The sequence below is a fragment of the Leopardus geoffroyi genome, chromosome D2 (genome assembly GCF_018350155.1).
Source record: "Leopardus geoffroyi isolate Oge1 chromosome D2, O.geoffroyi_Oge1_pat1.0, whole genome shotgun sequence".
Classification (NCBI taxonomy): domain Eukaryota; kingdom Metazoa; phylum Chordata; class Mammalia; order Carnivora; family Felidae; genus Leopardus; species Leopardus geoffroyi.
In genome coordinates, this window is record NC_059334.1 from 70829282 (window position 1) to 70973460 (window position 144179).

Genomic DNA, 144179 nt, shown 5'->3' on the forward strand with positions numbered 1-144179 from the left:
CAAATGACTTTGAAAACAAATTGTTAACCTTCCCCCTTGCAAAAATCCAAACTTATAATAAAACTTTTATTTGACTTCAAAAAACACAACTGCTGTTTCAACTTACTCTCCCATCCCCTGCCCCCAACCCACCTCCCTGCCAGAAATCTCTACAAGTAGAGAAGTTCAGATAATTTCATAGGATTTAGATTTAACAGGAACAACACGAGTCCAGTTCCTCCTGGCCAAAGAATGTTTCCAGAAGGTTTGAAGGCAGAACTGTCTCGTCTTCCAAATCATGGATCATCCCCCAAAGTATTTAACTGCAATCAATTTTTGAGTTTTGAAATGTCGCCTGATTTCCCCTACTTCCTATAAAGAAACAAGAAACAAAAGCGAGCGTGCACACACACATATTCCAGGAGAGCTGGCCCTTCTTACTGTGAGCCACTTATCGTGATCCAAAAGATTTACTCAGAGGCATAATTAATTGGAACTTGTTTCAGTGGAACTTTGTTTCCCTTCATCTCATTACAGAAACAAAAGAAGATTATAGGCCAGGGGATCCATGAGGTTTCAAGAGAGCCTACTGATGAATGAAGTTGGAAGGAGTTGACACACGGTCAGAGATGGTTAACATCCAGAAATTCTTACAAAGCAAAGGCATTCTTTCCCATTAATCCCGCCTTGCCCCTTTGATCGCGAATGGTACCATGGCTGCAAGTTAAGGGCAAAGCTAGCCTGGCATTAAAGAACCCCAGTGACCTTGCTCTGGAGGAGAAGGGTTCTTCAGGAACATGGGAGATGAAAAACAACGACGGCAATAATCGTAAAAGCGAAAACAAACACACAGAGCAGCTGTTGAGAAAAACACGAACACGCAGAGAATCGTTTGGGGAGCTTTTCGAACTGGTGAATGGTAAATCGGCCGTCTGTGCTTGTTCTCACGAAGGCGTCCGTGTTAATTTATCACCAGGTCAGGGTGGAAACGGACCAAGTTGGGCCTGGAAACGTTGGGTCACAGTTGCCCGTTTTTGTAAGATGAGTAGTCGCGTGAAGGAGAGGGGAGATACGTGAATTTCCCCCGTGTCCTTTGTTTTTCTTGAGATTCTTAGTTTTCAGAGGCTCTCAGAACTTCCAGTAAGGAAGCATGTGGATGCGTAAGAGCCCCACCTTTGTGGCAACTATTTGTGATGCCAAAAATGAGGAGGGGCTCAGGGGACCTGTACTCTCATTTGTATCCTCTTTGGACCCCATAGACGGAGCCCCAAATCTTTTTTAACCTTCTTTTAAGTCTGGAAGGGGCCGCAGGCCATTAAACATTCCTTTAATTCTGGAAATGGGGATAGAGGGGTGAATATGGCTATAGAGTAAGGATGTTATCATCCGGCACGGCTGGTGGTCAGGCTTCATGCTCAAAATTGCCCAATTAAAGAAATAAAAAATGTAAGCTCTGTCGGGAAAAAATGCAAATAAGGTGGCTCGGGGTTAAGATTTTGAGTGGTTTGCTGGTTAAAATTATGCACTTGTTTATGGGGGAAATGGATTTAAAAAAAAATCTATATACAGTTGGATGAATTAGGCAACCGTCTATTATGTAATTGAACAACAACGTAATCCATCATCATGGTGGCGAGGGCAGCCAAAGCCATCGCAAATTCGGGGGACTCCTGCTCTTTCATTATTTCTACTTTAGCTATTGGAAGAGCAAGAGTTTTGGGGAGTTGTCTCTTTTTGTTTTGGAGGGTGATGTCTAACAGTGCTTTCTTGCAAATTTTAATTTGGGGGGGGGATGGGGTGGGGCTCCAGGAGCTCGGGCAGGACTAGGGGGTATGTGTGTTTGTGGGCCCGCCCCTGCATGAACTTGCACCGGGCACATCCCAAAAGGATCTTGATAGTGGATGTCATGGTGCACCCCGGAACCCTCTTCAGAACTGGGGTGCCTGTTCACTTAGCGGCTGGCGCTGTCGGCTGTTGGAGGCTCACAACCGAGAACTGCCCTCAGCCAGAGGGAGCTGCCTTGTTGGACTGTGTACCCCATCCCCGTGGCATCCTGCATGTGATGGCTGGTCCATGATATGGTGCGGGGGGCGGGGGTAGGGGTGGTGCGGGAAGGAACCTCGGCCTCCTGCCTGGATTCGGAATGACCCTGGGGGCCGTCCAGCTCCAGAGCTCGCTGTGGGATCAGCAGAAGCCTCTGTTGTGGCGGCACCACAGCTCGACCTCTCCCTCTGCCCCGCTGCCCCCTGCCCCCCTCACACCCCTCCCAGCATGGATCGGAGCGCTGCCCTGGAAACCTCCTGCAGGCAGACCTCCCAGGGTCCATCCAAGAAAACTGCCCGCGGGCCACATGTCCCCTCCTCATTTCAAGGGGGCGGGAAGTGAGAACTGGCCGACGCATCACAGATCCGCTGTTGTGGGACCACAAAGGCACTTGATTTGACGACGCAGTCCCCAAAGTTTCTGGAAACGGGGCTGGTTTCCTCAGGACCTGAGAGCGCTCAACTCTACCACCCATTTAGGCAAGTGACTTAGACTTTCTCTGTTTCTTTATCCATTTAATAGTCTAAGTCTCCCACGGGGCTGTTTATGAGAGGGAATGAAGAAATTGAGACAAAGCATCCAGGGCAAAGTTTATGAACTCAAGAAACGTTAGCTTTTGGTAGTGGCAGAGTGGAGTGGCCTCCCAGCGCCGTGACATCAGGTGAAAAATGTTACCCTCTCTGAGACTCCACTGGCTCACCTACAAGATGCAGGGATGCTGCCTATTTTCTATGCGGATCCTGGAGGCAGAAGAGAATGTATGCAAAGGGCGTGTGGTACTAACAGAAACTCAGTCGTTAACTATCGTTGTTATTTTGAGGAAGCTTCTCTTTGATTGAGGGTCCCAAATGCACAGCAGCGAACCCATGGGCCCGCGGAGAGGTTATGGGGATTGTTCCGTATAGACAGCCCCAGACGGAATGGGTCCCAGCTTTCTCACCGATGGTGGGAAGTTCCCCCGTGTCTCTGCCTGCCCAGTTATTTGTTGTTTGTTTCCTAGCAGGGAAATAATACGTGGAACTTGGCCACCGTGGGCTGGAGTCTCACCATTTTCTGGGAATCACCTCATGCCAGGATCTGCAACCTGAGTGCCGGGTCCAGAACAGGGAGCCCTGCCAGGCCACAGACAAAGGCCCCTTTGGTCTCTGAGCTGGCGTTAGCCACTGCCTTGGCTGGGTGTCCGCCGATGGCATTCAGGTGTCATGTGACCATCCCTCCTTAGAGATCTTCAGATAGAGCCTTGGGCCATTTCTGGGCATCAAGTCCCATCCATGACTTTCTGAGGATATAAGAAAAATCACATTTTCACGATAAAATACCTCCACGGACTGAGTCAATACCAAAGAAACCTGCCCTACTCCAAGGGAGGAAGCCGGTGTTGTGGTGCCACAGAAAAAGCCCCAGGCTTGGTCTTCCCTGGTGACGTGGGCCCAGGGATGGCTAGTTTTAGGGAAAACAATCACTTTAGTTCAAATAAAAAGCAGGGATCCTATTAGGAGTATCCAGGGGCTGCTCTTGGGACTCAGTTGCAGGAAGTTCAGCCTGGCCTCACGGTAAGTGGGAAGTCACCCCCTCTCCCGGGCCCCTAGGACAGCTGTCCCCACAGCTCCTCAGATCACCTGCTCAGCTCACCTCCCCACACAAGAATTGACCTGCCTGGCCTTCTTTCTACTCCGCCTTATTTCATTTTCCCATGGCTTTGGCTGACCTTGGTCATGATTCCAGACTTGACACTCCCCGCTCCTCATAGCCCCTTGGCACAGTCGAGACCAATGATCACTTTGTTTAAACCCCGAGGAAAGAGAATCTGATTGGTTTAACTTGGCTCAGGTGTTAGCTCCCGGTCCGATCCCCTGTGATCAGGGGAAATGATCCCATGAAGACGTCACAGCTGTGCCTTCTGGAGCTGTGGACTATGTCCTCTAGTCAGGGGACACAGCTGGTAAAGAAATCACGAATATTTGGAAAAATTGGCTCAGCTTTCTGGGTCTTACTTTCCCCAACTGTGAAATAATACTAATTGTTATTATATTGGTCATTAAATGTCAGATGTAACCAGTTTACATATGGAAACCAATTGACCTCCACACCCCCACTCCTGTACCTGTTCAGTTCTCTGGGGGCACAATATGATAATCCCCACCCGTAGCTCATAGGATAAAGGAAGGCCATTCTTTTTTTTTTTTTTTTTTTTTTTTAATTTTTTTTTTTCAACGTTTATTTATTTTTGGGACAGAGAGAGACAGAGCATGAACGGGGGAGGGGCAGTGAGAGAGGGAGACACAGAATCGGAAACAGGCTCCAGGCTCTGAGCCACCAGCCCAGAGCCTGACGCGGGGCTTGAACTCACGGACCGCGAGATCGTGACCTGGCTGAAGTCGGACGCTTAACCGACTGCGCCACCCAGGCGCCCCAAGGAAGGCCATTCTTCAAGGAAGTTCTCTCGGGTATTTCTGGGAACCCTGAGGAACGTGTGTGCATTCCAGAAGTCCATCCAAGGTGGTGGGTTGCCATCCCTCCCAGCCTCCTTGTTCTGCGCGATTGCTTCTTTTGAGCTCAGATGGCAATCTCTTGTCATCGTGTTGACACTCACCCTTGTATATCTTTATCCCCAACATGGATGTGAATTCCTTCCTTCTGTCCCCAAAGCATAGCTAAAAGAGAATGGAGATGATATTTACTGCACCCCCCTCCAGCTTTATTGAGTTAGGACTGACAAACACAAATTGTATATATTTAAGTGGTACAACATAATTTTTGTTTTGATGGAATATTTGTGGACAACAGAACTTAACAAAAAGACAAAGCTTGGCCTGGTGTACCTTCTACTGGGACTTCATGAGGCTAGAGGACCCAAAAGGCATCTTGAGAACATTTCTGCTGAGGGATTCAGGCCACTCTCAGGGAGGGGAAGGACTTCATCCCTTCTAGCTTGAAATGCACCTCAACCCTTCGCCAGGATTCAGCCCAACTCCCAGGAAGCCTGACGGTGGGAACTGCTATCACCTCTGGAAGAAATGCCCATTCCCACCTGTCAGGTTGCTGTCTGAGCCAATCATGATCATCACCGACCTTTCCAGATTCGCCGAGTCTGGCTTCTTCAGCATAAATAGCCCCACAGGAGCAACTCAATGGCCTGGGACCAGCTTTGGGGGCCAAGACTGCCTCTCCCTTCTTGCGGGGGTAGATCTTGGCACTCGATCACTTGTGAGCTCATTTTTGGTCAAAAAAACAAACTAATCTCCCAAGAATATACAGGGATTTTTTTTCAAGTCTTGGACACTGAAGTTCCAAGTTTTACAGAAAAAGAATTTCTAACTTTGGGATTCATCTGGAGAGTCTCCAGCTGACATTTGTAAATGGTATACATTAGGATGAGAACTGGCCTTACCAGTAGGACCAAAGAGGCTCAGCGATGTGGCCCTTCCTTAAACAAAGGGACTGTCTGTTCCAAAGACAAATTCATTTTTCCCCTTCATAAACTACAGAGACTGTCTGAAATTCCCAAAATGGACGCTTTCCAACCCCAAATATTTAGAGCCCCAGTCTCTTCCAAGCACCTTGTTCTAATAAATTACTTTCTTTGCTGCTCCCAGCCGCTTTATGAGGTAAGGTATTACTTCCCTTATTTTACAAATGGGGAAACTGAGGCTCAGAGGTGTGTGATAATTAACCTAAGGCTAATGAATTGCAGGGTGGGATTCAAACCCAGCTTGGACTTTTGTCCTACCTCACCCTGTCCCAGGACCCTTTCCAGTTCCAACATTCTGAATCCACGGTCCTCGTGGCCCTGGGAAGCTCTGAGCCTGGCACGTGGGAAGGCGGGCTGTGGTCCCCAAGAGGGGAAGCCAAAGGACAGCCCAGGCAACCTAGTTTGCAGTGTCCGAGGCAAAATGGAAAGGTGGGCTTTTGTTCAGAAGTCATTAAGAATTCAAGACCACCACAGCAGAGAGTTGAGCCCAGCAAAGGTCCCTGTGAGCCTTGGGTCACACGCAGGTCACAGGCCTGCGGACCTGGCAGCCTGGATGTGTCCCCTTACTCCTGGGAGGAGTACCGGCCGCAGGGTGACCTGGTGCTGGAGGAAAGCAGGCTGGTTTCTTTTCCTTTTTCTTTCTTTTAAAAAAAAAGTTTACTGTTTATTTTTGAGAGAGAGGGCAAATGGGGGAGGGGCAGAGAGAGAGAGAGAAGGAGACACAGAATCCAAAGCAGGCTCTGGGCTCTGAACTGTCTTCGCGGAGCCTGATGCCGAGCACGAACCCACGAACCGCGAGATCATGACCTGAGCGGAAGTTGGATGGCCGCTCGCTGGCGAGCCTCCCCGACCTGCTCCCGGGGTCACGTGGTCTGCTCCCGGGGTCACGTGGTCCACTCCCGGAAGAAAGCGAGGGCCTGAGAGGCTGTGTGCACCAGAGGTTTGCGGTTTAGCTCTTTTCATTCCTCCCGTGTTGTCGCTGTTTCGAACACTTCGTGTGGCTTTGGAGGCAATGGCTTGAGCCTTGATAAGATACAGAGAAATCGGAGGCAAGGAGGCCTGGTGGCAAATATGGAGCTTTTATTTGGCGCCGCAGGTGTCCCTCGGTCCTGCCTGCTCCCGGGGCAGGCACGCCTGTGGGGCCGAGATGACCTGGAGGGGGGATGGCCAGAGAGCTGTGCTTGGAGCCCAGCTGCGGAATAACACTTGGAAACATAAAAGCCAAGGTGGAAAGTGAGAAAGAAACAGAGAAAAACAAATCCCCGACTCACCCACCGCCGCCTGAATGAAGGAGGAGTCGACAGAGGACACGGCTGTAGGATTGTAAGTGGTCGGCAAGCCCTGCTGGAAGATGGGATTCACCCAGTTGGTTCCCCCAAGTGCATTTGGGCACTTGTCTGGGTCTCCTCAGGAGGCACGGGTTCCCAGGGGGGGTTGATTCCAGCTGAAGCCTCCCCAGTTCTCAGGTGACAGGTGTTTGACCTACACCTCTTGAAAGCCCGCTTCTGGCCTTGTGACTCTTTCAGGGTCTCTGGTATCCTGTGGGCAGCCTGGCGGCTAGCCTTGGGGATACGGTGGCTAACAGTCAGGTGTGGGCCCTGCCCTCCTACAATTCTCAGTTGGAGGGAGAGCCAGAAAAATGAGCAGGCAGGTGGACAGACAGGGGAGAGGAGGGGAGCCTCACCTCGAGGAAGCCTCTCCCTGCGAAAGCATTATACCCGTAGAAATCTGAAAGAGGAGTAGAATTTATCCAGGTGTTGGAGATGGTGGGGGTGAGGGGGGATTCTGGGCTGAAGGGAAAGCATGCGCAAAGGTCGGGAAGTAAGAAAGAGGATGTTGTATTTGCATGGTGGGCGTGACCGCTAGGAGAGACCTTTCTAGCAACAAACGTTAGTTGAGTGCCACTACGTGCTTCGGTAATAGTGAGCCAGTCCACAGAATGGGTTGTGCCACTCTCCAGTACTTGCTTTTCCAATGGTAGACCCTTATTTCTCTGTCCTCCTGCTTCCTCATACAGCTCATACATCGACTGGCTCCCTTCCTTGGGTTTATTCCATGTATTAGCGGAATACAAATAACATTGGAAGAAGCAAGAAAGATGCACATGAATTTCACTTTCAAGAGGTTGCCCAAGAACAAGCAGTTGGTTGATGAGATGGCTCCATAGAGGTAAGGCCTCAGAATCTTGACCTCTTGTTTCTCCACCGTCCCTGAGGAGTTGTTCTTGAATGCACGCTCCAAAATGGCCCTCTGTCATGTCAAATTTCGATGAGGTAAGATAGAGGAACACACACTATTTTCTCTTAAGGCTGTGGCGTGGAAGTCAGAGACATCATCTCTGCTTGCATGCCATTGGTCAGCACTCAGTCATGTGACCACCCCTAGAGGCAGGGCAGTCTGGGAAATGTAGTCAAGGTGGCTCCCGTTTTCAGAGAAAGCTCAGAGGTAAATGGATCTTCAGATGACTAGCCGTCTCTATTCTGTTCTGTTTCTAGTTTGTGATCTTGGAGATGTGTCTTCACAGACTAACGTCGCAGTGATGATTCCTGTTTGGTTTAGCCCCGAGCTCCCCATCTCTCATGTGGACACTAGAAAGGCAGAGAACATCAATGTCGGAAAGCTAAATATCATCCTGTGCCCAAGCTAAAACTTACAATAGACAAGTCAGGGGGTAAAACATTTGTTGGATGTTTTAAATCAATAAAAATTTCTCCTCTAAGGGTGGAGCAAGGGAGGTCTACTCACTTCACTTAGAGGAGTTTTGTGATGAGATTAAATGCAAAATCAGTCCTCATTTGGGCCTTAAAAGCTCTCCGTTGAGAAGAGACAATGAAGGCAATGGACTTGCCCACAGCCCTTAATCAAGGCCCGGCCTGAGTTCCTCAGGCTTTGTTGTTTCGAAAGGCGAGGGTGAAGAAAAGTGATGGATTGTCAAGGAAAGCTGGTGGGGGTGGATGTGTTCCCTCAAAAGAAGGGAGTGTGAGAGATGGGCTATCCCTGAGTAAATGGGTTCAACCAGACAGATGATCCAGATAATCCAATAAAACACTTCGTGTTTTTGTGACTAATCCAACTGTCATAGTCCACGTCCAGGAGCTCAAACCATCAAAAGGTGATTCTGAGTCTTGTGTTCACTTTCTGGTTTGCCTGGAATTAAGGTTTCATCTCAGCCCTATCTCCAAGCTGCCTACTCATGTTCCAGACAATAACGCCCTAAGTAAGAAGAAATTAAGAAGCGACCGTGGTCATTTCACGCACTCCAGAGCCCAATGCTTATAATTTGGGGTTTATTGGCTGTTGTGGATTGTGCATGTCTCACGATTCCCGGCCCTCCTAGTCATGCTAGGTAGCACGGAGATTGTTTGTGTACGTGTGTCTGGCTCAGATTGAGAGGATTTGGGGAACGAGGCTCCATCCCAGTCCTGGTTTGTTGAATTCATTCTGCTGACCAAGGTTGACTATGGCTCTTTCGGTTAATCCACGTCTCCATTGTCAGCGGCATAACTTAGCAGAATGCCATGTTTCTGTCATGTTTGCCTGCCTTCTGACTGTGACGCCAACCTCCCCCTCCTCCCCCTTCCCTCCAAGAGTCCATTGCAACCTTTAAAAACGGAGGGAGTGCTTCTCAGAGGCTGCAGGGAGTCACCACAAAAATGAACGATATGGGACCATTGGCAATTTCGTATCAAGTAAACCTACATTTGCTTCTTAACCCAGAAGTTGTACTCTTGGATGTTCATCCCAGAGAACCAAAAACTTCAGTTTAGACAAAAACCTGTCCATGAACTTATCAGCTTTTAGTCAATAATCGCCTGAGACTAGAAACAATCCAAATGCCCTCCAATGGGTCAATGGTTAAATGCTCTCTCTTACATCCACACAGCAGAACGTTCCTCAGCAATGAAAAGGAACAAACTTTTGAGATATACAACGTATTAGTCTTGTTGGGGTTACTGTAATAAAGTACCACAGGACTGAGTAGTTTAACAACAGAAATCTAGGGCCTTACAGCTCTGGAGACTGGACGTCTGAGATCAAGGCGTTGATAGGGACGTTCTCCTTCTGAAGGTGCTAAGGAAGGAACTGTTCTCACCTGTCTCCTACTTCCTGGCAGTTCCTGGGCTTGGCTCCAATCCTTTATGGTGTTCTCCCCATGTATGTATCCATGTCTAGCTTTCTCCTTTTCATAAGGACATCAGTCATATTGAATGAGGGGCCCACCCTACTCCAGTAGGACCTAATCTTAATATCCACAGCAACCCTACATCCAAATAAGGTCACATTCTGGAGTGTCGGGGGTTAGGACCTCGCCATGTGAATATGACGGGGACACAATTCAGCTTAACATGTAACGACATGGATAAGGGCATTTTGCTTAGTGAAAAAAGCCAATCTCAAAAGATTGCATGCTGGATGATTCCATTTACGTTACATACATAAAATGACAAAACTCTGGAGACGGAGAACAGGTTGATGGTTGCCAGGACACAGGGACAGGAGTGGGGGGGGGTGAGTCTATAAAGGGTTGCATGAGGGAGTTTCTTTGTGGTGATGGAATAGCCTGGGTCCTATTTGGTGGTGGCTGTATGAATCTAGATGAGGGATCACATTGTATTGAACTACATCCCTCTCCCCCCAACATGCAGGAGTGCATAAGAAAACTGATCAGTACTGAACAAGGTTTGTAGTCTAGTTGACAGGTTTATACCCATGTCAAGTTTCTGGTTTTGATATTGTACTAGTTATATAGAGATGTCGCCATTGGGGGAAGCCGGGTGAAGGGTTCACGGAACTATCCTACCTACCATTCTTGCAACTTCCTGTATGTCTGTAATCATTTAAAAATTAAAAATAAAAACAAGATGGCTATGTTGGGGAATGGGAGGGAGGAAATGAAAGACTGGGGGCTCTACATTAGGTTAAAAAGCTTCTGATAATCCTGCAAAGGGTCTTTGCTTCCTAAATTCTATGACATGTGCAGTCACCCCACCTTTGTTCTCTGCTCGCAAAATGAGGAGACACGTCCAGGTGACATAGGCAGCGAAGGGCAGAGGTCAGAACACAGATATTCATTCATTTCCCTCCAGACTTTCACCTAAGTTTTGGTTTTCTAGATTTTCAGATTCATGTTAGGTGAGATCTGGGCTGGTAGCCCCTCTCAGGACCTCAGCTTCTTAGATCAGCCATTGCCTGACTCATCCACCCACACCTTTCCTTGAAGTCCTTGTGCCTGGGGAGCACCTCACCTCCAGGGCGCCTGGGGACCTGGCTCCCTCTGCCGGCCTGGGGAGTCTTGTCCTTCCCACCCCCACCCCTGCGGAGAGCAACACCACCGTCCCAAGCCAGATTTGCTCCGGGCCCTCACCTGCATCACCCTCAAGCCCAGAAAGCTGGTTTTGTGTATCCCAAGCTTTGGTTCAGATGACCTGGCTTCAAGGCTAGCTCTGATGCACAAAATTAGGTCAAGTCACTTGTCTCTTTGCCTCAGTTTCTTCAACTGTTCAGAGAGGGTCAATCCTTAGTATCTAATTTGGAAGGCTGGAATATCCTAAAACTTAACCATTACAGTTGATGGGAAGGTTTCATGTAAATGCAAAGTTCTCTTTTAATGACCTTAGAATGATAATTTAATAGTGATTAATTATTAAGCATCTCTCACATATTGAGCGCAAGTAATACCTGTTAATTCTTTCTCTTATTTAAAAAAGTTTTTTTAACGTTTATTTATTTGTGAGAGCGGGGAGGGGCAGAGAGAGAGGGAGACACAGAATCCGAAGCAGGCTCCAGGCTCCGAGCTGTCAGCACAGAGCCCGACGCGGGGCTCGAACTCACAAACCGTGAGATCATGACCTGAGCCAAAGTCAGACGCTCAACTGACTGAGCCACCCAGGTGCCCCAGTACCTGTTAATTCTTATAAGTGTCATGGACTTCTTGGGACTATTCCAAGCATGTCCCATGCCTGCCTAGGAGATTGCCTCTCTGACCCTACTCACTTGGACTGCACCTCTAAAAGGTACGGGAATCTTTGTTTCTGAGTTTTGATCCAGGAGATCAGGAACTTTGTTTGCTTTCAAAAGTCCACATCGATCTTTTACCCATGATCCCTGGGGTGGTGGTATGAGTGAGCTAGGTCAACAGGCTCTCAAGAACTGATTGTGCCCAGCTCTGCCCCGCTCTTAACTTGGTGACGTCATACTGGGGCTTGAAATTGGCCATGGTGAGAGTTTTTATACCACGGAAGTCAGTACATGCTACAAATCAGGATGATGTGTTTGTTTCCCCAGAAGCCTTGGCAGATCCATTGCAAATGGGATTTCTGGAGGCACATTAAGATATCTCTAAATTCCCAACGTGGATGGGAGGATTTGGCCACCAACATAAAATAGTAATCATGCATGCCCTTGAGAAATCTGCTCTAGACCTTGCTATCTGTGTTACCATGTGCAATCACTGTCTTCAGGTCTCCATTCCCTCCTCTGTAAAGGCGAGGATATTGATGGGGTCTACCGCCTACCCTCAAAGCACTTCTCAGGTTAGCTTTTCTTATTATGCTTTTGGTTGCTACTATTTTTATTATGAGGTTCCTTGTCTCTGTGGGAAGGTAGGTTTTAAGCAGTTGACCATCCCACCTTTCTGAGAGACAATCCAGTATAATGTTGAGAGGACCGACTCTAGAAGTTTCCATCTGCGTTCAAATCCTTACTCTATTACTTATTAGCTGTATAACCTTGAGCAAGTTGCTTAACCTCTCTGTAGCCCAATTTCCTCATCTGTTGGGTGGAGATGATAGTAATACCTACTTCTTAGAGTCACTCCAAGGATTACATGACTCAGTGTGTATACAGCACATTAAGCAGTGCCTGACTCAGAGTGAGTACTGTTAGGAGTCTGCTATAATTATTCTGAAAGTGATTGTACTGGATTGAAGATTATCCCCCAAGAATTCGTAACCTCCCCCAGAATGTGACTTTATGTGGAAACACAGTTGCAATACATTCAAGTAGGTAAGATGACAATGTTGGAGTAGGGTGGGTCCCTAATCCAATGTGAGTAGTAAGAAGAGGCAGGACACAGAGACAGACAAAAAGACACACACACACGGAAATGATGCAAAGGTACACAGGGAGAACAGCATGTGATGACAGAGGCAGAGATTAGCTTGGTGCCACCACAAGGAAGGCCAGCATTGTTGGCAAGAGCCAGGAGCTAGGAAGGGGCAAGGAAGGATGCCCCCCTAGAGCCATCAGAGAGCAAATGACCTGGTCTACACTGTGATTTGGACTTCTAGCCTCAATTTACTGTAAGACAAAAAATTTTTGCCGTTCTAAGCTAACCAGGGTGTGATCATTTGTTACAGCAGCTGCAGGAAACTAATACAGTAAGGTTTGAATGAGGTTGGAATACCCTGTTCCACAGCGCCCCTTGGGAATCCCCCCCCCCCCCGCCAGCTGTGTTTTTAAATATCTTTTCTGCCTTTGCTCTATTGACTCTTTTTAAAAAATCTTTTCTTAAAGGTAATCTCTATGCCCCATGTGGGGCTTGAACCCATGACTCTGAGAATGAAAGTCACATGCTCCACTGACAGAGCCAGCCAGACGGCCCTGCTCTATTGGCTCTTTACCCAGGGGCAGGGCTCCAGTAGCACGTGACCTCCTTGCAGCTACAAAATGGTAGCTGGGGGTGACTTGGCAGGGATGTGTGTGCGGGGCCGGCTGAAGGAAGGCTCAGGGTTCACGGTGTGGGCTACCCCAGGGATCCCCTAGGATCAACCTCCAAATATCTGCCCTGGAACGATGACAGAAAAATACACCAGCTGGAAAGATGAATCTGAGTTTATGGATAGCCTTTAGAGGGGCTCACTCGTTTTGTACACACGTCTTCCCCTCTGGGATGGTAGCTCTCTTTGCCAGAAATTCTATTTTGCTTACTCTTTTTATTTTCGTGATCGAAGGCAAAGATTTTTCTAAGCCCTATTGAAAGGTTACTGGCTTTTCAGGGCTACATACGCAACTCGCCTGTCGCGTGGGGACGTCATACCTCATAGCGTGGCAGCGCCGTGTGCACACCCATAAAACACAAACGCCCAGTGGAGTTTGATTATCAGATAAACAGCAAAGACTCTTTTTAGATAAGTATGTTCCAGTTAAGAAAACGTAATGTATTCGGGTGAAATCCGTATACCACACTGTTAACCATTGTAAAGGGAATGAGGGTGTGGCGTTTAGTATGTTCACTGGGTTGTGCCACCACCGCTTCTAACCGGTTCCAAAACATTCGCGACACTGGTAAGTGGAAGCCCTCATTTGTTAAGCACCTTCTTCACATCTCTCCCTCCCCCGGCTCCTGACGACCACCAGTCAGCTTTCCACCGCTATGGGTTTCTCGGTTCTGAGTAGTTCGTGTAAATGGAATCCCCCAACATGCGTACGCGTCTGGCCTCTTTCACTTAGCATGATGGTTTCACGGTCTATCCGCCGTTGCAGCACTGCATCCCTGTTTACGGTTGAATAATGTTCCTTTGTGTGTGCACGCCACAATTTGTTTCTCCATCACCCGTTGATGGACGCTTGGATTGTGTCCGCTTTTTGGATATTGTGAGTAGACGGTGGGCTTTCTTGTGAAGCACTTTGCTGGCTTTATTTTTCCGCAAGAATTTCGCACTGGTGATGCTACCTAAATGGGGAACACAGAGTCTCAGAGATGCGAAATACCTGCCCTTTGGATCAGGCTATGGGGAGGAAATAGATGGTCCATTCAAAGGGGGTAGCAAGGAAAGGCTAATGAAGGTATTACTGATAGAAGTTTCCAGCAGGGGAGAGGACACCAATAAGGGATGGAGAAGTGCCCAGTGCTTGCAATAGTGGGAGTCGTGACTACTGCTTGGCCTATAGGAGTAGAGGGAGAACGATGTTAGGATTTGGAGGAGAAGGTAGGACAGGGCTGCCTGGCAGGAACCAAGGCCCTCCAGAAAGAAAGCCATCAGCTGACAATCCACAGGTGATGAGTAAAGAGTAGAGGAATAAACACCAGGATCTCCCTTTTCTCATGCCCTCCAATCTCCTACTTCCATTGTCCAGACCCAACGGGGAGTCGAGGGTAAGGGAAGCAGCCCTCCCGTAGACCAGAGTGGAGAAGGACGGAGAGCGTCTGGGGGCTCTGAACCATCTCTGAATGAGGATAGAGTGTTGCACACCATCATCCATCGGCTGAGGTTCTGGGGGCTTTTCCTCTGCTGTTTTTTCTATAGTTGTTAGGAGACGGGAATATACATCGCTCGTGTGCTGTGTTCATCGTGGGCCTCTGTGGGTTTGAACTCTGGTGGCCAAACAGCCCTGGCACCTTTCAATATGTCTTCTTTTCCTCCCTTCTGCTTTCCTTCTCCTCTTTCTATCTCTCTCCCCATGGCACGTGGCAGGTGCTCACAAATATTTGATGATTCTGATTACATGATGTGATGCCGACCTTCATTTACTCTGCTGTAAAGAGCACCTTGCTGGCACCAGCTGATAGCTGGTAGTTATCGGACGTAAGTGGGTGACGTGGTTCTGATTCTAATCTCAATTCAGTTCATCTTACCATTAGGATCTGAAGTCTCCTCCATGTTGACCTTTCACGCGTGAACAGTGACCCGAGGTGGTTGTCGTAGGAGAAGATGGCTGTGGGCGCATCGTAGGACGACCTCGGGGATAAAACGGGTGGCAGCCTGAGAAAAGGCAGCTGAGTGTTCTGTACCAGATGTACTACTCCCAAGCCGAGAGGCTCAGACAATTTCTTTGCCTCTTGGTCTTCAGTTGCCTTAGTTTTCTCAGCTCTAAATAAAGACGGCTTAAGCTGCAGATGTCTTCCAAGGCCAATGGTCCAGCAACCTATCACCACCTTACCTTGGTGGAGGCGCTCTGCCTTCCTTCAGCTCATCGAGAAACGTCCAAACAGAGCCATTGCCGAGATACCCAAAGCAAACAAGCTGGACAGACTAAAGCCCATGAAGCAACCCATCTCCACCCATGAATACAGTGCTTCCTTCCATTTCTTCTTTTCTTTCTTACTTGCATCCCAACCCCCACTCTTTGCTTTCTTCTTCTTTCTAAATTCAAAACAGTGAGAACTACCTTCTAGCTCAAGACCCAACATGTCCATTAATGCACGTATGGTCCGTTTCTTAGCGCTGGACATTTCAGAATCAATTTGTGCGCTTTGGCCAAAAGCTGCAAAGCCTACGTCACGGTCCCTCCTGCAGGATCGCTATGCATAAAGGAGAAATACTCCTGTCTGCAGCTACGTGTAGCTATTGTGATCTTCTATAAAGGAAACAATTTTCATTGTTCACGTGGGCCCAGTTGTTTATGTGCACTTCATTTACTGTTGTGTTTAGCAACCAAGACTCCTTTAAATCTAGGGCTCAAGATCCATTTAGTTTTACAAGTTAAGCCAAACTCCTTTTTTCTGTAAGTGCCTTTTAAAATTCTTGGATAAAATCAATAAACCATGAAATGTCTCTATTGAAAAATGATATGACCAAGCTCTCCCTGAGAATTCATGGGTTAAAATGTGGTTTGAGGCTTAAAGGCCCATTAAGGTACTACTGGATTATGGTGAAATCGTTCTGAATGTGAACTTTACTGCATTTGACTTAGAAATGTAATCCAGCCCCGGGTCCTCAACGCACAGATGCCAAACGCTGCTTGTAGGATGTGTGAGTGATGGAGGCAGCAGCTTGGCATGGCAGCTTGAAGATACGATGCCTTCAGTCTTTACTGTCAATGATCTGGAAAGAGGACCATCTCCCCACTGGGCACAGGGAGAAAATGATTACCTAATTATCAATGAGGGAGTGTTAATAAATTAATATGTGACATAGATATATTACACATGAATTTTCTTAGGACTCCACCATCTTGATTTTGAAATATACATCACACGATTTTGTTTTGAGCCGAGGAACCCCTCCGTCCTCAAGTTGAATGCCCACGTTTCCAGATATGGAGACCAGGGCCCATGAGGGTGTTGATTGGCCCAGGGTCACCCGGTGGTAATACCTCACTCAAACTGGGGATACTGGGATTCAGTGAGTGTGATGTTGAGAACTTTTCGGAAGGAGAAATTTAGCCCGGAAGCTTTTGTTGTTGTTGCCCAGTGAAGGACTGGGTGGGAGAGATGGTTATGGATTCTGAAGTTACACAGACCTAGGTTCAAGGCTCAGCTCTGTCACTTGCAGTCCTGGGACATTAGGCAGACCCCTAACTGTTCTAAGTTTTAATTTCCTCACCTTTGTAATGGGAATGATGGGGATGGCAATGGAGGTTGCCTCATGGGTAGTGGTAAAGACTCAGCAAAACAGGGTGGTAAAACTTAGCTTCATATATGGCAAGCGTTGGCTGAAGTCATGGGATCATTGTGAGGGTGCTTCTCGGCTACACCTTTACTAATTCTGATTCGTACGTAGGGTCAACAGTCACAGGGAGAAATTAATGTTCCATATTGTCATGTGCTGCCATTGGTCTCTGTGTCGAAGTTTTAGACGTTGAAATCATGACATGTGCCTTTGCCCTGTATAGGGAGTTCATAGTGGAATTTGCCAAAAAGCATCTCTCAAATGAGCCAAGATTGATGTTCATAATGGGCAGATGGGCATGTCATAGACATTAAGGAATTTTTTAATGTAAATGCCTGGCACAGAGAAAGTAACAAACACATGTCTGTTGAATTAAATTACACTGAACAAAAGGTAGGGAGGTCTTGCCACCAGATGTAATAGAACCCTGGAAACAGATGCTCCATTTAAACCTTCTTATCCCATGGAGCAGGGATGACATCTACACTTTCATATTCCATGCCCAGGGCAGACATCACTAATCCATCCCAGCACTCTCATCCTCCCACGGTATATTGTTTTCTATGTGTGACTCTCCCACTAGGTGATGGGTCCTTAAAGAATGCTCTATTTCCCACAAATCGCATAGAATAGATGCTTAGTATTTGCAGAATGGAGGAGCTCAGAGAGATTTAAGAAGTTGCCCGAGGCCACACAGGAAATTTGGCACTAATTGAGTTTGGCACCAATTGAGAAATAGAGACAGGAGTGGGCAGAAGGAGATGAAAACACCATCTTTATTACCTTCGTAGGGAGGTTGGAGGATGTGACTTGGGTCCATGGTAAGCTGGCAACAGTGAGCTGGTAAGTGGTGAAACCCAGATGCAGACAGACTCACCTCTTAGACACAGGCAAGCAAGCCTGAGGTCCAAAGCGCACCTTGACTTAGTGTTCCCCCAAAAGCAGAGCCTAGCGGTTAAACTTAGGGAATGGAAGGGCAGAGCTGAAGCGAGGCTCTCTGCAAGCAGGTGGATCCCAAAGAGAGGCAGGGGAAGGGGCGAAGCCACACATGCTTTCGCCCCCAGCCCCCATCCGCTAAGTAGTTCTTTCTCCCTTGGAGAGGACATGAACCGTCAGGAGGCTGGAAGTGATATGTTATGCTCAGGGTTTCCCCCCAAAACACGAGGAAGTTAGTGATCCTCTGATAGGCCCTGGGCAGCAAATCAAATACTCACCTGATAAGGGTTCAGCACAGTACTGAGTGCACAGTAGGTACACTACAAATCTTAGCTTCTAGCCCACACATTACTGCTCTGAAGTTCTTTTTTTTTTTTTTAATTTTTTTTTTTTTCTTCAACGTTTTTTTTTTTTTTTTTTTTTTTTTTTATTTTTGGGACAGAGAGAGACAGAGCATGAACGGGGGAGGGGCAGAGAGAGAGGGAGACACAGAATCGGAAACAGGCTCCAGGCTCTGAGCCATCAGCCCAGATCTTTTTTTTTTTTTAATGTTTGTTTATTTTTGAGAGAGAGACAGAGCACGAGTGGGGGAGGGGCAGAGAGAGAGGAAGACACAGAATCCGAAGAGCTGTCAGCACAGAGCTCTTGACGCGGGGCTCAAACCCACGAATGGTGAAATCATGACCTGAGCCAAAGTCGGACACGTAACCGACTGAGCCACCCAGGCGCCCTGGCTCTGAAATTCTTATACAAGCGTTCAAAATGCTACTACTTGGAAGTAAAGTAAGAGCTTCCAATATTGTTGGGTCCACTCAGCGTCTCCTCTCCCCTTTCCCGACTTGATCATCTATAAGAAAAAGGAAAAGCACATTCTCGAGGAGCTGAACTCCCAGCGTGCATGAGGACACTGCCGCATGCCAAGTAGATATTGACTTTTGAGCTCGCAACTGGCTCGGTGTGATCAACGTATCCCATCCCGGCCCTACTCTTCACCTTGCAGAACGGGCTTCGCTCATGGCCACGACTTCAGGGGGCACAGGGTCGGGTTGTTCTCCACCCTGCAGCAGTGTCACGGCCCTCATCTGCAGCGTGGGGAGCTGTACGAACGCACAGAGAGAAGCCCCGCAGGGTCAAGGGGGGCCACAGCGTTTGGCCCAGCTGGGCCTTTGCAAAGAGCCTCCCTGGGCTTCTTTTCTTCCACAGATCATGCTCTTCACTGGTATCCTACGCACCGCCCTGCCTGTTTTCAAGTCTGGAGACATAGCAGGCGAGGTCATGCCCTGAGTTATCTGCATCGGAGGAGCGTGTAGTGTGTATATATATATATATATATATATATATATATATATATATATATAGTGTGTGTGTGTGTGTGTGTGTGTGTTCTGCTGCCTGACTCCCCATCTACTCTATCAAGGCCAATGGCCCGGTGGGTAGGAACAACACCAGCTCAGGTGCAAGGCCGTCAAAAGCCAAACTTGACCAAGACGTTGCACGAGTGGCTCCTTATCCTTCAATTTCCTCATCCGTAAAATGGTGATGATGACACCTGTTTCTACTAGTGTTCATGATGCATATAAAGCATTTGGTATGCAGCACACAAAAATACCAAAGTCTAGTTTCTCCTGGTGCACTGTTCATACTGTCATTTCAGAATGCATTTGAGATGTTCTACAAGACGTACAGGCACCAAAACACGTAATTAAACAAAAATTGCCCGCGAGAGAAGGATGGGAATGGAAAAAAAGCCATGAGGACTAAGGCAAATGTACATGAGAACCAGACAGGTCGGGTGTGGTGGGAGCAGGTAGTGGATGAGGAAGCAAAGGAATGAAACTTAAACAGTCAGACTGTGAGATCATATATGGTTGCTGTAATAAGTTGTCAATTTCGTTCTGAGTTTCCTGGCAGCCAAATCAAAAAAGGAAACGACTCGGGCCATGTGGTACAACCATAATTGAAAATTTAGAATGTAGAAGTATCTAGCTCACCTACTTTCTTTCCTGAAAGTTAACAACATACAATTCTGGATTAATTATTATATTATTTTTGGGGTGTGTGTATGTGTGTGTACATGTGCTTACCATAAATAGCTGTCTACATACACAATTAAAGCTGTTCACAAATTGTCAGGATATTATCTATCACTCTTTAAAAAAATTTTTTTAAAGTTTATTTATTTTGAGAGAGACAGAGACAGAAGGAGCAGAGGACAGGCAGAGAGAGAGGGGGACAGAGGGTCCAAAGCGGGCTCTGTGCGGACAGTAGAGAGCCCGATGCGGGGCTCAAACTCATGCACTGCGAGATCATGACTTAAGCCGAAGTCAGATGCTTAACTGACTGAGCCATCCAGATGCCACAGCATATTACCTACTATTCTCTCTCTCTCTTTTTTAATGATTTATTTAGTTTTGAGAGAGAGAGCGCACACTTGAGTGCATGGGGGAGTTGCAGAGAGAGAAGGGGACAGAGGATCTGAAGCAGGCTGTGCTGATAGTGAACTACATGTGGGGCTCGAACTCATGAACTGTGAGATCATGAGCTGAACCACAGTTGGACGCTCAACCAAATGAGCCACCCAGGCGCCCCTTACCTACTATTCTTAAAGTCTAGGATCATTTCATTTTGGTCGAGTTATACAGTTCACATTTAAAGGCTACCACTTCCTGTGTCCTGTGGCCTATTTTGCTTCCAGTCTTGAAGCCATTTGCAAAGGAAAGTTGTTCTTCTTGACTCTGTAACTGAAGCTTTCCAGATAAGCCCACTCACCCTATTCCCACTGAAGCGTGGGAGAGATGTCCCAAGCTGTTCATGGTATTGTACCGGCCCCTCCTGCTTAGCCCCGAGTCGTTCCTGTAAGGATTATGCCTCTCCTTGCCTTCTGAGTCTGAGCGTACGACACGGTCTGTTTCCCACGTGCAGCTCCGCTCGTCAGCGGTCGTGATTGGCCTTCTTGTCTCCGCTCGTGGATGCTCCTTCAGGTCTTGGATTAGAGTGATCTTGATGCCTTCTGTGGCCAGTCTGAGAAGGGGAACTCTGCTAGAGAGCCATTTGGAACCCAGTCCTGCGATAGGATGCCACCCGTCTGGATCACCAAGGGCATAAGGATTCAGACAAATGGAACATAGGAAGATGTCAGAAACCCATCTCAATCCTGGGAAGAGAAGTGTCATAGATGACTTCTCAAAATGGCTTCTGGGTGCTCCCTCTTTCACCTCATACAGTCACACCCAAGCACCAGTTATGGGCAGCCCATAGGTTGTGAGAGTACCATGGTTCTGAACACAGGCTTGTCCTTGCTTCAGTCGAGTTGAATGAACTTGAGATCAGAAGCTGCTGTGCTCTTAAATCCATTGCCGTGTTTGTGCCGAAGGCATGATTCTGACCGACCGCTCCCAGCCCATGATACAACAGGGGCATTAAGGCAGGAATGTTCCTGGGGCAGTCAGAACTCCTGTGATGGGTAACTTTGGCTGGAAGATTCTCACTGGCCTTGCCAAGTTTTCCTTAGCCTACACAGTCGTCTAAGATGCTACCATACTAACCGACTGACTAACCAACTAACTAATTAACCGACTAACTAACTAACCAACTGGCCAACTAACTAACTTCTTCCCACTGTGGTCTGATAGCTTCCCCAGTCTCTTCTGGCTTCCTTTCCATTCTCTCCCACAGACAGCTCCCCTAACGAATGTCTTGCCATTTGACCCCATCTTGGTGTCTGTTTCTCAGAGCACCCCGTCCGCAGGCTCGACCGGGCTGGATTTAGAAGATGGCTCCTCCACGGTTCTGATTTTGGAATCTAGCTGTTGTTTGAACCTTCAGCTAGAGTCCCTGATGGAAATACCTGTACTGACAGGTGCTTCCTCACAGCATGGTGGCCTCAAGGTAGCCAGACTTTGATGGCTCCAAAAGGGGATGCCTCAAGGAATAAAGAGGAAACTGTGTTGCCTATTTCGACGTAGGCTCAGAACGTCATTCTATAGGTTACAAGCAAGCCACAACCTGCCCAGGCTCGAGGGCGTAGGGGACATAACCCCCAGCTCTTGCTGGGAAGAACGCCAAGGTCACATCGTAGAAGACAACTTGGGATGGGAGATACTGTTGGAGAAGGCAGTCTGGCATTCTAGATTATAACTTTCTATTGCCATGTAGCAAACCATCCCAGGACTCAGCGGCTGAAAACAACAATTCTTTTAGTCTGATTATCCCTAAACATTCTGAGGGCTGACATGGCTCAGTTCACACATTCTCACTTGAGGTCTTCATGCCTTTCCAGTGGCTGGGCTGGAGTCATCCAGAAAGGAAGGCTTCCCCGCCCCCACCCCCATAGACATCTAGTGGGGCGTTCTGACAGCCAGCTGGAACCTCATCTGGGGAGGTCAGCTGGAACAGCCACACGTGGCCTCCCCAGATGGCCCAGGCTTCCTCACCGCATGGTAGCTGGGCTCCAAAAACAAACATCTTGAAAGGCAGCCTGCAGAAACTGCATACCTTCTTATGATCTAGCCTTGGAAGTCACGGCATCACCGAAGCCAGGCCTTATTTAGGAGGAGGGGCACCAGGCTGCACCTCTCAAAGACTGTGTGGACCCATTTTAACCCACGGCAGGGGGCGTGGCACATGCCATTTGCAGGACGTCTTCTGGTGCATTCAGGAGAGCTGTGGAGGTGCCACGGGCTCGGGGTAGCTTCACGGCAGCCAAAGATTACTTTGTGCCAGTCTGTCCCTCTCGAGGTCGTCGATGGGTTTGTTTTACTCGTACCCCCAGCCACAGCCGCGTGGTTCGTTGGTGGGAGACGCAGAAGTGGAACACTTGTATCAAGACGGATGGTATCCAGCGATGCCAAATTTTCCTCCCCCCCGTGAAAGCCAGAGGTTCCTTACCACCAACTGCGAGTGTGTGTATTTTAAAAACTCGCAGCGGCTTCTCTGTGACTATCTGTTTTCATTTCGCCTTTCCCTCCCCCAGGTCACACACGAAGATGTTTTTCAAAACAGCAAGTTAAGAAAGTGAAATTAAATCAGTGACATTTGCCACTCGATCTCACTCAGCATCCTTGCTCCCTGGACGCTTCTAGGTGGAACCTGAGACGCTGAGTTATTACTAGTTTTCACTGTCCGTCCTCCCAGGGTGGCAGGGAGGGAGTGGTAATGAGAGGAAATGTAGACAGTTCCCTGATTCCATCAAAAGTTTCCCTTCCCACGAGGGTGTAAACGGTTTTTATTTTTTCACCTGATGATGTAAAAGGAAGGCAACGATTAAGGGAAAATATATTAATGACACAAACATTCTGCAATTACTTTGCTAAAGTCAAGAAAAACTCCGAAGACCGAATTATTTATCTGTCAATAAAATTGAATTGAATTAGCAGTTTGTGTTTTGACACCTTCTCTTAAAAGACAGCATCCTGAAAACCAGGTCTGAAATCGCCTTCACTTTCACAAGTGGGGACCCTAGAATCGCATTTCTGCCATAGTGCTGTTTTCAGACAGAGGCTCCCTCTTGTAACATTTGCAGGTGTCATTCCCGGGGAAGAGGATAGAGACTTAAAGTTTTACTTTAGTTGTGACAATAATTCACATTATGTTAAATGTTGAACCGACCCTAGCTGCTACAAACAAGCTGATAGCATGTCTCCAGAAATCTGGCAGAGGCTTCGTTATTTTGAACTCATGTTTTCAGGGTTTTTTTGTTGTTGTCGTCGTCGTTGTTTTTGGTAGAGATATTTATGCTCTGTGATACGTATTTTTGTCTCCGTGAGAGTTTCCAGATGCATATATGGTTGTATCTATCTGGCAAAGAAAGTTACTAAACGCTTTTATTTTATGAGGTTCTCTGGATGGCGTATTAGGGTTGCCCTATTAGGGTTCTTGCCAATCCAAGCGCATGCCCACCATGCCAGCGTTCTGGTACCTCCGTGCCGTTGCTCTGTGCTGACATCCCCACGACTCAAGAGCTGCTCTTTCTAAATACAAGACAGAACCTGGGACGAGGGGTGGACTCGAGTATATTTATCTTCTCCAACGCTACAGGCGGTTCTGGGCCATTCTTAAAAATGCCGAGTGGGCATCAGCAGAAATATGGTGAAAGAAACAGACTTACACATCTAGGCGTTTCTGGGGGGTGTGAAGGCTACACCCGTCAATTTTCTCATGAGAGGTTTAAGTGGGTTTCCTTGGGAAGCACCTCGAGGATGCAGCAGAGCTGAGACCAGTACCCCGGTAGGACCCAGGAGCTGACCTTGCCCTCGTACTCAGTTCTGTGTTTGGGTTTGTCTCACTGAGACCGGGACCGGGAAGCAGGGCTGGACATTGTCCCCCGAGGCTGGCAGGCATGAAGTGGAAGAAGAAACACAAAGAAATGAAGAAAGGAACAAGACACAACCGCCTGACACAGCTCCTGACCCCCAGGATGCATTAGAAACAGCCCGTCCCTGACACTCAAGTCAGAACTGAGAAGCTGGGCCGATTGCTTACAGATGCCATCTCGCGGTTTATTATTCCGTGAGCTGATGGGCAGCCTGCCTGCGCCTGCTGGTCTGAATTCTGGGCTCTTGGAAGTGCCTAAGGAAGAGGGAAGTTTTTAGAGCAAAGTGCAGTTTTGGGGAAACGTAAGAATGAGCAGTAAGCCACCTTGGGGGCCTTGGTTTGCTTGTCCTTACAGGAAAGATGGTCCTTTCTTACTGCCTGCCACAGCAGACTGTCCTGTCCAGCCAGCTTCACGTGCTTTGTTTTCAGGGTTTGCAAAGAGAATGGTAAGGCCTTGTGCAGCTGTGATGAGGCGTGGCTCTAGCCTGTGTGTGCGCCCTGTGCAAGGGAAAGGCAGCCCGCGCTGAGTCAGGTCTGACTGTGCAACACAGATGAGGAAAGTGAGCCTTAGGTGCTCTCTGCATAGAGTTCACACTCTGATGCATGAGATCCCTCCTGATCTTGCCGAACACCCTCTGGGTGGATGCTCAGCCTCTTCTGTCCTTCCACTCGGTTCCCGTGTGCCCTGCCTGAGCCGCACTGCCCTCCTGGCCACCTGCTCCTGCCTTCTCCAGGGAGTCTCTCTGCGGAGATGCCCGCCCTCCTCCTGCCTCCAGCTGCTGAACTCCTTACCCTGCAGGACTCGACTTCCGGCGGCCACCTGCCATAGAGGCCATCTCTAACAACGCCCTCCCTCCCTGCAGGGGTAAAAGGAACAAGGGAGAATCCAGACATTCACAGACCTGCAGAACTAAAGGTTGTAGCTGCAGACAGCAAAATCGTTTTCAATTAAGACACAGCCCTAGGACAAACACCAAAACGGGAGCTTGGCCATCATGCATTTGCTATGACCTCCGAATGGTGTATGTCTCCCCCTTTAAGACCTTGTGTACGTGGAAATTTTTTGGGTTAAAGTGTCCTAAGGTACTCCCACAAAGGCCTGATGAGTTTAGAGCACCTGTAATTAAGTCTATAGAATGAGGCAGGTCTGGAAAAAGATTGTGCATGCTGCTATCGGCCCATGGAGCTTCCAGAAATCAGATTGATTAAACACACACACACACACACACACACACACACACACACACACACTAACAGAGTTTCTGAGAGAGCTCTATTTCCAAAAGTGCCACCACACTGAACAAAGAGACAGTGATTGTTCAAGATGTAAAATAAACCTTGGGTCTTCACTGGTTATGGGCTAGAAAAGCATGCAGAGAAAGTTGTTCAACCACCAGGATGGGCATATTTTCCAATGCAACAGAAAAGGAAGGGTAATGGAAAAGGAAGGGCTTCCTGGAGAGTGTGGTCAGAAGCCATGGAGAACAGTAGGCTATGGAACTTCTTCCAGGAGTCATGACCAAGGTCTAATGGAAGAGTGTTCCTGACCCTCCCTGTAGGGCTTCTCAGATTTGCCGAGACAGATTTCAGAATTGCAGCGAACCACTATTTGTCAAGGTTCTCCAAAGAAACAGAATCAACAGGAGATAGATAGAAAGATAGACAGATAGATGATAGATAGATGATAGTTGGATAGACAGATAGATAATCTCTTTTTCTCTTCTATGATATATATATATATATATATATACATACATATATGTATATATATATATATTACACACACCAGGAGATATTAAGTATTATAAATATTTAAAAAATATATAACATATGTAATTATTATATAACATAGAATTTTAAAATATAATATGTATTTATATACAACATAGAGACAGAGACAGAGACTTGTCCTTTTGAGAATTTGTTCTTCACCATAAGGACTTGAATGAGAAGGCACAAATTGCTGAGTGAAGCTCTTCACAGCAAAGCCCAGCAGACGTCAGCAAAGCCACAGCTGATCCAAAGCTCTCACTGTCCCTGAGCAGGAAATAAAAGTTATTGAAATCACCGAGACATTAGGGATATTTGTTACTGCAGCAAAAGCTGACACATACAATCAGTGTAGCTCACTGATTTGGGTAATCCAGATCAGGTGGTCCAACCCTCCATTCCAAATGGGAAGACTTTAAGAATTATACAGATACTACCCCAATTCCTCACCCTATTTTGTCCTGATTAAAAGAACAAAGCTATTTTAAAGACATATTAAAGCCTTAAAATATATTCTTGTTACAGAATTTTGGGCACCTTGGTAAACTCTGAGAGTTCAACATGGATGGCTTAAGGATTTCAGTGTAGAAGGAATGATGACTGTCAGTGGCTATCAAGCTGCTAAATATTCCCCAGTCAGCATCTCAGATTGAATCACCCTAATGTCAAAGCACCAGGCAACCCAGGATGACCTTCACAAGGCAGATTCTACTACCTCTTGTGCTTTGTCACTCCTCCTTCTGTTGGCGTTTGAGTTTAATAAAAAGGAAAGGAATTTGGGGCTTCTCTTCTTAACTGTGTCAACAAATTCCAAAAGCCATCTTCAATAAGAAATAAAATTTGAGAAAGCACAACCCTAGCCTAAATCACTTGGGTGACTTGTTTTCTGGAAACGATAGAAAGTCTTAAATCCCATTCATTTTTTCCTATTTCTTCCTCCAGCTCTTTACTTAATTTGGGCTGGGAAACTAAACTAGTCATTTTCAGTTCTGATCCTGAGGCCCCATTCCTCCATAACTGAGTTTAAGTTTCCAGCTCTGTGGGAGGATATAAAATTATTTTTGCTATTATAACTTGGGTTGAATTTTTTTATATATATAAATGAGAACATTCTTTCTGAGCAATAAAAGACTCAAATTCACAAATACAAGGAGTGACCTTGCACAAACAGTCATGATACTGGATCTTATACAACCCATCTGGATATTTTAGGAGCAGGGCAGACCAAGAGTGCTCATGTAAAAGGTTCGAGAACTAGGTTAAAGAAAAAAGTATCCTTCTCATCAATGTGACTCATCCACCCTCCCTGGGACCGGCAAAATGACTCAGACTTTCAAGTAGGTGACAATGCTTATAGAAAAATATGACCTAGCGGTTTTCATCAGGACTTCTCAGTGGGCTGGTTGTCACTCTTTTGATTCTCCTGTCCCTGAGGAACTTTGGGTATTTTGGTAAGGTATTTTGGGCCTTTTCACAGAACGGTCTAAAGGACCCTGCTGACAGTTCACAAGTAACCCTCTGAAATGTCTAGATTCTTATCTTCACACTCAAAGGCTGCAGTAGAAAGAATTGAAGGAAATCTCTGATTAAACTCGTGGGAGAAATCAAGCCCCGAGGCCATATGCACAAGCCCACAGGGCCTGCTTGGAGCAGACCTTACTCAGATCCAGAATCTGTGTCAGTCTTAAACTGAGGTCGGCTCCGAGTGCACAGCCAAATTCCCAGGCTCTGTGGCTGTGCCCTTTGCCTCTGTTTCGTCTATCTGGAAGTAAGAGGCATTGGTTTGCAGAAAGGGGCCACCAGGAGGCTAGGATTTCGTATCAGCTTTGCTCAGGCCAGCTGGGTCACTGCAGACTGATTTCTTCTTGGTTCATGTTCTTCATCAGCTGAATGGGGATGATCCTATCAGCCTCCTTTGTTGGGTTATGGTCACAAACAGTAAGATAATGTTCTTGGAGCCTTTGGAATGTTATGGAACACAAAGGCACTCAGAATTTCAGCTACTACGCTATTGAAAGGCCCTGCTATTAGGCATGTGGATGGCTTTCAGGCAATTTCTGTGTCTACATGAGGGTACTCAGATGGTTTATGGGGGGCAAGAAAACAACACTTGGGGATTAGATTTGGTGGACATACACATGCCAATGGCAAGCTGGCCAAGGTCAAGGTGTAATGCTCTGGTTCCACCGGAAAGCTTTGACCTTTCTCATTTCCCACTATGGGCACACACGGACCCAATCCTTGGGGTTTCTCTCTCTCTCTCTCTCTCTCTGTCTCTGTCTCTGTCTTCCTGTCTCTCTCCCTTTCTCTCTCTCTCTTTCTCTCCCCCCTTTCAGCCACAGCCTTGTCATCTATTCGAGGACAAATCCCAGCTCTGTCTCTCACTGGCCAGGTATAAGCGAAGTGTCTCTCAAGTCAAGTTGAGCCCCATTTTGCTGTACTTAATGCTGGTTAGGCATATTCAAAAGGAGCATGATTTTGAATCCAAAGACCTCACAGAGTAAAATCTTTGCAGAAGGGCCTTTGTGAAGGGACAGCGAGGGGTTAAATGAAGGCATCCTACCCACATTAAATCTTCATGAAAATGGTCTCTGCTCCTGTATTGCACCCCATCCTTGCATCGGTGGCTTCTCCCTGACCTGTATCACTTCTCTCCCACCCACCTGTCTCTATTGTGTGAAAAACTCTCATTCGCCTTGGGGCTTCTCCTACCTGCATAATGCCTGTGATCGAGACAAGGAAACGGGCATCTGTAGAGATTTGCCTCATGGTGGTGGCAGTGGAGGGGACTGAGGTCTGAGGATGTCGGCAGGAGGTCTTTGATTTGCCGGTCAGCTCCGCTCCTCACCCCACTTCCCAGTGGACGGGACTGGTGGCATCTGCTCTGTGGATCAGAAAAGAAAGTTTGACATGGGCGGGGTTTGACGTGCGGTCCCAGGACCACAACCTGCAACCTCCCACCTTCCCACCTTCTGCCCAACTCTGCCAGGAAGAGAAGCCGAGGACCAGGGCACAGGTGCACCCGGCACTCAAAGTCAGATGCAGAAGCTGCTGCTTCTTGTCAATCAGCACAAAACCCCACACTAATCACACTTGACACGGGGTGATACTTTCCAATTGGACGCAGTTTAGAATTCTTACGGCGTTTTTATAGACATAATTTCTTTGATCCTCCAACAGCTCTGTGAGGTAGTCACATCTTTCAATCATTCAACAAATACTTGCTGAAAGCTCTGTTTAGGGCGACCGAGGGGGTTCCTGGGACATGGGGCTTTTACTTTTAAAACCAGGACAGTCTCAGGCAAACTGGGACACGCTGAGCATTCCAGGCCTCAGACCTCCCCTCCCCCCCCCCCCACCCCCCACCCCAGGACGAACAGGATGGAAACGGTGCCAGCACACGGCCCCTCCGTGCTGGTTGTTTTCATGCTTCTGATATTCTGCTGGCTGTGGGACTGAGTCAGTGCGATCCGAAGTTCAGAGAGGGTTACATTCTTGTCTCCATTCTTCAGATTTCGAATTCATTCGTCAGGGCTAGAGCTGGACCCTGCATAAGGAAAAGACAGGTGAATTATGTATCGTCTGGCTTTTAAAGAGCTTATGGCTTAGTGCTGGTGGGGGAAAGGGGGACACTAGGACAACCATGACCTGCTGGGGTTTGGCGTCAAGTCTTTAAAGTCTTTTGCCCCACTCTTTTTTTTTTTTTTTTAAGTTTATTTATTTTGAGAGACACAAAGAGAGTGCGAGCAGGGGAGGGGCAGAGAGAAAGAGAGAGAAAGCATCCCAAACAGACTCTGTAGAGTCAGTACACAGCCTGGCCTGGGGCTCAAACTCCCGAAACTGTGAGATCATGACTTGAGCTGAAACCAAGAGTCGGATGCTTAACCGACTGAGCCACCCAGGAGACCCCCCCCCACTTTTATTTTTGCCTCTTTTGTCTTCTTTGCTGCCTCCTGCCCACCAGCCCCGCCCCCACCCCATGTACCCTCCACCTCCTGTGACGTTTCTCCCTCCTACCACCACCTGATCCTGTCCCATGTCTTCAATGGTTACCTCTATGCGGATGCCATTTATTAAGATTGAGATTAAAATAACAAAATTGATTAAATGCCTATTGTGTACTTCTGGTGAGAAACACTCTGGTCTCAAATAGACCTCCCAGGAAATCCCTCCTGGGGGAGATGATACGCCGACCAAGAGATAAGAGTTTCTGTCCACTTGTCAAGAATGTCATTTGATTGCTTTTCTGGGACAGAAGAGCTTAGGGTGAATGTGGGCAGCAGGAGCCCGATTCCTTTGTGTCACAAAGCTCCCTCTAAAAGGCAACCACTTGTGCTATACTTTTCGGAACAACCAGGAACCTTGCTAATTGAATAGTGTCCCATTATGTGACCAGATCATGCATTTCCAGGAAGGGCAAAGTAATCCAATTTGTGCTGAAATGTCAGCCCAAGCTGCAGATACTCTTTTGGTATGAGCTGCAGCATTTTCTTTGGCTGTTGTCAACAGTGTGGTTTCTTAACTCTGAAAGCTATCTGAGGCATTTGGCATGGATCCTCATCTGCTTGAAGAAGTATGACTCTCCACTCATTGTTTATCTGAGGAGTCATGTTTTCTGGTTTTCGCTGGCATTGTGGGCTGGGTGTTGTGTTTTTCTTGGGGGGGGGGGATGGATTGATCCCTCCTTAAACTGCATGAAGAGCCTCATAGAAAGAAGGATTGTTGTCACCCTTTACTGAGGGTGTGGTTGTCAGCCCGTATAAAACTGTGTCCAGTTGTTTTGGCTTTTTACTCATTCACTCTTCCATAAACATCCATGGAGGGCTTACTGCGTGCCAGACATCCTTTTGGGTGCTGGGAAGACAGCAGAGAACAAGCCATTCTGAGGAGGTGACATCTGAGTTGAGATCCCAGTGATCCAAAGAAGCCAGGCATGTAAAGATCTGGGTGCAGAATGTTCCAGGCATTCGGAATTGCAAGCATTGGCCCAAAAGGAGAGAAAGAGCTTAGTTTGTTCAAGGATCAAAAAGGAAAGAGTGGCTGGAACAGAGTAAGCATGGCAGGGGCATGGTATATGATGATGGGGTCCAGACAGGTGGACACGATCTAGAGGACACTGGGACTAGAGATTCTATTCTAAGGGCAGTGACAAGGCACTGGAAGATTTTTTTTTTTAATGTTTATTTATTTTTGAGAGAGAGAGAGAGAGAGCAGGGAAGGGGCAGAGAGAGAGGCAGACACAGAATCCGAAGCAGGCTCCAGGCTCTGAGCCATCAGCACAGAGCCCCAAGTGGGGCTTGAACTCATGAACTGTGAGATCATGACCTGAGCCAAAGTAGAACGCTTAACCAACTGAGCCACCCCACCGCCCCATGGAGGATTTTTAAGTAGGAGAATGAAGGGCCTGATCTGATTTTAAAAAGGAGTATTCTGGGTGCTTTATGGGAGAATGGGTTAGAGAGCAAGAGTGGATCAATAAAAAAAAAAAAAAAATACTGCAAAATTCTAGGTGAGAAATGGTGGCAGTTTGGAACAGGGTAGTGGCCATGGAATGGGAGAACGGTTGAGCGATTCAAGATCTGTTTGGGAGATAGCACCTGGTGATGGGTTGGATTTGGGGTGTGGAGGGGGAGAAAGGGCAAAAGAAAAATCAAGAATGAGATCCATGCTTCTGGCTGGAGCAAGAGGGAGGATGGTGTCCCCATTAACAGAGATTCGAGGGACCACATGGAATCTCGAGTGTGGATCAGGTCTCCAGGCTCTGCCACCACCTTTGGGACACTGCTTTCCTTGAGCCCATGATACACGATCCTTTTGGTGTCATGTTCTATCAGCAGGAGAATAAATTTCCAGTACACTATAAGAAGCAGTGAATTGAGACACAGATATGATTTCCTTCCCAGGAAGACAGGAAGACCGAGAAACACACACACACACACACACACACACACACACACACACACACACACATTTTGAGCATCTCATGTGTGTAAAATAAACAGAAAATTGCCTAAGATGTCATTTTTTGAAGAACTATTTCATTTTCATCATCACGGACAATGGAAGCAGCAAGGATCGCCAGTTTTCAGTGAGTGAATGTCAAGTGTTCAGGAGTGGCTCTAGGTGCTTTACATATATTGTTTCATTTAGTCTTTTCATGACCTACAAGGTCCAATGAAGATTTTACTCCACTTTTAGAGGACAAAACTGAGGCTTGGAGAGGTAAAGTAACCGTTCAAGGTCACACAGCAAGGGAGTGGCAGAACCCGGATTGAAACCCAGGTCTTTGACCCCTGGCCTGTGCTCCTACGCATCTCACATCCGGTTCCCCTTGGGCTATTGGCTGAGATCCCTTGTCTATCCTCAAGGCTGGGATAGAGGTATCATCGCAGCTGGACAGACATCCAACTCCAGGCAGCTGGGTGCATCCACACCATGCCGACAGCCTACGGTGGTGATAATGCCCGGTCTCTCATGAGCAGAACATACTACAGCTATTCTAGAGGCAAGGAGAATTCACCTTGGACTGTGGCTACTAGGAGGGCCTTTTGTTGGAAATGGGTTAGCATCTCCCACCCCAGGAGAGAATTTGGAGATGTTTGGAGGCATTTTTGCTTGACCCAGCGACAACGTGTCATGTGTGTATGTGGGGAGAGGGTTGGCGCGCATAGATGAACCGTCCCGCCCCAAATGCCAAGAGCACCACTGAGTCTCTGAACTCTAGGTACTGTGTAGGAGGCATTTCTCTTCTTCAAAGAGGCCAGAAAATACTGATGGTTGTTGGCTGTGCTAACAGAGCCCTGATTTTGGATTTGGACTGATGACCTACCTCTGCCTTCAGAGATCTTATAAAGCCTTGGACAAACCAAGGTAACTTTGGGGTGTCTGGTGGGGCTGAGGTATATGCTCTCTTTTCCTCCATTGGTTTTTTTTTGAGGGGGGGGCATAAACAAGTACTTAACCGGGGAGCTACAGCTGGCATTGCGGGTATTACAATCCACGCGAGAGTCCTTAACGAGGAATATCTGATTATACGAGGAAACTAGAATCTGTTTGTTTTCTGTTCATTTAATTTGATATTTTAATGATGCTGCTAGTTATTTGAAATATTCTATTTCAACATACCCTTTATTTATTGTACTTGTATCCTGAGGCGCGCTGGCAAAGAGTGACATGTTTCAAAGTCTGCCCTCAAATAATAAATTTCCCTTGGAAACCAGAAGCAGAGAAGTTTTATATTGGGAATGCTTTAGAATATTTTTAAAAAAATCCAAATTGGATTCCAGAGATAAGTACAGGGAGACTTAAAAAAACAAAAACAAAAACAAAAAACAACTAACTCAATTCTTAGGTGTTTTTTTTTGAAATGTAGAAACCAATTCAAAATAGAGTAAAGTTGTGGGTCAGATAAATGGAGATGCTGAGCTTTAATTCTAGCTGTTGGGAAGTAGAAAAATTAACCAGTAGTATCTTTGAAGGCAGCAGCATTACCAGTTTTCTCCCTCTCCTTCCCATTTTCATTTCAAGCCAATTAGGACTATTTGTATATTTGTTTGCCTGTTTATACGCCCTCTCCCCCTGTGGGTTGCAGGCTCTCTAAGCTCAAGAACATCATCTGTTCATCCTGTCCTATATCCTTAGCACCCAGACAGGGTCTGGCACATAGTAGTTGCTCAGTAAATGTTTGCTCATTGTGGTAGGCTGAATAACGGGCCCCGAAATTAGGTCCAAGTCCTAATCCCCAGGATCTGTGGTTATGTTATGCTACATGACCGCAAGGACTTGAAGTTCCGGATGGAATTCCATTTGCTAATCTGGCCGATGTTAAAGGAGATTATCCTGAGTTATCTGGGTGGACCCAATGTAATCAGAAATGCTGTTAAAAGTAGAAGAGGAAGGCAGAGAAGGTCCTCTCCTCCAATGTGGTCTGAGAAAAACTCAATCCTTCTTTGTTGGTTTTGAAGACGGAGGAAGAGGGTGAAGGCCAAGGACTGTGAGCAGCCTCTAGAAGCTGAAAAGGCAAGGAAATGGATTCTTCCCTAGAGCTTCCAGAGAATTCAGTGCTGCCAACATCTTGACTTTTAGCTCCATGAAACCCATGCTGAACTTCTTTTTAAAAATTGTTTTAATTAAAGTTTATTTATTTTTGAGAGAGAGAGAGAGAGAGACAGGGTGTGAGTGGGGAAGGGGCAGACAGAGAGAGAGAGAGACACAGAATCCAAAGCAGGCTCCAGGCTCCGAGCTGTCGGCACAGAGCCTGATGCAGGGCTCAAACCCATGAGATCATGACCTGAGCCGAAGTTGGACGCATAACTAACTGAGCTACTCAGGCGCCCCAGCCTGTGTTGAACTTCTAATCTCCAGAACTGTAAGATAATACATTTGTGTTGTTTTAAGCAATTAAGTTTGTGGTAAACTGTTGCGACAGCAATGGCAGTGAGCGCACCCAGTGAGTGAACCCCAGTCCCATTTATCCACGTATATGTGATAAGGATTTATTGGAAGACCTACCATTCATCTCCAGGTTCTATGGCAGATGCTGTGATTATCAGCGCCTCTTCCCACCGCAGGGCCTTTGCTCATGCCATTCCCTCTGCCTGGAGCTCTTAGTTCATCTCCTTAGTTAGCTGTCTCCCCCAGACTCAGGAAAGCCTTTCTTAAGCCCTTTCAGTGCCTGAAACTTCTCCTTAGAAGCATTTATATCAATCGTGGTATTTTAAAATGTATGCAGTGAAGTATGTTAAAACTTTTTTTCCTGTGAAATCTAACAGACAACAGAAAACTACATTAAAAAGTGTGGCTTCATGGCTTATTATAAAGCAAATAACATTGACACCACTCTTCAGCTCGAGAAATAGAATTTTGCCAATAAGCCCTGAAGCTGTCCAGAGGGCGCCCCCCTCCAAAAGTTGCCACTCTCCTGGCATTTATGTTCATCTCTTCTTTGTTTTATGAGCTTCCTCCTTTGTTTTAATACCGGAGCGTGCATCCCCAGAACCTCCTTTTTGTCTCGTTTTGATATGTCTTTTAAGTTTTTGTTTATCAACAGCTTCGTCCTCTGTGTCTTTTTCCTCCTTGTCGTTTATTTGTGAACAGTCTCAGTTCTGTGAGTTTCCCACAGTCTAGATTTTGCTGACTGCATCCCCTTGGTGCCGTTGAACATGTTCCTCTGTCCCCTGAATCTCCTGTAACTGAGAGTTGGCTTTTAAGGCTTGATTGGATTAAGGGTCAATTTTTTCCCCCCAGGATGAGGGGACCGGCAAGACTGTATTAGAGATGATATCTTCTTCCATCAGGAGGCATATAATGTCTGGTTGTCTCTCTCTTTTGTGTTGGTTCTTTGACGCTCAACATCTAGCTCTATTCATTTATTGCAAGGTTGGTGAAATGGTGACACTCTATTTTTCTTTCTTCATTTACTAGCGAGAATATTTCTAAAATGGGAAACTTGCCTTCAACTTCTGTTTAGTTACTCCAAGGCACAGTTTGTATTGGAAAGGGAGGATAAATGCTTGATGCATTTGTCAGGTTTCAAACGAATAGCTAGGCTAACATTTTTGTAATTAATTGCTTAATGTTTTTCTCTCCTCTAACATGTATCCCCAACCCTTATGAGGGCAAAGTCTGGACCATTTTTTGTTACCACGAACCCCCTGGGTCAAATATGGCCCCGTGACGTCATCGACACTTGTTAGGTATTCATTGAAAGGACAGATGAACGAATAGAATTACCTCTTTTCTTTCCTGCCTCTTCCGTTTCACTGCCCCTCCAATTTGTCTTCAATCCTCCTTTAGCTGCATGTAGTTACACTGTGGGTCAAAATGACTTGGATCAAAAACATAAAATTAGCAAGGAAGTACCTGCAGAGGCATCAAAAGGGGCTGCAATACCGTGGCTCGAAACAAAAATATTAATTTAGGGCATTTAATGTGAATACCTTGTAAGAGAGCCAAATGGGTTTTTAAACAACGTCGACTTGATTTTTTTGCTTATCTTCTAAGTGATGTCCCCTTAGGGGGCTTTCTAATGAGGTCCCGAAGAAGACATAGCATTATTATGGCTGAGAATTAACTAAGTGTCTGCCTTTTGAATGGTTCAAAGTGATTCCATATTGAATATTAAATCTGTCCTTGAAAATACCCTGTGAGGGGCCCACCCTATGAGATACGGAAGGATGAGGATTATCATTCTCTATTTAAAATAGGCCCAGGGCAGTAAAAAGAGTCACCAGTGTCTCATGGCAGGGGTGGGGGTACAATTAGGGCTGGATTAGGTTCTAAGTAGCTGGTAGAGTTTGGACTGGACCGGACCTTAGGAAACCTCTAGCAGCGCCATCTTTTAGGCACGTATTGTCACAATAATGCTGAATGACAAATAGTTAGGACCTTTAGCAGCACACAGTAACGAGCATTTACCGCTCTCACGTCTGGGCTCTGCAGCACTGCCAATCTTGGCTGGACTTAGCACACGTCTAAGGGTTGGCTGGTAGTTGACTAGGGAGCCCAGGGGGACTTGGCCTTGCTCCATGTGTCTCTCGTACCCCCAAGATGCTGGGTTAGAGAGCACAAGGAAACCCCAGAGCCTCCCAAGGCTCCACTTGGAGCTGGCACGTTGTCACTTCTGGGGCATTCTACCGGTTAGGCGAGTCATAAGACTGGCCCAGATTCAGGGAGCAGGGACACGGACTCTGGTCTATTTGGTGAAAGAAATTGCAAAGTCACTTGGCAGAGAAGACAGATTCGGGGTGATGGTGGTGAGGAATTGGGGCCCTTAGTGCAAACAGTCAACCTCCGTGCCATCTCCCCTAACAGAGGAGCATACCACATGTCACAGGAGGAACAGAGACGTGCCCAAGGTCATCACTCAGCAGAAAGCGCACTACAGCCTAAGACTCGTGCCTCCCACTCTTGTGGCCTTTCCTTTGATCCCGTGGGCTCCAACTGAAAGCCACGAGATGTGATAGGAACCGGCAGTCATTCGGCGGGCGATTCAGCAAGGAAGGAGTGTGCCGCACGTTAAGCATTTAGGGCTCGCTAAGGGCTGGAGCGAGTGCTGGGGCCACCTCCCGATCTCCAAGGCTGGGCCTCACTCAAGTTCGCCTTCATGCAGCATCTGGAGCCAACGGGATGACCCGATGCCCGGGGGCAGATCTTCTGTGCCGAGCCATTGCTTCGCCCCATTCCAAGTGAGAGCCCTTGCTTCCTGGCAAGACCAGGACCAGTGAAAACGGGACAAGGAGGGACAAGAAGGCTCCTCTTCGGTTCTTCCTCTTCCTACTCTTTCTTCTTCTGCTGTTCTGCTTCCTCTCCCACCCCCTTTTCAAAACAACTCTTAAGACAGGCTGGGAGACTGGTCAGTCACTTGTACCTGAGTGTGAATTTTAGTCAAAGGATCACTTCACCCGTTTACTCAAAGGTTGGCTTCTGGGTAGTGGAATCCCAGGTTCCCCACCTGTCCTTCCTTGGCATCCTAGAAGTCATGCCTACAGGAGGCCGCTCACTCCCCTGAGACAGGAGACCGCCTCTGGCCTGTAGAATAGAATCCCAACGTTTTCCTGCTTTGAATGGAAAGGTCACCTCAGCATCCCCAGGATGATACCCCTTCCCTTATCACCCAACAGGTGGTTTTAGCAAAAATGGGTTTTTGTACCAGAGTTTCCCTCGGACTCAAGGGGAACATAACGCAGTCATTTTGGGGGTCTGTTTAGTCTCAAAGGGAAACAACTTACTAATTAGGCTAAGAGTCTTTACAAAAATATGTTTTCGATTCCACTGATGGTCAGTTACAAGCGATAACACTGTTAAATGTAGTGCCTAATAAATCTGGAAAAACTACCCAATAAATGTAAGTAATAACAATGATTAACAATAAATTAAATGCAGAGAACCAGGAATGTACCACATTATTTTTTAACTAGTTTGGGCCATCGGGTTCTGATTATGCAGTTTGTCCTGTGCACCTGGAGTTTATTAGCGTGTAATACAAACTAAAGGGTCCCTCAGAGAGGCCACTGAAAGGACTTTAGTATAAAACAATATACAAGTTTAATAGTGCTAACTGACCTTGCTTTCTTTTACAAAAACATATCTTTGTAACTCGAGCCCCAAGGAAATGTAATGCTTTTTACCTAATCCTGATTGTTAATTTTCCTTTTATTTAATTTAGAAGGTTTCATTTGTTTCATGAGATAGGAAGATACAATTTATAGTCAGTAATTCTTCCTGCTCTGGAAAGAAATTCAAAATGGCTAAATATTTCGTTCCCTCGTCCGTGTCTATAACAAGGAGAAGGAGAAACAGACAAGCAGCGTATTTGCTATTAATGGCAGCTGGTTAAAAACCCACATTTTAAAATAGCCAAATGAAACGGGTACATGTGTTTATAATCAAGGTGCATTTCACTAATTTTCCCTAAATCTTTAAATATTACTTCTTCTCAAATGCCAGAAAATTGGGCTCCTTCTCAGTTGAGGACAGGAAGGCAATGCCAGGCTCTCTGATGGAGGAACTTTTCTATAATTTCCCTGAATGTTTATCTTGCAGGTGCTGTCTAGAGGGACTGCTACATTTCAGTGACAGGATCTGCCAATACTAGAAAGTCTCTGTTTGCAGATGTCTTTTCCCTTTTTGAAGGTTTTCTAAGATGTTCTCAGTGTCTTCTAGAAGAAGGATGTGTTCAGTGCCCCTCTCTTGGGGGCTTCTCAGTTCTCCCATCCCACACCTTTCGTCCCCCAACTGAAGGCGTTTGCAAGAAACAGAATCTTAACTAGGGTCAACTCCTATAAATGTCTGAAACTTGAGGTGCCCCCAGCAAACATGACGTCTGGCAAATAGTCCATAAAACTCTGCTTTAAAATAATTAAATGGAACGGTCGCCAGGGAGGGCAGGAATGGCATTGCCCAGGGGCATCAACAGAGCGTGACACTCTATTTTCTTTAGCCCTGCTAATCAGTATGGTGGCCTCAGACCTCCTGTACCCTTTCGGTGGAGCCTCAAATCCCACATCTCACTGGCTAACAGCCTTCATTTTCTAATCAAAACCATTTTTTGTTCAGAAGCTAGTCTTATTTTAGAAAGACTGAGTGAGTTCCACTTAGGTTTAGAAGAGGAATCTTTGCTCCAGAAGGAGGATGGCTTGACTTTCTAATCAGAAGGCTTGGGTCAAGCAAAAGGTGGATTGATTTCTCTACCTGGGCTCTGAAGGAGCATCGTGTAACCCAGCCGGGCTACCCCCACTTGGCTGTGTGGGAATGGGGAGGAGGAGGGAGAGAGGGAAGAGAGATGGCATTTCTAGAGGCTGCAGGCAGGAATCTCCTTGGAAGAATGTGACTATTCTTCCAGGATGAAGAATTATTCATATATAACTTCCAAGATGAAGTTATTCCGGGATGGAACTGAGAAGTGAGTACCGTCCCTCATGAACACTTCTATCCTCTATGACTTAACTGCTGTGTCACCTTGGCAAGTTTCTTAACCTCTCTGAGCTTTAGTTTCTTGTAGAGACTAAAGTTCTTGTAAAGACTAAGTGAGGTATTTAATGCAAAGCACTTAGCTCATAGCCTAGCAGATGTAAATGGTAATAAATGGTAACTGTTTCTTGTGGTTAGGGGACTATTACATTATTGTCTAACCAGCACCTCTGGGGGGAGGGGGGGCATCAAGGATAGGAGTCCAGATCAGGATTTCCACTAGTGTTATAGGTTAATTTCTCACTAAAAAATAAACAAAATCAGAGCACTTGCTTCCTAAATGGGATGGTGCTAAGGATTTCCGTATTTAGAGTCAAAATTTCTTCCTTGGGATTTGGGGGCTTGGGGTGGGGGCTGAGCCTCTCCATTTAGGTCCTGAGGAAATCTTAGCAGTGGCTTGAATGCAATCTTCAGTTTTGTTGCTGTGCGATCCTCTCAAAGAGACACTGTAGAGGAGGGAAGGCTCTCCAGCCTTTCTAGCTTGCTTCTGGGAACAGCTGGAAAGATCTCTGTGGTCCTCCAAAGAAGACAAAAACAACACTCCCAGTCTCTCCCCCCGCTTGGTGTTTGGAGATGAAAGTCAGGTTCCTTACAAAAAGGAATGTTTATTAAAGAGAGACACTTTCCTTCACCAGATTTTGAGTGTGTGCGTGGGGGGGTGGGGGGGGTGGGGGGGGTGGGGATTGCATGAATTCCTTTCGAAATTTGCTCAGCGTCCCAGGCAAAGAGGGCGTTACGCTCGCTCATAAGACAGAGGACATTCTCGAGACTTGGCCGTTCCCCCCGTTTTCTTAGTCACAGTACAGTTTCATGTTGTAACCATTTTTCATGCACCTTGCAGCCAAGAAAATAATTGTGGCGAGATGATTGGGTCCTGGTCCTTAAGTCAGGTAAACCTCCGTGCCATCAGTGATGTAGGGAAACGCACTCCGGGTTGAATTGTGAGCGACACTGGATGGGAACCTGGTCCCGGGCTTGTGCTGGAATTGTCCAGCTGTTCTTTTATCCTGCATCCAGAAAGCCGGTCACAAGTTTCCTCGGTTCATCTGCACATTCCTGATGCTGCCTCTAACATTTTATTTCTAATTCCCCTGATGGCCGCAGTGAAAGTTCCCGGCAGAGATTGATTGCAGGGCATGACCCAAATTTGTAACTGGCCACAAAACGCTGTAAAACAAAGTTCACCGAATACCTTCCAGCTGATTGTAAGTGATTTTCAAAAAAAAAAAAAAAAAAAGATCTGGATATGTTTTTCTCCTTCTTTTTTTTTTTTTCTTTTTCCACATAAAATATCGGAAAAGAAGGACTTTTCGCCAAGCGCTGATTTCTGTAGCCTCATCTGTAAAGCATGCTACGTGACAAAACGGGCCGCGTGGACTTGCTCGCTGGGAACAGACTGTGAGGGCAGAGAGGAGGTGTGGTGGCAAGGGAGGTGAGGGACCTGGGTTCTAGGACACCTTGGAAGATCTCTTATTCTCCCTCGTGTGCCGAATGCGGGAGAGCATTTGCTAAGCCACATCTTTGCATAACCCTGCAGCTCTTTCCTGAAAATGGCACAGGGGATGGCTTTTCCAGATTTGCAAAGTATCATGACATTATTTGAAAGAAGCTTCTCAACTTCAAGCTTTTGCCCACACATCTGTCTCATACCTTTAACACCTGCTTACCCGCTACAAATGGGCAAGCATCAAAAATGCTTGCAACACTCAAGTGTGGCCTGGAAGAAAGGATTTACTTTCCCAGGGTGTCCTGAAGGCATGTCGTTTAGTCATATTATTGTCAGCGAAATCGCTCCTGGAACTATCTCCTCCTACTTTCCTCACACCGTGGAATGGAATACATCAGAATGTATTTGCTCTAAGATTCAGGCCCATCTGGGCTTGTGGGAGAGGCTGTGCACTGTTCCCCCCCCCCCCCCCCAATCTGTTTTCTGAGGAATCCGGGAGCAGCCTGGTTACAATGTGTCCCAAGAAAGAGAGAGTGCGAGCTGGGAGCAAGGGCCGATGGGCCAGTGCTGGGGAAGGCGTGGGAGTCTCATTTAGTCTTGTCACTCCACTTCCAAAATCTTGTCCTGAAGTTCCCAGGCACACGGGCTCTGGAGAAGCTGGAGAAGGCACCAAACAGCCAAGGCCTTGGTGTCTTTGTGCTAAGGGTGTTAGGAACCTCAGGAGAATGAGTCATTGAACTCACCTCCATCAGGACAGTAGGTGCAGACTCGGGCTATTTTCAGTGGCACTGAGACCTTCCAGGTCAGATGCCATCAGGATCTACAATACCATCTCAGGACCCTGACCATCAGCAGCCACACTGATGTTGTCCCTGCAGAGAAAATGAGCTGACCCACCATGATGTGGCCTGGGCTGGGGGCACAGAAATGCAGTTAGTCCATCCTGCGGGCAAGAGGGAGCCATTGAGAGCTTTGGAAGGAGGGACTCTTGGTCGAGATTGGTCTTCTGGATGATGTTCTGGCCCATTATGGACAGGTCAGATGGAGGGTGAGAGGAGGCTGGAGGCAGGGAGACAAATCGGGTTTTGTTGTTGTTTTGCTATAGTGTATTTTAGAGATTCATACTGAAGGCCCAAGCTAGGCTGAGGAGTAGAGGGGCCCGTGTGAAAACTTGAGCAGACACCATGTCCCGCTGAAGGGAAGTCTCATCTGATCTCCAAAGGGCATCTTTATACCAAGTGAGTCACAGGGCTCATGCTGTCAGAGTTTGGGGCAGTAATCTAGTGAGATAAACCAGAAGCGACTAGACAGTCATCAGGGAACTAAGCAAACTGCTCCAAACACAGGCCTTTCCCCTGGCCTATGTGCCAAACTGCCTGCCCTCTGGGGCTTCTCCAGATTAGAAGGAGTGAAAGATGGGGCAGAAATGGCCTGTGATGAAGGACCTTGGTGCGGTGTGGTCCCCTGGGAAATCACTGGGGCCTTCTTTGGGGTAGAAGGTGTCAGAACCGGTATGGCATCCAGGGATCCGGCTCCCGTGTAAATGTTGTCTTCTTTTCAACTGGGTTCACCCACTAAACGGAGGTGAGCACAGGATCGACTTCATCTGAGCTGACTTTCCTGGAGCGAGGAGCTTAACACCCCAGCTGCGAGCACTGCTACAATCCCAGCTATCTCATTTCTCTTTATCTCTTACTTTTGGGACAAAAGATTATTTTTTATAGGCAGATGAATATAAAAATGAAGTTATATGGGCAAAAACGGAGGCCTAGAGTTTAGTAGAAAGAGCCCCAGGCCAGGTAAGAAGCCAGGATCCTTGAGTTCTTTTCCTGGCCCTCGCACTCTTTAGCCGCACTGACTTGGGCCCCAGTTTGCTCCTCTGTACAATGGGAAGCTTCGACTTGGCGACAGAGAAGGCCTCTCCCAGTATACACTCTCTTCAGTTTTAACTCCGAGACAGGCACTTTCCCTGCTCATGGTTACAGAGAAACGAATTGACCATTTCGGGTCTTTTCAGCGAGAAAATATGCATGGGGGTTAAGAGCCTAGGCGCTGGGTTTAGAACTTCACTGCGTAACAAACTGTGGCCTTGGGCAAGTTCCTTAGCCTTTCTGAGCTCCGTTGTCCTCTTCTGTGAAATAGGGGCCAGATGTGTACTTCGGGGTTTGAGGTCCTTCTCTGAGCACAGGGTGTGGCACGCGTGGGGACCTTGAGCGATGATGGTGCCTGGCATTGGGGATGCTGGCGTTGAATGGGACCCTTTCAGTGTGGAGCGAGCTGTGCTGATGTCCGATCCTGGATCTGGAAGGAATCAGCAGTACCTCTGCCATCCCGCCCCAGCCCCGTGGAGTTGGCTCGTCATCCGTGGAGTTGGCTCGTCATCATGTCTTTGTCCTCTGCAAGGGGAGGCTCACCAAGAACTGGACCGTAGGGCTCCCAAGCAAGAAAAATTAGATACCGTTTTGATGTTAGTATTAAAGAACCAGGCCATGTGTTCTGTATAAAATTGGAAATTACACATAAAAACAAAGAGATGAAGAAGTCACCCCCTGTGATAAGCAGAACAGTTCTTTCCTCTTCCCCAAAGATATCTACGTCCTGTTCCCCGGAAGCTGTGGATGTGTTCCCTTCCACAGTAAGAGGGACTTGGCAAATACAGTTAAGTTAAAGATCTTGAGACGGGACGTTATCCTGGATCATCTGGTGGATTAGATATCGTCACGAGGGTCACTTTAAGAGGGACGCAGAATGGCCAGAATCAGAGAGGGCACTGTGACAAGGAAGCAGAGGCCGGAGCGATGTGGGGCCAAGAACCAAGGAATGCGGGCCGCCCTTCGAAGCTGGAAAAAGCAAGACGGTGGATTCTTCCCCAGAACTTCCGGAAGAAGACTTTGATTTTAGCCCAGTGAGACTGTTTTCACACCATTTTTTTTCCTTAGAGTTTATTTATTTTGAGAGAGAGAGAGAGAGCATGAATGGGGAGGGGCAGAGAGAGAGAAGGAGAGAAAGGATCCCAAGCAAGCTCTGCACTGTCAGAGTAGAGCCCGATGTGGGGCTCGAACTCACGAACTGTGAGATCATGACCTAAGGCAAAATCAGGAGTCGGACGTTTAACCCACCGAACTACCTGTTTTCACCCTCTGGCTTCTTGTTTTCACACACCTGTTTTCACACTTCTGACTTCCAGAACTGTAATACATTTGTCTTGTTTTAAGCCACTAAGTTTGTGGTAATTTGTTATAGCAGTGACAGAAAACTAATACACACACACCCCCAAAGTCACCAGTGCAATTTAGTATATGTGTGCATATCCTTCCAGATCTTTACGCACCCACACACGCGCGCGTGCCCACACACACATTTTTATTTTTATTTTTAAAATTTTAACCAACATGAGATCATACTGCACATCCTCTTTTGTAACTTACTTTTTTGGTCAACTCTACCCTTCCACTTTAGTAAAATTTTCTCTCTCCTAAAAGCCAGACCATATTTAATTTCCCCCAACTGGAGCCAAAATATCCATTACAGGTGCCTGTCCAAACTGCAGGATAAACCAATACTACCAATAATACCAATACGTTGCGTGCACTTGCGATGGCCTTCGGATCTCTTCTCTATGCCACCGACTTGGTGAAGAGGTCAGGCCAGAGGCTCTGGGACATGCCCTGCTGTCTCAGTTTGTCTGGTTGTTTCCTTGGAGTGGTGTTTCCGTTGCTGCTGTACCGCCCCTATTTCTGATAAGCTGGATCCACTATCTAAAACCTGATGGGCTCTTGGGGTGCCTGGGTGGCTCAGTCGGTTGAGCAACTGACTTCGGCTCAGGTCATGATCTCACAGCTCGTGAGTTCGAGCCCCACGTTGGGCTCGGTGCTGACAGCTCAGAGCCTGGAGCCTGTTTTGGATTCCGTGTCTCATTCTCTCTGCCCCTCCCCCATTCACACTCTCTCTCCAAAATAAATAAACGTTAAAAAAAAAAAAAAAACCTGATGGGCTCAATTACACACTTTGGGCTAAGATACAACATAAATGATGCTACGTATTTTGATGTTACCTCACGTGATTTCCAGCCCATCTACCAACCCACGCACTGCTCTAGACTCTTTCTAGAACCAGAACCCCCAGGGCCATGTGAGGTTGCAGAGGAATGAGTGATTCACTCTGATTTTTGGGGACTAATTGTGTATAAGCAACTCCACTCCCAGGAACTACTTAAATTCAAGGGAACTCATTTGCCAGCCTAATAGAGCAGAGCCCCAACTCAACTCCAAAGGAGGGCAAACCAGAAGAAACACAAACTTGCAGAGCACATTCAAACTCATAAATTACTGGGAACAAACTTGAAGAAAACAAGCAGGTTCAATTTCAACAGACCTTTCCCAGCTAGGTGTACTAACATCTGACTGTTTAGACATCATTAAAATACATTGCACCCAATATGTTTACCCACCATCATCTATATTACCCGGACAGGCCATTCATCAGCTTGTCAATTTAAATGGATTTCTATATATAAGTGATTGTAATGTGCAGAGGACTTTAAGGAGAAATTTGTTGTGCCCACATATTAAAAAAATGCAAACTGCCCAACAAAGCCTTGTTCGAAGGGACCGTCTCGGCAAATGAGGAACAACACTATTTTTTGCCCGAACTATAATTGTATTTCAAACCATTATTATTATTACCAACAACAATAATGAAAGCATTATAAAGGATTTTTTAAATGTTTATTTATTTTTGAGAGAGAGAAAGGGAGCATGAGCAGGGGAGGGGCAGAGAGAGTCAGGGACAGAGGATCCAAAGCGGGCTCTGTGCCGACAGCAGTGAGCCCAATGCGGGGCTAGAACTCACAAACCGTAGGGTCATGACCTGAGCCGAAGTCAGACACTCAACTGACTGAGCTTCCCAGGCACCCCAACGTTATAAAAGATTTGTAGACAAGACTTTTTTTTAGGTGACGATTCTGAAATTGGCATTAATCCGTTGGCCCATGGTTGAACTATTGCATCTTGCGTACGTGTGTGTGCACTTGTGTGTGTATGTTTTCCATGATGCTATCCAAACGTTTCTCTCACATAATTAAATGTATTGGTGACATCACAGGAACCAAGCAAACCTTTGGATTTATATCACTTTTAGGAGATTATAAACTCAAATTGGAGCTTTCTAAAGTCTTACCAAATCTTAGGCGCTCTCAGCAGGAGTATAGTATTTCGAGGGTCATTGTAATGCGTAATGAGAAACTCTGTGTGCATTCTGCTTGCTAGCTCTCCCTCTTTCCTCAGCCCTAAAGCCTAAAATTTCAATGTGTTCTAGTGAGAAACTTACAGCATAAAAAAGCATGCTTTTGGCAGAAATCAGAAAATAATAATGCTCCGTATTTTGTCATTTGGGAAAAGAGGTTTAAAGGGGAAGCCTTGAAAATTAAAGATATGAGCAGAATGAAACTAACCAAAGAATGCTAGATAGATTTTTTTTTTTAAAAGAAACTTCCCCAAAGACATAGGAAGGCGGTGTATTCTTTAAATTTCTGCTCTGCTCTTTAGCATGAATTAAAGATGGAGTCAGTCTATGAATGGACATCACTTGCTTAATGGGAACACCAGATGCTGACATTTAGGAAATATAAAGAAAGCTAAACCCTTGTAAAATTTTATATATTATCCCTTTCACCAAAATATGAAAAACAGATTAGACGGGGGGAAGGAAAAGTTCTTCTATAAATAAATTTGAAGAAACACTGGACCAAAAGGAGACACTTGTTTAAATACAATGTCCAAGGAAGAAAAATTGTCAAATAAACAAGCATCCCCACTTTCGACTGAGCAGCAAAACATTCTGGGTCTCCAGGCTCTGAAGCGTAATTGTCTCCGCCCTGCCCTTGGAGGATGCCTTTCTGAACCTAGGCTTCTTCGGCAGTCACATTTGTTAGGAATAATAAATAAGAGGAGCTTCGGATCTGGAACTTTCTTTCAAAGACATGTAGACATTGTAAAGACATTTTTTATCAAGTGTCTGTTGAGATTTATAGGTTTATGTTTAGCCTAGATCCTTGAATTACTTGTTGCTTTTCTTAGCCTTCTTTTCCCCAACTCCTTCTTCTTCTTTTTTTTTTTTTTTTAATGTTTTTAATGTTTATTTTTGAGAGAGAGAGTACGAGTAGGGGAGGGGCAGAGAGAGAGGGAGACACAGAATCCGAATCAGGCTCCAGGATCTGAGCTGTCAGTGCAGAGCCTGAAGCGGGGCTTGAACCTATGAACTGTGAGATCATGACCTGAGCCAAAGTTGGGTGCGTAACCGACTGAGCCCCCTAGGTGCTCCACCCCTAACTTCTTTCAATGCGTCTTGGATCCTTACTGCTCTAATGTCATGAACAATTTGCCATCTGCAGGGTTGTCATTGTCATTGAACTATGTGAAGGAGACGTAGGCGAGAGCTCCCATCAGAGGCCTGGCTGCATAGCTGAGTCGGCAGAACAGGTGTCCACTGCATCCAGCAACAAGGACTCTAACTGCAGGGAGGGAGAAAACACCCTTAATTCTTGCTTGATGGTTAAAAAAAAAAAAATCACTCTTCTCTGTTCTTGGAAAAGACAAAACAACACAACAGAGACCAGCTCGTTTCCTTTAGTACTGATGGTGTTCAAAAGGGCCACCGAAGGATTGAAACTGAGACACTGAGTAGGAAAGTTGGCAGAGTGAAGCAGAGGGAAAAGCCCTGGGCTGGGCATAGGGCATTTTGGATATAGTCATTTCCAAATTGTATTGTCTTGGGCAAGCCCTTGGCCCACCTGGAGCTTCTGTCTCCTCATCAGTAGATGGGAACGGCACACCTATCCCTTTAAGCCAGCCCTTGAGTGGAGTGCTGTCTGAGACCTGAGGAATCTTCCAGAACCCTTTACTTCCACCTCTTGCTTGCTCTTCACCAGCTTCTGAGTTGGTCCCATCTAAACCCAATGTGGAACTCTTGACGTTGTGATCTGGCCTTGGTTGTGTGCAGGCCGTTTGGAAGGGTGCTCACGGGGGATCCCCTGGGCGCCTGTACCTAGGCCCTTGGCTTCTTCCTTCTACTCAGCTTGGCTTACATCTCACCTCAGCCTCTCTGAATCGGTCAAGTTGGAGCTCCACACACAGCTGGCACTAGCACGCCCTTCTCCCCCCGCTCTGCTACTTGGCAAATTCTAGTCCTCGGGGAAGGTAGCTTAGTAATATTAGCTAACATTTACTGGGCCCTTACCAAGCACTTTATTAATCTCCTAAGGCCCTGGGAAGCAGACACAATTACTATCTCCACTTTTTGAAAATGATCTCCAATTTGCAATAGAGAAAACTGGTCGCAGAGCTGGTAATGGGCAGAGCTGGGATTTGAACCCAGGTCAGGGATTAGCCCACTTCTGTAGAGGGTCAGAAAGCCAGTATTTTGGGGGTTGGCGGGTTGACCAGTCTCTGTGAACAGCTGCTCCACACTGCCAGTGTCGTACAAAAGCAGTGACAGACAACATAGAAACGTACGAACAGGGCTGTGTTCCAATAAAACTTTATTGGTCAACATTTACATTGGCATTTTATTTAATGTTCATGTGTCGCAGCGTATCATTACTCTTTTGGTTTTTTGGCGCGTTTAAAATGATAAACATCACTCTCTGCCACACAAAATGATACGGGGGGCTGGATTTGGCTCATGTGCTGTAGTTCGCTGATCCGTGACCTAGGCTGTTATTCCTGGAGCCCCTGCTCGTCACCACCGCGGGATGCTGCCTCCCATTTGTACCCTTATCATCCCCTTCTACAGATGAAGAAGCTGAGGTCATACAGAGCTGGCAGGGAGGGGGCCGTGGAGCCCAGAAGTCCAAGTCCAGTGCCTAGACTTTACCTTTAAGTCATGTCAAGGGGCTGGGGGAAGTCGGAGCGACTGTGTGTGCTTCGTGGCATGAATACAAACATTAAATTAGATCGTGCACCTGGCATACATAAGAGATGCTCCCTGGAGTTTTTTTTTTTTTTTTTTTTTTTTTTTGAATGTGTGGAAGCTCTTAGAAGCTATACGATACAAGCGATTAGGCTAGCTTCAGAAAACAAATTTTCTAGGGAAAATGTGTTACTACCTTTTACCGGTATTTACCTACTGCCTCATCTGTGCCAGGTCTACAGGGCACTGGTATGTGACGGTGAAGATAACGGGCAGCTAGTTTGGTGGCAAAGACAGACATGCCCATTAAGTGATTAGCACCCAAAGGATTAATTGCTACCATGAACGGGGTGCAGGGGATAGAACCACAGCCACGTCCCAGGGATGCAAACCATGCATGCTGGAGGTGAAGGGAGAAGAGACTTGCAGGCTGAAGGAACAGTATGTGCAAAGTCACTGATGTATGGAGGTTTGGGGTGCCTTTAGTGGGAGGGAGTTGGGGGGTGAGTGGTAGAAATGAGGCAGAGAAGGGAGGACCAGCTCTCCAAGAACCTGTCAGTCTACGCCAAGCTCTGGACTTGATCCCCTGGGACCTAGCTCCTCAAACTAGGGGGCACACTAGGGAGTGCACAAAGTTGCAGGCTAAAGATGAGGTAGCTTTCCTGGGCATTGATTGTACTCAAAGAAGTTTAGAGAAATACTCCGTTTCTAAATGAAAACAAAACAAAACAAAATAAACACCTAAGAATAGATTGAGTAGAGTAAAAAATCCACATTAAAGTTTAAGATGAAGCTCGATATTTCACAGAAGTTTGGACTCCACCCCACACCGCCGTAACTTTCCTGGTAGAGGGGATAAAATGGAAAGTTTTGAGAGCCAAGCAGGGGCACAGGGAAGACATGTAACATTGTTAAGTAGTGCAGCCACACACCAGATTTGGTCTGTAGAACTCTAAGGCTGGTGGTAGCCAGGAGGAGAGATGGGAAGGAGACATCTGAGGTGTGGGGATGAGTCAGGGCCGCAGCGGTAACTGTGCCGGAGAAGGTGGAATAGAAGCGACTAGTACAGAGGAAGTTCGATTCTGTCATTAAATGTACATCCCCCTCCACCTGGAAGCAACAGAAGGAGAAAGGGGCACTTGCTCTGGAGTCCAAAGACCAAGATTTGAACCCCACAGTTGACTGACTGTGTGACCTTGGGCAAAGCACTCCGTCTCTCCGGAATTTCACTTTTTTTCCTTCTCCTGAATGAGGGGAACTCTGCCTGTGTTGCCTTCCCCTAAGTCTTCGGATCATCGAAGACACCATCCATGAGCGCTCTTTGTAAAGGGTCCAAACACCACTTGTGGGTTTCAAGGGAACAAAAGGCCAGAGCTCTTTCTGCTTGGTGGCCTCTCCAAGAAAAAGGCAATTGCTATTTTCCCCTCCGTCTTCGGCTGTTGGAGCTGCGGATCAATTGCGACGAGGCTAAACAAAAAAAGGTAGTCATACGTGATCAGCAAAATGGTCCAAATGATGTCATCCATCAAGATGGACACTGCAATTTGCCAACTATTTTCTCATAAATCAAACCGTGGTCCCTCAAGGAAGAGGGGCAGGGCTAGAGGAGCCAGCATGGCAGTGCTTATCGGGAGACCAGACGCAGGGAAGCCAGGGAAGCGCTCCCTTAAGGATACAGTAATTATTTTCACTCGATGGGAAATCAAGAGGGGCACGATGGGAGGGAGAGCTGGAGAGTGTCTGCCTCACTTCATTACTACTCCCCAGGCAAGGGACACAACATATGCTTTTCATTGGGAAGCCAATAATTTTGAATCGTGGGACAGGTGAAAACTTAAATGACATTTGCAAACCTTGATTTATTTCTCTGCTTAACTCCGGAACATGCTTTAGACTCCGCTCTATAAGTTTCCATAGATTAGTGGTCAATGTCAAGAGTTTTCAATGACATATTCAAGCGTTTCCTGTCCCTATCAGTTAATTAAATATTTTCAGTACTAATCTCTTCTTATTGAAATGGTTTCCCTTCTTTCGGTTACGGGTTGGGAAAACAACGATATGAAGTATGTGCTTTATTGAAAACAAAATAACAAAAATAAAAAAGAATACTTTTTCCCCCACGTGCTATTTGACTTGCTGGAAATCTCATTAAAAGTTATTTATGAGCTGTTAGGGATCCCATAAGGATTACACCTAATTCAGTCTGTAAAGCTTTTGAGTTTCTTTTACATGAAGGACCTCCTTCCCCATTATTCTACTTTGGTTTGCACCCAAATAAATACTGGAGATCAACTTCTTGGCAGAAGAGGGCTCCTCGGTCCCTAACCTGACCGTCACTCACGTGACCCAGGCAAAGTTTGTACCTTCCTCCCCTTTCTGCTGGACGCGATCTGCTGGGACCCGTGTAATCAAATTGAGGGCAAACTTGTGGAAATGACGAAAGATCATTTGTGCTTTTCTATGCATTCTGGTGAAGACAGCACTACCCTAGGCATCGTTTCCATCTCTGGGATTTGTACCTTCTGCAACTAACCATGCAGCCAGTCCTCACGGACTATACCATTTTCCTCTCCTCCTCCTCCTCCCGCAATTCCCTCTGAAACAAGAAAAAGGAATTTGATCAGAATGAGTAATTTCCCAGTCCTTTTATAGGCCTACACGCCCGTTATTTTGCTGTTTCTCGCAACTTGTGCTTAGGCATCTGGCCCTCAGTTCACCAAAGACTGACACACCCATTTGGGCATCTTTTGTCCTGCTAGACTCTTCAATGACCTGTGCCAAATAAAGATGCCTTCAACTTCCAAAGAATCTTCCTTGTGTTCATATTTCTAAGACACAGGGAAGAAGGTAGGCATTCGAGTAGCCGGCTATTCAAAACGGAATTTTGGCCGTTAGAAAATTGGCCTGAAAAGTTAATGATACAGGCGTTCGTACTATAACCATCAGGGGCAAATGTACTCGTATCAGTGTTAGCTATTATTAGTAATATTATTATCACTATCAGTGCTCTTGCTATCTTTTCTGCCAAAAGCCTGGCCAGCAAATTGTTCATTTTTCTCCAGCTGTCTGCATACCCTCATACACCAGCTCGTTTCTCCAGTCGAAAGGCCAGGCACCGTTTCTACCACTTCCCTGGTGAACCAGCCAGCCAGATCGAGTATTAATCTGGAATATCATTCCGGCCACCGCGGGAGCAGCCAACGATGGTGTCTTCACTTACAAAACCTTTCCGTCCTGGATCTCAAAGTACTTACTGTGTGCGACTAAAAACTTAGCCTACGCTTCTCCCCTTGGGCAGGAGTCGGTACCGTCAGAACTAGTCTAACAATAAGGCAATGGCTGCCTGTTTCAAAGGAGAGTCTTTCCTCCTTAATGTCAACCATCTGGAGAAGTTTAACGTTCTATATTCTTCATAAAATTCTACGTAAGAGGTCAGTTTAATTTTTTAAGAGTCATTTAAACATCCTGAGTACATTGTCAGCCCCCAAGCAAGAAATGCCTCTCAGGCTGGACCAGGGAAAAACCACATGGGTTGCTCGTATGTTTAGTCTAGTACAGAGGTTCCCAGCCCTGGCTGTACCTAAAACGATGATGCTTGAAGACAGATCGACTCTGTCTTCCCCCACTTCCGGAAGTGGTAGTTTTTGTCTTGTTTTATTTGTCTTGTCCTTAGGATTCCCAGGTAATTCTATTGTGGCAGGCAGGGTGAGAACCACCAGCCTGAGTCTGAGGAGAAATACAGGCTCAGGTGTTACTATGGTGAGACCTGCTCAGACTTCTCAGCACCCTGCCCTTGCTATAATTAGGCGCAGAATAAACCCATGCGGCCCTGACTTATCCTCTGACTTCAAACATAGCCTCAGAGCTGTTACCTCGCCGTGCTATAGGTTGAGTTGTGTCTACCCAAAGATGTTGAGGTCCTGAACCCCCCCCCCCCACCAGCACTTGTGAATGTGACCTTATTTGGAAAGAGAGTCTTTATAGATTGTCAAGTTAAGATGAAGTCATTAGGTAAAATAAATTTAAACAACTTTTTTTAAAATGGGAACCTGGGGGGCTGAGTTGGTTAAACGTCTGACTCTTGATTTCGGCTCAGGTCGTGATCACGTGGTCCATGAGATCGAGCCCCGTGTCGGGCTCTGCGCTGACAATGCAGAGCCTGCTTGGGATTCTGTCTCTCCCCCTCTCTCTCTGTCTCTCTCTCTCTCTCTGTGCCCCTATTCTGTTCATGCGTGCAGTCTTTCTCTCTCAAAATAAAATAAATAAACATTAAAAAAAATGAAGTCATTAGGGTGGGCCCTAAACCAATATAACGTGTCCTTATAAAAAGAGCAAATTTGGACATGGAGACAGACACGCGCAGGGAGAACGCCATGTGAGGATGAAGGCAGAAATCAGGGTGATGCTCCACAAATCAAGGAACGCCAAAGATTGGCAACAAAGCATCTGAGGCTAGTGGCAAAGCCGGAAACAGATTTTCTCAGAGTCCTGAAGGAGCCCATCCGGCTGAGACCTTGATCTTGGACTTCAGACCTCCAGGACTGTGAGGCAATAAATGTCTGTGGTGTAAGCCACTCAGATTGTGGCACTTTTTGTATGTCAGTCCTAGGAAACTAATGCACCGAGTGGGTCAGTGCAACATACTTAAAAAAATTTTTTTTAAATGTTTATTTTTGGGAGAGAGACAGAAAGAGACAGAGCATGAGCGGGCAAGAGGCAGAGAGAGAGGGAGACACAGAATCCGAGCTGTCAGCCCAGAGCCTGATGCGGGGCTTGAACCTGCAAACCGTGAGATCACAACCTGAGCCGGAGTCGGATGCTCAACCGACTGAGCCACCCAGGCGCCCCTCCCATTTTTTCAATGGGTAGGGTGATGGCTCAAACTCATGAACCGCGAGATCGTGACCTGAGCTGAATTCGGACGCTTAACCAACAGACCAACCCGGGTGCCCCAAGTGTAACATACTTCGAAACTCCAGGCAGGTGAAGTTTATCCAGCCCATGCGTCACCCTTGGCCGCACCCTGCCCATAAGGGCGACCAAGCTGTTTAACTAGTTCTAATAGTCTGCAAAGTGAGGACAGTGAGCACAGGGCAAATAATTGGTACTTCTTGGGACTACTAGTGCAGGCTTCTAGGAGGAGGCGACGACTTTGGATCTGAGCTTTGGAAGAGGAGTATTTGCTTCAGTAAGAGTGAAGGGAAGCAAAAAATGTGGCAACGAAGGTACTCCAAAGTGAGGGGCTGCCTCAAAGTGAGAGGCTGCAGGTGAGGGATCCTGACAGGAGGAGGAAGGAACAGCCCTGGGGGCGAGGGGGTGTGTGTGGGCACGTGTGCATGTTTGGCGTGAGGAGTTGAGCCAAACTGACAGTAATAAAAGCAACAGGAAATATTCAAAGAAAGCGTGCTCTAAATGGAGTACCGCACGAAGCCGTATTCAATCCCAGGATTGCCCTAACGCATCTCGCAGGCTATTATTGTCCCCATTTTACAGATAGGAGAAACGAAGCTCCAAGAGCTGAGTCAGGCCCTCACACTTTACCACTGTACTAACACTGCTCACTAGTTTTTACTTGGGAGCTACTCCCGGGAAGGGGGGTGGGGGGGCGTGGATGGAGATAGAGAGATAAAGGTGGTCTAGAAGCAAATGCCCATCTTTACTTGACCAGGGACTGAAGCAACCCCAAAGCCTCCATCCACGTGTGGGTCCCAGGCTGCCCCCCTTGGCCATTTCCAGTTGCAGTCCCTCTTCCGGAGGTTACAGACGGGCCAGGGAGATCCATACAGAGCGGGGCGTGCTCTCGGATTGAAATCCGGCTTTGTTCTTCAACTCCAGTGTCATAGGGGAAAGCAGAAAGGGGAAGAGAAGGAAACAAAAAGTTTCAGCCTGTGAGTAGTATTTGCAATGTGATCTATGCGTTCTGAGCCAAGTTACTATACATGCTCTGGGGAGAATTACAAATAAATGACGAAACATTTTGAAACATGGCTTATACCTAATTAATCATGGAACTTGAAGAACAAAGAAAACATTTCTTCAAAGTTTCTAGCATTTTGCCTATTAAGTGGAGAGGATGGGGGGGGGGGGGGAGGGAGGAGAAATCTCCATGCCCCGTAATGGATACACTATGCACTTCATTTGGGGAAAGAAGCTCTTAATCTCCCTTGGCCGCCTGCAACCTCGGAATCCTTACATCTTTAATACTTTATGTCGAGCATTTTCATATTAAAGGGACTGAGAGTTTCCAGATCATGAAATCTTCCTTGGCTTTTTGTCCCTTGATCACTCAGTCCAAACGATACTGGTTTTGAGATTAGGAGATCGTCAGGAATTTCTTAAGTCCCCATGCTGTCACACCCTGAGATTCCGGTGTCCTTCTTACACCCTGCCACTACTCAGCGACGTCTGTGGGCATGTGCTGCTTTGAAGCCAAAGCTCTGAGGCCCAGGTTTTGTGCCATGTCTATGTTATTCCGCATGCTTAGCCTCTGAACCTTGATTTCCAAATCTGTCAAATAAGGATAATAATAAATACCTTGCTAATGTATTTTGACCCTTAAGTAGAATAATGCCACAAAAGCACTTAGCCTAATGCCTGGAACATAACTGCTCAAAATGGAGTATATAACTGAATCTTCCGGTTTTTTGAGGGTACTTTTGGCATCCTCTCCTTATCTGTAGACTTGGCCAAGGCGCCATTTTGCTTCTCCAGCTGAGGCACTTCTGTAAAACTGTCTCACCGGTGACGGATTCGGAAGTCAAAAGTGACTTTGCACTTGGTAGCCAGCGTTTGCAGCTCCAGTGGGGAGCCATCGTCCCACACTTTCTTCTGGAATTTTTCCATAGTCACTCCATGTGCACTAGTGTGGACACAACAGGAATCAGAGATGTGTGGGTTTTCCTTCCAAACATTGTCCCTTTGTCTTTATGTGGCTTTGGACAAGCTGAAGAGGTTACAAAAAATACACTATATTAAAGTGGTTGTGAGAAACCTGGAACCTGAACACCGCTCTCCCCGAGCTCGGTGTAGCGAACAAGAATGAAGAGAATACTTGGTCAAGGATTTTCCGGAGCTATGGTGAACATCTTCCAAGTTTCTAAGTCTATTTTCTCCTGACTTCTAACAGCTTAGGCATGGCCATGTTGGGGTTGGCCATTCAAAGATGCTGCCAGGGACTTTGAATCTGGAAGGGACGAAGCAGAGGCTCATAGAGAAATCTGGAGTCGGGTGGTGGCACCAAATGGCCGGTGGTCCTGGTGCCGAGGATAGCATCGTAACCAGACAACGCCCAAGGCATGACCTCAACTGTGTTCATTGCTCTGCAGCTCTCTTGGTTCGGGGTCATTTTCCATCTCAGCTCTCCAGGCTTCCTGTAGACTCTGTAAACCATGTGACATCTTCCTTTTAAATTCCTTTTCTGCTTCAGTTAGCCATTGGGCTACTTTGCTCACAAATGAGAATCCAGACTGAGACAAAATCAAGATATGCTCACCACCCGCTACATGCCAAATCCCGTATAGATGAGGAGACTGAGACCCAGAGAGTGGCGGTCATTTGTCAAGGTCACCAGGCTGGTTAGAGGTGGTGCAGTGGTTTGAAACCCTGTCCGCCTTTCCACTGAATTCTTTCAGCGAACAGAGCTAAAAGGTAAATGTAGAACCCATGACCGTCTACATTTGCACTGAATTAGCTTTGAAGATGGGGTTTTTTTTTTTTTTGCAGGTTTACAGTTGTAACCTGGCCTCTACATTTCCTTCCTCCACCCCCCTTCTTGCCCCACTCCCTGCCCTACACTGGTGACTAGCAGTCTGTAAATTGAGTCAAAAGTGAAATATCTTTTAGTGCCTAGAATCAGTCCCGGTCTGTGCCTATGAATCAGACAGCCACTTGTTCCAAAACAGTGGAACGACTTGGCTTCATGTCCCTCATCGAACTTGGTGTTGGTTGTGTGTGCTGCTAATTACCCTTCTTGGTTCACGTCCCCTCGGTTGATGCCTTTAGAAATTAAATGCACGTGCCTTGTACCGGGTGGAGTGAGGGCTTGGCTCGTTTGGTTTCCATTTTACCCATCGCCCTACACCTGCTGTTGTACCAACAGATGGCATGGTCCACACACTCTGGCACCGAAGGATGGGACGTTGGATGTTGCCATCTGCCTCTGGACCTGCCAGATTAGTGTACTTTTCTGCGGGGGTGGAGTAGCTTTGCCAAAGAATGGCCAAAGAAGCAACTGGAGTGGATATCCACATGTACACTCCCATCATCTCTGTCTTGAACCCAAGGAGAGAGTTAGCAGCTCTCTAAGCACCTAGCTTACATACCACAGCTTTCCTGGAAACAGATGCACGTAAAACCACTTTATTCTTGACCTCACTCCAGTGTATCTGCAGAACATCAGTCTGGCCAGAACTTGGTCATCTTACTTCTTTTTCACTGTTTTTTTTTTTTTTTTAGAAGTCAATTATTGAAGATATTGGGTAGTAAAAGCATTTTAAACTTTATTACTTTCTTTTCAGTATTAGATACAGAAGGTCTCGGTCAGTGATACAGTGTATAAAATATAGAAGCAGTGAATTAAATGCAACTTGATGGTACATGTTGTACCTTAATGAAAACAAAGGCTCAGGAACACTATTTGTGAACGTGTTACCCAATAAAGTGTTAGCAAAGGAGCCCATAAAGCTGCCAGAGGGATTTAACCATTGCTAGAACGAGAGGGAAACACTATTCAGTTGGGCTGGACACAGAGTGAGGTCTGCTGACTTTATCACAAATGCCAGAGGTGTTTTTTTTTTTATTATTATTTATTTAAAACACATGGAAGAAAAGACAGTTGGGTTTGGCACCAAAAGGTCTTGTGGTAAAGAAAAAAAAAGAGGAATATCCAAAAGTGCTCAAAATAATCTAAGGGGGAGAAACAGATGTGAAGAAACGAAGGCAGGATGTCATGGGGTGCCGTGCCGGTCCATTTAAAGCGACGGCAAAAGGCGAGAGCACTTCTCCATGGCGGGTGATAGACACGAGCAATTGAACAGTTCATACCCTCTCTGTTGTCCCTGTCACGAGATTTGTAGGTCGCTCTCAGCCAGCCACTGGGGCTAAAGGGCACAGGTCATGACCTGCTGATTTACCAAAGTATGATCAACTCACACAAATTATAGGCGTAAGAGAGTCCTGACAACTTCAATATGATGTGCAAGGAGCACAATTATTTGTGACATGTGAAGCCAGTGTGAGACCATAATTCTGTCGCTGCGTGACAAGGCATTATTAGCCAGGGCAGGCAGCGGCTTGAACCAGGAGCAGCTGGAGGAGAGGCAGAGAGAGAGAGAGAGAGAGTGAGAGAGAGAGCGAGCTCCATCGGGAAGGCCCGTGATGGGCTTTCTCTCCCAGAGTGGCAAAGAGCAAGGCCCCCTTTGTGGAATGTGGGGCCGCTCCGAGGACGAGGCGCCCTCCTGCTATCAGGTCCTGGGAGGATAAAGAGGAGGGTGGGGGGCAGTGGGGGGGGGATGAGGCACAGCCCACGGGCCTGTGGGGGGCGCACATCCAAGGTGTTGTCTTTGAAACTGAACTTGGTGTTTTTGAGGAGGCCCGCTGCACCGCAGCACGGTTTCCAGGGGCAGATGAGGTGGGGTGGGGGGTGCCGGGCAGAAACCTCCCCTCCATCAACCTCCCTTCCCGACGAGTCCTCTCTGGAACTTTCAGTGTGGCTGCTGGGTGAAGGAGGAGACGGTCTAGGGGCCCTCTGTACTTTAGCAGTTTCTGCAGGGGATCAGTTCAAGGGAGGTGTCGGTAAGCGTTTTCCTCCTGGGAATGGGGACCGGGGCTGTCCCCAGCATCCGGGCCCCAGTAACGCAGGGCTTCCTCAGGCTGCGTGTGGGGGGTCACGCGACAGCCGAGCGAGGGGCTGGACTGTGTTGTGGGTGTCTCCTGCAGAGGGTGGCTGCTGTGTTTGGGGGCCCCTTCTTAGCTCGGTGACTTTTGCCCCACTGTTGGGCAGTGTGTGGTCAGGACCTGAATTCACGCAGTTTCCAAGAATGTTCCCTGAACACCTGCTGGGTGCCAACCACTGCCCCAACCGCAGAGAACCCGAGTGAGAAACACCTCTGGGTGCCCCCGAGAGCTTGTGGTGGGTGAAGGTAGGCAGATGACAAGCGATTAAAATCCATGGAGGGGTGGGTGCTGTAGGGATCGTGGGCGAACCACGAGGGCGTGGCTCACTTCCTCGCGTCATTCGGACAGCTGTCGGTGCAGGCCTCCCACCCCACCGTGCCATACAGGTCTTCTGCCTCTCGGGCTCTGCCTCCTCCCCTGCTGCACGGCCATCTGACGTCTGGAGGCCTGACCCGAGGGTCACCCGACCCGAGGGTCATCAGCGGCAGGCACAGACAGTTGCTACAGGCAACTCTGTAGAGCAGCAATCAGCACTGGGATCGTTTCTTGTTGCCGTTTACTGTTCCTCCTCCTACAATGTGAGCTCCGAGAGGGCGGGGCTCCGTCTGGCTCTCCTCAGTATCCCAGTTGCCTAGAACGGTGTTGGCACAAAGTCCTTGCCCGGGAAATGCATGAATGCCAAGCACTGTTCTTCGTGCTCTTCTTAAATGCATGAGCCCAGGGGCGCCTGGGTCGCTCAGTCAGTTGAGCGTCTGACCCTTGACTTCAACTCAGGTCACGATCTCATGGTTCATGAGTTCTGACGGTGCAGGACCTGCTTGGGCTTCTCCCTCTCTCCCTCGTTCTGTGCTCCGCCCCTGCCCTCTCTCTCTCTCTCAAAATAAATAAACTTTAAAAAAATAAATATATGAGCCCATTTAATCCCCCCAGCCCCCCAGTGAAATAAGCATGTTAGGTATCTGTTGCTGCATAAGTTATCAGCTTGCAGGGTCACGGCTTAAGATGACAATATTCATTATCTCTCACGGTTTTGTGCCTGGGCTGAGCCGATTTTTCTTCCGGTCTTGCTTAGAGCTTTTCACGAGGCTGCACGTCACTGGGAGCTTGGTCAGGGCTTGAACATTCAAGATGTCTGCTCATCCTCCAGGCCCCCTAATTGTGTGCCAGTCGAGCCTCGACTTCCTTACAGCATGGGGTCTGGGCCCCCAGAGGGAAGCAGCAGAAGCTTACGGGCCTGGGCTCAGAAGTTCCACAACATCACTTCCTTCCCATCGTGTCGGCCCCAACAAGTGCTGAGGCCAGCCGGTATTCGAGGAGAGGCGAATGGACCCTCCCTCTTGACGCCAGGAGTGGCATTTGCCTCTGCAGATGACGGGATCGTATCTGGAGACTCTCTGTTACAGTATTATCAGCCTGCTTCACAGCTGTGGACACTGAGGCTTGGTGAGATGAAAAGATGCTTCTAAAAAGTACGTGGGAAGAAAACGGCAGAACCAGGGTAGCAGCCTGGAGTAGTCTAACCTCACGTTCGGTGTTTGTTGCTCACTGATGACTCTTCGTAATAGCCCCTCCTGAGTCTCGTGTGACAGAGCTGGTCTCTTCGGTGGCTCTCCCTCTGCTGTTTACTTTCTCATCACAGTGGCCAGGGTTTAGGAAGGCTGGGGCTCCTTAGACCCAGAACCTCATCCAGCCTCTACAACTCATAAACCGTGTGACCTTGAACAAATGTCTGGACCACTCTGAGTGTCTTTTCTCTATCTGTGAAGTTGGACGGTACCCTAGGGGGTAGCGGCCAGACAGGATTGTGGGTGGTGATAATAAGGCTGTACATGTAAAGCACTCCACACAATACGTGGCACCTAGCAACCACTCAAAGGGTGACTGTTTTAAGGTGACAAGGATGTCTTTAGCTGGACTGGAGATAAGCCCTCACAGACGTGTTTCATAATTATATTTAAAGTGTAAGGATTCCCAGGTCATTGAGCAACACGCTCGTGTTTAATGTTAATCCGAAGATACGTCCTAAAATCAGCAAGAGTATTTTTAGGGACTCGCTTGTTTAGGATGTATTCATCATACTCTTCCCTGCAAGCATCTGACTAGGCATCCTGCCATCCTGTTTCTATAGGGAACTTTCCATCAAAAAAAGAAGGAAAAAAAGATGAGCAGAATGATATGCTGGGATCGCAGATAGACATAAATCTAAGTTACTAAGAGAAAACTAAGGCCAGACAAACAAATAAACAAACATCCCCCGAGGGCCCCTTGTGTCTCATCCTTGATTCACTGGATTATTCGAGACTCTTGGGTATTAGAAGTAGCATGGCAGTCCTGATTCCAGCCAGCCTCCGCGAGCGAGAGGGGAATTTATGGTCAGGCTTTGGGAACTTACGTAGCGTCGTCATCAGAAATCACCGTTCCCACCGCCTAGCTCTGCTTTTCCCATGGCCTCCTTTCCCTCTTCTTGGGCAGCCTCTGTTTTTCTTCCAGTTCCATGGCTCAAAGAGGGAGGCCCCTTCTTCTCCTGTTTTTTTTTTTTTTTTTTAATTAAAAAAAAAACGCCAAAGATTATAATCAGCTCAGGTTGAGCCCATGTGTGATGTAACCAGTCACAGAGTTTCAGGGAGTAGAATCTGATTGTCTAGCCTGCGTCAGGGCCAGCTTCTATAGCCAGGGGGTAGGAATTGTGGGATTACTGGTCCTGTGGATTGAGGGACAATCGTGCAAGGGAAATGGGAACCTTTAACAGATTCTCCTCAAGGACGGTTACAATATGGCAGAGCTCTAGATTTACCGAAAGCTCCGGGAAAGAATTCTTGTCAAGATGAACACAGCCCCTGTGTTGCTTGTGGCTTGGGTGGGGACCATTTTCCTATTGATTACCCCTTTGTGCCCTACTGGCTGTGTTTATTTGTGGATATTTATGTTCTTATGGGCATAAGGAAATGCTCAAAATAAGTATATAACCTTCACTCAACGTCCCAGCTTCTAATTTAACTACCCTAACATCACCACATTTATTCCACAGCCCCTAGATTAGCCAGCATTCGCTCAGTAAGCCAAATTTTGTGAAAAATATTTTATTTCTTTTATTTGTCCCCAAATGTTTCCATTGTATACAAAAATGAGACAGTGTTCCTTTCGGGGAGAAGGAGTTTCTACTTTGGGTTTAAACCAAACAAAATAATATTTAAGGAAACGTTAAATAAATTATTTATCATGTTGGTCAGCGTTTGGGGGGAATATAGCTTAGATAAACAGATTTTTAAGGTCAGCCACTCTAAGGGCTGAGTTTTTTTTATAAAAAACAGCCTCTGAGGTGCTTTAATAAATCTTTAAAAAGAAAAAAAAAAATCAGGCCCCTGTTTTCATTACTGAATCATTTGCTATTGCTGAATAATGGTCATTCAAGAGGTAAGCTTAACCAGCAGGCCCCAATAGCCACGCCGGGAAACTCACAAGTTATGAAAAATCTGTGTTGATAATGAACACTGCTGGTCATGCTTGGATTTCTGTGAAAGCAGCCCAGTCCTTTGGTTGCGTTTTAAATCAGATAAATGGACAGAACTGGCTGATTTGGGTCATAAAATTGTCAAATGAAGATAAATTCGTTCCTCCTCGATGGGAAACTTCAGAGGAGAATTAGAATAGATGTAAGTAAAAAAAAATAATAATAATGTGCTTCTTTGCCCTCAAAATAAACGGGTACCAGATTCATCAAGTGGCTGTAATTCACCTCCTGGGTCGTCCGTCTTCTCAAAGTGCAGCTGAAGGCATCTTTTGGGCTCGTTTCTACTGCTAAATGGCATTCCTCAGCCAAAGAAGGGTGTGGAGAGGAGAGGAAAGGATGTTTGGATCCTAAGAAATGGAAGTGGAAGGGGTGGGAAGCAAGGGCTTGGAAGAGGCCGGAGGAGAAGAAGTGAGAAATGGAGAAACTCTGACGTTGTAGAGACTGGCCAGAGAGCAGCGCTGGAGGCACGGCTCACTGTGGCTCTGGTTTCATTTCTTTCTGGTTCATAATTTGTCCGAAACGTGAAAGCCTCTCATGACCACCTCTTATCTATGCACTGAGGCAACACCCCCAGATGTGGCCCTGAACTCCCCCCTTGGTCTTGAGAGGAGGCCTGGGCTGGGAATGAGCCCAGAGGTTCCGAGCCTCGTCTCTTTCAAGGGTGGAACCTGCCGCAGAATTTCATGGCTTCCAAAAAGAGGATATTTTTTGTTTATAAGCAGGAAGGAATGTCACTAAGGAGTTGGGGGTGGGGTGGGCCGGGGTTGAGGCTGCCTGACCATAAAGTGCCTCAGGGTTTGAAAGTTCAGGAGGAGAGAGCTTGACTAACCGCATCTGGGACTTGAGGTTTTATTGAACTGGTAATGAAAATAATCTTTGCAAAATATCTTGAAAACATTTGATAAACACAGACTGAAGCTGCCACCTAAACACACGGAAAGAAAATAGCCTCACATTCAGATTCGCAACCTGTTAACAGCCGGTACCATGTTAGGTGCAAAGCACAATGGTTAGGAACGCAGTCTTCAGAGCAATGCAGAACCAAGTACAAGTCCCCGCTCTGTTCGTGGTAGAACCGTGAACCTGCTGCTTTACCTCCCTGTGCCTCAGTGGCTTCGTCCATCAAATGGAAATGGATGCTCCCTCGGTGAGCCACCACGAGGACCTGACTGGGTAAGTCGCGTGGAAACGCTACGATGAAAGAACGTCAGAGTGGCCACAAAGCCTTCCCCTCTCTGCATCCACTCTTGTGGTGTTGCAGGCATCCCATTAAGAGGTAGAGTCTCTTTGGCCACCCCTTGAGTTTTGGTTGGCTGTGTGGCTTGGGACATTGGCAAATGTGAACGAAGCGAGCGGAGACTTGAAAATTGTCCACCAGAGTTTTCTTTCTCTCGCCGGGCTTGGATCCCAGGGACTGCTTTGCCGCTGAATCCGAACCAGCCTGTTGGACCGTGAGGCCACATGGAGAATCCCAGTGACCCAGCGGACAGCTTGTAGACTGTCGGACATGTAAGGGAAGCCAGTCTAGATCGTCTCAACCACTAGCTGACCTATCATGATACAGGGGAGTGCCCAGCAGCCGGGAGCAGAAGACCACCCAGCCAACCCATAGAATTGGAACCTAAATAAAACGTGGTTGTTGATGTGAGCCACTTGTCGTGGGTGGCTTGTTCTACAGCAAAAGCTAATCGATACAGGTGGCATCCATCCTATTATTCGCCTTGTTGATTAGATCAACCAGTTTTTCGATTTGAGTTTTTAACGCCTTTTTGTTCAGAAGATTTTCTTTCTGTGGAGATGGACGGGGGAATAGCCACATCTCCGGCAGCTCTTGTGAACAGTTTAGTAGTTTAAGATAACTGCAAAAGCCGAGATATAAAACTTCAATGAGATTTTTTTCTGAAGATGTGTTAAAGTTTTTCCTTCCACCATATTTCTAAAGTTTGCCATCAACATTCTCAAAGCCAGAATAACGTGCAAAAGAAAATACCAAACACTGAAGCTCACTGAAGTTCAGTGGCAAGATGAGTCAAAACAGAAAGTCGCTCTTAAACAGTTCTGAAACCCTGAACCCAGGACCCTACCGGAACTAAGAGACACAAAACCAGGTAAGAGGTAGGTAGGTCAGTGCTTTGGAAGCCATCCGCAGTCTCCGGGAGGTAGTGACAAGTTTTGCCAACTATCCAGGTGTAAAGGAGAGAAAAGAGTTTCTGGACCAAAGCAAAAGGAAGAATTTTCCAGATAATTTAGGCCAACTGAACACTCTTGGCCGAATTAATCAGCGACTTATAGCCCAAGTGCGTCTGATGGCTTCCATTATCTGGACAGCTGTCTCATTCTTCCACTTTCCTTGGAATACGTATGTTCTTTGGCATTCCACCTTCCTTTTAGTGCCTACATTCTTCATCCAGGTTGCCGTTTTCTGAGGTTTTGAGAGTCAGACGCTCGGTAAATTCTGGATGCAGATTTTTGCTTTGAAGAGTCCAAAGCATTCATTCACTTAACAAATATTTATTATTCAATTATGAGGTGCTAGACACGGTGCTAAGTGCTGAAGATGCAACAGTGGCCAAAGAGACCAGATGGCTTATCTTGCAGTGTACTAGCGAGGGAAAGAGGTTCATAACCGGACAATATCATGCCATGTGAGAAGTGTTGTGGTTGCGGAAGGTCAGGGCACTGTTGGAGAATCTTGGATCAGCACCCAGTTCAGACCTGGGCTCAGTGGTCAGGAAGCATGTCCCAGAGGCAGTGGCATCTAAAGGTGAAAGATAAAGAGCATGAAGACACGTGACTCGGTAGAAGAGTCTGGCAGGCCCAGAAAACAGTATCGTATGGCCCGGACTGAGAGAATCTCAGGGAACTGAAATTTTCAGCAGGGCCAAATGCTTGCATCAGCAGCAGGTGCCAGCGGGACCTCAGTGCCGCTGAGGGGCATGATGGCGAACGCGGCCACAATCCGTCTTCCCAGTTTTACCCAAGAGCCATGGTTAATTTCAGGCGGTAATACTCATCAGTGCTCTTAGCAGTTGTATCTGTGCGGCCAGAGAGCATACAAGTGGGGACATACCAGCTGGCCAGCTGGTGTTCTGAAGGGATGTTGACCCGTGAGAGGTGTATAACCCCCAAGGTTAAGCCAGACTCCGTAGCACTTTCGTTATTCTCCTGAACCAGCGGTGAGGTTGAGGGTGAGGAGGCCCAGAACACAGTGAAATTATGCCTGTCATAAGAAAGGACTCTAATTAGAGTTTTGAACTTTAGAAATCCTCGTGGGGCGCCTGGGTGGCTCAGTCGGTTGAGCGTCCAACTTCGGCTTGGGTCATGATCTTGCGGTTCATGAGTTCGAGCCCCGCGTCGGGCTCTGTGCTGACAGCTCAGAGCCTGGAGCCTGCTTCGGATTCTGTGTCTCCCTCTCTGTGCCCCTCCCCTGCTCATGTTCTGTCTCTCTCTCTGCCAAAAATAAATAAACATTAAAAAAAATTTTTTTAAATGGCTGTTTCAATTCTCTAACACTGCACAACAAACAACCTCAAAACTCAGCAGCCTTAAACAGCAAACACTTATCACCTTACAATTTCTATGGGTCAGGAATCTCAGTGCAGCTCAGCTAGAAGCCCCTGAATTATGATCTGTCACGAAGTTGGAAGCCAAGCTGTCACCCAGGACTGCACTCTCCCCCGAAGGCCTGAGGATCAGGGGAGGACCCACGTCTAACCTCATTTGTGTGGACTTGACTGTGTTCGGTCTCTCATGGGCTGTTGGGCTGAGAGTCTGGATTCCCTGCGGACTGCAGAAGCCCCTCTCAGTTTTTTACCATGCAGATCTTTCCGCAGGACACTTTCCAGTCTGGCGGCTGACTCCTCTTAGAGCTAGCAGTGTGGACGTGGGAGAGGGCATATGCAAGAGCCTTTTTATAACCTAATGTTGGAAGGGGCTGCTCATCGTTCCCGCTATATTCCATTTGCTAGAGATAAGTCAGTAAATCCAGTCCACGCTCAAGGGATTCTCTCTGTGACAAGCAGGAATAATATTTACCCTGCAAAGTTTTTAAAGGATAAAACGAAGTGATATCTGGGAAGTACTGGACACACGTTAGCTCACATTAAACGGTGTGGATTCCGTAAGGAAATTGCTTTGTTTATGCTTCATATATCCATGAGCTATGGTCATACATCATCTTCCACTTACGCTTATTTGGACGAGTCACCTCGCAGGAAAAGCCGACACAACAACTCTTCTCGTACAACTAGTAAGAGGTCTAGAACAAGAACGAAGGTAAGTAGGGGACAGGAGGGAACAACAGATAAACAGGATGTGGTGCCGGTGGGTCTCATCAGAGGACAGGACCCCTGCCCATCCTCTGTTTTGGTTTTCTCTCAGGAATCAAGTTTTGCAACTTGGAGCTGTGAGATCAGGTGTTGTCCTAAGCATGTCACATATATCATTTAGTCCCTAAACCATCCTTTGCAGTAGGTGCCATCATCAACCCCATCGTAAAGCGGAGGATGGAGGAACTTGCCAGAGCTGATGCAGTAGGTAGGAGATGCGGGGACCAGTGACGCCAGAAAAGGCAGCTATCCCAAACTCTATACCACGGCGGTGTCGCATGGGACACAATGCCTGTGGCTCATTTCAGGGAACTTGCATGGGGTTGGCACAATTTTCTCGCCTCGGTGGGAGACCGGTGTGCCACCCCTGGACTCTGTGAGGATGCGTAGCCCCTAGGCTCCCCTGAGAACTCAACTCCTGTTGACAGGCCAGTTTGGTCCAATCAGTACGTTGGTTTTTCTCCAATCTGCCGAACGGCTTCCGAAGCTCCTCCCTTCAGACTGTGGTTCTTCCTGATAGCATCCTGGGCTCTCAGGTAGAACCAAGAAAAAGAAATCCATCTGGGGGAAGGCAGTCATGTACTCTCACCTCCTTCATGCAGGCTCCTTGTAAAGTCACCCGTGTGCTCCCCCAGCAGAGGAGAAGTGGACCCTCTCCTCCCATCTCCACTGGAGTCCATTTTTCTGCCCTGTATCCCCTTGGACCATGCCAAGCATCCCAATCTCTTTCTTTGTCTAGACCCTACCTGACTGGTTCCCGGAGCCCCAGGGTGTATACCCCCACCCCACTTATAAGGGAATAATAATCAGACAGTGATCTCCATCTAAAGGGGGTGAGCCCGCTCGGGGGGGCCTCACAGCGACACATGGCATCCCCTCCTCTTTTACAACACAGAATTAATTATTTTTCACTTTTCAGGCCAAGAGAACTTTTAAATTCAATAGATTTAGGGCCTAATTACTCATCTTTGCCCACTGGCCTTCACAAAACCTGCTTTATAACTGCTGCAACCAGAAGGGTGGGCCAGAGTTGGGAGCAAGATGAGATTTTACAATCTGGAAGGAGTTCCAACATGTTTAGCAACGACTGACAGAGAACAACTGTTTCTACCCAGGACGTTCGAATCTATGCCAGGGAAGCAGAGTAGTGGAGTCGTGGAAATATGGAAGGGAATGTGTGATAAAAACAAGGAGGGCTGCAATTAACATCCAAATAAAGGTTGGAAGAAACCCACTGAATATGTTGGCATCTGGTAGATTTCAAGCTCAAGGATTAAAACCTCCAAGTTAAGGGAGCAATTTTTGGTTTTCCAGCAAGTACCTCTAGGGGCAATAATTTTCAGGGAAAGGTAGCTCATAACCCTGAATGTAGTATTAACATTGCAGGCTGCTTGCCCAAACTTATTTTACTTTCATTTGCATTATTGGTTTGAAAACTCCCCTGGGTTCTTGATCCATATCACGCTGGCACATGTCCTCGCAAAAACTGAAATGCTGAGCCAGCGTTTAACTCTGACTGTTTTACTTGACTTGGGAGAGGCCCAGAGAAACTTACGTTGCTACAGGAAGAGTGATAAAACTCTCAGCCCTACTCCTGAACGGATCATGTCACCAGGGAGATATTTAGAGGGCTGGATTCTTTTCAGATGAAACCCAAGAATGTCAGGGGTTGTGCAAAAGTCTCCATGACATATGCATGTGTGTCTGCGTGTGCGAGTATATAGGCATGCATATACACGCATCTTTTTTGCAAGCGAATTGCAGGGAGAGGTTGGCTACGACCACACACAAATTTGGATCATTGTTCATGGGGTGCCTCTGATAGTGATAGCCAGATCGATTGCCATGCTGTGTTTTCAGCCACATTTACAGCTGTGACTTGTTTCTCTCCTTGCCAACTGATGAATCAGGCGAGGGATTTGGCATTGCCTATTTCACACAGGAGGAAACTGAGAGATTTGCCTTAAGCCACAGAACCGGAGGGTGAAAGACAAGACTAGGAGTCTGCACTCTGCGACCTTTGCCTCTGCATTCAATTCTACTTCCCTCTTACTCTGCATATCCTATACTGAGAAAGAAAAAGCCATCTGTGTGATCTCCCAAGGAAAGATCCCCATCAGTATAAGCCATTCACGTCTATTGCCCGCAGCAAGACTGGAAACTTACAAGAAAAACCTGCTTCCCAGCTCCACTCCAGCCCTGAAGGGGGCCTCAGAGCCTCCTGCAATGCAGCCATCGTGCCTGGCTTCTTAGTGAGATGTGGCCAGGAAGTGGTTTTACTGGTCCCCTGAAGCCCTCTGGTCAGACCTAACCTCTGGCTCGTTCCCCACTGCAGGAGACATTTGCTTTCTGGTTGCCTACAGCACCTTGAGTTTCTTATGGGGAATTACCCCCTTTCTCCATCTGCCATTATGTGAAATCTAGGCAAAGGTTAAAGTCCGGGTGCCCACTTGTCATGTGGAAGCTGAGGGCATGGGCTCCTCCCTCTAGATGCCTCTTTGTCCAAGCAGGGCCAGGTAGAGGGCGATCAGATTTTCTCTCCTGGCACTTTGAATGCAGGCTTTCCCAGCATGTGTCTCCTACTGTGTCTCCAGCTTCCTGCTTCCTAGGCCTCTGCAAGTGGGAGATGGCCCGGGAAGCAGAGACCTCTTCCTGTTTCACCCTTGCTCCCAGGCTGCTCAGAAAAAGAGCCAAGATTGGGTTTCCGAGAGGCCTTTTATTTCCTGGGGGCTATCTGCCTGGCTTCATGGGAGAGGCAGGTGGTGTTGGAACTTGGAAGCCATGGAAGGCTTTCTGGATGGCCTGAACAAAGGTGTGGAGGTGGAAAGCAATGAATCTAGTTTTCAGTACAGTGCGTGTATAGGACAGGGGTAGGAGGTAAGGCTGACGCATCAGGTTGGCATCAGTCTTTGAAAGGTCCTGAACGGAAAGTCAGGGAGTTCAGAAAGCAGGCACGGAGGGGATAGACAGTCAGCCCATCTGGACTGTCAGCCCATCTGGACCCTGCTCCCCTCCTTCCTCTCCCTGACGCCCTCCTGGCTTACTTTACTCCCTACCTGAGGTCTGAAAACCAGGTTGGGGTTCTATGGATGACCACTGCATCTCTGGAAGAAAGAATGGACTAGACCTTCCCATTTCCATGATGGGAGGAGAGGAAAAGCCTTGTAATTACTGCTGAATATGGTCACTGTATGAGCTTTCTCTGTTTATACTCTTTTGTCTGCCCACCCCCAGAAGCTGACGACCAGGTTCTACAATTCTACCCTCCAAATGTCTCTCATAATTGTCACCTCTCCCTCTCTAAGCCCTGAGGCAGCACATGAGGCATCTAACTGACCTTCTGGCCACAGTTGTACTGCCCCTCCCACAATATGCTTTACCACAATAGAGTTCGGTCTTATGATGCATCACAGATCATTTTTGTCTGACCAACTGCCTTTGGATAGATCCAGTTTTGCAAATTTGGCACGGAAAGCTTGTTGTGATGTCCTGGCCTGAGATCCCTAAGATCTGTCTGCTTCCCCCACTGTTTCCACCAGCCTCTCCCACAGCCTGGCTCGCTGCTTTTGCTGTCTCACACCTCCACGTTTTTACACCCGTTCTTCCTACCTGCAACGCTTCCTTCCACACTTCAGTTCCACTGTAGAACTCTTCTCTTTCCAGACTCTGCTTAAATGTCACAGTGGACACAACGCCTCATATAACAGTCACCCATTGAATATTGAAGACGGGTCTCAGCAAAACCTTTCTGCCTTTCCCTTTCCTGTGACCCCAGCTACTCCTTCCTTTGGCCTCCCAGCGTTCCTTGAATGTAGAGACCTCTACTGTAGCACTCCCTACCTTGCATTATAATCTCCTATTCCCTCATTGAATAGTAAGTAGTCTTCCTGAATCCATAGGTATAGTGTGTGTGTGTGTGTGTGTGTGTGTGTGTGCGTGCGCGTGTGCGTGTGTGCTCCCCCCTAGCCTGCACTCATTCCTCCTTCACAACAACATTGTCTTCTAAGAATTCTCACTCCACAGAGTCCTCTGTAGGCATTTTCTCTCATTGCCCAATACAGCCAAGTAGAGGTTGTATGACCTAAGTTTGGCTAAGCTGGCCCCACCACCTCTGAATTTTGTCTGGATGGCAAGGATGAAAGAAAAGGCTAGCACTCCTGCACGGTGCCAATCCCCACGTGAGATGATCCAGAGGCTCCCTCCACAGAGACCTAATACCTAGTTCCTGTCCGTCCCTGGCCGGATGCTGTGGCTTTCCTTTCCCGTCTCAAATCTTTCCAGTGGATTCAGTCTTTCGTTGTTAAGTTCATCGGTGTGAGTTTCTGTTGCTTGCCACCAAAAAAGCCCTTGGCTGCTGTAAGGAGATGAGGAGAGAGCTGAGAGAGATTCTCGAAGACACCATGTCTCTGTAGTTGCAGTGCTGGAAGAACAGGAGGGTCCTTTCTTTCTTGGACAGGAATCAACAATTCACTCAAAGCAGCTCAAGGAAATGGGGCGGGCCGTTGAAAAGATACGGCCCTTGTGGGAATCTAGGAAAGGTGGAACGGCCACGTCTCAAGTGGAAAGGAACGGAGGCAAGTCGGGGAGGTAAGTGCTCTTGCTCCGGCTCGCTCTCGCTGCACCTGTTCTGTTCTATTGCCGACCCATCGGTCTGCCTCACTGTCATTGCTTCAGCTCGCATGGAGGCCCGTGCAGTGACGCCGCCTGCCCCGCATGAATGCCCTCGGCGCTCCTCACCTCTGGGCACAGCAGGACACGTCTTCACCGCCAGCACCTACAACCCTTTGTTGCAGGGCAGATCAACGGTACTAGGGAGTCCACGCCCCTGGGAGCAGGGAGCCGTCCTCAACCAATGACCAGGAGTTGGCTCCCTCTCCTCTTGGCCAAGATGACTCCGAGGCACACAGCTGAGTTCCCCAGCAAGATGAAACTCCAATTGCCCCCTCTGGAAATGTGTTTGACTGGCTTGCTCCCTCCCCTTCTCTTCCCCGTTCCCTGACCAGTGCTTGTTGGGATTGCCTCTCGAGTAAACTCAAGGGTCTACCTCTGCGGGAATACCTTAAAACAGCCCATAATGGCCCTACCCCAGGGCTTACATGACCGTGCAGTTTGAGGACCCCCAGCCCACTGGCACCTTCATTCTGTCTCACCTCGTGCAAATTCCAACGAGAGAGATTGACCCTCTTTTTTAGTGAGAGTTAAGCTCATCCTTTTAAGTCAGGCTGCATTGAGAGATGTCCGGGACGCCATGGATAGCCACCCCCGTCGGCTAACACCCCCGATCCTGTCATCTCTAGCAGGAGGGGACAGTCACAAGGTCGGTTGCTCCGTCCGCAGCTCACACTGTGCAGAACGTACCTGGAGTCTCATCTGGGGCCATTTGGCTTTCAGGTAACTATCGCCCAGGTGGTTGCATGGGAAAATCAACAGGAAAGGCTGTTTATTGGACATCAAATAATTATTTTCAAACAGTGCTTTGATAGGTTAAGCACAAAAGAATCGGAAACATATGGATTAAATTTCCATTGAAATGCACATTCGGGTTTGAAAAATAACAGAATGTGTGCTTGGGAAGGGATTCCCCCCACTTTTCTTTTCTTTTCTTTTCTTTTCTTTTCTTTTCTTTACTTTTCTTTCTTCTTCTTCTTTTTTTTTTTTTTTTTTTTTTTTTTTGCTAAGCCAGATTATTTGGAAAATAAGTCAGGAATTTTTCACAGCTCAAGCACCCTCCCCTCTACGCCCTGCCTCCCTTCCCTTTAGCTTTTCCCTCACAGAGTTAATTAATAAAAGCAACATTTATCAAATATGACAAGTCAGTCTATGTACGTGTCACGTGGGGTTGGGGGGAGGTGATAATCTGCAGGATGGATGCATTTCAGGGAGACTGGAGGTCATCAGTGCTGCGATGACTCATACCCATTGCACATACCCCATGCGTCAAGCACACTGTGCTAAGCGCTTAATATGACCATTTAGCCCCAGGAGACCCCAGCACGAAGGCGCTCTGTCCCCATTCCTCATTTACAGATTAAAAAGTGAAATTTAGGGTTAGTGGTATATTTCCCAGGTGCCAATAGCTACTAAGTAGCAGAGCCAACATTTGAACTCTCTCCTTCCATCTTCAGAAACCACTGGGTTTCTGATCCCGCTTTCTCTGTGAGTGGAGACTCCTACAACCTCTGAGTCGGAACAGGGTTCTAATACCAACCGTTCGTTTCACAAAAGAGGAAACTGAGGCCCAGAGAGGTGAGAGATCAAGCTAGATGAGTATGTTTGGGAGGCTTGTTTAGACAGACAAGCTATTAATCAGCATCATTCATCTGGTAGCTTTTCCAAGTGTTAGAAATTGGAAATACGCAAAGGAGAAAACCCTTGGTTATAGCTGTAATGTCTACTATTCCAGTTCCTGTCCCTTGTTCTTTGGATGGGAATTGTTTATATGAGATACAGTCAGAAAAGGGTGAGATTTGTTTACCACCAGGCTTGTGATAATATTGGGAGTTCCCAGGTCTGGTCTTCTACCTAAGCCAAATGGATAACATTACATCTAGTGGAGATCTGAAGGCCAGCGGATGGCCCACAAGTCCTAAAATGTGTTTCCCAACCCCTGCCTTGATACCCAATATTTCCAACAATAGTCCTTCCTTTTACAGTGTGTGTCTCCAGGTCGTCCAAGGTCTAATGAAAATGTGTTGCAAAGGAAGGAGAACAGTTTAGACTCTAAAAGTGAATCAGCTTAATGGGTTTCTGGTCCCAGAGGTCACAGTTCTTAGGGAGAGGGATGTGCTTTGTCCCTGTCCAGGAAGCCAGAGGGAGGGGACCATTCAGCTGACTGGTGTCCCCTGGTCAGACCCACAGCCACATAGAGACATTGTCATTGTCAAGGTTGTTCTGGCTACAAGAGAGAGAAACCCGCTCAAACTACACCAAGCCCTAAGTGGAGGGCTTCAATAAGGACATGGGAGTTTCTTATGCAACCCCAGAGAAGGCAAGGCAGCTGAGCCCCAGAACCAGAAAGACATCAGGTATCAGGGACACTACTCTTTCAGACTTTCTCTGGTCCAGGCTTGCATGGTATCTTGTCTCTGCTTCTCTCTGAGGTTCTGCAGACCAGTCCTCTGCTTCTGGACAAACTTGGCAGAGGATAACCACACCAGATGGTACCACAAAGAGTCCAGTTTGAAAGACTAATGACAATTGCTGCGTCCTAATTGCCATTTCCTGAGAGAGAACATATAATTTATCCAGCTTCAGTTTCCTATAAACTCTTGGTCCCATCCCCTGCCGCCAGGCAATCTGGATCCCCACTACGACCACAGCTGCATGGGTCAACTCCTGCGGGTGGAAGGGAGCGGGGTGGCCTGGAAAGAAATCCCCAAAGCTGTGATACCTTGGAGAATGTTGCGGAGACTGCTGGCTGCTCCCCAGTCTTTCTGTTCCCTTTCTTCGACAGCAGTAGAGCCCTTTGATGCTTCCTGGGGGATATGCTCTTCCAGAATAAAGACCCTATTTCCCAGCTTCCCTTGTGACTTCCCAGCTAAGCCCATGTGACTCAGCTCCAGCCAATGGGATATAAACAGAAGTGGTGTGTACGAATTCCAGGGAGGGGTCTTTACCAGGAGGAGCGATGCTATCTCCCTCCCTTTCATGGCAGATTGGACATGATGTTTAGAGATGAAATAACCATCCTGAACCAGTACAAACCACACGTTCATGATGGCAGAGCGGAGGTTATGATGGAGTCTGAGACTCTGCTGACTGTAGGCAGCTGTGCCAGCCAGGACTGCTCAGGGACTTCCTTGAGGCAGAGAGACAAACATCTGTCTTGTTTGGGTTTCCTATCACTCTCAGCCAAACCTGGTCCTTTAAACTAGAGGGCATACAAGGTAGCAAACCTGGGAATATGCTGCCTTTCCGTATTTTATAGTTCCGGTGCACATGCGTGCTCATGTACACACACACACACACACACACACAAACACACAGTCACCATAGAGCAAAGGTGGAGAGAGCCTTTCTTTGGCTTGCATCATCTCTAAACTATATCTTCTTTCTTACATCTGCTGCAAGGCCTGTGGCTTCTGTATCTTCCTCCTTGCGGGCATTTGAAGTCCACTGAGGGATTATCTGGGGAGATATTCAAGACTTCTAGGAGGATTTCTTGCTAATGGACAGATTCTTTCTCCTCCTAATGATGGGTGAGCTTCTGGAGACCACCGAAGCCCTTTGTTCTCTGTTCTCAAGGAGACAAACTGTTATTTTTTTTTTTTTCCCTCTGAAGAAGCTTCTTATCCGATGGGTGCAATATCACAAATAATTATGCCAAATAGCAATGCAAGTCCCACTAGAAATAATGCATCCATTATTTCATTTTATCCTTGTCGTTAGGGCTTCTGCTTAATTTAAGTTAGTATAAAGATAGCTGTGGGTATTCCCTGCCGAAGAACTCTAATCATGCTCTTTATTGAATATTTACCATTTCCTATCTGAATCTTCCTCTCTTGATCCATTGTTTCACAATTAAGAATTTCTGCTGCTATTTTGATCTCACATAAAACCTCTGTAGTTCCACAGATGCCTGTTCCTGGGCATCCCTTATGTCTTGGGGAGACATCTGAGAGTAGGGTTGAAAGGCTAATGTGTTCTGGTAACTTGGTGGTTTTAGTCGTGTTAATGAAAGAAAGGCTTCGTACAGAGTCACCCGGTGGTCTGAGAAAGTTAAGGAAGTCACTCAGATACCTGAGACAGAGGGCAGAATGAGGACCATCTGTACGAGTGTCTCTTTCCATAACCAGAAGGTGGGTTGGAGGGATGTGGGGGATCTGGCCAGCAACTGGTCCCCCTCCCCCAACAGAGATTTGCTAAAGGGTTGATGTGCGTGAGATATTAAAATAAACAGTATCCACTAGAGACAACATGTTGGTAAAATGCTAGGGAAGGCAATAACATCAAAGGTATATAATATCTAGTTTATGCTTCCATTCTGTGTTGTTGCTTCTAAGGAAATCCTCATAATGCCATCAGCCAACAAAGGAGCGATAGGTGAAAACCCAGTATGTCCGACATTTGCCAGATGTCATGAATCAGATAGTAAGAAAAGATGCATTTTCTGACCCCCTGAAGGGACCTTCTAATTCAGTCTCAAGGAGGGAGTGGTATAACCACGATAGACTGATACATTTATAAATAGTAAGAATGACTCAATCAGTCGGGATATCTATCACCAAATGATGGGGACCAGGTAAAAATAATTTCAGGGGCCAAGATGAAAGGCATGGCCGAGGGCTCCTTAAAGGCATTAGATCTCTCGGCAGATCATATGGGTAGACTCCAAATGAGTATCAGAGATGAGATTATAACATGATATGATATATGATGCATAACATAATATAATACTACACAGTACAATATAATACAATACGATATAATACAATAGTGGTAGTGCTCTGGAGTCAGACAGACCAGGGATCAAATCCCATCTTCACACAGTAGCTGTGCCTGCAACCTTGACCAAATTACTGAACTTCTCTTTGAAGCCCCAGCTTCCTCACATGGAAAACAGGACTGATAATAACAACAGGACCTATATTACAGGATTTTGTGAGGATTAGATGAGATAACACACATAAAATGGTTGACTTACAGTAATGCCCATAGATCTTAGTTATTGTGTATGGGTAGTGATAAGAGGCCTAGGGTTAAAGGCTGTAGCAGATACATATTTAGTTACTCATTTACAACTGTTTACTGAGTGTCCACTTTGGGCCAGCCCTGGGGATGCATTGACGAGTGGAAAAGAATGAAGGTTCTGCTCTCTCTGGGCTTATAGCATAAAAGGAGAGATATATATCAATCAACAGTGACACTGTGGATGCATGAGCATAAATGGAGAGACATACTTTCAAAGGAGGGATCACAGTTCGGTGAGAGCAAAGCAAAGGAAGCTGACCCAAACTGGGCATCCAGGAAGGCTTTCCAGGGGATGTGCAGACCGAGCTGAAGGCTAAGGATTGGGAAGAAGCTTGTGAGGGAAGGGGAGAGGAGAGAACGTGTCGCAAAGACAAAGAGAAGGGCAGGAGCGAAGGCAAGTTGCCGGCCCAGGGAGGAGTGGGTAGCAGGTGGTCGGCTGAAGCTGGAGATGGGGGTGAGGGCCTCTGAGTCATGGCCAGGGTAGGGGTCGGCAACAGGAAGGTTGAAGATGGAGAGAGGAACGGCAGGAGGGAGACGTCCAGACTATGGTGGCCCCGGAACCCACATTAAGGATGTTGATCTTTACTCCTCCAGCAGGGGGTGCTACATCTGATTTGAGTTTCAAGAAGGTCCTATGGAGGCAGGCCTCCAATGTCGTTCTGCCTCCTCCTCTCAGTTCTTCCTCCCAACCACTCACAGCCAAATTACAGTGAATTATGTGGAAGCCACTTCCATGGCTTCTGTCTGATCTTCCCGCAGAGATCACAGACCCTCCAAGGGCCAGAGATGTGTGCTCCGTGCCCTACCCACAGTGACGCACAGTCTTGAAAACAGTAGGCGCTTTGAGGGAGCACATACCTGACTATAATAAGACAAAGCCAAGTGGAAGGCAATGTCTCACTTTCCACAGAGAAAGCCTACTTGGATATAGGCCCTTTTATGAAATAGTACAATGTTTACTTCCATACTGAATGGATCAATTTACTTGCATCTTATATAAAATAGTAATAGTTATATTTAGAAATATCATTCTCCCCAACCTTTTTCTTGTGTGTGTGTGTTTTTTTTTTAAAGTTCAGGTCATAAAATAATTGCATTCAGACTCTTCCCAGGCGCCTTTATCATTTGCCTTTGTCATCACTAAGGCCGTTTTTGAATAATCTAACACTGCGTATCACCCCCACTTCTAAATTGTTCAAGACACAGCACTTTGAATCCAGGTAAGATGCTGTAACTGAAAATTTTATTCCAAGCCTCAAGAGGTTTTTACGTTTGTCTTGTGGGTGGATATTTATGATCTCCACAAGGTCACCACTGGCAATGTGCTTTTTTTTTAAAGTGAATTTTAAAAGGCCTGCTTAAAATATCTTCAATATTTTTAATGATGAAGTCATATCTTCAGAAATAACAACAAAATCTGTGTTAAATATTTTTACCTCTCTTTTCCCCCTGGTGTTATCAGGTGACATCTGTAGGCCTCCAGTCTTCTCTCCCTCACCAACCAGCACCAGCTGAGGTCACTTCAGGCTGATGTCTTCCTCCAAATGCTTCCTTGATGTTCAAAAAAAAGTAATTGAGAAAGTGTCAAGAATGAGGGAACTTTGGGGGCGCCTGGGTGGCTCAGTCGGTTAAGCGGCCGACTTCGGCTCAGGTCACGATCTCGCGGTCCGTGAGTTCGAGCCCCGCATCAGGCTCTGTGCTGACAGCTCAGAGCCTGGAGCCTGTTTCAGATTCTGTGTCTCCCTCTCTCTCTGACCCTCCCCTGTTCATGCTCTGTCTCTCTCTGTCTCAAAAATAAATAAACGTTAAAAAAAAAAAAAAAGAATGTGGGAACTTTGCAAGGGCTTCTGTTCTATGAAACAGTTGTCAGGGAAACCTGTTGCCTTATAATCAGACTTGTATGGTAGTTGCTTATCAAATGAATATACTTGCTTAGCTCACCTTGTGATCGTGGCTCAAGGGACACAGGAAAATGTGGAAGCTTTTCCTGGGAAAAGTATTGCATAATTTTTAAGAACATATTTCATTTATCTTAAGCCATGGTTCTCAAATAGGGGCAATTTTGCCCCCCAGGGGACATTTGGCAGTCCCTGGAGACATTTTTGGTTGTCACATCTGGGGGAAGGGTACCCCTGGCATCCGGTGGGTAGAAGCCAGGGGTGTTGTTAAACATCTGCATTACACGGGAGACCTCCGTAGCAAAGAGTTATCGGTCCCCAAATGTCTATAGTGTCAAGACTGAGAACCCTGGCTTAAACTGAGTTGATGACAATTGGCTTAACCAGAATCCAGGACAATGATTGGCAAAACAAGGAATGTCTACTTCCTAAGCATCCTCAGCCCCACCCCTTCTCGTCTTCAGGTTCTGTGTTTCCTCTTCTTCTGGAAGCTGGGCTGTGAAAATCAACTCTTCTTTTCTGCTCTCCTCTTTTCTTCCTTCTCTCATATCTGCCCCCCCACCAGTCTCTCTGAACATGAGTAAATGAGGGAATCCAGAATGCTTGTTTACTCAGAGAGGGTTGGTTTTCAAAAGGTAGGCGTGGTTCTTGGTCCTTCCTACTTTTCTCTCCCAAGTCTGAGCCATAAGATCCAGATGGTTCTAGAAATGGAGCAAGTGTCAAACCAAAGCATGTTGAATTAAAATAGCATCTGTAAGAACATGAGCCCTGGAGCCAGGGGCTGAATCGGCTGTCTGTCACTCACTAGCTGGGTGTCTCAGTCAGCTCAGGCTGCTATAACAAAATACCACAGACTGGCCGGCTTAAACAACAAACATACTTCTCACAGTTCTGGAGGCAGAGAGTTTAAGGTTAAGGTGCATGAAGATTCAGGTTCTGGTGAGAGCTCTGCAAGCTCTGGCTTGCAGGTGGCTGCCATTTTGCTGTGTCCTCACGTAATCTTTCGTGTGTGTGTGTGTGTGTGTGTGTGTGTGTGTGGAGGGGGGGGGAGGGAGGGAAGGAGATCTTCCTCTTTTTATGAAGGCACTAATCCTGTCATGAGCACCTCCCTCAAGACCTCATTTGAACCCAATTACCTTCCCAAGACTCCGTCTCCAAAATATCATCACATTGGGGCTCGGGTTTCAGTATGCGAACTTTGGGGATCTGGGGACACAAACATTCAGTCTAACACACTGGGTAACCAAGGGCAAGGGGTTTAACGTCTCTGGGCTTCTGTTTCCTCCTCCATCTACAAAATGAAGATGGTACCTCAAGGGGGGTGGTGAGGACTACACGAGATACTGTAAGTAAAGTGTTTGGGACAGTCATGCACACGCGTGCCAAATTTCGCAATTTTTGTGAATCCCAACCACCACAGAACTCACAACATCCACGAGTCGTTCTGGTGTACTCCAATTACTGGGATTCTCCTTTCTCTGAAGACTTTCAGAGCCTTTCGATAATGCCACACAAGGTACTCCTCAGTTCTACTATCTCGTATTACTCATGAAGAGATGGTGCTGATACGTCCGACGCCTTGGCCTTCACAACCAGACCATAACCCCCTTGGAGACGGGGCTGCCCTTAGTGCTTCTTCATCATCTGTGGTAGTGATGGGACAGAGTATCGGGCTGCAGTTAGACCCACCTGTGGGAGACTTCTGGGTCTCATCCCTGAAAGTACGTGGGAATATGTGTCTCTTCAGTCGATGTTGCTGTCCAGCCAGTTTAGCGAACCTTTTTTGTTACAGGAAGTAATTACCAAACACTTCTTGGCTGTGATTAAGAGAAGACACGAGCATAAGCTGAGGGCCTCCTAGACACCAGGCACTGTGTCGAGTGCTTTCTACGCATGGGTTCCCGAAAGCCTAACGGTCTGCTGGAGTAAATATTATCACCCTACTTTTTGTGCACGAGGAAACTGAGGTGCAGAGAGGTTGAGGTCTGCCAGTCACAGAACTGATGGAGAGTTCAAGCTGTCCCCTCCAGAGCTCATGCCCTCAAAGCCACCCCACGCTGCCTGCATGTTGGTGGATTACTGGATCATTTGATGGCTTCCCAGTAGCTGCCCTATTGGTGGGACCATTGCATCAAGCTATACACCCCATCGCTCACAACCCCTCACAAATTTTTGGTTCTTAAAGTGTTGAATTCCTCCGATCAGAATTTTGCCTGACTGCAGGGCTTAGGGTATGTTGTGGAAAAAAAGAAAAAGAAAAGGAAAAAGAGAGGGCCTTTGGGGAAGAAGGTTCGCGATCACACGACCAGCCTCCTCTGAAAGGCGAGCCAAGGAGACCACCCTACGTATCCCTTTGCAGGGATCATTTCACCGTTTGCTATTTTGGTTGCTCTTAACTGACTTCCCAGAGTCCTGAGAAACATATCCTCATGCCATTAAAATATATGTAGTGCTGAACCCCTAGTCCCTCCCTCGCCCCCCATGTCATGGATAAATGCACAACCTGCAGCCGTGACATGGGGAACGCTTCCCCCCTACGTGAAGCTGCTTCCAAGCAGCTCACGTTAGCTTCCGGCCGGTGTGTCCCCGACGCAGAACAGTAGGGAAGCAGGAAGGTCAATCCATCATCAGTCACGAGTTAACCCCCTTTTTATTTTAACACGGGACTCAGACGATTTGAACATGCTTGTAGGAAAAATTGCTCTCCCTTTCCCAAGTGATCCTGATGGATACTGATGTTTTTATGATTATTAATAAAATCTCTGAGACAGAATTTTATGGGCGCACAGAGACTCTAAAAAGTCATTCTTTGCCTTGGAAAATTGTGTATGGTGAGGGTGATAGAGGAAATTTTTAATAAGTGTGTTCAAGTGGAAAATCAGGGCGCAAAAGACGGAATTTTAAGAATCTGCTCTGGCTCCTTTGGACATTGAACTCGCTTCCTGCGAAGGCCTTCCGGGATGTGTTTCCCGAAGATAGTTCACCCCCAGGAAACAGTTTCAGTTTAGGTGGACAGAAGTCTTTTGGGGAAAAATGCATTGTTAACTATTCGTTGGCTTGTGTATTTTTTTGTTCGTTCGTTTGTTTGTTTTTATCATCTGTCTTGCCTTCTCCCTTCTTCCTCTTTCCTTCCTTCCCCACGTCAGTTCTGTCAACATTCTCTTCGGGATTCCATGGATCTATCTATTCGCTGAAAAGTGGAAAATCAAAGTGACTAACAAAGAAACCCCCGTTCCTTTTTAGCCTCCAAATGAGATGGGTTGGAAAAGGAGACAAACACCACGGGCCTGATGACTTAAACATCGATGCGCCCTGAGCAAACAGGAGGGAAAGAGCGGCCGGCACCTGCTTGGTAATCAGCTTTGTCATTCATGCAGATATTGTGAGGACAATTCCTTGCCGAAGCCTGGAAAATCTTAGCTTTGTTCGGTGCAAGGCAACAGACAGGCCCTGTTTCCAGGCGCAGCTCTTGCTTCAGCAATCAAGAGTGGCCGCGAGTAACTCTGGACCTACCTACCTGTGGATCTCCTTGACCTTCGCCAACACTTCTGCCTCCTCCCCTGCCTCTTCTTCCCCCAGTGTTGGGACTCCTGTCAAATCCTGTATTTAAAACGAGAATCCTGGAAAAGTTGGTCATTGCCAGCACGTAATGACAGGTTGGCTAATTGATAGTGTGCCTTCAAAAACGGGAGTGGGACAAACAAGGCAGCTAATTTTGATAATGAACAGATTCGAGGCAAACAGGCGACAGCGTCCTTTGCATATGGTTCCACACCAGCCGTGTGTTTGTTTGGATTCTATGTTAATTTTAGAAACTGGAAAACACCACATGCCAAATTGGTTGATTGAAATAATGCTACTTCCCAGAGGCTGACAATCTGTTGTTTCTTGCAGGAGGCAAGAGGTTACCCGATGAGTGTTGACTTAGTTGCAGGCAAGAGTCTCATGGAGAATAGAGACAGTTGTCCAGGTAATTCACTGCCTCGGTGAACTGGATGCTTGGAGTATTTTGATTCTGCTTTATGTCTGTCTGTGTATCCCTCGATTCATGCATTTATGCTTCTATTTGTTGTGTAATTGGTTCGATTCTCTTTGCCAGTATACACCTTCACTCTATTTTGATCTGGAACATTGCCTTTTTTTTTTAATGTTTATTTTTGAGAGAGAGAGAGAGAGAGAGACAGAGACAGAGCTCAAACAGCGAAGGGGCAGAGATCGAGGGAGACACAGAAACCAAAGCAGGCTCCAGGATCTGAGCTGTCAGCACAGAGCCTGATGCAGGACTCGAACCCATGAACCATGAGATCATGACCTGAGCTGAAGTCGGACGCTTAGCCAACTGAGCCACCCAGGTGCCCCTGGAACATTGCCTTTTTAGTCAAAGTTATACAGAGTATTTTTCCTAAAGGCATGTCAAGGAAGTTGGTCATCTTAAACAATCTATAAATATTTCTTCCTGAAAGGGAATTGATTTTTTGGACTTTTAAAACCCAACAACATATAAGTTGCTGTGTTTTAAAATGAATGTACGTAAGGGAGAAAGAAAGGAAGAGAGGTGGTTTGGTTTGTGATTTTAAATTTAGACAAACTGAAGAAACATACTCTTTCTTTAAATAAATAAATACTGTCTGCTAAATTACATTGTTGAATTTTAAATCCTGTGATAAAGTGGTACTTACCAGGACTATAAACTATAAAGATAAACATTTCTGCTCTTGTGGGACTTCTATTTAAAAGTAGGAAAGATAATTTTAACAGAGCGTCATATAATGGCGAGCATGGTAGCCAGCTGATTATAAAATTATAAATGTTAATTTTTGATTCACATTTTGCAGACGTGGACGCCGGGCACGGTTATATATGTCAGTTTCTGTCGTCAGTCTCACCCAAAGAAACCATTCGCTAGTGAAAGACTCAACACTGAGCATTATTTAATGGGAATAAAACAAGACCATTCAGGGCAGGTTTTGCTTGAGAGAAGTCCCCTCAGAATATCAGGGAGATACTTCAGATAAACATTCAGAATTACCTCCTGGCTAAGCAAGCAAGCGGGGGAAAAAAGAAAAAAGAAAAAAGGAAAGAACAAGAAAAAAGAAAAAAAAAATCTCACCCAAGACCCCCGTGGCAAGTGGAAAGGATTTGGAAGAGCTCATAATTTGGGCTTTCAGCTGTTTTGCTGGGTTGTTAGTATTTGGTTTTATCCAAGAGCAATTCTGGATTTTAAGGCATCCTTCCTTGTTGCAAAGATAAATAAACAGAAATTCAGACTTTCAGGGAGAATTGGACTTTTATTTCCTTCTTCCTCATTAGAACGTATTGAGACCCCTATCCCCACCTCTTTTTCAAGCCTTTCTGTTTCATGTTAACTCTTTAAAGAAAAGAAGGAGGCACAAAACAAGCAGCAAGAGAACCTTGGGAGGGGGTTCCTGTGAATGTTTTTAGAAATAAAACACAACTCTTCCTCTTTGCCTTAACGAGCATTTAGGAGGCCCTGCGATCAGGCCATCGGTAATGAGAGAGAGAGGCATGGCTTTGCTTCACTATTGTAGTTTAAATAGATTTGGAATCCAGTGAAATGGTTTTGTTCTAATTCTATCCTTTTTTTCTCAGTTCACTGACTTCTCAAAGAAAGACTTTCCAAAGTAGCTGGCAGTTTCCAGTACGATAAGGCGAGGGAGGGGGACATTTTTGTTGCTGTTTGCTCTGTCCTGCCTTTTCCCCACTTCAAGGATCTGAGGCCCCATGGAAACCCTTGGAGTACTCATGGCCAGTATGGACTGTTATAAATAAAATACAAATCAAAAGTGTCATTCCACTTGGTCCTTTAGGTTCTTAAGCAGAAGAATGTTCTGATCACTGAAGCCATTTCAGGGCCCGAAATTAGAAAGTAATAAAAAATATCACACTCTCCCTGGTGGGTAGTACATTTAATTGGTTCCCCAGCAGGAGTCCAGCCTGAAGTCAGAAAGGCTCACTCTCTAGATCTCTGCTTCCAAAGGACCGCATGCAAACATGACCAAGTCAGTAAGAAACTGAGTGAAGGGAAACCGGAAAACCAGAGACAAATGCAGAAAAGAAACAGCTCAGGGCTAGGAAGAATAAAGAACAAAAAATGCATTAACCCCAAATTTCTTTAGCCAACACACCAACATATGCACAGATCAGGCAGTAAATTGTTGCTTTTAGAGCGGCCTGGATCAACATGCGTGTTTAGGGCAGAAGTGACTTTGGAGTCAGCTCTGGTTGCAGGACGTTCTTCGGAAGAAAACGGACTGTCCTCGCAGACTCCTGACTGTTTGGGATTTGTCTTAGAAGACCGGCCAGAGCCTTGATTCGAAGCTCACTCCTGGCCTCCGGACACGTGGCCATGCTGGCCCCGTGAAACACGCTCTCCAGAGTTTGGATGCCGAGTAGTTGGGACTTCACGGCAGTCGCCGGGACCACTCAGCCCCACAGAGCCTGATACTCTGCTGCCACCTTCTGTCCCAGCCTTGACGCCGAGAGGCTGTTCAACTCTGGGCTGTCCAGAAAACTCGGTGACTGTCCCCTCTGCCTTTGAGGGTCAGGCCCTGGGTGACCTGTGCCCTCCCGAGGCATTCGTGCCTCTCTCTTCACGTCCGCCTGGAGGCCTGTCCGCTTTGGGTTTGGCCCTTTGAAATGGCTTCTTCCAGAACCAATCTCAGCTTGTTTGCTTTCCTCCCTTCCTCCCAGATCTCGAAGTTTCCATAGGGAGAGGGGTCTGGAAAAAATGCAGCTGAAGGCAAAGACAGGGCTTTTTGTTTTCAAACCGTCAGCACACTTCTCGTCTAAATCATTGCCAAAGACAAATGGGATGAAGTGGAGGAAAGGAAAAGTGAGGTTGAATAGCAGGAAAAAAGTCCTGACAGCAAGATCTATTGCCCTGTGGAGAGGCGTCCCCCGGGGGCGAGCTATTGGAGAGATATTTAAAACTTGAGTGGACAAAACATTAGACCCTTCACCGCAGGGAACAATTCTGCGGCAGCTCCTGGGACCTGGCCCCCGTGAGCGCAGAGGTCCTGTCCAACTCCAATTTTTTATGATTTCTCAATTGACTTCCCGTTCTATAAAAAGTGTTCAGTTGCCGCTGAGGAATCCAACTGCTTTAACATCCAGTTTGAGGTCAGGATGGTTTCAGTATATTTTCATTTTAGTGCCACATTAAAAAATGTCCCCACGCCTACTCTCTTTGAGCCAAAGGAAAGCAAATTCACATAATTAAGCCTCTAAATACGTATTTTAGGCCAGAGGATGGAGTAGTCGGTCCTTGACAACTGGCGGCGACGTGACTCTCAGAGCAACGACGGCTTTGCAGTACAGCCTTCGAGAAATGCTTTGCCCCTCCCGACTCTCCAGTTCGGGTTTGTTGGTCTCGTTGGTCAGGATGATGATATCCGATGCCAGTTGTGAACATTTTGGATGGGCTGGGAGGTGGGAGAAATGGCCTCGCTCTGCCTCTCATTGCTAATGGCTCCTTCTTTGTACGGATTTCACACTTAGCAACCTGCTGGCCCCGACCGGGGGGAGACCAAGAGAGCAGGAGAGAGGTGGGATGTGCGGTCATGTTCTTCGCCTGAAGATTCCTGCTCCTTAGGGTGTCTGGGTTCAGCCGTCCAACCGGTAATTATCAGGCTCCCATTAAGTGCTGGGCACTGAGCAGGGAGCTGGGGTGTCAAAGTGGGAAGTGGGCGAAGACAGACAAGAAAACCAATGGGGTCCCTGGGATAAATCTCTCAGTGGCTTTTGGCTATTCTTAGGGTACAGTTGAAAATCCCATATTCTGCAAAGCATCCTGTGATCCAGCCCCTGCCTGCTTCTTTGATCTCGTCTCTGTCCTTCCTCCGGTCTCTGAGGCATGAGCGAGCTTGGATCTACTCTCATCTCCCTGGTTAGCTCTGTTCCTTCTCATATCAATGCCCTTCCGGGCGCTCAGCCCAAAGCCCACTCACTGGTCTTCCTCCAACTCCTTCACCTGGTTAATGCTTCTTCCTATCTCTCAGCTCCCAGCTGAAAGGTCACTAGCACAGAGAAAGCCTCCTGGGCCTCTGGGCCTACATCAGGTCTCTCGAGAGCGTCCTCTCTCCATCAGAGCCCTGCAGACAGCTAACGAGTACAGGGCTGGGGCGGGGGGGGGGGGTTCCTGCCCCTCACCCCTTCCAGAACATGCTCCGTGGAAACAGGCACCTCCCCTGTCTGGTTGGCCTTTGCCTCCCAGAGCCTCCCTCAGGGCCTTGTCCATAGTGCATGTGCCGAGTGGATGAACAAATGGAAGACTGAATTAAGAAAGTCCTGCAACACGGGTACGTGCAGATGCTGTTGAGTCAACAAAGAGACAATGGATTCCATTGGAAGTGTTTTCTAGCAGAAGTGGTCATTTAGCTGGATTTTAAGGAAAAAGCCAGAGTTTCCCTATTGAGATGGGCCCGGGGGGAGTTTCCACAAGGTGCGTCCCCTCGCCAGCCTTGGTAGGGCGCCATCTTGTAACTTCTGATTACATATCTGTGGTAAGAAGTTCAAACATTGCTGAAATGCCCAAGCACTACAGGTTACCAGCCTTACTCCCACCCTGTAGGCATAAACCCTGCTCACGGAGAGTGTCCCCTGGTAGAGTTTTTGTATACCTTTCCCCCAGGGATTAAATTATTTTACTTAAATTATTTTAAGTATTTAAAGTAATTTTAAATTATTTTAAGTATTCCACCCAAAAACATATATCTACATTGCCCCAAGGAAGAGGCCGACTCCTTCATTCACTTCAGTGGGAGCCTTGGGCAGGTCTGAAGGAGTTCATAGGCCATTGTTTACTTCCCAAGAAACCCAGAAGATGCATTAGAAGAGATTTTTTTTACTTTGTCACAATAAAACAGGTCTGGCCACAACTTCTAAGCCCTGGGAAATGGGTTTTAGTCTGGAGAGAACTTTCCATTGGTGTGGTGACTGTTGGTTTATAAAGATGGTTGGAAGACAAGACATACCAGGAAATGTCAATAGAATGGAAAACATAATGTGAAGGTGTTGATTCTCCCCGATTCCCAAGTTCAGGTAGCTGGTATATGTTGCGTGACCCGCACGGAGCTAAGTGCTTTACATGTGTTGTCCATTCAGTCTCCATGACAACCTTGCAAAGTGGGTCCTACTGTTATCACCTCCATTTTACAGATAAGAAAACTGGGAGTCGGAGAAGTGAAATATCTCGCTCCCAAGTCAGCAAAGCAAGTGATTGTGGGAGCTAGGACTTGGACCGAGACAGCTGGCACCCACACCTGCCAGCGTCATCACTCGGTTCTTCTGGCCTCTGGCCAAGTCTAAGAAGGGGAGATGTGGACTCAGGAGTCCCGGCTCCTCCCCTCTCAGCTTTGGGAACAGGAAACACTTGAATTTCTCCGAGTCTCAGTTTCATCCCTTATAAAGGGGGATAATAATTGTCATCCCACAGGGTTGTTGTGGTGACTAAATGGAACGGTACACGGAACTGTCTGGTCAACTCTAGCGCGTTCTAGCATTTTCACAAGTGCCTCTTACTTAGCTAATTTCACAGCATCATAAAGATAGCCATGCTTGGCTGGGTCGCCTGAGAAGAATCATGCTAAATGAGAGGAGTCATTCCCATCAGAGTTGGGGGTGGGTGGGGGATGGTGGTGGTTCTTCCCGCCAAGCTACCTACGCCGGCTCTCGTCCGCATGCCCCATCTCCAGCTGCATTAGCAGTGTGGCTCTGTGTCCATGGCCGTCCTTATGATGGCTCCTTTTTTAACCATTATGTTATTTGCCTTTGCTAAGTTATTCATGCTTATTGTGAAAAGTCAAATAACACAAAAAAGTAAAATTGCCCATATTTTTTAACACTCACCTCTGGTTTTCAAAGTCAGTCACTTTTTGGTCCTTTGCATGTGGGGTATAGACTCCAAATCACCCCAAACAGATTCTTGTTAAAACCTACGAATATCATCCTGCCCTTGAGTCTTGTCGTGAGAGGATAGCAGGCAGAATGAATAAGGAAAGTGAATCTCCTGAATGAATCAGGTGGGTAGTCCCAATCCCAGCAGGTCAGAAGCAGGTTTTTCTCCTGCTTCAGATTGTTCACATTTCTTCAATACCACGCAGGGGGAGAGCTGACCTTGGTTTACAACATTCCCTGTGAAATGTCTATTTTTTTTTTCTCTAAAAGTCTAAACACTCGCAGAGAACGTAAATATACCTCCTCTCCTGCTCCGTGGCCTCTGTCCCCCAGCAAACATGTGTGAAATCTCACACGTATTCGTGCACAGAGGCCGGCTGTGTGATTCAAGATGACAGGGCTGTTCTCCATGTGTCTGTCAGAGGCACCGAGCCCCCAAAGCCAAACGAGACCAGATGGGAAACCACAAGGCCAGTCCCCTGTCCTCTGCAGTGTGTTGTCACCTCGTTTGGGTGTGCGTCGAGTGAGAAGCCCAGTGAGGTCAACTCCATTTCTGAGCTGGACTTAACTAAGGCAATGGCTTTCCACACCTAGCTTGTCGTGAGTCTCTAGCCCAGTCTTGTCCTTAGCCTGACCACCTACGAGCCATTGGTTCATCAGTTTAACCTTCCCCGATACAGGACAGACGCTGGAAAAGAACTCAGGTACACGGTGGGGAAACAGAACAGGTTGGAAACAACTGTTTATCATGGGCTCATGAGCTGCTTTCCTGGTCTGGGCTGAGTGAGGAGAGCAGAGATCATGGTGCTCCTCACAGCTTTGGCTGTTTCAACATCTGGGTGGATTCATTGTCCCAGTGGACAAAGGGACGTACTAATAGTAACACACAGAACATCTTCAGACCTTTAGAATTTGCCAAGAGCTTGCACATTAGTGACCTCCTCTTAACCTCTTATCTGCTGTAAGGAGAACAAGGATACCACTCCTATTTCACAAAAGAGGATCTTGGGACTCGGGAAGGTTGAGTGGTTTGCTCACGTTGGGATGGAGCTAGCCTTCCTTCTCTCTACTCTCTCCCCCAGACATGTCCAGAGAGCTCCCAATAATCTGACGTTAATGGGGCAGAGCCTGGTCTTGGACGAATGACTGCCAGATGCTGGGCTCCTGACTCCTTCCTGTCCCCTCTCCCCTTTGGGCCCCGTTTTCAGTCCCCTCTTGGGATGTGTGCGGGAAGGATGTGCTAGTCACATGGTCTTCATCTCCTCCCCACTCAGACACTTGTCACGGTCTAAGCAGAAAGTTGACAGTGATTGGCGGCTGACGTGTCTTCTTTGTGGACTACTGGGGAGCAGGCAGGCAGGCGTTCTTTTTCGGGCTGTCCCAGGTGATATTTTTCAAACTTGTTTTTGAAAACCCGAAAAATCAAATCTGGTTAGTGTCTCGCTCTTCCGGAAGGGGTGGCTGTGGGTAGCATCAGACGAGGTGATCCTGAATTGCCCCAGGGTAGAAACAATCGCTGAGAGAGAAACATGGTTTTTGACCTGCAGGAATTTGAAGGAGTGACACACGGGAGATGCGTTGGCCCTTGGTTCCAGCACTCAGGGCCGATCAAAGACCCCAGTGTTAGCTGTGACCTTGGCCACTCGTTCCCATTCGGATGTGCTGGTGACCACACTCAGGGGCACAAACCTACAAAGGCCAGCTACTTGCTTGTAATTTGCATAAAATTCCACCAACGAGATCTGCCTTATTTAAGCAATCTTCAGTCTTAAATTCTAGAATTATCTTGCCCTCTGTTCATGCAGCAGGCTTTTCTCCTGCTCCTTCCTAGTCATGACTGTCTGTTTATATCATGAGTGGCAGGATCAGGACCGGAAGGGTAGCTGGGCTAGGGCAGCAGTAAGCCTGTCAGTATTTTTATTGGCTGAAGTGGAACAGAATGTTCCTTTTATATTAATGATAATAACGACTCAAGCACTATGCCAACAGCTTTGAAACATGATCTCATTTAATCTTAAAACTAATCAGTTAGGTTAAAGTATGTTACTTTCTCCATTTTACAGATGAGAAAGCTGAGGCTCACGGAAGTTCATTAATTTGCCTCAAAATATACATCAGCGGGGAGAGGTGACAGCCACACCCAGAACTCTCATTTCAGAACCTTGTACTTTGAGCTGCCACCCAGTGTAGACCAGTGATTCTCAAACTCCAGGTGCGAATTGGAAGCAAAATTTGTACTTTGGTATCATCTATACTTTTGCAAGTAAAATGTTACTAACGAGTAAGTGCCCTCGGTGACAAAGCCTGGAAGGTAGGGCCTTTCTCCCAGTGGAATCTGGGATGAGTCTATTCTGCAGTCAGTAATTCAGTCACATGGTGGGTTCAGCCTGGATTCGGTGAAGGTTCCATGATGCTAACACTACAGGAAATCAAAGTCCTCAGGTACAAAAACTCTTATTTCTTGAACCAGAGATTGCCTGATAAAATACAGATACCCAGTTAAATCTGTATTTTGGATAAACAATGAATACAATTTTAAGATGAATATGCCCCATGATATATTTGGGATATACTTATCCTTCAAAAACGATTCATTGTTTATCTGAAATGCGAATTGAATTAGGCATCCCGTACTTTTGTTTATGAAATCTGACAATCCTTTTGGAACTCAAAACAAACGTATCTGAACAAGCAAACAAACAAAAATGTGATGTGACTCTGGCATCCAAGTGCCTCTCTGACACACAATTAATATGGTAATAATAATGTTAGCTCAACACCGGAACACCAGTATTTCTGTGAAGCTTGAATGGTTTACGTAGGATCAACTGGACAGAGACTTGAATTGGAATTGGCCAAATTGTTGCTGTGTATATAGGAGGTGGTTTTTGACTTCTGACCAGTGATTTCCAGTCCTTGGCGACACATAGGAATCATCTCTGTCTTGTAAGCTTTAAAAAATACCAACGGTTGGGGCACCTGGGTGGCTCAGTCGGTTGAGCATCCGACTTCGGCTCAGGCCATGGTCTCACTGCTCATGGGTTCGAGCCCTGCGTCAGGCTCTGTGCTGACAGCTCAGAGCCTGGAACCTGCTTCAGATTTTGTCTCCATCTCTCTGCCCTTCCCCTGCTCATGCTCCGCCTCTGTCTATCTCTCTCTCTCTCAAATACAAAATAAAACATAAAAAAAAATACCAATGGTTGGGCTCTACCTCAGATATTCTGAAATCATTAGTCTGGGGTGTGGCCTAGGCATGGGGATAACACGCTGACAATGAAGATCTCTCACATTCCAAGCCTTCACAACTGGTGTATATGAAACAGTGGTATTAGGTATTCAGAAGAGGGAATATTCTATGAGTGGAATGGCCCCAGTCAGTTCCCTGGATGAACAGGGAACCCAACAGGGTGAAGGTTTGGATAAAGAGAGAGGAGCAAGCAGAGTTTTCCAGGGGATGAAAAATGGCTTGGAGCAAACGAGTAGAAAAAATGTGCAAGCCAGTGACAGAAAACAGAGCAGTCAGATTAAGGCAGCACTTCTGAGTAAAAGCAAAATTTTTTATTGAATTGTTTTCATTTATGTGTATCAAAATAATATATGAAGTTGTGGGAGTTTTAGTAAGTACAATAAAGCAAGATAAAAAGCATTCAAAATCACTTTTAAATGTTGACTGCTTTTCATGCCTTTTGGACCGTTATTGAGAGCATAACTTTATATCGTAACCATTTCACCACGTCACCAGAAATTCTTCATGAAAATTTATACAGGTTGTGGTTGTTGCCGTGATAATGTTATAAGTATCTCAAACTTCCTCCAAGAGTTGGACGCTCAGCTTCTGCCAAATTTTTCATGCATTTGGCGTTTGTTTTTAGATTTGTAAGAAGTGAATGGGAGAGTCCAAATACAGGGCTCTTCCTACTAGCCCATGGACTGAAAGCATGTGCAGACCCCACCCTCACACCCTCTAGGGCTCTTGCAGGCCCTAGAGAAGAGCCTCAACATTCAAGCCAGACATCAAGTTCATCGCCAAAGTCAAGATGGCGCCCACCTTGGGGCACGCCAAGCAATGTGTCGGGCTTTCTCTCCTCGGCCCCGAATCACAAGTCCTAACAAATGGAGGTGCCACTTCTCTTCATTACAGACTGCTGTCTGGCCAGAGAACTACTGTTGGGACCTAAGATGTTTTTCACACCCAATTAAATTGGTGTAATTGGATGGAATTGCAACTTCTTTGCCTCCAGCTGTGAACCATAATCTGTTTCACACCTGAGTGTTGTTTTACTTGAGTTTTAGGACTTTTCCCAGAGTTGTGGAGATGGAGTAGAAGGAGAGAGCCCGTGCCCACTTTCCAGTGTGTAGATGATTTTTCCTTTATTTGAAGGAGTCACTGGCAGTTGAACTGTCATTGTTAACTTCCCTTGGGCTAAGATTCTTTGACCTGGACGTCTCAGCATCTAACTCTCTCTAGGGCCTGCTGTTTAAAATGGCTAAGCAATACAGAAATAGTCCGATCAGGAAAAAACCGTTGGTCAAGCTTGAGATTCAGTTCATGTACCAGCTGTGAACAAAATGGAATCTCATTCAAGGCTCATCTGGCCCGCTTCTCAAAGCTGTGGAAGCGACAGGTAGATCACACTACTTTGTTACATTATGATCAGTTTTTAAATTTTTTTTTTTTCAACGTTTATTTATTTTTGGGACAGAGAGAGACAGAGCATGAACGGGGGAGGGGCAGAGAGAGGGAGACACAGAATCGGAAACAGGCTCCAGGCTCTGAGCCATCAGCCCAGAGCCCGACGCAGGGCTGGAACTCATGGACCGCGAGATCGTGACCTGGCTGAAGTTGGACGCTTAAACGACTGCGCACCCAGGCGCCCCTATGATCAGTTTTTAAAGACATGAGCCAGATGTACATTTTGTGGGTGGGATGATACATTTAATTGGAGGAGACCAAAGCAGTGTGAAGTGTATTTGATGTAATGATGTTTCATAAGAAGTCTACACTTGAAAAAGAGGGTACGTTGGGAGGGGTGTTATCTGGATCTATGATCTGGACTTGTTTCCTCCCTTGGGACACCCTACCTCTCACGCTGAACTTGTGCTCATTCCTGACCTTGGTGGATAGCCACCGATTCTATAGAAGACTTACATATTGGATCACTGGTTCTCATACGTGGTGTGCCAGAATCACCTGGAGGGTATGCCAAACTCCAGGCGATTGGAGCCTGCTTCTGATTCAGTAGACATGGCGTGTGGCCCAAGAATTTGGCCCTCTCGGGGCGCCTGGGTGGCGCAGTCGGTTAAGCATCCGACTTCAGCCAGGTCACGATCTCGCGGTCCGTGAGTTCGAGCCCCGCGTCGGGCTCTGGGCTGATGGCTCGGAGCCTGGAGCCTGTTTCCGATTCTGTGTCTCCCTCTCTCTCTGCACCTCCCCCATTCATGCTCTGTCTCTCTCTGTCCCAAAAATAAATAAACGTTGAAAGAATTTGGCCCTCTCAAGTTCCTAGGTGATACACTTGCTGTTGGTCAAGAGATCAACTTTGGCAATGACGGCGTTAGGTTTTGAAGTTCCCTTAAGAAGCATCTAATCAGGATGGTAATTCCAGAGCCATGTTCCACCTCCTTCATTTCCTGGGCAGGCATCACTAATCAGTCATGCTTCTATTTCCTCATGGGACCTGGCTAACCTCAAAAATCTTTCCAGTAGAGCAGCTTAGAACCTTGCTCCCCAAAGTGTTCTGTGGACCAGTAGCATTGGCCTCATCTGGGAATGTGACGGAAATTTGGAACCTCACGCCCCACCCCAGCATCTGAATTTAACAGAGATCCCTAGATGACCTGTATACAGAATAGTTTCAGAAACACGGGTCTAGGCAACTAGAATTACATTGGAGTTGAGGCCTGTGTGTTTGATATGGCCCAACCATATCATTTTTCAGATGAGAAAACACAAGCCCACAGAAGTCAAATGACTCACCCTCCTAAAAGTACTGGATTTTCCTGGGCTTGCCCAAGTGACAACTTACTTAGAGTGTTAGCTGATAACCTTCAAAATGCATCACCAGTCCCAAACTCCACCATCCCTAGTAATATCACTGCATTTTTATATGTTTTTATTTTTTATTTTTGTTGTAGAGAGAGAGTGTGTATGTGCATGCAAGTGAGGGAGAGGGACAGATGGAGAGAAGAGAGAGAGAGAGAGAGAGAGAGGAGTAAGAGTCCCAAGCAGGGTCCATGCTCGGCACCAGAGCCTCCATCCCACAACCCTGGGATCATGACCTGAGCCAAAATCAAGAGTCGGACACTCACCTGACTGAGCCACCCGGGTGCCTCAATATCATTGCATTTTTAAATGCATCTTCGAAATGGGGAAGTGTGGACTTAAAGGGCAGATGTGTGAATGACTGAATATCAGTGGGGCTAATTGGTCCCTCCCAACCTCTCATTCCTGGCTGGGATTCTGGGCTGCAAGGATCCAAGGCTCCACTCCACTCACTGCTGCTCTCCACAGAATGAAATAGTAGACTCTGGACTCACCAGCTTCATCATCCTAGAAAGATACACATGTTTCTTTTCTCAAAAACATCCCACAGCATTGTAGGCAGGTGTGGAGAGAAGAGACTATTTTCTCATCTAACAAACAAGGGTTCTTCAATGTTGGGAACTCTATTTAAGATGAGAAGGGAAAGGCCCAGCACTAGCTTGTACATGGAGCTGGATGGGCCCATGGTGATGAGCCAGTTGGTGGGTCTTCAGTCCTGGCCAGCAGAACCCCTAGAGGGGATGTCCAGGGCTAGGAGTAGGAGAGCATGATGCAGGGCAACCCCAATTTATGGGTCAGGCAGGCTTGATTTGATCTGTCCCACCACCATCCTCAATTATTAAAGAAACAAAGAGAGGGGTTCTTAACTTTAAGTATGGCGCCCTTAGAGAATCTGGTTGAAGCTACGGACTCTTTCTCATCAAACAGAAGTGTACATTTGGGTCATGCACATTTGCGAATACGATTTCAGGGGTTTTATAGCCCCTGAAGTCCGGCCATGGACCTCTAGGGGATTCAAAGACACCCCCCCCCCCTCCAGGCAAAGAACTCTTGATCAATGCTCTCAGTAAGTGCTTGTTCAAAGCACACAGCTGGTTAGTGGCAGAAAGGGCACCAGGCCGCCCTAATTCTCTGCTCAGGGCTCATTAGAGGACCCCAAAGTCTACCATTCAGAGAAACTTAAGGTAATAGCTCAAATTTAGGAGCTTAACCTAGTTGAGCTCAAACCTCAAAATAATATCTTGCCTGTACATCTCTGAAAGTCAAATGAAAAGCCAAGGTCTCAATTGATGTGTTCAATCTATAAATATGGATTAAGCACCTACTATGTAAGAGACTATGTTCTAAGCACCGACGAAGCAGCAAACCAGTCAGACACTGGCTCTGCCCTTGGGACATCTATGGTCCAGCCAGGAAGACAGAAAAGGAACAAGTACTAATTATTATAAGTTGCTGCTTAATGAGCATGATAAAGGTTATCTTGAACTCTTTTGGAGAAACTATACTAAATAAATGATTAACTTTAATACTATAAATAGTGTTAAACCCTCGTGTTTATGAATAATTAAAGGTGCTTCCATTATAGAAACACAAAGCTCAGGGCACCTCTGTTTAGCTGTGCCTTCTGTGAGCGGCTTTCCCAACCTGCAGCCTCAGCTTTCGCATGTTCCTGCGGGTTTTCACTCGACGTATGTGCCCTGGTGCCAGTCCTGCCTGTGGGAGAGAGTAAGGGTGAGCCATTTGGAGCCATGGCCAGACTCACCGATCTGAGCAGTCTGTAAATATTTACAGTATCCGGGGCATTCCTCACATCACATGCCGGGGATAATCAGAAACACGAATGAACTCAAGCCGACCCCGTGTTACGCTATGGTAAATATTTAGACGGTGCGTTTTGGATAGATGGCTAGGGGGCTGTGGGGAAGTGGTTGTGGCCGCTTGGTTGTAAAGAAGAAAAAAGATCATCGTCATTCTATTTCCCGACGTCCAGAATGAAGCCAGGGGAGAATGAAACATCCCGTTTGGGGAAAGATTGGTGCTCAGGCCCTTTCTTACTTTGGCGCTTGGAATCTCACTTTTCGTGTGTGGGTATACTGGATTTGTGGGGAGCTGGTGCTTCTCGGCACAGCTCTTGAGTCCATCAGAGATGGGAGATCTGGTCAATGGATCTATGTCTTTTAGCCTCTTAAAGTTTATTATAGATGCTGTTGGCTTTTTTTTTTTTTAAGTTGCAAGTGCATGGGAAGACGGCGAGGCGAATCCACTCCCTGGCTTGGTGACCAGCTCACGGTAGGAAGTGATAACTCGGTGGGCCAATGATAAACGTCTCAGTCCATTTGGGCTATTACAAGATACGACTGGCTGGGTGGCTTATAAACAACGGAAATTTATTTCTCACCTCCTGGAGGCCGGAAGTCTGAGACCGGGGTGCCAGGATGGTCAGGTGAGGGCCCTCTCCCAGACCGCAGACTTCTCACCATGCAGGGAAGAGGCTGGGGGAACTCTCTGGAGCCTCTTTTACAAGGGCACTAATCCCATTCACGAGGCTCCGCCCTAATACCATACCCCTAATACCATCCCCTTGGGGGTTAGGGTTTTGACATAATGAATTATAGGGACACAGAAACATTCAAACTACAGCTGTGAAGAGAGACCCGCAACCTGAGATATGAGCCGCACTAGAAAGGGGTCCAAAGTGTCCAGAGAATTTTCTTGTTTTTAAAATATCCAGGTGAGGGGCCTCGGGGTGGCTCAGTCGGTTAAAGGTCCGACTTCGGTTCAGGTCATGATCTCGTGGCTTATGAGTTCGAGCCCTGCGTCCGGCTCTGTGCTGACAGCTCAGCCGGCTTCAGATTCTGTGTCTCCCCCTCCTCTGTCCCTCCCCTGCTCATTCTCTGTCTCTCTCTGTCTCTCAATAATAAATGAATGTTAAAAAAATAAAATGAAAATAAAATAATAAATAAAATAAAATAAAATAAAATATCCAGCTCAGAGAATATGGCTTCGCACCTCTCTCTCTCTGCCAAGCTGAGTCTCAGAGTACTCTGGCAATCACCATTCAGAGGTGTTGGGGCCTGGCAGGCCTTGCTCTTGGCTCTCTGCTTGGCCTGCATTGGACTTGGCTGCGCGGGGATGCTGGGCTATCTGGGGAAGCTGGGTGAGCTCTCTGTGACCCTCTTCTACCACCACTGAGGAGATCATTGATGTCAGCGTGCTTTCCGGATGGGGACCGGGTCTCTGCTCACTTTTGGTGTCTTACCGCACATGCAGGAAGGAAGGGCTGAACGAACTCAGGACAGACACATCTGGGAGGGATCCCAAATGCCATCTCCCAGAGCATGTCTTCTCAAGACTTTTTTTTTCCCCTGGAAAACGTGCCCCCAAACTATCAGAATCCAAACCGTAGGCAGTTCAAGATCGGGGTCCAAATCAACACAGGTGGGGCAGGTACAGGGACAAGGGGAGGCACCCATGTTGTGACCTCAACCCAGTTCGAGACCCAGTTTGGATGATTCATATTTAAATTCATTCTTCCATCCTAAGAACAAGACCGTATTTCCCGCCATGTTTAAAAAAAATTCAGTCACGTCTCCATTGTGATCCACTCGAATCTACACATGAGGGTGCTGCCCATGTGCGTAAGTATACCCCCCATAGGTGTGGTTATTTCCTTGTGCAGATAATTAAGACGTTAGAGAGGAAAGTGGTTGTGGCCGTTTTTAATGAAAAGTTGAAAATAAGTTTTGACTTTGGGGGGACTGAACCAACCCACAAGATCAGTCAGAAGGATTGAACCAACTTAGAGAAAGAATCAGTGATTCTTGCCAAGCTCCAAGCATACCAGGCCACCCGTCTTGGCACACACACCTATCTATGGGGTGGGGGTGGAGGAAACGCCACTTGGCCAGATGCCTTCTATCCTATCATGCTTCCTGTGCTCTGTCTTTCTCCTCCAGGTATGTCTCTGCCATCCAGGAAAACCCATTTTCCTGCCAATCTCTTGGAGACTTTAAGCAAATGATCTGTCTCATTGTCACTGTGCATTTAGAGTTTACTCCCAGCTATTCCCTAGATGGCTCTAGGAAGTTCAGGCAAGAAAGCGCTGTGCTCAGCCAAATAAAAGGAAGCAAAGATCATTTCATGGAGGTAGAAAAAAGAGTCGTGGCTTTGAGGAACATGGCTGAGTAGATTTTCGGACATGAGCAATGACCTGGGCTGGATGTTTTTAGCAGCAGAAGCCAAAAAGGAAATGCCTGGGCGACATGGTGTCTGCCTCCTCACACATAGCATGGAACCTACCCACTCATTAGTACCATCGGCCGAGTGGCTGCAGATGGAAATGGAGAAGCCCACAGGCACGGCAGAATTAGTAGGAACAGTCTTTAACTTGGTGGGCTGTGACCTAATTTTCCATTATCACTCGAAAAGCCAGAGGATAACTCCATTCTACCTCCATCTCCTAAGCCTTTTTGACTCTCTATTGGACACCAAATTAGCACCTCTTTTTGGCCAAGCTGTGACCTTTGCTGAGGACTCGTTCCCAAGATTTTGTGATTCTGAGATCCCCAATACTGTCCACCCCCTGGGTCAGATCAGCCAAGGGTTGTGGTCTCCTGAGATGTGTCCCTAGCTGGGCCAGTGATACGTGATATTTCTAACAAGAGGGGGCAAGAGTAATCGATTCTTTGGTTTCTTCGTGTGTAAAATGGGGATGATCTTTCTTGCCACTTGGAGTGGCTGTAAGCACACAATGAGACGGTATGTGGGAATCACGAGGAGCAGTGTCGCTCCAGCAGAGAGCGGGTGTACAGGGATTTCAGCACCTTTCTCCTGTGGTGGGGCAGGACCCCACACACATATGATGGGGCGAGGGTGTTGGAAGAAGGTGGAGGGACCCCATCCTCGGCTGCAGTCACCTGTAGATGGAAAGTGCTTCTTAACTCTTTCTTTGTGACATAACCCCTTTGAGAATCTATTGAGGAGCACCTGGGTGGCTCAGTCAGTTGAGCATCTGACTTCAGCTCAGGCCATGATCTCATGGTTCGTGAGTTCGAGCCCCGCATCAGGCTGTCTGCTGTCAGCACAGAGCCTGCTTTGGATCCTCTGTCCCCTTCTCTCTCTGCCCCTCCTCTTCTCTGTTTCTCTCAAAATAAAGAAACAAACTTAAAAAAAGAGAGTGAGAGAATCAAATGAAATCCATGGTTTCTCTCCATGTTAAAAAAAAAGAAAAGAAAAGAAAAAAGTAAGAATGCTGGCAACCTTTCCCGAGCACTTCTTATGTGCCAAGCACTATGCTAAGTGCCTCCATGGACTATCTGATCTCTGAACAACCCTAGAAGGCAGATATGACTTACTATTGCCAAGTGCAAATACTGAGGCACAGGAAGTTCAGTGAACTTGGCCACAGCTATACTTAGTGCATTAACTTCTTGCGCTGCCATAACAACATATAACTGAGTGACGTAAAACAACAGAAACTTGTTCTCTCATGGCTCTGGAGGCTGGAAGTCTGAGATCAAAGCGTCCATGGCGGGCCCATGCTCTCTCAGAGGCTCTAAGGGAGAATCTGTTCCATGGCTTGCTCTTAGCTTCTGGTGTTGCTGGCAATTCTTGGCTTTTCTTGGTTTCCGGCTGAATTACTTCAGCTTCTGCCCCTGTTGTCACGTGGCATTCTTCTCTGTGTGTGTGTGTCATTCTGTGCGTCTCTTCCCCTACTTAGAAGGATGCCAGTCATACTGGGCTAGGGCCCACGTAATGACATCATCTTAACTATTACAACTGCAAGGGCTCTGTTTCCAAATAAGGTCGCATTTTGAGGTACTGGGGTTAGGACTTCTACATGGTTTCTCCCCCCACCCCAAACGCAACCAACCCATCACATTTAGTGAGTAGTAAAGTCAGGATTTAGACAGGTGGTCTGGCTCCAAAGCCTGACCCCTCAACCACCATACTGAACTAGTTCCATAAAAACACACATACACACATGCACCAAAAAATTGTATGCAATGCCAAGGGTGTCTGGACCCCTTGAAGTCCGCTATGAAATATTAGGTGGTAAGAGTGGCCTTCCCTTCCCATCCAGGAGGCATTGACTCAGAAATCCAGGGCTGTAGGGACAGTGAACCTGGACAGCTGTGAGCAGGAGGCCAGGGTAGGTGATGGGGGGCCGCAAAAGAAGAACTTTGTGAGAAGTGGACTCTAGCTAGAGGTGGAGCTCCGGAGCCCTTAGTCTGGGGAGCGGTCCTGAGGATGCTCCAGACACGGGCACTGTCCTCAGAGGACCCAGTAGAAACCAGGCGGGATAGGACTTCTTTATTGCCATTATTTATAAGCACCTATTGTGTGTCCAGCCTGGTGCTGGGGTGTAGGGATCCTAAGGTGGATCCCAAGCCATCTCGGCCCTCCAAGCTTTGGAGCCTGGTCGTATAACAGTCAAGAGATGCTGTGGCTCAGAATCTTGGTGCCTGGGCAACAGTCAAGCAAACAGGCACACTTGAATCTATGGGAGAGCCGGCTCCCTGTCCGGAAGAGATCCCAGCTAAGGGGACAGCATGGCCATGGGGCTGCGAGCCCTGAATGTACCAAAGTCAGGTCATGCCTGAAATCCAAGCCACTCTTCTCAGTTTTCAGTCCTACCCGGTCCTTTTTGTGCCCCTGTGCCATTGTACCTTCTTCTGCATGAAATGCTCTCCCCTCTGTGTCCGGTAAACTCCCTTCTACCCTCCACAGCTCCTAGAGCTTGGGTGTCGATGCTCTACTCTCGGCGAGCTGCTCCCTACTTGGCCCCATTTGTTCTACGGTCATTCGGGACCATCATTTGCCTGTTTCCGACCTGGGTCACCCGGTAGACAATGGGACCCCTGAAAGCAGAATGTCACCTTCTTCATCCATGGGTCCGTAAAGCATTGGATGGTGCCCGTCTCCTTGTTAGATAGTCAGCACGTGGTGATGTCTGTTGACTGAATACAGGAAGGCTTTGTGATAGGCCTGAGCTCACAGGTAAGAGCAGACAACTGGCCACACCAGGTAGAAAGGAGTGGCCAGTGAGAGATAGGAAATAGGCAGATATGTCTGCCTCTGATGCTCCTATGGAACTATGGGGTCTTCTAATCAATGCCTTCATGGGTAAGGGTGCATCTTGCTGGCAGATGCCACAGGTTCAAAACCTAGCTCCTAAACTTCTGTGTCCTTGGGCAAATTACTTGACCTCCCTGATCCTCAATTTTCTCACTTGTCAGGTGGTGATGTTAACTACACTGTCTATCAGGTGGTTGGGAGTCTGCCAGTGCATGGGAGACAGAGAGGAAATTGTATGACATACGTCATACCATTCCTGACACATAAATAAGCCCTCAATAAATAGTTATTATTATTTTTAAATTTCTTTAATGTTTATTTCTTTCTGAGACAGAGAGAGACAGAGCATGAGCGGGGGAGGGGCAGAGAGAGAGGGAGACACAGAATCCCAAGCAGGCTCCAGGCTCTGAGCCATCAGCACAGAGCCTGATGCGGGGCTCGAACTCGCAAACCGCGAGATCATGACCTGAGTCGAAGTCGGTCGCTCAAGCAACTGAGCCACCCAGGCGCCCCGATAACTAGTTATTATTATGAATAATACCATTGTCATTGTGGTAATAATGACTCATGTTAAAGGCACCTATGCAGACCAGGGCTAGGGTCTTAGGGTTAGCTTAATAAGGAGCATTTAACCCAGACCCTTTCACTGGACACGGCTCTCAACGACAGGTACCAAAATCCTTTCAAAGATTGGCAAGAGTGTTCTTTCAAATGACGCAGCCTCTTGACACAAAGTGTACTTTCAAGATACAAATGATTCTTTAAAAATTACATTTGCAGGCGTCTCTATTACCCTTTCAGCAACGGTCCACGCATCCTGAAAGTGAGGTGTCTGATCCTTCTCAGAAAGGATCGAGATGAGGAAATAAAATTCACTGTCAGAGTGGGCTGTGTGATCCCTGGGGAGCAGCGGGAGGAAGGCGCTCTGTGGGCGGGCGTGCTCCCTGATGTGCCATGAAAAACGAGTCTGGAAGGGACAGCTCACCCAAACTTCTCACCAAGAGACCCTTGGAACTTTCTTCCTGCACATTTTAAAGACCTCTTTTCCTTCCAAATCCAGGTCCGTATTTCTGAGCAGGAAAAGTCCAGAGGCCGTTCTGAAGAGACTCAGCATGGTGTCCTCAACCGGTCACCAGCTCTCTCTGTGCGTCTTTGGGCAGGTTACTTAAACTCTCTGAGCTTGGTGTCCTCAGTTACAACAGGGGCCTTGGGCTAAGTGATGGAGGCACTTTCCAATTCTTGCCTTTATTGATGCTTATGTCAAGGAGGTAGCTATTCGCCCGAAGAGCCTTGTGTCCACCTCGTGGTGTGAAATGCCTGTTCACAGGGTGGAGGCCGGTCAGAGGAGCATTCAGATCTCAAGGCAACCGCCTGGCCAGGTGAGGGGCTTGGGGCACGTCTCTCGCTATCACCAAACCTCAGCTTTCACTCCTGCAAAGTGAGAGCAACCTTCCCTGCCCTCCTGGGGAACAGTAGGGGACACTTCAGTGTCCCGCCCAGCACTAGCCAGGCCTTGGGGAAGGTCGGTTTCTCTTTTTTACTCTCTAACGCTCGCCATCGCCAGCTTCTGTTCCCCATCCAGACGCTCCGCTCTTCCCTTCCCGTTCTGGCAGAGCCCAGACCAGGAAGGCACGAGTCATGGGAAAGCATCCTTCTCCCCTGTTTTCCACCCCTTTTCCCAAAATTGCAGCCGCGAAGTGCCTTTCCGGATTCACGCACATTCCTTTTCTGATGAGGAGGATGCGAACAGCATCCAGTGCTCGTGGCGGGCTTTGCCCTGCGTGCTTTAGGGGCGTTCTTCGAATCTTTTTGCTTCTCGCACAGCGAGGATGGTATTCTACCCATTTAACAGATGAAGAAACTGACACTCGAGGACGGCTTGCGAACTCGCCCAGGCAGCAGGATAACAGTCACCATTCTGGGCAAAAGGCCAGCTTCTTGATGGACGAGGTGCTCCTCCCCGCTGCCCTGGTAACAGATTTCCTGCCTCACGTCACCTTGGGCACTTGGGTGGAGGTAAGTCAGAGCTTTCAGCCAGGCAGGAAGGAAACGGATGCGTGAGGACGCTGGGGCCGGGGAGGGTGGGCAGTCAGGGGCAGCGGTGGCTCTGGGCTGCAGCCTGGTGACCCCCTTCCCCCAGCACCCCTCTCCCCCCCACCTTGGCTCTGCGGCTGCCTCATGGAGAAGGGTGACCACCCAGTGGTGCCAGAGGTTGTGCTTCTGGGGGACCCCAGAAGGCTCCGCTTACACCCCCGGTGTTTCTGCCTGGGAATGGGGAGAAATCCGGCCTCCAGGGTGGGAGCTGGCACTCCTGTGTTTCTCTTTGCTCCCAGGTACTCCCGGGCCTGTGGCGTGAGGGTGTCCGGGAGTGATCGTGGCTTCTCCCTGGCAGAGAACTATAAGAAAGAGGGATCAGGGAGGGAGGTCCGTGGACCCAGAGGCTGGAGAGGAAGCTGCCAGCTAGGAGTGAACAGAGCAGAGCTCACCAGGCCGTGCGTGAGGGTTTTTCTCCCCCGGCGTGTGTATGGGGCTGGGTCCCGCCGGGGGTTCGCGCTCTAAGCTTGGTCTGCTTGTCTCCTGAAGCCTGAGGCAGGATTGCTCCGTTCCAGACCCAGTTCTTCTCCAGAAGACAGTCCTGGGGTGGGAGTCGCACAGGGGCAGAATTTAGGGATTAAGAGTTCACGTTGTCCGGGTTTGAAGCCTGGTGCTGTGGGGCTGGCCGTGTGACCTGTGCAAATTGCCAAAATGCTTGGGCCTCAGTTTCCTCATCTGTAGAATGGGGATAACCACGAGGCCCTGCCTTTTAGGCTCGTTGTGTACGAAGAGGAGGAGCGTAAAGCATTTGGCAACAGCTGCGACACGTGGCCGGGGTTCATTAACTGTCATTAAGCGTTCAGAATTCTTACTGGTAACAGATCCTACTCAGGTGGATCTTTGGGTCATAACATTAGTCCAGCCTGGCCACTTTGGGGAAATCTGCTGACCCACGCTCCCAGATCCAACAGTGTGCCCTCCCAGACAAGCAGAGGTCTGCCAATGACGGTCACTAAACTTGATCCGACCCTTACTGACTTGTAGGGGCATCAACAACGGCATTTATTGTTGATGAGCTTATCTGGCCTTCACTCTAACCCGCTGAGTCAAGTCCTGTTCTATCTTTGTCATCCCCTGCGTTGGGGGATGGCGTCCTGTGCTGAAAGTCACGCTGCCAGAAGGAGGCGAAGCCAGCGCTGGAAAACACAGTGTCCTGAGCCACTGGGGCTCTGCTGCCTCTTCAGTTGTAGCTATCCGTGCAAACTCAAGTCACTTCTCATCTCGTAAAGTAGAGGGCTGAAGAAGATTCCAGAAAGGTGGCGAGGGGGAATTTTGTCTCGAGTTACCTTCTGATCTTGGTAGCTGTCCTGAATCCCCGCGGAAGTGGCTTAACTTTTCCCTTGGCCTAGAAGACAGAATGCGTGAGCTTAACATTCCTCGTGGTCACCTGGGAGCCAACATAAATGCTAAGTTAATCCCCAATGCAACAGAATGGAAAGACAACATATGGTCTCTGGCGTGGATTGGGGGTCCCCCCAAAAGATGCGGTACCACCCTGAAGGTCACCTTATTTGGAAGTAGGGTCTTTCCAGATACCATCAACATAAGAGTAGGGTGACCCTGTTCCAATCACTGGTGTCCTTACAAGAAGAGGAAAACTTGGACTGACATGGACAGACAAGGGAAGAAGGATGTGTGAGGACAGAAGCAGAGGCTGGAGAGATGCATAAGCCAAGGAATGCCGAGGGTTCCCGCAATCACCAGAAGCTAGGAAGCGGCAAGCAAAGATTCTCCCCTGAAGCCTTCGGAGAAAGCATGGCCTTGCCCACACTTTGATTTTGGACTTGTGGTCTCCAGAATTGTGAGCAAATAACATTTCTGTTGTTTTTTAAAAACACTTTTTTAATGTTTATTCATTTTTGAGAGACAGAGAGAGACAGAGCATGAGTGGGGGAGGGGCAGAGAGAGAGGGAGACACAGAATCCAAACCAGGCTCTAGGCTCTGAGCTGCCAGCACAGAGCCTGAAAGGGGGCTTGAACTCATGAACCGTGAGTTCATGACCTGAGCCAAACTCCGACACTTAATCAACTGAGCCACCCGGGCACCCCTCTGTTGTCTTAAACCACCCAATTTGTGATAATTTATTAGAAAAACCCTACAGATCGAATACGGTTTGCTAGAAGGGAAATTCTGGGGATACCTTGGAAACTTTCATCTAAATGTACCTGAGAGATGGGAAATTGAGGCCCAGACTCGTGTGCAGGGCAGTGAGCTTAGGGCAAATCAGCAATCACACCGTGGAGGGCCACCTCAGCGTCAGGATAGAGGACAACTGGGTGTTTTCAAATTCTCAGTGAACATAGACAGTGCCCAATGTCACCAAACGAGTGAACCTTCTGCCCAGTGAGGGGTTTGGGCTCCATGACACCACACGTCTGGTAAGAGTGCTTCAGCCCTGTGGGAGTGGGTCCCCTTCTTGGGCAGACATCACTGGACCTTAAGGAAAGCTGTGTTCTGCTTCCTGCTCAGGAAGATTGGCTTCTGTGCGGATTCCGAATGTCAGACAGGCTTTGTGGGCTCCATTCTTCATGTGGGAAGAAGGCCTTGACTGGAGTGCAATAGTGTCCAATGTGGTTGGTATTTGAAAAGTTTCCATGTGGAAATAAGTGGGCACCATGGTAACGACTTGGCTCCCCTCTCTCTCTCCTACTTTGAGAATACTGAATATACTGAAGGCTCACTAATGATCTTCTGGAAGGAGGCATTCGAAATCTTGAAGTGATCTTCCAGTGCATGGAAGGCCTTTGTCAATAACCCGCTGAGGCCGCCTCTCCCCACCCCACCCCGTTTAGGAAACATAGCTCCAATTATCTAAATATTGGGGGGAATGGGATCTGGCCACACAGATAGTTATCTCCTTGGTTTTACTTTGTAGGTGTAGGTACAACCCCACCCCATGCCCGCATCATGTCTGCCATCTTTGGGAAATGGACGATTTCCTCTACTTCCTGTCTTATTTATTTACTTATAATTATTCACCTGTATTATTAAGTTGTTGCTTTTTATACAAATGCATGAGCCATTCATTTGAAAAATTGACCACACAGTTGAATGTTTGCCTTTTCTTAGACTTTACCATCTTTCTAAACTACTATAAGTCCTATTTTCATCTTCAAAAACTCTTTTGAAATCTGAAATTACCACTGTTTTCTTCTTAATAAAGATGACAGTCAATTCAGTGATTGACTTCAAGATCAGCAATTACTGTTTTAGGTTCAGATCACTGCGTGAGACCTGTAATCAGGAAATTAACTCCTCTGAGCATGCAGAGGACTGGGTTCCAGACGTTTCTTTCCTGGCCTAGAAAGAATTTAAGGAGCAGAGGTGGTCAGTGGCACTCTAGTGGGCTTTATCTCTCTCTTTTCTAAGGTTTACCCTTAAAAAAAGAAAAGATAACTGCCCTTTCAATGTGAGAGAAATGGTTTGCTTCTTTTGCTGACAATGGTTGGGGCAGGGGTGGGGGTACTTCCGGAAACAGACACACATAGGAAGCTACTTTCCATGGCCCTTGAGGGACAAAGAATCAATCTCCTTGATTGAATTGATTAGATTCTCCAGGAAAACAAGTATTTTGACTAGGTCTGGGCTTCTCCATTAATTGATCAGCTATTTGCCTGAATTGTCTACTCTAGCTATACACAGGTAGGTTAGTGTCTGAGTTCCCTGAAGGATAATGCCATGGATTTCTCTAGATCTCTTCTCTCCCCCTCCTCCCTTTCTCCCTCCCTCTCTCCCTTCCCTGCTCCCCTCACCAAGAGGCAACGACTTCACAGGAATAGCCACACTGGCCCCTTCCTATCAAGGGCCGTGAAGAAAATGCTTCAGGGAGGAGCCCGACCCCTTGTGGCCCTGGCGAAGCCAAGCCTAATTCCAGCCTCTCTACCCTACCCCCAACACATGGGCCTCTCTACCCTACCCCCAAACAATGCCTCCCGCCCCCTGCAGTCGTATCTAACTACCCCTAAGCCCTACTATGTAGAAATTCTGGTGTTGCCTTGGAGTCCATACTGTTTTCTTGAGTCAGAACCTGCAGAGAGACATTTTCTAAGGTAGGTAGGGAGCCCTGAGGGTGCTTAGGTGCTAGAGCTGAAGAGAAGCACCGTCTCTGCTCAGGGCACTACGTGGACCCCGGAGGCCCTCTAGACAGTGGGCCACGCGGCCTTCCCCCGCTTGGCTTCCTGTTGCACAGGGACCCCATGAGGACCCCTTGGAGCCCTGCTGCCCAGGGCCCTGCCCTCCTCCTACTTTTCTGAACATTAGGCCTCCCTCCGCCACCTCTGACGTCCCTCCCCGCCCCAGAGTGCCCCTCCTCCACCAAGAGCCTGAACCGGACCTTCCCCCTCCCTAGGTTGCCTCCAAATCCCCTCAGAGGCATCTCTTTCCGGAGGTTCTGAGGCGGGTGTCATCTCTCAGTTGCCGGCGAATATATTAAAAATTCTTGATAGCGATGCTTTACTCTTAAATACAAAACCGGCCCTTTTCAAAGGCCCCCTGAAGGGCCAAGAACATGCCCTGACTATAGAGAAGGAAACATTTTATCCCAGTGATTTTTAAGCAGAGAAACGCCCAATTGGACCGCCGAAGTGTGAAATCATTTACGCTGCACGCCGGGCGGGGGCAGGCACCGGGCTCCCAGGCCGAGCCCAGGCCCAGCTGGCTCTTCCTGACCATTGCCTCCCCTCTCCGACTTCCTTCATTAGTGCTCACAGCGCCGGTAGGAGGGCGCTGAACTGCCTCATGCCTGCAAATTAATTGCATGTCCACAACTTTGCAGAAACCTCTGCTTTGGCTCTGGAAGCTTCCTTCTGACACGGATGGAGAGCGAGGCCTGGCTCCCAAGGTCTTTAGACTGAAAATGGGGCAAAATGGGATGGGTGGGTTGGGAAATGGGGGCAGAACTGGGCTTGGGCTACTCCTGGGCTAGCTGTGTGACCTGGGGCAAGTTACCTCACCTCTCTGAGCGCCATTTCCCTACCTATAAAATGGGAACAATACTAGTACCCGCCTCCTAGGGTGGGCGTGAGGATTAAGTGATACAAATTCTTATAGCACTAAGCATAGAACGTGGCACCTGCTTTGGGCTCAGTAAATGTTCGAGATCGCCAGCACCGAGTTCTTCATTTACGGTTCTAAATTTGGCCTTAAGGTTCTTTGCGTGGAAAGAGCCAGGAACCAAAATGATGACACCCCCACACCACCCACAGCCCTCTCCCCCCCCCCCCCCCCCACCCCTGCATCCTGCTTACTGCCAGGAGGTTTTGGTGCAGGCAAGTTACCACTGTAATAAGTGCTTGTGAGCAATGTCCATTCTAGAGGGTTTTTTTCATGGAGATTCAGAACAGCTTTGTAGAAAACGCGCTCCTATGGCCCACAATGAGACTACCATGCCATCAGAGGTGTCCCCGCAGAGGCTGGGGACCCTCATTTATGACCTTGGAGAGGGAGTTTTTACCTGGCAAGGGACATCTGAGCCCCCTCCCTTCAAAACCCCAGGATCCGTGCAGCCATGGAGACCGTAGCATTACGTACTAGCCCATTGACCAGGGGCCACCGGCCTTTTGTCAATTTTGTCATTTCAGATTTTTTTTTTTTTTCATTGAGTTTCTACTAGTGCTGTACCAGGTCCCCAGGAGCTTCTCATGGAACTTGACTCAGAGAGAGGAGCCATCAGCATTGGAATGAAAATATACGTGAATGAATGGAAGAGGAAGACGCGGGGAAGGGGACAGGTTACTGTAAGTAGAGTGGGCAAGGAAGATCTCTCCTAGAGGTGGAATTGAGTCTGAGACAATGAGCCGAGCCAGTTATGCAAACAGCAGAAAGATGAAGATCCCAAGCAGAAGGAACAGCCAATGCAAATACCGTGGGGTGGGAATGGTTCCGTGGGGTCAAGGGACAGAAATAAGGCTTGGGGGCTGAATCCTGCTCCAAGGGGAGGGGGCAATACGATAAGGCTGGACCTGCAGATGGGGCCGGTCCCCGCAGGGCCTTGGGGACCGTGGCAAAGACGTGGGGTTTTGTTCGGAAGCAGCGGGAAGCCACTGGAGGGTTTTAAGTAAGGGTGACACCATGGATATTGACCCAGAGTGAACACATTTGAATACAGGACCACCCTTTGTCATGGGCTCTTTCAAATGTTAAGAAATTGTTTTGCAGGTGTAGACCAAAGTAGGGAGGGAAAAACTCCCCGCCAAGGAGTACACGGTACACGGAAGTAAATGGGGGAGGCATCCTGATTTACAATAAGATGTGCTTTGAAATGCTAGGAACATATTCCCAACCAATTCCTGAGTCTTTGGGACTGCTTTCAGCTCACTTGAGCTGTAATGAAGGTGGCCCTTATCAGCCTGAGCTTGAGCTGCCTTAATTAGACCCAGATTCTCTATCTTTAAATTGGTCTTACATCAAAGCTGGAGTTATAATTGCAGGTGATGCATTTGCAAGTCGCATTGTTATGTAGAATGCGGCTGCCAGCAGGTTGTGCTGGGATTATTGAAAAGCAATTTGCAGGGGAGGTCTATGGGGGAAAGGTAGTTCACCTCACTAAGCCTAAAAAAAAGCAATAGATAGCTGGAGGTCTTGGAGAAAACATGTTTAACAAGAGGCATTAAAAAAAAAAAAACAAAAAACCTTCAGTATTTTACCAGCTCTATTTTGCATGCACATCTGGCTTAAGCCACTCCTGGCTCTGAGACACCTGGCTGTGAAAGTCCACGTCGGTAGAGGTCATGGCTGGTCTGCATTCCATATGGCTGTGGGACTGGTCTGTGGGTCAGAACAGGTTATCAGGAAAGCTCAGGCAGCTTGAGGCAATTCTGTGGCCACTTACCAATTCCCCACCCTTGAGTTTTGGAACCGGGAAGGTTTTAGGCTTCCAAGGTGCTCACGGAAGACACTTGACTCGATTCTTTGTTTCGAAGGGAGGTTGTTTTTTTGTGTGTGACCGGATGCAGAGCCTCGCTGGAGAACCTTTTCTTGTCAGCGAAGGAAGATTGCCACTCAAGCCCTAAGTCCTGATACATGGACATATTCCTGGGTTTAGAGGGAGGGTGGATGGGAGTGTTGGGGATTTGAGACTAGCTGAGAGGAAGATGTCTTAGAACTTAGAAGAGACCACTGAAGTTAAAGGGTCACTCCACTCCTGAAGCGTAACTTCCAAAACTTCTGGATGGCAATACCATCGAGGAGACCCATGTTCATCCGTTAACTACTGAAACGTATTGCTTTGCATGTTAGCTTAAGATATCCAGAGAGAGTGTAGGATCTGGATTTCTGGGAGTTCGCCTAACTCCTTGATGTGTTAAGTGGGACATGGCAAACTAATTGCTTCCTCCAGCCAAACCTGACTGGATGTAGTTGCCGCGAACTTAAGAACCATGCGTCAGATCTCCCAGAAAATGTCAGAGAGGCCTAACAAGGAACCTTGTATGCAGTCTCTCCTTCTTTTCCTATATTATCATTTCTGGAGCTGCTTTGTAAACATGAAGTAGCTTGTCATGGCAGACTCCAATCCTTGGGGTCATCGATGACGTTGTGTTTTTACATTGGTGTCTACAGCCCAACAACTGGTCACTTCTGTGGGGTGAGAAGAGGGTAGAGGGTAGGGGACAGCCATCTGTCAAAGGTTTGGAAACACTCCGTCATAGGGTTGACTTTTTCACTTTCCAATTTTGTCTGTTCTGGTGGTGAACCATCTTGACCTCTGGAGTGGTAGGTGACCTCTCGCTTCTTAAGTGGGGATAATGTCCCTGAGCAGAAGCAGCTTTATCTCTAAAGAATTTCTGCTGAGGGAAGGGGAGGTCACGTTAGCCACCGAGGACAGGGAGTCCAGCCCTTCGCTCCAAACCACGTTCACTTTTCTAATCAAACTGGCTCATATGATTCCAATTATTTTTCCATCCTCTCCAAGGGCAGCGGGCCATAGGCTAGGCTGATGACCTGTGAAATTTCAATTTTAAAGAATGAAACTGGTTTTGATTTATTAAAAAGCCAGCCCATTCCTCTGGTTCTGTGTAGATGGAGAGAGGGCAGGAAGAACTGCCAAAAGCCTGGGTCACATTTGACGACCCCTGTCCCCCAGCTTCGACAGCCCCTCGGGCCAGGCTGCTGTGCCCAGGACACGTGGAAAACTCTCCCATGACTTGACACACAAGTGGCCTGGAGGCACGGGGCCACACATACACTCCTGATATCGTTGGCACTGCAGCCTGGGTGGGGTTGTGCGAGGCTGGGCACCACAGACATTCTAGAAAACGCGGGTTTGTCAGAGAGGAAGTGACTGGGTCAGCATCCACTGTGCTTGACTTCCACCCCTCCCTATCCTCCTTTCCCTTTTCTGGTCGACGTTGTTGAACGTGGGGTCTGGGGGAGTCCCTTCTGGACTTTAGTGTGTTGGCCGGAGAGAGCACAGAGCTTCTTCTCTTGGTAGAACCTTCTCCTTTGTTCCCTCAGACTTGGCACTGACTCGTTGAAACAACCTACGTGCCCTTTGTCTTATTTGCCTCATCCTTCCCTTGGAAAGCTACCCGGTTGTTGGAATGAGTGGAGTCAGTGTGCGTATGCATCTGTTGATGTGTGTGGATCTTGAAAACACAATCCTGGGTTTAAAAAAACCCAGGAGTAGAAGGAAGTAGATAAGACACTATGATTTACATAAATTAAAGTAGAGGCACATAAAGCAGGTGTACATGTAAAACAAAAAGATTTCACTAAACACATTAGAAGAGCGCCTACAGAGGAGAGGAATGAAATGGAATCTAGGGATCAAGAGGAAGAAGTAAGGGAGAACCTGGGTAGCTCAGTTGGTTGGGCATCCGACACTTGATTTCGGCTTAGGTCATGATCTCACGGTTCATGAGTTCAAGCCTCACCTCAGGCTCCGTGCTGACAGTGCAGAGCCTGTTTGTGATTCGCTCTCCTTCTCTCTCTGTCCCTCCTTCACTTGCATGCTTGCTCTCTCAAAATATATAAAGAAACTTAAAAATTTTTTCTTTAAAAAAGAAGTGAAATGAATGAATGAATCAATCTATCAATGATGATGAGGCGTCATGAGCTCGAGTATGATTAACTCAATACTGCATCCTAAGGGTAGTGAAAATAATGAAAAGCAATGTAATTTTGACGGTCTTCTAATGTTAGACCTGAGACCGGTGCCCAAGTGGTGCCATGATGCCAAGATGACCAGCTCAGCCCAAATCCTTCCATGGGCTTCAGACCCAGATGCAAAGGACACAGCAGAAGACAGGAGACATGCTCCCAGGGCGAACACCTTCCAGAGGAAGATGTCAGTGTCAGAGGGGGCTATTTTCTCCTTCCCTGACTCTGGCCACTTTTCCCCTGCCTTGTGATGTGAGTTGTTGTGGGGCCAGGAGTAGGTTGGCCTTTATGTTCACCATCTGTAAAATGGGGTAATGCCAGCACGTCCCTCACAGGCGTCTGTCAGGAATGAATGTCTAATTGCTCTGCTCTCAGTACAGTGCCTGGCTTACAGTAAGTGCTTGCCATCAGGACCATAACCACAATAATACTGGCTAAGAATAATAGTAATGACAATAGTAATAAGTCTTGTCAGAGGAAGCATTTTTTTTTCCTTCTTGCGTAAGCCTTGCTCCAAAGGTCCATTTTGGGAGTTACTCAAAAGACCTTGGTGTCCAGCCAGACGGGAAGTCAACAAAGTCAGTGAGGTCTTCCGAGATTCTGGAAGAATGTTGTCAACCCTTTCTTTCTTTTTTTTTTTTTTTTTAAGTTTATTTATTTTTGAGAGAGACAGAGACAGTGCAAGTGTGGGAGGGGCAGAGAGAGAGGGAGAGGGACTCCCAAGCAGGCTCCATGCTGCCAGCACAGAGCGTGATGTGCTCACGAAACCATGAGACCATCTGAGCCCAAACCAAGAGTCGGACGCTTAAGCGACTGAGCCACTCGGTGCCCCTGGTTTTCAACTCTTGAGTCTCCTGAGGATTCCTAAAAGGCTGGGAGCACAGCAAAGAAAGTCCTGGCAGTGACACTGGGTACTTCAGTGCGAGTGATCAGAGTCGAGAGTCCCAGCAAGAAGGAAGAGTTGCCAGTCGAGTCCCGGGGTACTGCGGAGGAGGAATAAAGGATGAATAAAGGATGACCCAAGCTGCGTGCGGTGACTGCCTGCTTGCTCCCAACCTCTTAGAGTCTCTCGTTGTTCAAACTACCTCAACACTTCTCGTTTCATTTGGGCCCTGGGGCACTCTCCTGAGGAGGGAGTATGGAAGTCTCATTTTCCAAATGGAAAAACAGGCCCAGAATGTCCCAAGCCCAAGATGTACATTAGTTTTAGACCTGGGCCAAGAACTCGGGCTCACTGACTCCCAAGTCCAGGGCACGATACAGTTAATAGTGATGGCCACGATCACGACAATGGTGGCTACTCACAAGTGGTCTGTATGAAGGGTTTTATATTTCATGTAGTCCTTACAATAAACCTATGATATAGATGCAGTTCCTATCTTCATTTCACAGATGAACCAGCTAAAGCACAGAGAGGCTGAGTACCCTGCCTAAAGTTGCACAGCCTGCAAGTGGTAAAGGAAGGGCACCAACCCGAGTGCGCATCCCTCCTCTTGCTCTCTTCTGCTGCCAGGCTAGGCATGAGGACCAGCCTCTGCTGCTCTGGGTCTTCTCAAGACAATAAACTCCCACGGACTCGAGTGTGGGTCAGTGCCTACCCTCCCATCCTGAGATCAGGGAACAAACTTTTGTGCCATAGAGCATGGGAGAAGACGTGGCTATGGTTTCTGCAGCAAAGGGCGCTTCTGAACTTGGAGATCTGGTCGACCACAGACCTGTCCGCTATATTCAGTACTCATTCTGAGTTTGGCTGGGGATCTAGGCAATTTTTCAAGGTCACCAGTACTTTACTAAGTTCAGTACCCGGTGCACCCTTTTGTTGACTGTCTGAGGATGACTGGAGTCCAGCCTGTGCTGAACACTAACTGCCCTGTGGCCCAGACTATGGGTGCATTGCAGGAGCTGGTATGAGTGGTGGGATTGGGTATAGAGGAGCCTCATCCTGAAGGCAAAGGCTAATCCATATCAAGAGCAAGGCAGGGTTGGGTCAAGTGTGCTTTGCGCCTGAGCTTGATAACATCCATTGCTTAAATTTGCTTTATTTTCTCTTTCTTCCCCCTCCTCCTGTTCACCTCCAGCCTGGAAATGCAGAGAGAAAGCTGGGTGACAGCTCCGTGAGTTAAAGTAAAAGTTAGATGTTCACATCCAAGAACACAGTCTGTCCCGGAGGGCCTGGAAGATAGCAGGGGATGGCCACAGAGGGCTACCCTCCCTGTTGTATTGTTCTCTCCCATTCTAGCATACTTTATTTTGCATCCGCTCTTGGCTGGAAAGTCTTTGTGAAAAAAAAAGGAGAGATGCGGGCTAGGGCTGCTGATGGGTAAGAGCTGCGGCCTTCAAGAGGGTCAGGGAAGAATCCTAAAAGGGGTGCTAAAAGTATTACGAGTGTTGGGGCACCTGCCTGGGTGGCTCAGGCAGTTAACTGTCCGACTTCAGCTCAGGTCATGACCCCACTGTCTGAGTTCAAGCCCCATGTTGGGCTTGGTGCTGACAGCTTAGAGCCTGCTTTGTCTTCCGTGTCTCCCTCTCTCTGCACCCCCCTCCAACCCCCACTTGCCATCTGTCTCTCTCTCAGAAATAAATAAAAACAAACAAAAACAATTTTTTAATTAAAAAAAGTATTATGCATACTAAAAGTATAATGCCAGTGGAAGCAAGAGGTGGGAAAGGTCAAGGTGGGATGGCATGAGAGTGGGCACCACATTTGGCTGGAAGGGGAAGGGCCAGAGCGTAAGCCTAGAGTGCCAAGAGGCTCATTGGACTTGACTTTCCTTGTACTTCCCAAAGTGTGAGCAGTGGAACCCTGCATGAGTGGCATTATGCTAAGAGGGGTCCCGGGGAGGAGAAAAGTCTGCTCAAATAACTTCTGGAAACACTGTTTAAATTAAATTAAATTGTTTCTCTTTACTACAGGATATATCAGAAACTTTATTATAAAGATACGCACTGCAAATCTTCATGGGGGGAGGATAGCCTATGTAGCATTTCCCAAATTTATTCCACCGATGAATCCATTCTTTTTGAGGTGAGGTTTATGAGATTAGCTCTAGAAAATGCTTTCCCATATACATGAATTAGGAAGTGATTGGGGAAGGGAACCAGTGAAAAACGAATTTTACTCTTAGTTCCCTGTGAGGCCGACATGAACCCCTACCCTCCTCAAACCCACTACTGCACTTCCCCTCAACCCCTACTCCTTGAGAGCTGGTTCTGTGCTTAGTTTTACCAACTTTGGGGACATCTCTGCTCTGTAAAGTGCAGTGAGACCTCAAGCCTTGACATGTTTTGAAATTACTGGGCAAGTCCGTAATTTGGAGACATGAATCCATTTGGAAATGTGCTGGAAGCTATGAATTCTGTTCCTGTGTCGTGGGGTGGGGAGGGCTCCTAGATTCATAATTTTCATATAATAGGAAGGGATTTTCTGAACTCCTTGAGACCCATCTATGGAACGTCTGCATGTACACACATTGGCTTGTTGGGTCGTCACCATTTTCCTTTGTGCTGGTACCACTTGGATGCTTCGATATGTGGCCCTATTCGTCCTCTCACAAAATTGGCTCTATGGCCTTTATGTGACTTCTTTGGCTGGGGAATTATCTACACTGACCAACCAGAAGCTATTTTCTGGGATAGTACTGGGAAGAAGCATGGGGAGATCTCCAAAATTATTTTTTAATGTTTATTTTTATTTATTTTTGAGTGAGAGAGAGAGAGAGTGAACGAGCTGGGGAGGAGCAGGGAGAGAGGGGGACAGAGGATCTGAAGTGGGCTCTACGCTGACAGCAGAGAGCCTGATGCAGGGCTCAAACTCATGAAGCGTGAGATCATGACCTGAGCCGAAGTCGGACACTTAACTGACTGAGCCACCCAGGCCTCCCTCTCTAAACACGATTTTAATTTAACATCTTTGCCTTTCTTTGGAAACAGAGAGGAGACAGACAGATTGAACAGCCCCTTCAAGAGACTCTGTCCTTCTCCCGACTTCTAAAATTGGAGGGGATGGGAGATAAATGGAGGAGAAACGTTAATGTTGAGCCTGCCCTGGAGATGCCAGTAGGACCCATTTTCCCTAAAGGCTTTTCTTCAAGCTCACTTTGAGGATAGAATCAGGCAGCATATTTTTTTTTCTAAATATATTGTTTCTCAGAGAGCGGGGAGAGGTCTGGTGGCCACTGTCTCTCTGTTTTCCATCCACACTTCCCATTGTTTAGGAGCCTATTCTATCACCCCTTAATTTCCAAACCTTCTTCTTGTGTTATTTTATTTTAGGTACCGCTCCTAAGTATTAAAAAGCCGGTTTGGGGTATTTTTATTATCCAGTCTGGAAGTCTTCATTCTTAAATATGATGGCTTTGATCCATTCACATTTATTGTGATCACTCAGCAGCTTGGGTTTATTCAAACTGTTTTCTTTTGTGTTTTTTCATTTATCAAATCTTCCTGTCTTCCCAACTTGCTTTGTATTGAACTTAGTGATGAGAGAAAACATTCTGTTTCCTTTTTATCTCAAACAAAGACTACATATGAGCGATTCCCTGACCTCCTTAGGAAATTCTATCCTTTGTGTCCTGAGTCTCCCTATCTCTTTATTTCCCCGAGGCCTGGAGATCTAGTGTAGGAAGGAAAAAAACTGGGTGCAGAGCCAGGAGAGAATGGGGTGTTGCTCCCTTGGTCTTTTGCCCACGTAATAATAGGGGAAAAAGACAAAGAATGAGATCAGAGAGAGCAGCAAACAGAGGAGGTGACAGCAGGTGGCATAGAGAGCTACCAGACAGAGCCAGGGAAAGCGTCACAATCTCAATGGTAGAACTTGATTCACAACAACTTGTGGACTCTGCCTTGGTGGCAGAGGGATTTCAGCCTTCTGAGTCTTTAGGACTGGTAGGAAGCGAGTAGGCTTTCTCTCTGCTCCTGCCCTCATTATCAGCTTTTTACTCCCATGACTGTGACTAATTATCCAGCACTTAGAACCCACTCCCACGGCATCCAGATGTCAGCGATTCCTTTTGGTTTCCCAAAGACTCCGCCAGCCCCCAGCTCTGCCAGCATCTCCAATAGCTGGCCCAATAGACCAGTGGCCACACACTTGCCCTAAATTTGGCCGGGCTCTAGGAACAAGTGGTCAGGGCTGTGTTGAGCAGATTATGTGTGCATGTGTGGCCCAGCCGAAAGCTCTTAAAGCATGCCCCGAAAGATACGACCCATAACAAGCACTTGTAAATTGTTCCATCCTTACGTCTCCAGAGGTCGAGAGTTGCTGTAGTCTTTTAATGGAGGGGGAAGAGTCCGGTGCCTTGGTGCTCCCCACTAGCCTGGGTGCCCCTCCCTGGCCTGGACGAGCTATGCACACGTAGACAAATACTTTAATGGACCGTATGAGGCAGAGAGGTTTATAGCAAGGCCAGGAGGCCAGGGTCGCTGAGCTTGCTTATACGGAAGAAAACCAAGTCAAGCCAGTTTGACTGGACTGGCTGACTTCATGCTTTATCCAGATGGACACTGAGTTTTGCTCCACAGTGATTTTCTGAGGCAGTGGCCTGCTGTAAGCTGGCTTGGCCTAGACATAGAACACACACAGGCTAAGCTGGGGGAGAGGGGGTGGCACTCAGCAGTCTCCACATATAGAATGCAGTTGGGCCATCCCGAGGCCAGGGCCCTAGATGCAATTCAATTCAAATGATATCTACTCAAGATATCTCTGCTAGGATGAGTTTTGGGGGCTCAGCAGGATAAACACAGCCCTCTGGGCTTCAGGGAATAACATGGCATGGGGGAAGTGAGATTTACACAGGGACACTGGAAAGCAACAGGAGAGAACAGCCAAGAGACCGGCCCTGGAAGGATGTCCCCAGGGCTGCAGAAGTCTGGGAAGGCATACACGGAGTGCTTGGCATGCCAGGCTCTGGTGCCCCTCTGGGCTTGACTCTCCGTTCTGTTTCTGTTTCTGGATTATGTGGCCTTTGGTAAGGTATTTTCTTCACCTGTAAACCCACCTTACTGAATTTTGTGAACATTCAGTGAGGTAATATCCATCAAATTCTTAGCACGGGGCAGGGTGCATAGTTTAAGTGCTCAGTAAACAAATGAAAGCTATTATTGTTTCTGGAGGAAGTGGTCATTTCAAGGTCACCAAGGCCTCACAGGGAGCAGAGAGAAAGAGAGAACATTTAGAGCAACAGGAGCAAAGAATATGAATACAAGTTAATAAAAAGGACTAACTCCAGTATTTTTTTGGCAGGCAGGGTTCACGCATTCAATAAATATTAAGTTACTATTGGCCAGGCAACATGGAATACAGTGGAGAAGTAGGCAGAAGTGATTACTGTTCTCACTGGTCATTGTGAAGGAAGAATTGGGGGAAGGCATTGGAATATTCTGTCTGATCCAAAACAATAGTTCAGTCAAAGCTGAAGGCTTTGGTATGGACAGGACAGACAATGGACCCAATGCTCACCATCACGTACCTTTGAAAATCTCATCTTCAGAATTCCCTTCTCAGCAATTTCACCATGCGGTGTGGTTTATGGAATTAACTGACGTCACGGAACTTTCTGGAACTCCTAGAAAGTCATACGTCCCTGAACATTACCATCTAATGTAACGTGAAGGGCACCGAAACTACAGAATGGTGGACAATTGGGCCACCTCGTCAGCGTCTTTCTGCTTCTCCCCTAATTGAGTCATAGAAGTGCTCTTTTTGATTTTACTACAGCTGTTGGGGTAAGCCCATCCTTCTAGCCGATGAGAGGTTCAGGAACAAGCATGTGACTCAATGGAGGATAACACAATATGAGAAGAGGCAGACTGGAGGCTTCTGAGAAAGTCTGTCTTGTTTCTTAACAGAGAGCATCCAGAGAACGTCTCCCTATGTTATCTCCTGATGGACACAGCAGAGAAACACTCCACTACCCTGACGCCATGACCAGCCATGTTATAACCACAAGGGAAGCCTGCCTCAGGATGATGCCAACTCCAGAGATGCCACGTGGAAGGAAAGGAAGAACACTGGGTCCTTGATCCAGCTGATCAGCCAGAACCAACTTGGAAGCTCATCTCCCTCTGGACTTTCTGCACTTGGGATATGACTATACTCCTCAGTGTGTAGGTCTGTGTATGTGGAGTTTTCTGTTATTCATGCTCTAGCATGTCCTAATGGACATACTTGATAAAACAGAACCAGAAATTTATTTCTGTGCTTGTACCTCCAGCTGGCTTCATCGGGGCTTGGGTCCTTCCCAAAGGAAAAATACCCAGCTCGACCCAATCCCTGCCTATCTTACAGCCTGGGCAGTGCTCGTAGGGATTCTGGTTCTTGTGTGGATGGAGCCCTGTGGGAGACACAAGTTGTGGCGATACCAGGCTTCTGGATTAAGTCAGGTTTGATAAGAGCAAGCACTATTCCAGAGCTTGTTGTACATCAGGGCCACGTCTGAGACTTTTATATACTTCCTTTACTCTTCTCAACAGCCCTGTGAGGTGGGTCCCAGCATTATATACATTTTGTGGCCAGGGAAGCAGAAATGGAGAGACACTAAGTAATGTGTCCAGAGACACATTACGTCAGCTAAGTGGCTGAAGCTAGATTCGGATTCAAGTCGTCTGGCTTCAGATTCTGTGCCACTAGCTGAATTGTTTCTCATTCGAGGTGGTTCTATGATCCACAGATAAAAGTGCGTAAGGGAAGAGGCAGAAGTGATCAATTAAAATAGAACTCACTTGAAATTATAAAATGGGAAAAACACACCTTTAGACTTTCATCAGTCTCCAGGGAAGCCACTGCAGCCTTTGGAGAACAGAGCATTAGTTTGAAGCAATTACCCCTGTTTCTTGCTATTTCTTCATAATCTCGTCTCTATCATTTCTCTGTGACTGTTGTTCTTTTCATCTCTTCATGTGTGTTCAGAACAAGCGAAATAGCAACCTACCATATCAGACTAATTCTGCAGCGTCTGACCGTAGTTACTTTGATAAGAATTCTATATTTTTCCCTACCATGCAGGCAAAAAGAAAGTTCTGAAACGAAAAGAAGTCCCACGCGAGCCTTCTCACCGCCAAATGGATCGAGCTCACCCCACCTTTTTAAATTTTGCAACACATTTGTGTTATGTCTCCATGGTATACCAGGGGGCCCGGTAGGGGAAAGAGGGCCTGTAGGGATGAGGCGCCTGGCTTGGCCATACGGTGGGCCGCAGGTGCTTGGGAAGGCTGGCCAATGGGAGAGACCTCTTGGAACAAGACTGACAAGTCACTGCTGGCCCCAGCCTAAGGCCTGATCTCCCTCCAGCTCAGCCCCAGGTCACCAAAAGGAAATGTATCTAATTTTCAAATCCCTCCTGGAGCCAAAGAGAATTCCAGCGAAACAGCCATAAACACTGAAAGAGTCTTGTCTGATTTAGGAAAACATTCCATTGGATTTAAAATGAAATATCCTGTGACTAATCTCATGTAAGACCGGGAACGGGCCTAACTGTTCAAGAAGACTCCAGAGAGAGACTTCGTCCCTCCCCCACACCTCTTTGGGAACGGCAATAAATCAGCCTGGGCTGAGTTTTCAAACAAGGATTGGGAAGGGTTTGTTGTTTGATCCTCGAGACCCCCTTCTTCTCAATTTGTCACTGATTTCCCATCAAGAGAGTTTGTGCAACTGAATCCCCGATGCAATTCTGGCACTTTGTAAGCCAGTAAATAAAACCCAAATGTTAATTCTTATGAGCGCGGCATGCCCTGCCAAGACGTGAATAACGTACTGCGAGAGACCCAGCACCACGAATCTCTATTGAGGCAACAAGTAACAGAGGGGCAGAGTCGGGGGTAGATGGGGACGCAAAACCAGAAAGGGAGGTACAAAGGGAAGAGGAGGAAGAAATCCAGCTACCTGTTAGGATATTTGTCCTGTCCCCTGGACTTGACCGGAAGTTTCTTCTGGCCAGCCCCAGGCAGTAATAAGAACCAGGGACAACTGTTCCGTGCGCCTGCGCTCTATGGAGCACTTGCCACGTATGTTCCTTTTTTTCCCTACAGTGATCTAGGAGGCAGGTTCTGCCGCTGTCCCCTTCTGTACATGGAGAGTCGAGGACTCGGAGAAGTTATACCACCTGCCCCACAGGATGGAGAAGAGGCACGGCCCTTGTTGGGTACCAGAGCCAACTGGGTCCCACTGTGTGCTGTCTGCCCCAGACGGTTGAATGTGAAGTGTAGGTACAGTGGCCACCTGTCCCAGGGTGCCCAGGATTGAAGGGGGTCCTGGGGAGCGGTCATCCTATGAGTGGATGGTCTGACATTGAGGAACCTCCTTAGACGTTTACATCAAGAGCGTTTTCAGAAAAACAGGCACTCGATGCTTGTAGCTCTGCCTGTCTGAGGTCACCTGGCAAGTCGGCCTAGTAAAGGCAATCGTACTTTTTTGCCTATAGGGCAGCCCCTCCCCCATACCCTCCTGATTCATGACAAAGGAAGAAGCAAATAACAACAATGACACATGCTACTGTTTGACAAGACCAAAATTTCCCCTAAAACAATCTCCTAGGCCAAGACGGGAAGAAATCATCTTCCATTCCAGTTCCAGAGTGTCTGTAAACAAATTATGATTTTGGTTTATTACTTTTCACCGGCGGGTCAATTTAAAGGCACAGAGGTACCCTTTTCTGCTTACCGCTGGATCCGTGTGAGGCAGAAGGAAGAATTCCGGAGCAGGGACCTCATTCCAATTTCGGGCCCCACTTCACGAGCCGAGACCTCTCACTTGTGAATTATGCTATAATCAAGCCTCCGTCTCCTTGAGGAGTAAAGTCAATCTTGGAGTCCATCCAATAATAATAGTTTCTACAACAAACAAAGCCGTGCGTTTGTAAACAGTTTTTACATGTGTCATCCGACTTGCGCTCCTGGCAACCCTGTGAAACAGGGTGGAAAAAGACAAGTTCCGTGCTCCGTGTTCTGTGATGGGGAGGCCAGGGTGAGAAAAGGATAAGAAACGTATGGAAAATCATACATTTAGGGAGGGGTGGAGCAGAAAATCAAATCTTTGCCTTAAAAAAAAATTTTTTTTGATGTTTATTTATTTTTGAGAGAGAGAGAGAGAGAGAGAGAGAGAGTGGGGGAGGGGCACAGAGAGAGGGAGACACAGAAAGGAAGCAGGCTCCAGGCTCCTAGCTGTCAGCACAGAACCTGATGCGGGGCTAGAACTCACAGACCACGAGATCATGACCTGAACCAACGTCGGGCTCTTAACCGAGCGAGCCACCCAGGTGCCCCCAATCTGTACCTTTTGATTCCACATTCGACGTGCTTTGGGGGCACCTTCCTCTTACGGTGTCAGGATAGTGTAAATATTTCAATCCCAAAAAGACCTGAGGTGAACTCCTGGAAGGAAATGGATATATATAGAAGGTAAATATCTTTCTATTTCCCAAACTGATCACGGTGCTTGGCACACAGTAGGTAACCAGTTACCCAGTTTGAGGCAGAAGAGACAAGGGAACGTTCTGGCTACACCACCGACTGGACTGAAGTTTGAATCCTAGCCCAGCTGCCTAACTGAGAAGCACCAGGCGAGTCACATAACCTTTGTGCCAACAGACCCACCCCAGGCAGAGGTGCAGGTGAAAATACCCTCAAAGCTGTTGGGAACGCTTGCAATCATATCAGTGCTTCATAAGATGTAGCTATTGTTTTCTGGTGCCACGATCCTGGACACTTCCTTAGGCCCGGGCTGGTGATGGAAATAGACGACCCAGGGCACAGGGCTCTAATCTCTGGAGGCAGTCAGCAGACCAGATGGTTTCTGACCTTCTGTTACGTTTAACTCCCCTTTCCCACCAAAATGAGAGGGAATGCTCTCAACTCCCGTCAACACAGTTACGGTGCTATTGGTAACCCCTTGCACCTGCGCCTGGGGCCAAGCCACAGGTGATAATTAGCTCTCAGAAAGCGGAAGGACATTAGCTCCAGCGTCTTGACTCTGTTCCAGTTGAGATAATTAAATCAAGTGCCCACAGGTGGATCCAGTTAATGAGGCCATCAACCGGGTTGCCATTGAGCCAGCCAGGCACGGAGGCCCGGAGCTGGGGCATGCGCTTACCCTGGATGACTAGGCCGTGGGCATGGCCAAAAGCACTGAGCAATCTCCCCTCGTCTCTTCTCAACCCTCGGCTTGTTCTTGCCCTCAGTCCCCCAGACACACGGTGTCCTCAGGTGCACTGACTGGCCTGGGAGCCGGGGACTTGTGCTCCAGGCTCTGGAGCTAGCTCAGTGCATAACCTCCTGTGAACATCTGACCTGTCCCTGCTCCGCTTTGTCAGTTGTAAGGAGAAGGAAGCGGTTAAGGGGGCAGCTCACGAAACTGGAAGAGCTTGGGGACAGCTGGGTTCAGTCTCATTCTCTCCTGCCTCTCCCACCCTGCTAGTTTCTGCTTCTCTCTTCTTGGCCTCCTTCTATCCTCCTGTAAATAGGCTGTTCTACAAATAGGCAGTCTTCAGCCACCCCATATCCATAGCCTTTCAGCGATGGCCAAGTAGGGCTTCCTCCCAGTTACAATTTTTAAAGTTTATTTATTTATTTGGGGGGGGCAGAGAGAGAGGGAGAGAGAGACAGAGAGAGAGAGAGAGAGAGAGAGAGAGAGAATCCCAAGCAGTCTCCACACTGTCAGCCTGAAACCGGACACGGGGCTCGAACTCAGGAACCGTGAGATCATGACCTGAGCTGAAATCAAGAGTAGGAGGCTTAACTGACTGAGCCATCCAGTACCCCCTCCCGCAGTGACAATTTTTAAAATTCTAGGAGAAGACCTGATTGGTCCAGCTTAAATGACAGGTTCAGCTTGTGGACCAATCATTCTGGCTGGGAAGGGACAAGAACTTGCGTTTATCCAGAAGTAGATCTATTGCTGTATCGCCAGAAGCCACTTGAATTGGAATCTTCCACAATGACAAAAGTTTTGCGCACAATGACCCTTCCCTCCTCTAAAGAGCAGAAGCAGGTTGTGTTCCTGGTGTGTGTGTGTGTGTGTGTGTGTGTGTGTGTGTGTATGTCTGGGTTGGTCCTTGGGAACTGGAATAGATATTTCCTTATAGAAATAATGCTATGAGTAATGGTTATTCTTCCAGATCCATCTAAGAAGAGGTTAACTGGATGACCATGGGCAAGTTACTTAGGTCTCTGACCCTCAGTTTCCTTGTCTGGAAAATGAATGAGAAATATGGAGTAACAATGGGTAAAATAAATAATAATGGGGCTAGTTCATGTTTGTTGAGGTTATTAAATAAATCGGGTAGATTCAGTCCTTAGCTCACCTGCTGGGTAACAGTAAGTTCAATAAACAGTAGCCATTGCTAGTGGAAAGTGAAATACTGCATGTTTGTGTCTTAAAAAATAGTGGCAAGCTTCACTTTTAGTGAAACAGGAAACCAGTAACATCAATAAGTGATGAAAACACTGTTTTTCTTTATCTCAAGCACTGGCAGGTGCAGAAGGGTAGGTTTAATTAAAGAAGGGTGAAAATATTCCAATGTAGTCTTGGGAACAGTTTCAAGGACCTTACGCAGGAATGTCCTCTTTATGGCTAATTTTGCTGGTCGCTTCTCCCCCACCACCTCCACTCACCTCTTGCTGACAATACTCATTTGCTTGAGGTGGTTTCTGAGACTTTTTTAAGGGGGAGGGGTGGACTCAAAATAGGACCTAGGAGAAAACAGAGAAGAGACAAGAAGAAAGATGCAACAAAAAAGGGTTATCTTGTGTCTGAAGAGAGTGCCACAGACAGAGATGAAGAATACAAAGGAATAACTACTCTAACTGTTGACTAACTAATAGCATCGTTACTGCTCAGACCTGTATGTGAGACAAGACACTGGCTGAGATGCAACATGAGTTCCATGTGGTGGAACACAGAGTGGGGTTCTGGAACATGCATCATTCCCTTCACGGGGATGGGTGGGGAGGACATGGGTGTGGTTGCTGGTGCCGACCCCCAAATGGTGGAGGAGACCAAGTACAGTTGTATTGGTTCTTGAAGATCTCCGGGAAGGTACATCTCGAGGGGGAAAATGGCAGCCATGTTCAACTGAGCCTTTCTTTGTGTTTTGTGCTCAAGTCCCCTGCTTTGATATGATGAATGCCCTGTCCTGCAATATGCTGTGTCTAGGTAAGTATTGCCTTCTTGTCCACCATCATAGTTGGGACCGTGTTAAGTCCCCAGTAGGCAATCTATAGCCATGGGAGGCAGGGAATACTTGCAGATCAAAGTTACTCTGAACATTTCTCTCTGTGGATCAGGCAAGTTGCTCCTGATGCTGATGCTGCAGGACATTTTAGTTAACTTAGTAAAAGGGAATGGAAATGCCTTTGAGTGTTTTCGTTCATTCATTCGTTCGTTCGTTTGTTCATTCGTTCATTCATTCCACAAATATTTCTTGAGGGCCTGGTGTCTATAAAGCTGTGGTGACTGCTAGGGCCACATCAGTGAACAAGCCGTCAAAGTTCCTGTCCTCCGGTAGTCTACATTTTGTGGGGGAAGAGAAGTGAAAGACTGCCAAGTACATATAACATGTGGTAAATGCTACCAGTGAAAATACGGAAGCATATATGAGAGAATATAAGGGATGCCTGAAAATGAACAGGAAGTGAACATTTTGGTCCCCGTTTCAAAATTAAGATCTGCATTCTTTTCAGAACTTCAGTTGTACTAAGAGTCATAAAGGGAATGCAGACTCATTATGGAAAACCTGGAAAACATAGAAAGCGTAAAGATACAAAAATCTCCCATAAACCACTGTTAAAACCACACTTACTTTATGCCTACTTGGGATCATATTGCATAGAGTTTTGCAACCTGCTTTTTCACTTCAAATTACATGGTGAACCTCTCCTCCGGTCATAAATATTTAATTTAAAACATTTTAAATAACTGCATCCTATGCCATTATATAGATGTGCCATAAATTATTTAATCATCTCCCTATTGTTGAGCATTTGGTTTGTTTCCACTCTTACAAATATGCCTCAGTGATTCTCCCTGCTCCTAAATCTTTGAGATTCTGTTGGTTTCTTAGAATAGTTTCCTAGCCAGTCAGTCCTCAGATATCCATTGAGCAATTATTATGTGCCCAGCAGATTTTCTTTTGCTTTTCTAGCCTGATGGTTTGGTACTGTTAGGAATTCTCAGCTATGCTACACTCGGTTTCGTTCACCTGACAAAGTGGGCCTCTTTACCCCCATGTGTGTTGGCCTCAGTTGTGCCCTTGGGTCCAGGGCATGAGGGAAACCCGGTCTTATGTGAACACCTCTCTGTATCGAGTCTGTTCCATCTCGATCTTTCTTCTGTTGTTACTCCAACTCTGAGGTTGTGTGCTGGGCTCTCACACCCTGCCTTTCTGTGCCTTACCATTCTCTTAGGGGCTGAGGACTATGGCAGGAAGGGTCCCCAGAAATTGGACCGGGGTCTCCCCATGGGAGTATATGTGTACTTTGGAGTACACATATACGCATATACACATATGTGTACTTATGTGTACAAAAGAGAAAGGGAGAAGCAGGCAATCCCAAAGTCAGCATGCAGTAAGATAGAAGATGAAAATCTATGTGGGGACAACTGGAAACTGGCCCACCTCCCTCTCAACCATTTCTTGGGATGGACTGAAGGAGGACTTGGGTTTCTGGGGCATGTCGTTAACCTGTTCCGTTAACTGTTCCTAATCTGTAGGCAACCTCTGGGAAATTCCAAGGATACTAGAGTAGGTGGGTTGCATTGATGGCCCCAGATCATGGCTTCCCTCACTGTGTGCTTTGCCCTGTAACTCTGTAGTCCCTTCTCACTCAGATTATGGCTTAGCCATAAGACTTACTTGGCTAATGGGATCCTCGTGATGTGGTACAAATAGAGGTTTGAAAGCACAGATCTACATCCACAACCGTCTTGCATAATTGGGCTCCCTCTCCATTGCAACTCTGTCGTAAGAGCATGGTGAGGCCAGCCTATCGAAGGACTATAACAGCTGTGAGAATCTAAAGCCATCCTAGGCCAGCCAGTCCTCTGCCAATCTGCCACTGACTGCCGACACGTGAGCAAGCCCAGCCAAGCTCAGTGGAGGCTGCTTAGGTCAGCTGAACTGACCCTTAGGCCCTGAGGGGAAAAAAACAAACCATATATTAAGCCTTGGGTTTTTTTTGTTATTGTTGTTGTTGTTACTCGGCAATAACTAACTGATAGAGACATTAATATTGAAGAGTAGAGAAAGGGGGGCAGTGGGGGGAAAAGGCGAGCAGAAGGCACCGCGACAGACCAAAACACTCAGAAAAGCCCCAGCTCTGAATTCACATTAAGCACCACTGTATAGCAGGAATCCCACCCCTGTGATTACCCTTTGACCTCCAGGGCTGAGCTTGGCTACCCTTGCTGTGGAGGCATACTCCCTTCTGGGTCTTCTGATTAGCAGTCCCAGGAACCAGGATTGTCCACGCTTGGAGATATCCCCAGGGACCAGCCTATCCTGATTCTGGGGTTCTAGAACTGCACAACCGTCAGGAGAGGGCACTGGAGACCCCACCTGGGATCACTGAGGGCTCTTTTGTCCTTGTCTGCACTTCTGTCTTCTCCCTACCTACGTGGCTGGCCTCCTGAGCTCTGGTTTCATTGGTTACTTCTCATTCGGAGCGACCTGCATGACTGTATTTCATTATGGTCTCATTACTGGGTCCCCAAACCAGACAGCACCAGGTTGGGGGGGGGGGCGGGGGATAGGTAGGATGTCAACAAGGTGGATCAGTCCGCCTCCAGCACAAACCAGTCCCGTTTCCACTGTGTTTATCTTCTTGCCCCCTGTCACGGACACGGACCGGGCCGTGAAAGACACCCCTTGGGGAATCTGAAACACACAGAGATGGCTCACTCAGTGCAAATAAATGGCCATTCCTTCTAGTTTCTTTTTCCTTCAAGCCGGCTTCCAAACTGGAGAAATGCAAGTCGCCCTCCACTCTTCCCTCGATATTACATGGTGGTTTCAATCTCATTATTGTTGCATTATACGTAGCACATCTGTTACTGGTCAGGAGCCAACTATTTAATTCTATTAGATACATCTATACAGCAAAGTGATAATCTACACCAGGTTTGTGGAACAAGCACTTAATACTTGGCAGTGAGCAGCCGAAGGCTTGATGCACAAGCAAGAGAATGTAGGAGGCCCATCGTAGCCGAGGGTCGCAGGCGGCCAGAAAGCTCGCCTGCATTCTCCCCTGGCCGGCATTCCAGTGTGGGAACCGAGACAGTCATCGGCTTGTTCCAACATCTGCAAGATATTGATGGAGAATGAGGGAGGTGAAGAGGGGAGGGAGAGGGGAAACGTTTACCTAACCAAATGTTAACTCTTCCAAGGGGATTCATGTCAGCGCAGACTAAATGATGTGAGAGTTTTAGGCACATGTGGTAGTATTTACCCCCCAAGAAATGGACACAGATTCGTGTCTTGTTCAGTAAGTGCAGAGCCTTAGACACGCCTTCTGCAGCTGCCCCCGAATTCCTATTTGCGTTTCCCGGTTGCGTGTCTGCACACTGGAGACTGGTCTGCTCTCAGCACAAGGACACAAATGGCACTGTGTGCAGGGACCTCTAGCCAGGACTCTGATTCCATGAAATGCTGGCTGGCACAGCTCCACTCTCTCCCTAACACCCCATCTTGCACACAGTCCACAGCCATTCTTGCTGTCTTGAACCCTCACTAGGTCACTTTATCTCTTGCATTTTTGCCCAGAGAGCTGGAGAGATGGGGAAGGAATACTGATAGAATCCCGGTCTAGGTTCCCCTCCATCCAGAAGGGAGACTCATTTTTAAATCTCAAAATTGGTGAGGGGAAGTGGGCGGGGCAGGTCGAGAAGAAATCATGTCTCATATTTCATTGATGCTAAGTAGGGGGTCATCAATTTTAAGATGCATTATTATTTTATATACCACCAAGAAAAAAAAATGCTGATTCTTTAGTTACGATATGCCATCCGTTAAAAGACACATCCCAATTTCAGAGATGTGAAAATACGGGGACACAAATATACATCTCAGGATGTTCAGCCCCGGGGATCTCCCAGGACTGGCCACTTATGACTTGTGTGATAGTGGACAAATTATTTAACACCTTGCACCTCAATTTCCTCATCTGTAAAATGGGAATAGTGAGAGCACACAACTCCTAACATTGCTGCGAGGATTAAATACTAATGGATATAAAGTGCTTCAGGGAGATGTTATGTAAGCATTTACTTAACTGTGTGACCTTGAACATGTTGCTTAATATCTCTGTGCCTATTTCCTCAGTTACCAAATGCAGGTAGCAATGCTGTTCTATGCTGTTCTATTTACTTCCCTTTAATGTGGACCAGTGTTTGGGCCTGCAGGAAAATGGGTAGAGAAGGGGAATTGGTTGAAGGAAAGAATCCACTATGGCGAGTGGACTCACGAGCCAGCAAGACGACCCTTCTTGCCCTGGCCCTCCCAGTTGTCCGAGCTGCATCTTTGGGCACTGCCTTGCTGAACCCACTGGCCATAACAGGCTCCCTGCCCTCTTTTCCAGGGCTTCCGGGGAAAGATCTAGTTTGTCATTGGCCACCTGTCTTTGCAGTCGATGTGAACCGCAATCGTCTTTATGTTCTAAATATAGTAGATGTACGCCTTTGTCCCAGGGATGCTTTCAGAATCATTCGCCAAGGAGTTTCATATTTAGCCTCATGGTTACTTTTCTCAATGGCCCCGGAGGGAAGGGAAGATAGTACTATTGATTCCCAATTACTAAATGAGGTGACCGAGGGCCAGAGAAGTGAAGTGTCACCCAAAGTCACATGAAGCTCCTTCTCTTAGACGTACATCATGGCGCTTATACTTGGTGGTTCATTGGGCTTCCGCTTGCCTGTATTCGATGCCCCTCCCTGCAGTGACCCTTCCTGCAGAAGGATTATACACTCCTGTCTGCTGACATCAGACTTGGCCAGGTGACTTCCTTTGGCCAGTGAAATGTGAGCTCTGTCCAAGAAGAACCTCTAAGAGCTGTGCTTGATTTGCCATATGTCTTTTCCTCCTGCCACAAAGTTGGCAAAGTTCCAGTCACAGGCTGCTTTATTGCTGGGTCCTCTGGTAAGGACAGTGTGAAACAGAGTTGCAGATGGCATACAGTGGACATGTCACATGAGCGAGAAGTGAACCTTTGTGGCTGTAAGCCCTTGAGATTGTGGGGTTGTAGGTCACCACAGCAAGACCCAGCCTCTTCTAACAGATACAGTGTGTTTTAGAAAACACACCCTCCGTGCACAAGATCTAGCTTACCTTTTACCTCCCTCTACCTTTACAAACATTTGCTGTCTTAGAAGATAGTTCACGTGACCTGATAATGGTGGCCTTTGCTTCCTATCTTTGCACATACCTCTCTTCTTCATACAGTCCTGATTAGCTCTCTTGGCACAAAAATCAAATATTTCCTCAAACATTACCTCAAAATGTGACCTTATTTGGAGATAGGGTCTTTACAGAGGTGATCAAGTAAAAATGAGATCATTAGGGTGGGCCCTAATGCAATATGACTGGTGTGCTTATGAAAAGGAGACATTTGGGGGCACCTGGGTGGCACAGCCCATCGGGCGTCCGACTTCAGCTCGGGTCATGATCTCATGGTTCACGGGTTCGAGCCCCATGTTGGGCTTTGCACTGACAGCACAGAGCCTGCCTCAAATTATCTGTCTCTCCTTTTCCCTCTGCCGCTCCACCTACTCATGCTCTCTCTCTCTCTCTCTCTCTCTCTTTATCAAAAATACACATTAAAAAAAAAGAAAAGGGGAAATTTGGACACAGAGACGTGCAATCAGTAAGAATGCCCTGTGAGCATGGAGACAACCATTGATAAGCCAAGGAGACAGGCTTGGAACAGATTTTTTTCTCATAGCCCTGAAAGGGAACTGATCCTGCCAGCTACTTGATTTGAGACTCCCAGCCTCCATACACGTAAGCCAATATATTTTTTGTTGTTTAAGCCAACCGCTTTGTGATAGTCGGTTATGGCAACCGTAACAATTATACCTAATATATCTCTCAATTTCTTAAGATCACGGAGATGGTAACAAATCAGCGGTAGCAAATTAGGGCAGGATGAGAAGGAATTTGGTAAATAAACAGTAGGGATGGGGAGGAAGAGATCCTCCAGACAAGGGCATGGTATCAGCAGGGCGCAGAGTGGGGAATCCACCTTCTGTGCTTGAGGCCTGGAAAGTACACTGGTCCCGCTCAGGTGTAGGCTGAGAGATGCTGGAGGAGGTAGGTTGGGACCAGGTCATGGGAGCAAGCCTTGGTCTTGATTGATAGGTTAACTCTGCATGCTTTCATTTTTGACATCAGAAACTGTTACAGCTTTCTGAGGGACTTTCTAGTGGTTTGGGGGTTTTTAGATGGTCAAAATTTAATCAGGACCGCGTCGATGTGAGCAAAGGAAATCATCGAGTTGGGACAATAAGGAATGAAGTAATGAATGGTTTTCTAGACTAGTTGGCTTTGGTGAAGTAAATACATCTCCCTCTGGCTACATGGCTGCACGTCTTGCTTCCTGCAGAAGCTACTTTGTTGGTCAAACTCCTGATATGTCTCCTCACTTAGCAAGGACACCTCAATCGGCACCCAAGGAGATGGCATACTGAGACTCCACAGGCCTGTTTTCCCCAGTTCCTGGCATCAGCCCCCATACCTGAGGCAGTCTACCCACGGCAGGCAGAATATTGCAACCTCTGACTGGCCAGAGTTGCGTCTGCAATGAAGAGTGCTGCCCTACATCTGCCGTAGAGGAGCCCGGCCTTGACCTGATCTCACCGTGTTCGCCCCATTCGTGTCCATGTGGCACAGCCTCTGTCTGCCTTCCTGGTTTTCAATTCCAGTTTTCTCACCTCTCTGAATTCAGAGCACTGAGTGCCTAGTGCCTTGGGCCTCGATGACTCACCATCTTGAGGTTCTGGCAAAGGTGCCCCTTCCGGTGACATGGACGTCATGCCCGGAGAACCATGGCAACATGCCCCACTCCTCAGATCTGTCTCCCATGGACACTGACTCCATCCAGTCCGCATTTACTGTGTAGTTTGGGTAATATAAAACCTGACGATGGGTCACCCTTCTGAAAGGTAGTCAGCAACCTTCCAGCCAGGTCGGTAATCAGGAGGCCGCCCAACTGGATTGCCAAAGACCCTGAATACCTCACGCAAAGCCCCCTCCCCCAAGATAGAACCACAGACTTTCATTTCCGTGGAGAATGGGGCGTGCTTGTTACTTCTGAGCCTCAAATGCATATGGAGGGCTAAATGCCTCGTTTTGAAGGTGCCTGGGGACCTTTAGATAAATGATGGCACTCAGAAACCAGGGCCTCGTGTTACCGTTGAGCTGCCCACAACTGGCTTTCCTCACTCTAAGTACCTTGGCAACAGTGTCTTTTCCAGCTGTACGTCTCTTACTTAATGGGGAACCCGTCCAGAGCTCTGGAGCAAAGGCCATGAGATTCAAATCCCATTCCAAGCAAGTGAGTGACAAGCAACTAATTTCCAAAGCTGTGCAGCGGATATTTTTTCTTCCTTCAACCCTCTGGGAGAGAGAATGATGCAAATGAAATACCCCAAGGGGGAGTAGCTTGTTGTAACTTATGATTAATCTTGAAAAACCACATGAGTTAAGCATTCCAGTCCTGGAGCTAACCCGAAAACCAGGAACATGATACCACTCCCTCCTCGCACGCCGGCTCGTTCCCTCACTCCCCTGGTCCCAGAAATCTTAGGTGCATTCCTACAATGCAGCCTTCTTGCCACTCAAGCCAGCGGAGGGGTCCTTTGTCGCGACCAGCTCGGAGAAAGCAACTGTGGGTCTGTCCTGGGGACAGCTCCTTTAATCAGAATAACAACCTGGTGCATTTTTAAAGCATTTTTCTCTTTCAAATACTTGATTTTGTTGTTCTTCATGAAAGCCCAATGTTAGGAGGCATTTCCTCCTCTCCTCAGTCCAATAAAGATGCTTCTGGAAGCATGCTGGGCCATGTCTGACCATAGAAAAAAATGGTGATGGTAAATAGAGTCTGGGACAAAACTTGGGCATCCCACCTCCTCAAATTCGGGCATCCAGGCGCCCCCAAAGGGCTCCCTGCGAGAAGCCCACCTCTGACTGTGAGCAAATCATTTTACCCCTCAGGCTTCATGTCAAAAATCAGACTAACATGCCCTACCTCTGAGATTGCTTGAGGAAACAAAGTCACTATGTTATCCGTTTGTGCCTTGGCTTCCTCTCTTGGGCTTTTTAAGAAAACTAAATGAGCTCATGCATGTAACATGCTTAAGATCATGCCTGGCACAGAGTATGGAGTAAATGTTGGCCATCGTTTTCACCGGCTTTGAATAAAGTCACACTAAAGATGGCGGAAAGGAGAAAGTGTGTCACCAGCAACAGCATGAGTTACTTCCCTATGAGCACAGCTGTCACGCTATTTCCCTGAGCGATCCATTGGGCAAGAGGTTCTCTATCCCAGCTTCAACTGGCTGCTGCCCTGACTCTTCTCATTTGCCCCAACAGCAAAGCAGGACGTTTGGACAAGGCCGTTGTGAGTCAAGGGACATTTCAATATGGCCCTTTTGATGCTGAGCCATCATAATGCAAAGAAGACTCAGAAACATTAAGAAGTAGTGAGGACAAGTGGCCTTGAGTCTTGAACCTCCCTCCTTCCCTGAGTCCAATTTTGTCCTTGAAACGAACCCTACTGGAATCGAAGAGGAAGTGTTGCTATTTCCACAATTCTTGTTAATGTGTTTTGTTTTTTTTTTTCTTTCTGTTTCTTTAATGGAAAGATGAAGCATTTGTTTTCCACGCCGCATCCCGAGCATCCTGGGTCCAAGTGCTGATGTCAGATGTCTGTCTTCTCCCACAGACCACCCAGTCTTCTCAGACAGTGCTCCTTTCCTGGCGCTTGCTGTGGGTCGCTGGCTTAGGAGGCTCTGTGGTCGGGAAGTAACTCATAGGCAGAGTTGGGCCAGTTTTATCCTAGGGAGGAAGAGGCAGCGTCATTGGCCACCAGCTTGGGAAAGCCTGGCTTGGGGGTACTGGGGTGTCCAGGCTGGCAAGGCATTTCATTCACTGGCCACCATTTATGCCTTCGTTCCCAGCTTATTTTAATGAGCTGCTTCCGGATTTAATCTCCCCAATGTTCTGCCTCCGTCCTTGTTTAATCCTGCGGTCTGATGGGCCCTTATTTATGCACATCAATACTGTTTACAAACATGAAAGCCGCCCAGCGGTGTTTGAACTTTAGGCTCTGCCATTGGTTATCGATAAGGAAAGGCAGGCCCGTAGGTGGTGCGTCAATACCGCCAGGTCGATATTGCATGCACAGGCAAGATCCGGGCCTTTCTGCATGGTCTGGGGGAGGCAGAAACCCCATCCCACTTGTCTTTGCCCTCGAGTATCACCATCTTCTTCCCATTCCGAGTCACCGATCGCCTCTGGGGCTGGTTGGGTTGTTGAAGAAGCTCGCTGTTGCAGCAAGAGAAGAAACCCACCATTTGGGGAGAATATCTTTTTTTTTTTTTTTTTTCCCAATGGACCCAGAGGGTCATGGTTCTCCTGGGGTGCTGGAATCGGAGTCAGTTTTCCGCCAGGCTCCCACGCTTTGGGACAAGTCAGAAGCTCTCTTGGCTTCCCTTTTTAAGCCTAGAAAATATGTCTCAATGGTTGAAAGTGGTAACACGCACAAAAGTGTTTTTGTAACACGATGCCGGATCACGTGGGTTGTGCAATGGTTTACGGAGCCAGGGAGACATGGGTTCAAACTTCCGTTCTGCAACTCACTGTCTGGGTGTCCTCCAGTGCTTTCCACAATGTCTCTAATTCTCAATTTACCCATATGTTAAATGGGCTTAAGAGTGGTACCATTCTGAAAGACTGTTTCAGGACAAGATGAGGTTAAATATAAAGAGTGTGTGTAGCCTAGTACCTAAGACCTAAGAAATGCTGTTGCTCTATTATGATGACTATTTGATTAACTTATTATCATTATTATCATCATTGCTATTATTATTATTTCAATTCCCAGGTCAGCCACTCCTTCGCTGAGTGAACTCAGAAAACTTACTTTTTGCCCGAGCCCTGGTTTCTTCAGTTATCGAATAGGAATCATGACGCCAACCTCTCAAGATTCTCTGCGACTTAAGTGAGAATATTGTGTAACCCACGGTGTATTTGACTGGTGTACTTGAGTTCTCTCAATGCGTCATCCCCTAATTGTTATCTTCCCTCTTTCCTTCTGTGAGGAGATGTCAACCTCCTTTCTCTTTGCAGCAATCTTTGCAAATCTGAGGGAAGCGTGCTTAGCCATTTTGTTTCGAGCCAGGGCGAGGAAGGGCAAGGTTTCTAGGTGCTGGCATCGGGACATGACAACAATGTTGGCTTCCCTCAGGTGGTGACTCGGGTACGGAATGCCCACACGGCCTCTGGATTTTATGGTTTTTGTCTTTTGTCACTTAACCACTTCCTCCTCCTCTCTGCATAATGCAATCTGTGGGTGGTTAATTCAGGACTTCGTTTTGACAAGTTCCTACATGGGACTCCAACTTCCAAGGGGATGAGTCCCCACGGCCCATGTGCTGTGTGACTGAGAAATCATGTGTTTCTATTACTTTTGTCATCAGAGCTGCCCAAGCCACATATACATACTTAGCATCGGATGATGCTCTGAGAGGCCCCGATTTTTACTGAGTTTATTAACTGACTGGGGTCTTTGGGATTGGCACCTCCCCCAACTGCAATGACTCTCCAAACAAACTATTTAAATAGCGGCCTTCCAGGAGGATGGCCAACTCATCCTAATTTCCTGGATTTTCCTCCCCTGAGTACTGAAAGATCCATGTCCCAAGAAGCCACTCCACCCTGGGCACCCTACCACATTTGTCACCCTACCTCTCCAGGTGGTCAAATTATCTGCCCTCTAAGCTAACGATGAAACCAAAAATCTTGGGACCAATTGTGGGGTATCTCCAGCAGAAAGGAATGGGGACACCCAAAGAAACCTGGGCTCCGAGGACTGAGACTTCAGTGTCTCCTCTTCCCGCAGAGAGCATACGAGGCAGGTCTTTCCTAGAAGAGATTCTGTGGAAAGGACTAGATGGTATGGATGATATGGATGATGGGACACACCATTTACTTCCTATGAAACATGACCATCCGTTTTCTCCACTCTCCACCTCTCCTCTGAGCCTTATGTAAGACCCCTGGGGGTAAAGCAATGCCCAAACTAATTCTGAAGAAAATATTGGTATTTCTCCGGGTTGAAAGGTCATAAAAACTCTATCCTCTTCAAGAAAGAGCAGCAGAAGCCACACTACCAGACAGGTCAAAGAAACTTGAGAATTCATTTAAGCATAAGCAAAACAAACCAGGCTAATGATACTGTTACATTCCTGGTATAGCCGATATTCCTGTGGACTTCAGATTTTAAAGAAAGGAAGTTAAGAGAGGAAAGCAAATATAGGAATGAATGTTTCCTGGGAATGTGCTACATGCCAAGCACTGTGCTGTTCACATGCCTTGTCTCATCTATTTCCAGAAGCCAGCCTAGAAGACAGATGCTATTATTATTTGCATTTTCGAGTTGAAAGCATGAGTTTCAAAGATGTTGAAGTAACTGGTCTAAGTTTGCACAGCTAGGAAGGGTCAAGGCCAGGATTTGGACTTTGGTCTTCAGGGCACAGAGCGATGCTCTTGACTAGTGAGCTCCACTGGCTACCACTGTTTTGTCTTCCCCATATATTCAACCTCGCCATTGTCCTCGTAGATTTTTAACGTTTCCTGACAACTCTTCAGAGATGCTCTGCTCAAGATGAACCCAAGTAGTTCATGCTATTTTAATGCTGGCGGGCTCATGCAGGCACTCACACACACATGCACACCTGCCAGTAAAAATACAGAGATGCAAATGGAATCGTTGAAAAACACGCAGCTTTTCTTTTAACGTTGAGCTTTCCATGCGTGTGTCTCAGGGACTGTCAGCCAGGCATCAGGTGTAACAATCTAAATTCTCAGGGATATGAAGGGGGTGGGGGCGGGAGAGGAAAATGCCGGAGCAGTGGAGGGAGAGCTACTGGAACGTAGAAGGCTCTTTGTAGCCCATGACCCTGCCCTCTCAAGTCTTCAAAAAAGTTAAAACTTTTATGATTGGGAGCCTTGGAAACAGCAAGGGACCAAAATCTAGCTTGTGGCCAACCTGAGGCATCACCCCCAGGAACACGTGCACAGGAGTTCATGGAGGGCGAGGGAGGCTGGGACCTGGAAGAAACTGGGAGGAGGCCTTAGTGGCTGAGCTGGGAGGCAGACTGGAATCGGGAATGTGAGTCAAGTTCACCTGATCTGCCTGGGCAAGATGGCTCCAAGCGGTATCTGGGCCACACACATTCTTCAAGTCCCCAAACTTCTGGCCACATGTTTTCAAAATCCCAGACTCTTGCTAGCCCAAGACTCTGAGAGTAAGAAAGTGCTGTCCTGGGCAGCTTACCCCTATCCAATTATGTCTGCCAGAACTTTAGGGGCTGGAAAAATCTGATTCTGCCACAAAGTTCCTTTGAGTGCCTCTTCTTTCTCTCCTCTCTACCTCGGGTTCCTTCCCCACCAACCAAAGAATGTCACCCGTGTTATCAGATACTTTGGGTCTGCCAGCTCCTGGAAGCAGGGTGAACAGGAGGCATGAATCTGGAGTGTCCAGCTGCCTTCATTGTTGTCCCTTACTTGGAAGCAAAAACCAAAGACAACACTGGGAACACGCGGTTGACAGTTGGGAGATACTTCCCCGGAGACACCTTTAGTGCTAAATTCCTAGAGTCCTCCGTGCACTGGAAGTTATCTAACTTACCTTTGAGAAAGGTTATTCCTCAACGGACACTGTCGATGGTCTGTGCCTGGGACCTGTTCTGGGAAACTATGGAAAAGTTTTGTTTAACATCAACAAGTCACTGCTGGGTCTCCTAGACTGTCAATGCGTCTCTACCCAAACGAGAGGCAATGTGTAGCTTCTGGAAACACCATCTTCACAAGGTAAGGCATTAAGCAGTAAATCTGGGCTTTTTTCTCCCCCTTCCCGGTCTACCTTTTTCTCTTGCTAATTGGCAGAAAATTAATGAACGAGGCACTGATTGAACAGCTGCTCCTCATGGAAAAAGGCAGAATTGGAGTTTTTCTTGCCCTCTTTTTTTGAACACATCAAGGAGGTAGTAACATGTGGCAGGTCAAAAATTAAGAGAAGGTAACAGTACAGATTGTAAAGAACACAAAGGGGTTGGAGTATGTATGTGTGTGTGTGTGTGTGTGTATGTGTGTGCATGTGCGTATTTTCTCTTTTGTTTTAACTTCCTTGCATCTTTTTTTTCTTTTCTTTTCTTTCTTTTTTTTTTTTTTTTAAAGCTCCTATTCGGCTGTAGCTCGTAATTAGCAGCTAGGCCTCTGGGACCCAATTAACCAATTCAATTAACAAAAAAAAGCACACAAGTCACCCTGACATTTGTCAGCCATTAGGAAGGATGTCAGACTGGCAGTTTCAGCCGAAACATTAATGGTGATTAGCTCATTTGCGACTCATTTTACTCCACTATCCTCCTGGAGAGGCAGCCTCTAAGCCACACTGTCCAGAGCTATGGGCCAGTAGCTTGACTTTCAAAGGTCAAGGGAAGACTCCCTCCTAGGTCTTTCACTGGGTCAAGGGGCCCCATCCCAACCTTGGCTAAGGCATGCCTACACTTTTCCCAAGTTCCCACTAAGTCCTTTTGGATAAACCTAAATACCCTTGGCTATTTCTCCAGCGCATGAGAATTCAGCAAAGGTTTCTTTATTAGGGATGAAGTTTAAAAAAACCTCATTGCCGTTATTATTTTTGGCCTCTTGGTTCCCATATTTACTTCCTGCACTCAGCAGGCTTGCCGTGGCCAGCTCCAGGAGGCGGTTTGTTCATTTGGGCACTGCGTCTGTTCTTGGAGTTGATTAACTCCAGTATCTTATATGATGCAGACAGGTGTTTATGTAGTAGCCATGGCTACCTTTGCCTCTGATCTCCCTTAATTTCACTCTACTTCTCTGGAAGCCTCGATTTAATAACAAGCAAGGAAGCCTCTGTAAATAAAAAGCTCAGGTGCATGGGTTGACAGACAAAGGGGAGGTCCTGAAATATCAGAGCCTAGGTGGTTTTGTCCCAGTTTATTCCTCTTCCTTACTTCAGCCAGTCTTGGGGGAAGTTCCCAAGGCTCTTTGCAGCAGCCTGAAGAAATAATACTCAGAAGGTATCAGAGATCACGCTTGGACACATATAAGAGAAAGCTCCAGTAACCATGACTTAAATGCATGGGGATTTATAGTTCTTACCCGTCAAGAGGCCTGAGGGAGGGACTGGTACAGCCACTCCACAGCTCCATGAACCTTCCCCCATCCTCTACCCTTTTGTCCCACTCTCTCAGCTTATGTCCTCATGGTTGTTTGTCCTCATGGTTGCAAGATGGCGGCTCCCATGCTTCCGGGCATTGGAACTGCGTTCCAGGAAGGAAGAGAGGAGGGCAGGGAAAAAGACTAAAGCCTTGCAAAGTCTGTTGTTACTGTTATTGTTTTTTAAATCAAGAAAACCATCGTTTTCCAGGCAGCTCTATCCAGCAGACGTTCCCTTTTGATTGACCAGAACTATGTCATAGGGACACCTCAACTATGAGGGACCCTGAGATATCAGGATTTTCTTGGCTGGATACATTGCTGCCCTGAACAAAATTGAGATTCTGTTGGTAAGGAAGGAAGGATAGATATTGGTAAACTCGCAGCATTTGCTACAACCATGTATCGGATCCCTATTAGGGGGGGCATGTTTTCTGTGCAAGATCCCCGTTTGTTGGTGATGCTCTCCCTGTTTGACGGATCAGACAAAGGATGCTCAGAGAGGTTAGGTAGTTTGCCTCAGATCACACCGCTGGTAAATGACAGTGCAACAATTGAGATTTAGATGTGTTGGATCCAAAGCCCGCCATTAACCGCCAGGCACCAGCCACGGGTTCTCAAAGAATCATAGCCACACGGCAAAAACCCCTGCTGATGAAGATTTTGCCCAGTTGGAAAACTGGGACTGGAAAACTCAGAAGGTGCTCTCAGCCTTGCAGCTTGCCTCTGTTGTTTGCCTGGTTCCGAGCCACATGCTAATAACCGCACATATGGGTTTCATTTCCCCCAGAGCTGGCCCAAGTAAGCCCCCAAAGCCACCTTGCTTGTCACCCTCTGCCCCTTCCCGCCAGCCCTCAACCCCGGCTCACACACAAAGTTGACCCATTCAAACTGGAGACACCCCAGGCTGTGCAATTAGGCCGGAGAAGAAAACAGACCCTATTTCAAAAGGTGACTCCCTACCATTTTGAAATAAGGCTTCATTAATTGCAGGCCCCTATTGATTCATTACCATGAAACAGCCTGGACTGCTTGCCTGTAGCATAACCTTTCTCAACAGAGGGAGCTGGACATTCTTTGCAGGTAATCTACAGGGCCCAACAGCAAATATCTAGAATCAGAACTATTCATGCATGAACAATATAGCAGCTCCTTATTGTTACGCCCATTGTTCCCGCACAAAGAGCAGCGGGCAGGTTAAATCTATTTTAGCTGGGAAGGCTCTACAGAAATCCTTGCTGCCAAGCATTTGATACTGATCACAGAGTCACATCAGGGAACAGCGGCTGAAAGGAGGAAGTCATTTTTATTGCTGAACGTGAGAGGTGACAACCTCTCCTCTGCTCTGGCTCCCCAGGACTTAGGCCTCTAAGTGGGAGCGAGGGTTTTGTTTTGTTTTGTTTTTAATGCCACTCAATGAGAGGGGGTTTTTGAAAGGGGGAGACGGTACGGATAGTCAGGGGGAAAAAAGGTATTACACAATGTCGCATTCAGGCAACATATGTGAACTCTGGATTCATTCAATTTTAAAAACATGTTCCCAGGGGAATCAAGTGTACGCGTGTGAATTATAACAAAGGGTGTGGCAGCTCAAGAGTTGGCGTTGCCTAAATGGCACCATTTGGAACCACGAATCCGGTGTAGGAAAAGAGGGACTTGATTCCACCCTGGATTTGCCTCTCTTTGGCCAGGCAGGGCAAATGCCCCTGGTTCAATGAACCCTCCTTCTGTAAAGGTTGAGCCCATCGGGGGTGGTCCTTTGGAGATTTTTATAATGACCAACACATGTGAGGGCCGGAAGCCAATGGGGAGAAGATTCAGCTGGGTAAGATACAGAAGGGACTTAAAATACTATTGAGTCCTGTCCTCATATTACAGCAGCAGAGATAGGACCATGAAGGGAATGTGGCTTTCTCTGCTTGTTAGTTCTGGGATTAGAAGCCAACCTACAACTTTTTATCCTCCGCGGTAGTTTCGAGGAAGGAAGACGGTGCTGAATTGGGGCAAGAGCGTAGAGCCAACAGAATGGACACCAGCCATAAACAACCACTCGTGCCTTCCCAGTGCGTCTTAGAGCTGACCATCAGGCCTGCTCTAGACCCCAGAAACTGTCATGGCGCACACCAGGGGTGGAGTCAGTGGAGGAACCTCCGGCTGCACGGCAACGAGGAGAGAGCAGCGACAGCCATCTCTTGGCCAGCTGGGGCTGCAGGAGACAGAATCAGGGAAGAGGGTGATACCGTTGGTTGCTTGGAATCCTCTATCCCACAAATATCTAGAAAGGTGTGTGGAAATAAAATGAAAAAGGCAAAGGCTACGTAATCAGAGCTTTTGCCATAGCAAGGAAGTCAGCCCCCATCACTTGTGTTTTGAGAGAGACTCAAAGGCAGGCAGGAGAGGGGAAGCTTTAGAGTGAAAAAGGGAAGCTTCAGGTGTGGCCTGACTGGAGGCTGTTGGCCCGGGGAAGCTTCGTAGAAGTGGAGTGGCCTGAGTGGTTGGTTAGGGGTCCAGGGGACATACGTGGCTCTCTCTGGTTGGTCCTAAGTGAGAAGCAGGGACGACAACCAGGGAGGCCGTCAGTTATTAATCGAGTCCTGGCTATTTGGGGCTGACTGTCACAGTCGTGACTGTTCAGCCTCCTGGATTGTCACTAGAGACAGCGGCCTGGCCTCCTGGGCTGGGCCTTGCAGATGAGGCGCTCTGGCCTGTGGGTCCAAGTCCTGGTTTTACAAGTGGTCAGGCCACAGTGCCTCTGCGTTTTCAGTCCCTCAAGCGGATGAGGCCCAAAGTTGAGGCTAGACTTCGTAGGCCCTCAGGTTGCTTCCAGCTTGGTTCAGTCGTTTCTTTCCCACCACGCTTCTCCTTGGGAAAAATAGAAGGAATTGCACCGATGTGCTGAGAGGTGCCTCCCTTACAACCACAACCCGCTCCTCACAGATTGCGGGTGGAGTGCTCCCCAACCAGAAACGCTGCTACAACCGAAAGGTGAAACCGGCTGCTTCATGGGGGAAACACCATGCTGCTTTGTGAGCTCCGTCCCTAAGTAAGAGCCACCTCTGGGAGTCTCACGCCCACCTTCTTCCGCCCCAGCTCCCACACAATCAAGCAGATTCACAGTCAAGTCCAGGGAAGACGCCATTCTGTTTTTGGATGCCGCGTGCTAATATCGCCCACCATGGGGCACCATGCGTGTGCACGCATACATATGCACATGTGCATATTTCATCATCATGATTTATAGAACTTATATTGACATATGAGACGTCCTGTGAACCCTAAGCGTAAGAACAAAGTGTGTGTGATGAAAAAGTGCCCAGGGGTGCCTGGGCGGCTTAACTGGCTAAGCATCCCACTCTTGGTCTCGGGTCGGGTCACGATCTCGCAGTTCGCGGATTGGAGCCCAGCGCCTGGCTCCATGCTGGCAGTGCAGAGCCTGCTCGGGATTCTCTCTCTCCTTTTCACTCTGCCCCTCTCTCTCTCTCTCTCAAAATAAATAAATAAACTCAAAAAAAAGAAAAAAAAAAAGTGCCCCAGAGACTTTCACAAGAGCAAACATAGCAGTGTCTTTAGAAGATGATATAAAAGGTAGCAGAAGTCGTTTGGTTTGTGACAGTAAACGTTTAAATTAAACAGCTAATACAGAGACATTTCCTGTATGTTTTACCCCTGCCCAGCTTTATGGAGGAATAACTGACAAATGTAACTGTATCCATTTGAAGTGTACAACATGAGGATTTGATATGCATATACGTTGTGGAATGATTACGGAGATCAAGATAATTAACACATTTATCACCTCACAGAGTTTAACTCTTTTTTCTTTTTGGCGGTGAGAACACTTGAGATCTACTCAGCAAATTTCAGGTATTCAGTATCATATTATTAACTATATCGTTACTGTGCTGCACATCAGATCCTCGGAATTTCCTCATCTTATAACTGCAAGTTGGTCCACTTTGACCTACATCTCCTCATTTCCCCCTCTGCCCGGCCCCTGGCAACCACCGTTCTAGTCTCTGTGTCTATGAAATTGATCCCCGCCCCCCCCCCCCCCACCAGGTTCCACATGTAAGTGATAAATACAGTCTTCTTCTCTGTCTGGCTTATTTCACGTAGCATAATGCTCTCCAGGTTCATTCATGTTGTTGTAAATGTCAGAATTTCCTTCTTCTACATTCCGTTGCATAGGTATATATAGATATATATAGAGGGATATGTAGATATACATTATCTCACATTGTCTTTATCCACTCATCTGCCAAAGAATATTTAGGTTCTTTCTAGATCCTGCTATTGTGAATAATGCTACAATGAACACGGGGGTGCAGGTATCTCCTTGTGATACTGCTTTTGTTTCCTTTGGATACGTGCCCAGGAGTGGGGTTGCTGAATCACCTGGCGGTTCTATTTTTAACTTTTTGAGGAACAACAACTTACGTTCTCGCCGACAGTGTGTAAGTGTCCCCTTTTCTCCATGTCCTTGCCAACTTTTGTTATCTCTTGCCTTTTTGATGAT

General features: G+C 47.2%; 2 long non-coding RNA genes across 3 annotated transcripts in view; both read left to right on the forward strand.

Moving 5' to 3' along the window:
- The first annotated feature begins 6194 nt into the window (after nucleotides 1–6194).
- LOC123577086 lies at nucleotides 6195–82191 on the forward strand. Its single transcript, XR_006701705.1, has 3 exons — nucleotides 6195–6817; nucleotides 7512–7663; nucleotides 81235–82191. It is a non-coding gene; the product is annotated as an uncharacterized LOC123577086 (long non-coding RNA).
- A 55693-nt stretch (nucleotides 82192–137884) lies between these two features.
- Nucleotides 137885–144179, forward strand: part of LOC123577533 — a 20204-nt gene continuing 13909 nt past the window's right edge. Inside the window, exons 1-2 of one of the 2 annotated variants that reach the window (XR_006701902.1) lie at nucleotides 137885–138289; nucleotides 143338–143527. This is a non-coding gene — a long non-coding RNA (uncharacterized LOC123577533). The remainder of the gene's footprint in view (nucleotides 138290–143337; nucleotides 143528–144179) is intronic. The other variant, XR_006701903.1, reaches the window with a different exon arrangement.